Source organism: Contarinia nasturtii, unplaced genomic scaffold (genome assembly GCF_009176525.2).
Source record: "Contarinia nasturtii isolate CC-2019 unplaced genomic scaffold, AAFC_CNas_1.1 Cnas_scaffold_187, whole genome shotgun sequence".
NCBI lineage: Eukaryota > Metazoa > Arthropoda > Insecta > Diptera > Cecidomyiidae > Contarinia > Contarinia nasturtii.
In genome coordinates this window covers 3173352-3298733 of record NW_022197544.1, presented here as the reverse complement: position 1 = coordinate 3298733, position 125382 = coordinate 3173352, and the positions used below count along the sequence as shown (strand labels likewise).

Below are 125382 nucleotides of genomic sequence, written 5' to 3'. Positions count from 1 at the left end.
ATTTATTCCCAAGTCCTATGGATAAAATCAATCAAATTCACATTTATATCGAAGTACTATGGATAAAATCAATTAAATTCACATTTAATCCCAAGTCCTATGGATAAAATCACATTTATTTCGAAAATGTGATATTTGTTGTTTCGAAATGTCAAAAAATGTTGTATTGGTTTATTTTCAAAATGCACAGAAGTTGTCAAGAAAAAATTAATTATATAAAGCACTCAATGGCCGCCATTGAATGGCGACACAAGCCCAAGTGTCCAAAAACAGAATTCGCATCGAATCTGACAGAATGAACATTGTTGAACATTGCTGATACGGATGAGCGATTGAAGACTTCGCATTTGGTCGGAAATTTGGTGAAAAGGAGTCGAAGGTAGCTGTTGGTGAACACTGCTTCATAATTGAATGGATGGGAAATTCAGCTGCAACAATCGTATACCATTTTTACCACAATAGCCTAGGCAATAGATCATTCCATAGAAACGTAATTGAAAATTGGATGATTGAGCATATAAAGAATATTTGATTAGCAATATTTCATGATCGGTGTAAAATTTGGCCCCAAAATGAGAGAAATGAGCAACCAATGAGCAACCAATGAGAAACATGTCAATTTTATCAAAAAATTCAATTTGTTTTTCAAATATTACTAGCCGAGTGAGCGGTGCTTATATTATCGAATATCGATTGATTTTAACATAGGAGTTTTCGGTAAGCTCATCAAATCGCGTTCTTATCATTATATTTTTGTATTGCCAATATAGCTTTCCTGGAATTCGAAACTACTTCATTATGAAATTCCAAGCGGAACAATAATAACAGTTCATTAAAATCAAATTGTACTGCACACACCAATCGGTAGAAATATTAGTAGTCAATACCATTGAAATTTCATGACAAAATGCAGAAGCTCACGCACCAATTCTTAAAAGTATTCATTTTTTTGGGAAAAATGTTCAAATACAAACCAATTTCATCAGTTAATTGCAGAGTTCAAATATTCAATAAATCAATGTCGGTATACGAATTTTTCTAATTGTTTGTTTTCGCACACATTTTAAACAGGAATGGGAACTTAAGTCAATAAAATGCATTTGTGATGAAAGCTGATCCCATTTTTCCGTTGAAGGTTGATAAATTTACTCGTGAGAGTGATTAACTATGTTATTCAATTGTAACATATGCTCGTGGTGCAATATTTGTTTTAAAATTGGATGGGAAAGGTGTCATTTGTTGTGCACAAGCAGACACGCAAGCGAATATCCAAAATCGCTTAAATACTTAACTATGTAAACGATAACTTTCAGTTATTCATCAACTATCCTGTTCAAAATCAAGTGTCTTTTAAGCATCAAATGCAAAATTTGTGTTAAAATTAAAGAAATATTTGACTTTAATAAAAATGGAGCCACATCAAAAAATGCATTATATGTTTCATAATTTGCTTCGTCAGTACTTCAAAATTATTGGTCATGACATATTTCGGGAGGGCGAGTTTAAACCGTATTCAATCACTTATGTGATATATTTTCTTGTGTCCTTATTTTTCGTGGGTGCATATAAAACTCTACGGTACTATGATATACATACAGTGCTTGAAATGATTGCTTTCTTTGGAGTAGCAGTTGAGGTAATTTCATTAAATTCATTCAGTCGTAATTCGATTAAATTTTTTTGTTTTTTGTGTGCATTCAAAAAGTTGATGATAAAAATGTACTCCGCAAATCACGGCCAGATTTTGGTGGAAGCTATGAACAAATTTATTGATATATATGCAGTGAATGCAAAAAGCGAATCGCGTATTCGTCAACGACTTCTACAAAGATATTCCTTCTACACTGAAGTGGTGTTGAGAGGTGGAACTCTACTGTATTGCATTGCTGGTGGCTTTTATTTCGTTATACCGATGTATTCGTACTATTTTCTCGGCGATATAGTTTCATTGCTCCCGTTGTATTTTCCTTATATGGATGAGACGACTACGATCGGATATATTGAAATGAGTGCAATCCATACAGTGTTCATTATTCTTGCAGTAATTGGAAGCGCTTGTACGGATTTCATGTTCATTATGCTTATCGTGAATGTTCCCGTTCTTTCGAACATTTTCAACGAAAATTTAAGTGAACTCAACGAAATGTTGAGAGAAGAAGATATGAACATGTTGTTCGTTAAAGCTAAATTAAGAAACATTTTGCTGATGCACCGCGAATTTTGCGAGTATGTATACGTTGAATCCTATTTTATTTAATCTACAATGAATATAGATTAACGAAATATTGATTGTAATGATGATGACATAGTGCTAAGCCATAAATGTGTGTTTTTAATCAAATGAAAGTTCCGTTAATCACATAGATTCTTCATAGGCTCTTTATAAAAACATTTCAAAATATATTTTTTTCATCAGTACTTAAATGTTGTCTTTTCAGTGTGATTGATGTTTTGGATGTGGCATTCTTCAATATTTGCTTTGTTCAAATTTCTTCAGCTGCAATTTCTGCCGCCATTGAACTGTTCATTTGTTTGAAGGTGATTTTGTTTTAGATGCTCAGTATCTTTGATAATGATTATTAAAATCGCAATAACTGTTCAGTTTTAATGAAAAAATTAATTCCCCAAATATTCTTGAGTAGATTCAATTCTTTCCTGCCATTGGTCTGGCTGTTAGTCTCCTCGGTCAAATTGTTGGCTTCTCAGCTGTTGGAACTGTCGTCGAAATATGCGTAAGTGGTTTCAAAACTTGCTACAGTTCGTCGTGCTTCTATTTGTATCATTTAGTTCTGGTCAATACGAGGGCATTAATTATATCCTCTGAATTCATCCAGTAATGAGTCCAGTCGTTTTGTCTTTTTATGAATTTGAACTGATACAAAACCAACAATGTTTTGATTGAATTTAATTTATAAATGGCCATTGAAATTTCGTTTTTCTTTTAGAACTCTCAAGTGTATGATAGTATCATTGAAGGAGACTGGTTTTCATTATCACGCAGCGATCAACAAGTATATATGTTTTTAATGAAAAATGCTCAAACATCAAAGGCCCTAACAGTTAGAAGCATTGCCCCACTTAATATGCAAACATGTGTAGCGATTTTGAAAACAATCTACTCTTATCTTATGATTTTGTACACCTTTTTTTAGATGAAACATTGAAATACCACAATTTTTAATAGATTAAGAGTTCTTTTTTGCACTTATTTAGCTTCGGATAAATAAAATAAGACTTTGCTTCTAATTCGTTGAAAAGATGATTCAAGCTTTGGAGAGTATTTTCGGTGTTATATTTATATTTTTGGGCACTTAGCCAACATAATGGTATAAATTTAGGATTGCATTACCAATAAATAAATATATATGTTTTAACAATGAATGTTGTTAATTTTAATGTTTCAAAAAAGTAAACTACACAAAAATAGTGTTTTTTTTTCGAACATTCCAACATCCGAACATGCTCGGCGTTCGATCGAACGTACATATGACCGACTTTTCGTGTCCAGCTGTGTATGTATTTATTTAATTCGCGAAAAGCAATAGTTGCTTTTATTCAGGGAAATAGAAAAAATATCAGTAATATATTTTCACAGAGCGCTCATATTATCGAATATCGATTAATTTTAACATTCTGGAATTCGAACTACTTCATTATAAAATTCCAAGCGGAACAATAATAACAGTTCATTAAAATCAAATTGTACTGCACACACCAATCGGTAGAAATATTAGTAGTCAATACAAATGAAGTTTCGTGAGAAAATGCAGAAGTTCACGCACCAATTCTTGAAAGTATTCATTTTTTTTGGGAAAAATGTTCAAATACAAACCAATTTCAGCAGTTAATTGCAAAGTTCAAATATTCAATAAATCAATGTCGGTATACGAATTTCCCGAATTGTTTGTTTTTGCACACATTTTAAACAGGAATGTGAACTTGATGGTATTTAACTGATCGCATTTTTTCGTTGAAGGTTAATAAATTTACTCGTGAGAGTGATTAACGATGTTATTCAATCGTAACACATGCTCTCTATGTGGTGGAATAATTGTTTTAAAATTGGATGGGAAAGGTGTCATTTGTTGTGCACAAGCAGACACGCAAGCGAATATCCAAAATCGCTTAAATACACTATGTAAACGATAAGTTTCAGTTATTCATCAACTATCCTGATCAAAATCAAGTGTCTATTAAGTATCAAATGCAAAATTTGTGTTAAAATTAAAGAAATATTTGACTTTAATAAAAATGGAGCCACATCAAAAATGCATTATATGTTTCATAATTTGCTTCGTCAGTACTTCAAAATTATTGGTCATGACATATTTCGGGAAATCCTCCCGAAGTTATATCGCATTTTATTCTCCAATTCACATCCGTGTGTTTGGGATAAAATTTGCTATTTGACAACCAGAAAGCCATTACAGAAACCAAACACAATCGATTGAATGAATAAAAAGTTCAGGGATTTATTCATATTTTTCCTAGGTCTGAATTAAAGTCAAATTACCATTATAAGTAAAAACTAAAGAATGAATAAACCTCAACAAAGGCAATAAGATGTTAATGATAATTGATAATAAAAAGGAGTTTTTTTTTATTTCTAAAGAGATGAAGAAGATTCAGGAAATCGTCTTGGCCGCGGCTGCCTTGGAACACCATTGACGAGATCGGAGAGTTGTTGTGCGCTATAGCCGGTCAACTGCTTAAGATCGCAAATGAACTTATAGACAAATCGTTTCCCGCTAACTTTAGAAATCATGTCACCTACAAATTACAATTGAATTAATATATTTCGAGTTAATTTTTGTGAATTCTTATTTACCATCATAGTAATAGCGCAAGGCTCGTGATAATTTTTCGTAATTCATTGTCGGTTTATTTTTTCGATTTCCCCATAGCGCGGCCACTCGATCTGGCTCAACAAGTTTGAATTCACCCTGATTTCCGTGCCACTGAATAATATTTCGATGTTCTTTATCATTTAAAATCTCCAATAAAAATTGCCTAAATGATTTTTGATAAATGTTAGTAACTTTTTTCTTAGTTTTTCATACTTGGTAAATAATATATCTTACCACAACTGAATCTGTCCATTGTTTCCGGTTCGGTTACCTTGATTTGATGGCAAAACGGTCTCCACGTTCAACGTGTCAGTCGAACCGATAACTTTCGTTTTTCCAATAAAACGTGGATTTTTTTTGAAAATTGCATTTTTCTCGCGTACATGTTCATTGTTGATGATCTCATCACAATCTTCGTTAGTGGATTTTGGATCACCAGGAATAGCAATGAACTGACATTTTCGAAGTAATTCCAAGTGTGTCCAAAATTTATTGCCCGGATCTCGTGGAATTTTCTTCTGAAAGTCTTGTAATGACAATTCACACAATTCTTTGCCGGTTAAATGCCATTCGTTTTCTTGCAAACGTAAACCAAATTGATTTATGGCCCATTTCAACCAGATTTGAACATGGTCTTCTGTCCAATTTTTTGGATCATCTGGAATGTTCTGATGTTTTTTCACTACTAAAAATAGTTTATCGACTACCCAATTTACAAATTCATGATTTGTCTCTTCATCTTCGTCAATCGAACGTACGGCTGCATTGCCACTTGACACGGTGATGGCTTTAAACAAATTGAAAGATGAATTAAAAAAAAAAAGAATGAAGTAAACGACGAAATGAAGGAAGTTAAAAATAAATGAAATGTTTTATTTTAATGTGATATCACAATGAGTCGAAAATTAAATTCTCTTACTTGAATACATTCTCTGTGTCCCATCATCAGCATCACGACTGAAACGTTGGTGTCGACATTGGTTAGTACATAGCTCTTTACACAAAACACTCACAGGAGCTAACGGTGATTTATATACAAAACACGTGGTAACAACAACAATGTCATATCATATTGTTTAATTGTACATTACCACATCACCGTTATCTCCTGTGAGTGTTTTGTGTAAAGAGCTTAGCGTCAAATTTAATTTTCGACTCATTGTGATATCATGAAGTAAAACATTTTAGTATAAATTAATGTTACTGGATTTCATGCATTTTAGTTAAAAATAATTACCATCCGACGAATCATTGCTATTTGTTCCATGTTCAATATCGTTCATAACAACATCTGAGTCGAGACCGATGCCTTGTTCATTTTTCATAGCATTTACTACCTCTTCTGTTGGTTTGACAACATCAGCAATATTTATGCGTTTGGGACCATCCAAAATTTGTGCATTTACTTGCACTAAACCTTCGCCTTTAACACATTGATCCACGAGTGTTTTGAATGGCTCAAGCATTTGCACATTTTGCAGCCACACCTCATAGTTGGTCAAGTTTTTCTTTGTTTTTTCTTGTAGTAGGACTTTCAACGTTTCAATTGGCAACTGAATATCCATATAAATGCAAATTATTTCACTTTCATCTGGATCACCTTCCAATGTTTCAGAAAACATATGCCCTGAATCAAAATTCACATCAAAATTTACATCGCCGTTTTCAAAATGTGTTTGCCATTCATCTGTTGTTTCCATCTTAATGCTTTCCGGAAAATTTGAATTCATCGTACAACAAAAGGCATACACAGCTACTATAAAAACAACAACAATTGTCTTACGAACAACATACATAATTGTTTATAATTTGAATGGCTTACCTTTTTAAATATTTTTTCATAAAATGAAAAAATAATTATGTCCAATCCAACGAAAAACAATCAACGCAAAACATAAACAAAAAATAAATATTGACCAATTTAAAGAGTTTGTTCTATTTTCAGATTACAAACATCGTGCATTCATTGACGTTTTCTGACTGTCAAACATACTTTATTTCTTAAAAATAGCAACATACAATTTAGAATGTTTCTTAAGTACAAATTTTGTACTCTTTCCCAGTCAAGTGCATTGAGATATTTTTCATTAAGGATGACAATTTAAAATGCGGATGGAATCGTAAAAAAAGTGTTTACATAGCCAAATAAAAAGAAATATATATGATGTGATTTTTTACATTCGGAAAAAAACGTGAATTTTTCCCGAGATAACGTAAAATTGTACATGATTTGAAAAATGTGCCGCAATATGCTTTGATCATTTTACTTACAGCTTTATAAAATTTTACAACAGATGGCACTTAGAGGAACCGCGTTAAAGATTCTTATGCAAATAGCTATTTGCAAACGATTTGAAATTGATTCGGAAAATTCGATTATCAAAACATCATCCATTTGAATCTGAAGAAATCTTCAGTAATGTATTTTTAAAAACTAGATTTTTTCCGTTTAATTTTGTATAATAACGGGAGCTAATCGTTATATTAAGCATGTATAAGTTAAAAGTAAAAAAAAAAACTATTTTGTGTTTGTAGTAAATATATTTTTTTTTTGCTGTAACAACATTAAGAATAATATTAAGTTTAAGTCATTTTAAATCAAATTCCTTTGGAAAAACTTCTTATAAATTTTCAAATAGTATAAAATTAAAAGAAAGTAGATAGTTACATTTCTTAAGCGAAAAATATAAGGAAGAAACGTTGAGTTAGTCTTGATTTTTGATGTTATTTTTCCTCCTAAAATAACTATAAAAAAAAACATCGCTTCGCTAGTATAAAATAATTTGATTGAAAAATATTGTACATTAGTTTGTGTTTTGTTTGTTTGCTTTGTTTTTTTTTTTAATTTTTTTGATTTTTGTTCCTATTCTTGAAAAATATCTAGTCACTGCTCTTTCTCTTTTTCTTCAATTTTCAAATGTTCATTCATGGCCATTGCTCAAAACGGCTGGTAAAACGTTAGCATTGTTGATCTCTTTACGCAGAAAAATTTCGACTTCGTTTTTACCTGGAAAGCATCACAAAAGAAAATGTTGAAAATTAATCAATCGAAATTATACAAAATTAAAATAAACTCATCTCGCACACATTTAAAAATTATTATAAATAAATGTCAATTCAGTTTTACCTTCAGATAAATTACGTTTGCGAAGGCCATCAGTATCCGTCCCAGCTATGCCACTTCCATATTCTTGCTTTGTCGCATACATTTCGCTCTCATTTACCCGCATCAAATCATCTCTAAGCTCAACTATACCCGTTACTGTTTTATCAATAAACTCTTCAATATTTCTCGTTTCACTATCAATACGCTCTCGGATTTTCTTCGATAGATGTTGATCAGTGGAAGTTTGTTGCCGATAGTCGTATGTGTCATTACTTAAACTATTACTACAAATTGTATCCTCATTAACAGCCTTAACAGCCATACCACCACTATTGGTTACACCAGTCGTACCAACATTATTGGATACATTAGTTTCTAAATTATTATCAGTAATAAATTTTATGTTAATATCACATTGGTTACTGTTATTTGCTAAATCATCAACGATTTGCTCATAGTTGTGCGCATTATTTGATTGTGCGATTTTGATTTTATCATCTTTATTAGCCGGCCTTACTGATCCTGAGACCAATGAGTCTGTAGTTGATATTGGTACAGAATTGGTTTTTTGTGATTGTGGTGAACGTTTTTCACCACTAAAGAATCGCGGCAACACGTATAACGTGATAAAGCCAATTATGTGAAGGCACATAAATATATTCAGGTACAAACGAAGACTGGCCTAAAGAAAATATAAATGAAATAAGGATGAGTTACTTTTTACGCTTAAGAATGTTCAAATTTGTAAATACCTTAAATTCAAGTAAAATAAATGGAAATGTAAGATAACCTAAAGAAAAGAATGAACATTTTAGTTAAGTTATTGATTAATATTGGAAATAATAATTTTTGATAATATGAAAATACCCATGACTATTCTTGTTGTGATAACCGTTAAAATATCATAAAATATACGCGAAGATTCGCTGTACTGAAACCGATGTCGGAATAATTTTCTCGCCTACAATAACGAAATATAGAAGTTGTAATGAAAATATATTGTTGCGAAATTGTAAATAATTTACTGTTCTAGCTGCATTAACAATGAGTGCACCAGATATGAAGGTGATATAATAGCCTGGGTAGAATCCATGCCATAACGCACTTAAGCCGAATGTTAGCATAGTTCCATATTTTTTTGGGACGCGTTCGTAAACAATCATACGTAACCATTGATTGGTGCCCATATTCCAATTTCCAATTGCATCACGTATATTTGTTGCCAACTTTGAACACAAAAAAAAAGAAAATAATTATTTTAGGCATTCTAATGCTAAGATATCTGATCAAGCTGAAAATTCGTACAAAATTACCTCAAACGAAATCACGTTTATATTTGATATGAGATCCCACTTTGGATTTCCGTCCTTTTCGAACCTAGAATATGACATATTAAAAAACAAGAAATCAAATTCATTGATCGAATAAGAAAGTAAAAATAATTAAAAATGTAAAGACTTACACATACTTAAAAATAGGTATAAAACTCATCAAAAAATAAGGCGACCACATACATAAAAAAGAAATCTTAAATGAAAACTTATTGAAATTACCTTTTGCTGTCAATTTTATGACCTCATACCGATATATGATGGACCGATAAGATTTTATACAACAGAGATTCATCGTTGAATGGTATCGCAACTTAAATTTTTCGAAAGTTTCATTCAAGATTTCTTATGTGGTCTTTACTTTTTAATGTTTTTTTTTATAGTTATTTCGGGATGAGTACAAATCATGATTTGAACATCAATAACTATGACTAATTTTATAATGAAATTGGATTGCAACCCAAAAATGCAGATATCACAACTCGACCGCATAGCTTCTGACCAGAGACTACCCCCTGGGAGAACGGATTTTGGAATTACCCCTTTACGAATAGGGAAAATTTGCGTCAATCCAAAAAAGAAGAACTTTTTTGTTTTTTTTTTTTAGGTCTTGAATTTAATTTGGTGGGAGAATATCTTCCGATTTCGGGTTTTTGGCCGAGAGAAAAATCTTTCGGTGTCAAATTCTCTCACCTAACACACCACCCCGTTTAAGTACAAGAGACCAAATTACTCATTTACAATTTCGAAAAATGTCGACATTATCCACCCCTTGGATCGCCAGGAGCTATGCTCAACCGACTAAATGATCACGAAACAAATTATTGCATTGCTATAGAATCTGCGTTTTTAGATTGAATCTGCCGATTTATATAAATTGTATTATTCGTACCCATTAAAGCCTAAACCAGAATTGTTGCATATAGCATCAGCCAAAAGCCACGCGTGATAATATTTAAAACGAATAGTTGTTGTGGCCATCATCATATACCACATTTTGTAAAAAAATGATGTGTTTTCTATAAATTCATCCTCTGAATTTCCAGCAAAATGAATGAAAAGCAAAAGAAAAAAATGTTTACTATATGGCGTCAAAAAAGGAAAATAGTCCGGAAAATTGTATATAGTTTCTGTCGCTTACCGTTGAGTCTTTTTATTGGATAGACGGTAATCCAATTCATGAAAATATATGCACAGATAGCACTTCCGATGACCTTTTTAACGACAGCTTTTGTTGGTGATGGTTCAACAATAATTTTACTATCAACTTTGTCGAATTTTGACTAAAAGTAGAACGAAAGTTTTCCATTACTCTACAATTCCTGATCCATTCCTTCGATGAAAAAAAAAATGCAAATTCAAATAAAATACTTACATTGACATTGGTGTGTTTTAAAAAGTTCGTTCCTTCGATGAAATCAATATAATCTTTATAAAATACCAATGGTCCAGCCATTAAACCTTGAAAATGTAAAACATAAGAGAAGTACTCGAGCGTTGTCGGTAATGTACTGATTGCATGAAACTTTTGTGATTTGCTTAATTCATGTTCATTGCGTGCAATGCCGTCATGAATGCTGAATGTTAACAGTGTTACTTTCTGTGTAATAACCATCAGTGGACCGGTTATATCCAATGTATATGAACCATAGTCAAAATATACACGATGTAAATGTACCATCGACAAATAGATCAATGATACTAGCATCACCAAGCTGAAAAATGTAGAATTATATTTTGCATTTTAGCAGGTCATATATTATTGAATAAAAAAAAATTAGCAACATTTACCGTTGTATAATTTGTGGATTTTGTGTACGAATTATAATATAACAAGCAGCTGGAAGACCGATGATGTGAATCGCTTGTTGTCCAAAGCAAAAGTAACCAAAATATAAGCCCAATGTGAGTCCAAATGCATGTCGAATGTTAGTTGTTACTTTCGATGTATGCAAATATGAACGGAAGAACGATGCAAAGAAAAGCGCCAAAATTTGACATACGAGGAAGTTTATCTGCACATTTGAAAGAATAAAAAGAATAAATATTGCATATACGATAATTTGCGGGATTTCTAATCGGATATTAAAATATCAAACTTATGAGTAAATATTTTCATAAGAAAGCACACGTAGGTAATTCGACGAATAGGTATCTATTGACAATGTAAAACATAAGAAACGAGATGAAGGAGATGAATTTCAAAAATCAACTTAAAAACCAGAAATTCATGTTTTTGCCAAAATGTGTGGCACCAAAAAGCGTTATCGAAACCCATCAACATTGTTACCGATAATCTTTTTCGATGACAGGTGATCTATCGCCTTAGTGTGACATGAATTTTCATATTTTTTTTGGAATTATTACAGAGGAATCGTAGTATTTTCAACCAAAATGTACTTTTTCGTACATTTTAACATTGAAAAGCATTTACGTCGACAAAAGAAAGAAAAGTTTCGACCTTTTATTTTTAGCAAAATTCACAACAGACATTGTGTAAGAATTTGATGCACTTGAATCTCGAACTGATTTTTACTTGTCGTTTCTTTGAACTCGTATAGCTTATATCAGTAGGGAATTGAGTACGGTCATTAAAAACGTTAAAGAAACATAATATAATCAATGAAAAACGAATAAGTCACATTATTGTAAAAGTCTAATTATAGAATTGAATGAGTGCGTGAATGGTCAGGTGATTGAACAGTGAACAACCCAAAATTTGTGTTCGAGTGTAGATAGCGCGATACGGAACTATCTCCACTAAGACGACCAATCACATGACCTTCAACAAGGTTGATGTCGTAATCTGTTGAATTTCATGTGCTAGAATCTTTCGAACATATATCAATTATTGAGACGATTTTTTTTCGCAAAGAATTTATACTGTAAAACTTATTGCGAACAAAATTATTTAGTTCACAAGAACGTAATAATTTCAACGCGTCGCATTTGAAATTCGTCATGCTTGCCTAATGCCACGTTTTTCCCCCAATGGATCGATATCACTTATAGTGCACTAAATTAGTGCGCAAATCTTTAATGTAAATCATATAGGATCATTTCGATACAAGCTATGGATCCCGACTAACTCATATCACATCATCTCTTTGTTTATTTTAAATAAACAGCCTTGCTCATTTTAGTAAAAACATAAAATTACAGTAATTTAACATAAAATTATAGTCGTTTTACTGTATGTTACCAAAAAATGAGTCTTCAAAGAAATTAATTTTTTATCAATTGATGATAATAGGGATTCATATTATATTTTTTATAATACAATTTATTGTGGCTGATGCAAGTAGTTTAGATTTATTCGCAAATTAGGAAAAATTACAAGCATCGATCATCATGTTGCTGGGCTGTGGCCACTACTTATCAAAGTATTTTAACATTTAATGAACTCGTGCTTACGAAATTGAATGGCGATAACGCAAAAATTGAGTGTATTAAGACGACAAAACTTTTGCCAAATTGTTTTTTTACTGCAAATTTAGCAAAAAAAAAAAGCGCTAAACAATAATTGTATCAGGCAATACACACGACACATGCTTTAATCTCATTGATTGCATGCTTACTCTAACATAACTGACAACAGGAAAGATCACCTTCAATGACAAGGTGAACAAGTCAAACCCACTATATGATAACACCGCAAATTCTCGATAATTTCGATTTAAAGAAGTTCATTCTTGGTTCGATTTGATTCCCAATGGACAATTTTGCATTTAAAACTACCATGAGTGAAAATTTCACCATAATTTCTTACGTCGATTTTTTCGGAATTTTTTTCATCCTTTTTTGAAATGCATTCATATTTTATACACAACTTTTTGAGTGTAACTCTTTTAAGAACAAGGTTCAATTTTGTACACACTTTCTCTCTTTTCTCCTTTAACATATTTTGACGTTCTTTAAGCAACAAAGATTGATCATTGAATTCAATTGAAATCCAAACGAGATTAACAAGTCCAGCTATGTGAGCCGATGCGTCTTTGCAATTTATAAACTAAAACTTGATATTTATTTTCTTAGGAAAGCGTTCGATTTTTAAATGTTGTATTATATTTAAAAATAATATGATTGAAAGTGCACAACAATCGCGCATTAAATTAAATTAAATAGTCTAAATGTCATCATTTAACGTCTATTTCTGTACTATATTATGGATATTTAAGATTTATACATAGTACAAATTTTAAGATATTACAAACCATGTCAATATTTACTTTTTCAAAAAAGTAAAAAAGGTCAACAAATCATTCGGCGCGCATGCATTCAATGAAAATGGTTACACAAGCTGTGGTGATTTGAAATTATTTGAAATATTTCCAATTTACTCGCATTACTTCAAAACGATTTAAAAAATGTGATAATTTGATTGGTGTATTCCCCCTTGGATTGTCATACAGACACACTCAAACTCGAATGACATCATAGATACGCAAAAGATTTTGCATATTGTGAAGGTCTGATCTATTTCATTGTCAACTTTGTGCCTTATATTATTGATGAATCATTTTCTCTATCCATAAGATAATTGACGGAAATAGACCACGAAATTGAAAAAAATTGATAAAAGTGGAATATTACGCATTTTCGGCGAGAACCTAGTATATGTGTGCGTATGGTGGTTCGCAGTGGAAAAAAGGGTGTGGAAGTCATTTGTTTTGCTCTAACACAAAAGTTCCCCATTGGTCTATTCACACACCCAAAAAAAAAAAAACTAATAAAAACTAAAGCAAATTTTTGTAAACAAAGTTAACTTTTCGTATCATATTGAAAACCGGTAAATCATTGAGAATTCATAAAACTGATCAATATTCAACCTTTGTGATCAAGCACTTGGCGATTACCCGATTGTCACCGGATATATTTAAAGTGAGAGTAGTAGAATTTGATTAGTGTCCGATGAATGCATTAAAATGTTGCCTCTGGAAATAAGTTCTATCAAAGTGTTTTTATTTTGCTTTGGGTTTGAATAAAATTCACCTCATGAAAACCAATGGTGGGTAATTGCATAAAATTTTTGATTTATATTTAAATTTGCGCGTTTTGCAACATTTATAAGTTCAACGATATAACGTATTTTATGAATATTCAAAACAAGAAATGCTTTTAAGGTGAATGAAATATACATCAAGAACATGTATATGCAAATAAAAACAACAATTTCACAATTTTGAATTTGGCCCAAAGGTTCTGAATTCAGGACGACGTAATTTAACATATTGAACATGTATTGTGCTTTGAGCGTGTCAAAACAAGGAGTTATTTACTCATTTTTATACTCATCCATTCGGCGAATTCGAAATAAGTGTTTAAGTAGATTATGATTCACTTTTAATATTTCCACTTGACTGCATGCTTGATTATATTATATTTATATACATTTGCATTCATTGTTTATCCCTATTCGTATGTTTATTATATATGCAAGTTTTGGGTGATTAATAGGACATTTTAATACGAATTTTCCTTTGGTAAATCCAAAAGCATGCTTGGAAGGATCTCTTTCCCGGCCAGTGAATACTTACAAGGTCAACTGATAATCCACATATATCAGCAAGCCAAACAAAAGCACGGCTTCCATCATATTGGCTATCCTCATCACCTACTTTAGGTATTTCGAACATTTTGACTGTTTTTTTTTTAATTCCAGTTATTTTTTCTTATTTATTCACTTTTTCTTTCAACCAAAAATAAACACAACAAACGACGCAAAAATTGATGTTGTCATTCACACTTAACTTTCTTTCTTTTTCTTATATTTTTCACTAGTTCTACTCTTTCTCTCCAAAATTTGTCAAAGAAGAGAAAAGATATTTTATCAAATAAATTGAACGTGAGTCGAAGCAATTTCTCAGCTCATATCCGATTCATCCTGAAACAAAAATCAAAAATAAAATGATAAAAAAGTGCATAAAAATTTCGTCATTAATGACATGTTTGTTTTGTGTCTAATCTGAGGCTAACTGATTTTTGAAAATGCTCATTAATAAACAGATCTTAATTACAAAGATCGATTGGTTCGACTATTCGTTTGTTTAATGTTTTGTAAATGACTTTTTCGCTCACACATTTATATAAATAATATATATACGCGAAATTTCGACTTGCCATCGCATATGTTATAAATAAAATGATATTCAAAATAATATAATCGAAATGTGCACTCTGAGCAAAAGAAAAATTCTTTTCAAATATTATTTTTTTTTTTCAATTGATATACATGATTTTTTACTATTTGTTCATGTAAAGGAAATGAAAATTGAAACATAACACATGCAATATAAATTGGAAATCGAAACACTAAATATAGTTTTGAAACAACACAACAATTATTAACAACAAAATACGAAACTGATATAAATACGAGTATCACACTAACCGTTTTATACAGACAGCATTCATGACATTTCGTTGTAGACTAAATGGTATATCGATGCGGGCTCTCCATATTACTCGTTGATAGACCGAATACAAGCATACAAACAGACACACACACACATAGTAATTACTGTTAGAAACGGACAAAAAAGAGAGAAAAATTAAATATCAGGCCATTCGCATTCCATCCATACGTGCGATGGTGAACACGTATGGTGTTTTTGTATACGTATATAAACAGATATGCATCAAATGAAGTGATATAGATTCGTCTCTTTCAGTCGCCTTATTTTTGCATCACATTCGCACGAAATCGTTCGATGTTTTACGTCTTTTTCATTTGTTTCACATAAAATCGTACTCTACTACATACAATTACGATACACTGAATTCGTCTTTCTTTGTCGTTCCAATGCATACATTGTATTGTGGCAAAAACAACAATTAAGAAGTGAAAATTCTCTGTTTTTAAATTTGTTTTTCGGTTGAGTTTGAAAACAGTCCCGTTCTGCTTGCAATATATTGACTATGGCTATAGAAAAGGATAACGTGCCTTTTCGTAAGGAATGGATTCGACTGGACGGTTTTGAGTTTATAAATATCATTGTTTATTTAAAACCATTCTGTTACACATTCCAACACTGCATTTTCTTCTTACGTCCGTTAGAAGATTTATCTATGCATTTGCGTCAACAAAGCCTTCTTCATAGCTTCCCATCTGAATTATGCGATATTTTTTGAAAAAATTCGTTTCTTTTTCCTTAAAACAGGGTTTTATATCCTACAATTATGAAAAATTAAAAACAGTCACATATGAATATTTTGAAATATTCAAGATATTCAAATCAAACATCCACAGATGACTGAGTTGCTCAGTTCATTGAGCGCATTAATTTTATTTCAAGTCGACGAAGAACCTGTTTTGTTCACCTCATAATTCTTTCCACAAATAAAAAGACAATCATTGTTTGCTATTATTTTTCTCTTCATTTAATTCGACTTCGTGCATCGATTGCAAATTTTCGATTGAAAAATTTGGCCATACATTATATATCTTTGCAGCTTTTGAATAAAAAGAATACAATTGGTCTTTGACATTTTCAAATTTTAATCGGCACGATGCACTCACGTGACTGGATCTAGAAATATCCTTTCATTCTCTTATGATAATTTTACTACCAATATTTTAAATATCATAATATTCTATACCTATATTTACTAATGGTGAAACTGCAAGATAAGAGGAACATTCGAATTAAAGTCTATTAATTGTATTAGCGTTCATATGTTCTAAATTTCTTCTAAAAAATATATTTTATTTAATTTTTATTTTATGTAGTTTTAATTTAAATCCTAACATTTCACTTAGAACACCACTCAATGCGGACAGTATGACTACTTTGATTGTTGTATATAAATATGGATTTGCACTAAGACCGCTAATTTTAAATGGTGATTCCAATTCCTGAAAATAAATAAACAATAAAAAAACATGTACTTTGAAATAAATTGTTTGTTTTTGTCATTTTGAGTCATCAATAACTCAAAATTTATGTTTACCTTAAGTAAATCTGCAGCTAATTTTAAAACACTATTCGAGACCATAAGTTCGTCTTTGTTGTGTGGTTTTTGTTCAATTTGCAAATACAAATTTATTTGTTCAGTGATCAATACTGAAATGCTACGGTATTTTCGATTAATTTTCGTACCGAGTGTCATGAATCGTGTTAGAAAACAACCCAATGCACACGACCAAATAAGTGCTTCAAGTGTATGTTGGGATTGTAGCTGTACCGAATCTTTTAACCATTGAACGCTCAAGTATCCTAACAAAAGTAGTGTCAAAATAAATGCTCCTGACACAATAACATCGACGGAGCGCTGTGGTCCCCGTCTCTGAAAATAAAACATAACATCGTTGGTAGACATTTAAATTGTGATATTTAAGTCGAAATCTTATACAAACCTTGAGATAAGATCGAACACTTAACCAAGTCTTAATATTCCGAACTTTATTCAATCGGAAATGTGGCAGTTCTGATTTTCGTGCACGTCGCGATGACGTCAAATGTGAGAAAAGTTTTGCATATAAAAATCTCTGTTTAAATGTACGTTCGGCTACAGCCAATAAAAAAAAGAACAAAAATGTCAGGAAAAACCGTAGAAGAAAATCAATAAACAGCACAGTTTTCTGCCATGTTGCCGCCTCAAATGCCAGATGCAATGTTTCTTCATATGAAAATAAGGTTTTGTCCAAAAGTAATGCTGGCATATCCATAAAGTTGATTTCATTCGATTCAGATGAATTTATTACAGCCTAAAAAAATGTCAAATTGATCATGAATTCAAATAAAATGAAAATTGTTTGGTTTAACATTACACACTTCACAAATACGACAAAAGGCCGGAACTAACGATAAGACTAGGCTGAATACAAGTCCTATGTAAATATAATCACAAGTTTCTGGAATCGCTTCAACTCGTTTTATGATTGCCGATGATATATCAAGCACGGACATTTCTGCTTTTTTCACCTCTCGACCGTCCCAAGTTGTACAGTTTACTGGAATGGAAATTGAATTTTTTTTTATGCAAATTTTATCTATTGACAATTATTTTCAATATTATAATTACTTCGATCGCCGATGGCACAATTCGAATTCAAAATAACCGTTGGCATTACATAATCATTCCATTCGCAACTATTATTTTCTGAATATTCTAATTGTGATTCAGAATTATCTGCTGAACTATAGCTGCATTCTTCGCTATTTGTTGTGATGCCAATCCATTCTGCTGCTGATGAGCCTTCTCCAATTGGTTTGTGAGCCAAGTTGGGCGATGATGGTTGTGATCCATCAGCCTCATCCTCTTCCTCATCACTTGTGTACCGTTTTAAGATAATTTTAGGCGTAATTCGTGTACGTTTTAATGTTAATAAATTACGCATATTTGTTTTATCACAATTCTGGCGTTAAAAATAAAAAACATACTCAAACTTAAATTTGATTTTGACGAATACAAAACATTTACATACATTTTCAGAAATTCTATTAATTTGCTCGTTATTACTGTTGTGGTTTGCGTCATTTTCATCAAATGATCCAATTAGATAGGCACTATTCGTATGAGTCGTTGATTCAACTTCTGCATTCAATCCGATTGCTTGATTAATATTATTCAGTGCGAACATTTCTTCGCCGCTTGAACTTTTTCCATTCAGACTTTCAAATCCATCATCATCGGCACCGATGGGTTCGTTACCATTTCGATTATCGACTGCATCATTTTTAACATTTCTGTTCGTGGGCTCGGATGAATTGCTTTTAATTGGTGAACACCAATTGACGTTTCGCTTTCGTATACAATTTTCCTCATTCTGTTGATGTTGTGGCTGCTCTTCGCCTTCTTCTTGTTGTTGTTGTTGTTGTTCGTCACTCAATCGACAAGTAATTTGTACATTAGACTCGATTTCAACTTTTTCGTCAAACAAATTGCTGGTCCTAAGTTTTGTTTCCAATGTGTTTACTGTGGACCGTGATCGCGTTGATTTTCGACGTTTTTTGCGTTCACGTTTCTTGCGATTATGTTGAAATGGGTTTTTATTCAATTTATCGGACTTTGATAAATTGGTCGATGATGTGGCAACTATTTGTGAATGAATCAAACTCAGTACTAAACTTAGTGTCATTGGTACAAATAAATCAGTAATCGAAATAAAATCATTTGTTGATATCCTATCATCTTGATTATTTGCATTGTATGTATTCGATTCATTCAATTTACTTTGAGATTTATTCACGTTATAACTATAAATGGCCCAATTCAACATTTGCATCACATACAGAAAAAATAAAAATGCAAAAATTTTCGATGATGTTTGTGCAACCCACCATTTTGCATACAATGGCAACAACAGGTAACGAATAACAGCCAATTGTAACACAGTCAAAAGACTTTGCTTTGGTTTCGCTTTTGGAAATGTTGATCCTGCACATAAATTAACCAAAATAAATATATATAAATACATGTTCGAAATTGCGTAAACCAGACATGTATTAATCAAACCTCTAACTAAATCGACATCAATGTATTCCGTTCGAGAGGCAACATTTTTTGATGGAGTGTTTACAAATCCACTAAGGATACGATGTTCAACTGTCTGCTCCCATGGTTGCTTGTCATATGTACCGAGTTTCTTTTGATACCTAGCCAATATGATAATGGAAAACAAAATAAGATTCGAAAATAAGATTGAAATTATCAATAATATTATAGTTACCAAGCGACGATTTCATCCAATTTCATAATTTTACATTTATGGCTTACTTCTCCTTAGTTTTGTTGGTGATTTTATGGAAATCATAATACCATAAACTTTACAAAAAGCAAATATTTTTCCTAAAAATTAATTGTTCAAAAATAAAATTTTATAAACTTTTAATCGGGGAACATTTTTTTTTTTAAATGTGACACTAGAAATATGATTCGTACATTTTGACCATATAATTTTGATATGAAAAATTATGTATAATAAGTTTAGCACACGCTGATAAACATTCGGCTAGGGGCTTTCTACTATTCGTGAATTGCAGTTTATTCGCAAAATATAAACTTTTCCTAAGTATATTCATTCGCATCAACATCTATGAAAATTCGTATATTTCATTCGAAGCCATTCGCGAATGCCGCATACTGTTTGCGAGATGCGACATATTGTCGTGATTTGTACATAAACATTCCTGTGTTTAGTTTGTATGCGTGATTATTTGCTTCCATTCGCAAAATATGTATGAAACATTCGCTCGCAAATGCAACATTCGTATAAGTCGACAATAGTGTTGAATCTTTATTATCTAATCATTCATTTTTTCTGTTGTATATCGATTCATCAATATAGAAAATAGTTACTTAAACTTGAAATAAATTGGTAACCCTGAAATATTTGACGCTTAAAAGTAAGCATTTCTTTACTGCATGGTTCACTATTATGTATCATCTGCACGTGGACCATGAATTTGAAACTATGAAATTGATGGCCAATGTTCTATTATTATTGACAGTTGATTGGCAGAACTGCTGTGGTTTTTTCATTTAAACTTTTCCAGCATTAATAATGAACTTATTAAGTTCGGTCCGGTTCGGTCGGCATAAAAATGGTTTTCGTTCAATAAATTTTTTGGTCATGGTAACCGATTAATTGGTAATTAAATTAAAGTTTCAGTAACACAGTATCACAGTAAGTATCGACATATTATTTCATAAAGCGTATTGTTTATGTATTACTCGTTATGAAGAATATTATTGCTTTTGTTGAATTACAAAGGAAATAAGACGAAATATTTACTTTGGATGTGACGATAAGCAAGTGAAAGACAAACATTTTCGTAGACGTACGAAATGAGAATAAATCCCATAAATTCAAAATTGCTACTTATTGGCAACGGTGTAATGATATTTATTCAATGAAAGTACTAAACATTTTACAAATTACATTTGAGCATGGGTGTCAGAAAAACTTAAGATATCAATATTGATCTAATATTTTCAGAAACAAACCGTATCACACTGATATGCCAAAATAAAAGAGAAAGTAAGATTGCTTGACATTTCCGAACTTGAAACTTCAAATTCAATTAAATGTGTTCTTCCGTTTTACTTCACGTTCCGAAAATAAAACAAATGCACAATTTCAAAGTCTAGTTTGATAAATAATTTAATCGTAAAAATTACTTCAAACTTCGTAAGCCAAAGCAAACGTACTCTTCGCGAATACGAAACAATATGAAAAAACTACACGAGATCCATGTAAAAATGTGTATGTGTAATAACGAAATATTTTCGTTCGGCATGATGAAAAATTGTGAATAACTCATCAATTTTCTTTTTTACACCAATCGATTTATTTTTGGATTATACAAATTTATGGGCAACACTTATTTTCAGAACTCGGTCAAAGCGACAACAAACTAAATACATAAGTAGATAAAACAGGCACTTTTCTTCGAATTACTATATTCCTTACGCAAATGTATCTATTATAGAGGCATTTAATACAAAAACAAAACCAATGTCTTTAACAATTTGTTAATTATAATTATATCATACCAAATTTTATTTTAAATTTTTTTGTTTTGTTTGGACAAAATTGATTTCCGATGAAGAAATGGTATAAATATTTTTTTTGTCAAAAAATTGCGTAAATACAACCCACACAAGTTGTACTAATGTTCGTACATACCGTTTGTTCAAAAAAGACTGATTTGGCAGTTGCATTGTTTGGTACTTTCAAAGATATTTTGTGTTGAGTGTATTAAGCTATTGCGTCAACTCTGATGATAATGTGATTGTTGTGAGTGTGTGAAATAGATTGATGAAGATATGTATTGGTGATATTGCATTGTAACTTCTGAAAAAGAACGAATGTGTTTACGTTTAAGACAGATGATCAAGTTTGCGATACATGTGAACCTTGTTTCGAATTATTTGGTTGCAGAGTAGCAACAAAAAACTAAATGTCGGCCATTGTGCTCGTAAGACTATGACAATGAATTGAAAATATCCGAACAATGCGAAATGTTTGATTACCTTAAAATGCCACATGCAATATTATTTACGTTTTTACGTTTCTATTTCTTCGATGTAATTATGTATAAGAAAATCAATTTGATTACGGCTGATTTTTTTACGCCATTTTCCCATGTACTTCAGTAAACCATGTATTGCATGGTGGAATTCCACTGTCTTATTTTACTCACTTTTATCAATTCGCACTGAAAAGCTGCATTCATAGATAACAGACCAATAATATTATTTATCCATTTTTATTGATTTGCCGTGTATAGATGTTGTGCTTTATAGTTCGATTCTAATGAAACGGGGACACATTATTCAATAATATGCTTAACATATTAAGCACAAAAAAAACTAACTATAATTATATATATAGATATATAAAAGCAAATCAAAACAAAATCGGAAATTTCCCTGTTTGGGTTGACGTTTATTGTGTCAAAAAGTCTGAACAGGACGTTTATGGCGACATCTATTGTTCATGAAATTATTTGTTGATTTGGAAATATGTAAAAAGGAAAATCATTGGATTTTATGAAAATAACAAATATTTCCTTCAGTTAATCTTCAAATTTCGTGTAGAGGGCAAACACGATTTTTTTAAATAAGTTCTTTTGTTCAGTTCACAAATACAATAGCGCTTTTATAGAACTCACCAAAACCTGTTGTGGTGCAAATTAGCGCGAGATTTCGAATCATGTACAAAAATGGTTATGCAATATACTCGATAAGTTTCTCAGTGGTTGTGAATGATAAGTTAGCCATTTAATTATATCTTTTTTTAATTATATCTCTTACCTAATAACTGTGTCCTGTAAAAATTACTGCATAATATATTTCGTATAATAACTATGAAATAATTATTAAATCTGTGTGACCCTTCTAAAAATACTTTGATGAAGGTAGTGAAAAAATTCTGACAATTCATTTCATTATCATATGAGCTACATATAACGCATTCCTTGATTTCTCCTTGAAGCACTGTGGTCCAGTGGGGCGACCGGACATTTTTCCGGAATACAATATCCCGAAAAGTCCAAATTCCCGAAATTCACACATGAAAATGCAAAAGATCAGTTTCTTGCTAACCAAACCATAATTTTTCGTTTCCGCACACACCATTGTATCGTACAATTTATTGGCAGTAAAGTATTCTATTTATGTAATCAGTGGGCTCTCTCCCATTTTTTTCTAAACCCCAAGCCATATAAAATGAAATAAAATGAGAGAGAGTGTCTAAAATGGAACTTAAGACTGAACGAGCGTATGTGCGAGTGACAATCGCCACTGCAAATAAGCAGTTGTACCGTTATGCGATTATAAATTGAAGAGCATGCGATTGGATATGAGAGTCTTGTATTTGGCAAACAAGCTAAATGTCGCGCCCAAATTCCGAAATCCGCTGACCAACCTTGGTCAATCTTGTAGGCAAGAAATACGTTATTGGCATCGTTCCGAATGAAAAAACGTGGTTGGCTATAACATGTCGCAACGTCCAGAAATCAAATAATGATGCAACACAGTCAGTTGTTTGGCACCGCGATATTGATGCTACAAAATGCATAATGCTCAAGGGAGAGTCTATTCAATGTTTAAAGTTTTGGCTTCAAATTACACAGTACTTCGTCGGATGAAAAGACCTGAAGAGAATGCACCGAATGAAAACAATATCAACTGACAAACAGCAGCATTGAATCCAAAAATTATATAAAACAAATGTTATAACAATTAGTTAGCGTTGAGTAACAGCACAGTGGAAGTAGAACGGAGGGAAGGAGCCCGTAGGTTAGTAAAGTTTTTAATTTAAAAAAAGATATTTCCATATATAATTAATTGATACTAATGACTGTCGTTCCTCTTTTCCGTGTATTCACATCTGAGTGTTACGCTATGGAAACCGTGAAAATGACTGAAATCACATTTAAATCCGGCCTCAAATTTGACCATTAATTAGTACCTAGTAATGGGTGAATTTGCATTACAAATTGTTCCTTGGGTAGAATTTATTACCAAAATCTTTTGATATTTAAGAAATAAACATAAATAAAATTATATTATTGTTGTGTTGATCTTTCAATCTACTGCTGTTTCACGTTGACTGGCGGTGGTGTGGGAGGCGGTTTAAAACATTGCAGCAAGAATGCTGTATACAATACGAATGCAACTGATATGGCAATTAAAGCATACATAAAAATATTTAGTTCTGGTTGACGAAAACGATTTTTTCGCAACCATTCAAGAACCTCGTCTTCTGATAATAAATCTCCTGAAATGATTTGAGGTAAAATTACATTTTTAGATTATGTCTTTGATTCAGTTCAATTTCATATCAATAATTTCATAATGTATTGCATTCACCTCTATATATGCTTGGGAATCGTTTCCTAAAGTAAACAATTGCAGGTAGTTTTGTGACGCCCCACTTTCGTGCATATCTTGAATCGGACATTTTCACAAAAGTTATATCCAAATTGTCTGTTTCACTATCGATATTTTCCAGCTTTTCAAGAACCAGTGTACTGTCGGGATGATCGGCTTCATCTAAATTAAAATGAACCGCTGATTCATTCACGATCATTGTTGTAAATTTGTTTTATAATTGAATATTACAGAAATAAACCGCCAAAAATTCATTTTCTTCTAGCAATTTGTCCAACATTTTTCGGTTGACTTCTTCGATTTCATTTTTTATTTCGAACACGTCCTGTGAGGTAAGCCAAGTTAAAATACGATCATGCTGATGTAAGTCACCATCATATAACATCGGAACTTGCTTCCTATAATATTAAATTAGTATTCATGTCGATGTTTATATAAGGAGTAGCTAGGCCTAGCCGGATATATAAGGGGAAGGGAATAGCTCACCGGAAATAAACAAGAGCAGGAATGCTGTTAACTTCATATTTTTGGGCTGCTTCATGACTGGCAATTTTCACGAAATCAATTCCAAACATATCGGCTTCCCCGTCGATTTGTTCAAGTTCTTCGAGAATTTCTTCGCATTCGGCACAATCCTCATCATCTAAATCATTTTACCAAATGCAATTTATAACAATAATATGATGGTCATTTTATCGAAAAAAAAACTTACAGAAAAATACAACCAATAAAGATGATTCGTCCAATAAACGCTCCAACATGCGTTCATTTACTTCTTCTATTTCGTCAGCCAATTCACGATTATCATCATCAATAAGCCACTCGAGTACTGATTGCTCATTTTGCATGTCACCTTCGAAAAGCAATGGATTTCCATTTCGGAAGTATACGAGCGCTGGAAACGTTTTGATCGAGTATCGTTTTGCTAGTTGTGGATCCTGAATCTTAACCATGTGAATACCGAACACATCGCACTCATCATCAATCAACTCAAGACCCTCAAGAATTTGATCACAAATATTACAATTTATTTTATCTGTGATAAAATAAAAAAAAAATAACAAAAACAATTGTATTCCATCAACATTTTTCTATAATTGTTTGAAATTCATATATTATATTCTAGTAAGTTAATTGATTGAGCAACTAGACAGAAAAGCGAGAAAAAGATATTCGCAGAAATAATTTTCACCAAAGTTTCACCGAATTGAATTAATTAAACAAAAGCCAAATGGACTGCAGATTTCGTTTAAAATGAAGCAAGCGTGTATTGACTTTTTATGATTTTATGTTATTTAATAACCGTATTGATTCGTTTCAAATAATTTTTTCGTAAAATTTAATCAATCAACCGTAGATTCGGACACAATATTCTTAAGTAATATTACCCATCTGGCTTCCATACTCCAGAATCAATGCAAAAAATTCATGCCGATTGCGTACTAAACTTATAAAATTTCTTTAATATGAAGTAGGATGAATGTTGGGATTATTATCACGCTTTAGAGGTCAAGTAGTTTCTCCGAAGATACATTGTCAATCCGTTCTTTCTACTCTCTTCAAGAGGCGGAGCAGTACTAGATTCAATTCTATCAATTCTATTCAATTCCACTGAATTCTATTCAATTCCAAATTAAATTCTAGTCCGTGTGTTTTAACTCATTTACTTCAGCAAATTTTAGGTATTACAAGGAGAGTTTCATATAAAGTCGCCATATAGCAGCAAAATGACACTTGCGTGTATTATTCGCCAAGTGTGATTTGGATGATAAAGAATGTGATTTTTTTTATTCTGATTGAACCAGGCGATACAAAAAATTGACCAAAATTTGAGAATTGAAGAAAAAAAACTATTTATTTTTTTGTCATTTTTTACGAGAGATCTCCTTGTAATACCTAAAATTGGCTGAAGTAAATGGAATTGAATGGAATTGAAAGAATTGAATCTAGTACTGCTTCGCCCCTTGACTCTCTTTGGAGGCCAACCTGCACAAACATATGATTTCACCTATATGCCGTCGAAGCATTTGATTCAAATGTTGTCTCACGATGGCCAAACAATATTCTCATCAATATTTATTGCTTTTTGTATTCGAAAACATGTTTTGTGGTTAAAACTCAAATAAATAGATATTCGTTTATCTCTTCACTTTGAATTGTAATAAAGCTGTTCAAAAACGCTATTTTTTTCTTATGGTGGTTGGCATTTGAATCTAAGGTATTTTTTCAAAAGTTGGATCAATGCTTGAATTAGAAAATTGTCGATATTACCAATAATTATGGTGGTTCGAAAATGTATTTTTCATTTTTTTTTTCAATTCAAATGTTAAAATTTTAATTTTTACCACTCCATAGCGAAATGTAAATATGTTATTTGAGTTCATATGGTTGGAGGAGTCAGCTCCCAGAGAGTGTCGAAAGATAAGATTTTCCCACTGTATTTTGAATAGGCTTAAACATAGATTGGTTTCATGTCAAATTCCTTATAACTCTCGTAATCGACTTTTTCACTAGATAGAATCGATTTTCGGCCATGTCCTATTTTTGGGTCAGAACTTATAGTATGCCTTCAACGTAAATCATTTCTGCAATATTTTATTGCTAGAAAAATTCGATTATCTTTTTTAATGTGTGTAACACATTTCAACAAAGTGTGTGATTAAAATGATCCGTTCAAAATAACTTCTTAATTCTATGTGAATTTCAATGCGATAAAGTTTTTAAAGTTAGATTATTTTAAAGAACGCATTCGCTGAAAGTGTGTCCATTAGAGTCATTCACCATTGTTTGAATACCAACGAATAGTCTCCAAAAAATACCGTTGACAAAATCGGAAACAAATAAATGACGAAATTCGAAATTCTTTTTACATATTTGAATAAAAAACAAAAACATCAAATTCGATTTTACTTTTAATTGTCCTGTTCGCTACTTTGTCCCAACTTTTACCCGATTTATAAGCAAAATTAGATTATTATTTTCAAAAATTTCATCAATTTTCTCTATTGATTCCCGTCTATGTATTGAAACCAATCCATGAAAAACCTGGTTGCCTTACAGTAGATTTCATGTCCGATGCCTCTTTGGATTGTTAGTGGAAAAAAAACGTACACAAACCAAGCGTTATGCGGTTTCATTCGAATGAAAATCGTTTTAATAATAGCAACATTGACTTCTTCCATCCATTTTATATGTTTTGTACCTTGCTTCTCTACCATTTGCTTTTTACGTTCCAAATACTCTAGCAATAATGGATGCTTTGAGTCCTTTATTTTTAATTTTTTTGGAAGCGGTGAACAAAGACTTCGGCAATAAGATGGTTGATTTTGATAACGTTCAGGTGCTAATAATTATAATTGTTTTGATTTTTGGCATCGGAAATGGTGATTATGAACAATCATTTAATGCAAGTTCGGGAGAAATGAAAACCAACCAGGGAAAAATAAAAATAATATACTTCGGAATATAAAAAATGTTTCAACACATATTCGTTTTTTTTCTCACATTTTTTTAGACATATCCTCTCTCATTACCAACTTACAGAAATATACTGCTAAATATTGCGTGTCTGCAACCATCGATTCAAGCATTTGTCTAGTTATGAGTTCTATACGATCTTCAGTTTTCTGTGTAATGAGCCACTGTAAAACCTCCTCTTCTTCATTCAATTGACCTGAATTTAATGTTTTTCAAAAGTTAAATTCGTCTATTCGTTTATTTTATTTACGAATTAAATACTATTCACCTTCGAATACATTTGGGATGCTGCTTTCAAAATACACTAGCGCAGGAAAATCATGAACGCCAAATTGTTCGGCAACGGAGAAATCTTTTGTTTTGACAAAGGTGATGCCATGCCGATCGCAATCATCGTCAATGTTTTCCAGCTCTTCCAAAGTTTTTGTGCATTGTTCACAATCGTCACTATCTATTTTATTATGAAAACGAATAAAAATGAATAAAATGAATCAATTCGAATGGTTTTAGTATATATTTAAAAAAAAAAAAACAATTATATAGACTTCTCTATTGAAAATTGTTGGAGTTTCTTGAAATGTACAGTTTTTATATCAAAATAATATGATATGTAAACGGAAAATTCTATGTTCTATGCTCTAATGGAAAATTCTATGTTCAAATCCAATACTAACAGAAAACGGCATTCAAAGTCTGTGTTTCAAAATATCCCAGGAATTCAATCACCAATAGTAATTATAATTACATAATTGAACAAATGATTGAGTATTTGTTTTTTTTTTTTTTTCACGGGGTACTAAAAGGAACTGAATATATGCTACTCATTATGAAACTAATATCTAATACATACACTATTAGATGGTTAATACTTTAAAAACATGTAATGCGTCAATTGGAAAGGTAAAATTGGCATTCATTTGAAGTATTGCATTGGGACACATTCAGTTAAATGTGCGTGCAATTTGCAAAAAATCGCAATAAATCTCATAATGAATTTTTTTTTGTTTTGTTGAGTTGAGTGAACAATTTACAAAGATCATTTTTGGCTCAGGAATACTATTTTTGTTTGTATGGATTTAACCACCATATCGAAATACCCTCATCGTGTGCGCCATGATGATGTTGGGTTGGTGTTGGTAGCGGTGTTGCTGAAGCCGCGGCCAATTCATCAGGGTTATCACTTGGTGGTTGGTTAGTAGCCTGTGTCGTCTCTTTATCCTTTTTCAAGCGCGCTTTTCGCATTGCTTTAGAACTACACATATCGCAGTGAGTTTTATTCCCTGTTTTAATAGTGAGTTTTATTCTCTTAGATCAAGTTTGAAAAGTAAGTTTTGTTCCCGGATATAATTTTTTTTATCGTATCAATAAATAATTCCAGCATATATAAATGAAGTATGAAATTAAAAATGGGCGAGGTATTTTTCACTTGAATCAGGTAGGTATTGAAAGAAATATATAATATAGTCTTATTCTATTTCATGGTTTTCGGATTTATTTGGAAACATAAATGAATTATATTTTAATTACATGGCCCGTGGTTTGGAATCTTTGCACACAGAAAAACATCGGTAAAGACTGTTTTGAATTTTATGAAATAGTATTAAATCCTTTCGTATTTTATCACACGATATAAACGTGAATCGGCTATTTGTTGTACAAATAGCTGTAATCTATTATCTGTAAAATACTAAGGCATTCTTCAATTCATTTGAAACCATATAATTCAATGCAGTGACGTTTTTCTCTGTGTTCTCTTAAAAAAAAATACTTTAGAATAAAACAACTCACAGAAGTAAACTGCCATTGAACCCGATTGTTCGATTAAATCGATAAGACGTTGTCCCTCCAAATCTTCGATCACATCACCACCTGGATCTTTTTGTGTCATTAGCCAATTTAAGATTTGATCTTCTTCATATAAGTCACCTGTGTGGAAAATGACAATCAATTGAATGCAATTGTAATTTGTATTCCATATAAAACTAACCAGCATAAATGACTGGCTCTTTTGAATTTTGACGGAAAAATAGAATAGCCGGAAGTGCAAAAACACCAAATTCTTTTGCCATTGTTTTGTCGTCAATCTTAACAAAATTAATACCCGCACCATCAGCTTCATCATCAATATGCTCAATCTCTGCCAATACTCGGGGACATTGTTTACAATCATCACTATCTGAAATGCGATTATTTATTGTATAAATATTGATTCAAATTTAAAAATGCAAATGAAATTTACAAAAAAAAACTGCCAAATAATCGGATGTCTGTCGAATCTTTTGAAACATTTTGCGATTAACTTTTTCGATATGATCCGTCATTTCCATGTTGTCTGGTAACGTAAGCCAATCAAGGACTTCCTCCTCATCGTCAATGTCACCATCATAATTGATATTTTTGCCTAAATTTGTTAGTTGTAAAGTTTATCAAAGAGTTTTACCACCGGGACTTCTTTTCTTACCCTTTCTGAAGTATGTTAAACCGGGTAATTTTCTATATCCATATTTTTTCGCCATTAATTTATCGGTTGTTTTAACTATTGTAATACCATATTCTGAAGCTTCGTCATCAATTAGCTCAATATGGCGCAAAATTCGGCGAGCGTCCGAATCTTCTGGATCATCTTTACAATATTATAAGGAACATTTCATAAAAATTGTGCAATACGAATCTCGGAATATTTCTTTGTAGATGAGTGTAACTTACAGAATACAACAGCTAAGAAATCTTTCGAACCTATGTATTCAAATAATGTTGGACGATCGATTTCTTCAATACTTTCGTCAGTCTTTTGTTCAATCATCCAGTCTAAAACATAGGTTTCATTTTCCAAATTTCCTAGAATACAACATATAAACAAAAATAACAACAAACTCAATCTGTAATTATATTATTTCCAACGAAACTCAATTCTAACGCTTACTTACGCCCTGCAGCCGCTAATTTCAATCGTAATTCCATATTTTTTTTTACAAAGTTTTAAGTTAGTTAGTTAGAATGTGACTTTGAATTGTTCTTAGCATCAAGTGGCATAAAACAAAATGAAGAAATGTTATTCTAAAAAAACTCGAGAAGAAATTTGTCTTAAAGATCGTTTTTCTCACTTAGACTAAGAGTGATTTCCGCCTCGAGTCTGATGAACATTAAATCGTGCATCTAAACTTGATCAAAATGTATTATTTGACGTTTGGCACCGGAGGTAGCTTGAGATCCTCGTGTCATGTACCTCAAAGCTTATCAAATCGGTGTTAAATATTTCAAAATTAAGAACCACTAATGCAAATATACACTATGCATTAATTTCTTCTTCTAATTAATTGAAGTTGATAAGCAGCAATATTGAAACCAACTCCAAATTGATGCTTCAAATTTTCGTTTGACTTTGAAAATTCATTTAAATAATTTAATGATCGTTCGATTAAGTAAATCTGTGTTGTTGTTTTTTGTGACAAAATCAAATCAAAACATTTATTTGTTGATCCACGTTTTTCTTAAAAACAAACTTTAACAATCTGATTTAAATTTAAAAATCCACACCATGATTTGTTCGAAATTGTACAATTTTGATAATTTGATTGAGTTTAGAGTTTTAAAGTAATTCGCGTTTTGTTTTAATAAAGTCTTTTTATTTTTACACAACTAAATAAAAAAAAATCGTATAGTTCATTCGCATTTATTTTTCTTCTTTTTTCAACAAAGAAAAATCAGTCCAAGTCTTTTACAACGATGTCCGTGTATAAGGAGCGAAGCAGTAGTAGACTCAACTCTATTCAAATCCAAAAAATCAGTTGCAAGTCAAACCGTTTTTTCTTGGGATTGAACTGAATTCAACTAAATTGGGTGATCGAAGAATTTAATCTAGTACTGATTTGTCCCTTGGTGTATAATGATTGCTTTCATCCATAATAATAGCCAATTGATTTCAAGATTCCAATGATACTTTTACACACGATCTCTACAATTCCACTTACTTTATAGTTCACATTTAAAGATAAAAGGAGGTATATTGTTGCATTACACTGGTGGACCCGTTAAGTAGACTTGGCAACACTTATTTGAACATTTTGTCGTCATTTACGATTTTATTTCTTTGGTTTAAATTTATTTTTTTTAGTTTTATTTTCCATATGTATATAATTTTAAAAATATCACAAACACATGAAAATAAATAAATAAATAAATTCAAACTCATCGAGAAGATTAAAAAAAAAAACATTGCAACAGCGTAATCTTTTAAACGGCACCAGACATGTATTTGGACTTAAAAAGAGTATAATCAAAAATAAAAATTGTGAAACCTGCAGTATCCACCAGTTTAAAAAGAAATGCTTTCCATTCGAAATTAATTTTATTCGGTCCATAATCATTCTTTTCGTGAAAAATTTGGATTAAACAGATGAAAAAAAAATGAAGTGATTATTTGTACATATCTTGTTTTATATGTATGCAAAAACAATTGATTGGTGCATTTTTTTTAAATTGATTGTTCTGTTCTCAAAATTATAAAACTTGTTGTGTTTATAGAAGTTGAATTGTATATTATAATTAAAAAATGTTAAAAGTATGCATGAATTTATTGACTGTGAATTGACTGACTTGATTGGCATAACATATATTTTTGTGTACTTTGACAGATTTTTATTATTTTAATTTTCCTCTTTCAACTATATTTATGTATATATATCTAGTTCATAGACAGTTATGATATAGGGCGCACATAGAAAATCGACATTATTATAGGAAATCAGCATCAAACAGAACCTTTATTTGACTACGTACAGCTCGTAATAGATTGTCTAAGTTAGATCCTATAACATCAATAAAAAATGAATTGGTTTTGTTGTCGATCAATTGTTCTTGATTTCTTTGCTGATAATGTTGGGGTTGATGATTTTGCAACGACTTTTTTATATACAAAATCGAAAAAGTAAAATGACGAAAAACTGGATGAGCGGTGCATGCAGGATTTGCCGAATGGAACTCTTAGAAAAATGATTTGAATTCGATAATGATATATGATATGCATGATATACATGTGTGAAAACTTTTGAATAAAAGCGCAACCAAGAGAAAATTTACAAACAACATCATGGGGAAAAGATTGACCAATCAAAAACGGTTTGATTTTGATAAATAAATGATGTAGAAGCACATATGGTAAGCGATGCCATTTTCTTATGGTTAGATGTTGTAACGAAATTTTACGACAATTGACACCTTCTGAGCCAGATTACTAAATTAGAAATCTACGTTACTGGATCGGCAAGTGTCATTTGACTAGTTTTTCTTGAGATTTTGAATGGTTTTTATCGTTTGAATTCTTTTTAAATTATGGAACGCTTACCATACGTGTGTAGAAGCAATGAATATACTCATCGGAACGGATTTAAATGTCGAAAAAAAAAAAATAAAAAAAATAACGCTGGTGTGTGTATGTGATATTGATTTTTTTTTTCATTTGTTTCAAACAATTATTATTTGTGCAAATCTAATGCTTTGGATTTTGTTGTCGTTTTAAAACCAATTAACAATTTTAGCGATACCTAACAAACCCTTCTGACCTGGTTTTGCTTTGTTGGTCTCTTTGGCTTTTTGGGAAGCTTTTTTAAGCTCCTTCACGGGCAAGATATTATCATCATTCGATTTTTTGCTATTGCTCGACTTTTTTGATGATGTTGATGATGATGATGTGGCTGAATTTGGACCGCCGCTATATTTCGATTCGGATTCAGTTTTCAATTTACTGTCACTTTTACGGCCACTACTCTCTGATGTTCTTGCTTTCGAAGAACTAAATTCGAATTGTGATTTACGTGACTTGTCATCGGTATCCTTCTGATGGCTTAGCTTTTGCGCCGACATTTTTGGTACGCGTGTTTGACGCTCCAATTTCGTTGGACAGCATTGAAATGGTCGATAATCGTTCGGTACATAATTATTTCCTTTACGTGATGATTGCGCTGGATGAGCCATTCCAACATAGAAACATTCGTCATCTGTGATATACATACAAAAACATTTTGTCAGATTTGTTTGCAAATAAGGCCATAGTCTTTGGAAAATAAACAAATTTGGTTGTTGTTGTTTTTTTTTTATTAAATTTGATTAGAGAGATATAAAATAACGAATGAAAAAAAGGTTAACGATTTTGTAGTGTTCGTTCTCTTAGAAACAGTAACATTTGCAAACGCAAAAACAAAAGAAAAATTCAATTTAATTTTTTTTGGCATATTATGATTGTATCAATACAGTCTTTTTTAACGGTTTTTTTACTTCTTCTCAAAACAATACATTTACTTATAAGTTGAGTATTATTTTCAATACAACTATTTATTTGCAATTATTAATATTGTATCAACATCGGTGAATAAAAATGTTGTTCACTACCAAAATTGGTGACCATTTAGTAGAATCATGAAATTATTTAAAAGAGAAGCGGTGTCAAAAGCCTTAAAAACAAAACGGAATAAAACAAAAAAAAATAATTTTCTGTTCAATTTAAAAGTAAAATAATATTACTGACAAAATGTTTTTGATGCTAACAACAGATACGTAATGCATTTTTCAGAGATAGATCACTTGAAAATTGGACAAAATCAATTGATACAGCAGTGGCATAGTGTGTCGAAAAAAGCCCCAATTGTTAATCCTATGTAGATGTTAATTCTCTTTCCAATTTTTAAGTTCTGTCTGTCTCTCTCTCTCTCTCTCTCTCTCTATTACATTTTTATGTGTGTTTTATATTTCATTATTCACAATTCAAACACACAAATTAAATTAAATTAAAACTGTTTAGACTTAATCTTGTATTGTGTGTTTATTGGTCGTTTGCTGGGGTAAATCATTAAAGATTCCATTGTAGTAGTTATATAATAAAGAGTTATTGACAACGATCAAATACCAGAAATAAGCTCAAATAATATACAAAATTTGAAATTTGAGTAGAGTTTGTTTTCTTGTTGTATGATTTGACTTTACATTTAATTATAAATATTGGATTTAAAACTGTAGACATTAACGACTCCAACGAAATCTGCACAATTATTTAAATTGTTTTCTAATCGTATGAATATTCTGCTTTTAAATATCTACGAAATTCGGTAGATTTTACGAAATTTGAATTAATTACCAAATATTTTTTATGCTCATTGTCTGAAATTTTGTGAACGTTTTTCAAAGTTTTATTTTAACAGAAGAAGATTAACGCAATTTAAAAACATAATTCAAAAAATCTAACACAAATAAAAGTCAGCCAGTCGGTCGGTCAGTCAAGATATTTTGACATGGGATATGTTATAAGCCTTTTGTGATTTACTTTAATAAAATGAACATTTTTCATTTGTTAATTGTTTGGTTTTCAAAATAATCTACGGACCGATGTATATGGATGTTTAAATGTTTGCGATCTATTATGCGAAATAGGTATGATGCATTGGTATGTTTAAAGAAAAACATAGTCCTCTTTGAAAAGCGGAATTTGAATAACGTTTTTGTTCCTCTGGCTCCAATAAATGCGACAAATATTTGAGCAGAATTCGATAAGACCATGTATATTTCTCATAAGAATAGTTGTGTATCTTTAATTTCTTACTAATAAACTAGCTTCGTATATGTTGAACGAAATGTTGTGTCAAACATTTTGTCAGCTTTATTATGTAATTTCTGTATATTTTCTGTGGTAATAAAAGCTATATTTTTGGATTAGTGGCGTTATTGAAATACCTTTCATGAAATTCAGCTTTGTCAAAATATTCATTCTCATAGGATATAGAGCGTAACAAATGTGCAATTGATTTATGCGGCTATCTATGATGGCCGATGTACGCACAAAGAAAGTAAAAGAAATTCTTTTTTTTTTCGATTAAGAAACATGATAATTGTGGATTTCATTACGAACAAAAAAAGTTGCATCAGTGCGACGGAATATGGAATCAAAATATTTTATGATACGTTTGATGGTGTTTAACTGAACCAAAAATACGAATAATGAGTAGTCGAAATTTGACAACAATAGCACATTTCCCGATTTACAATGCATACACAGAAATCACAGAGTCTCGTTGTAAATAAAAGCGGTAAGAATAATTGGTGAATCTTATAATTCAAACACAGATTTCATATAATCGTTCATTTCTGTGTATATTGACTACGTCAGTGTGATGTTTGTACATGTATTGTGCCTCTTTCAATTATCTTTGCGACAAATTTTTGGTCGAAACTTCAAAGTCTATTGTGTTTATCGATCTTCAATTACTCCGTTCATGTGATTTTCAGTTCAGTGTGAGGATATAAATACAACAAATGCGTTTTTATTTGGTTTTGGTGTGAGGCTGTGTGGCTTAGTATTATTTTTTTGTTTTGGGAGGGCATTGATTTATTTGTTTGATTGAATTGTTTTGTAATCAATTGGAAATTACCTAGAAGCTTTTGCTTAAGTAATTTATGCGTTTGAAAATATTCGTCATCTTTAAGATCACCATCGATGATGGTAAGATAATTGCTATCATCAAGGTAGTCATATTCGCTATTACTTGTGTTCAGTTCGAATTTGTTTTCGGTATTGTGATTGGTTTTGTCACCATTATTGCTTACAAGACTTGTTAGTAGATCTTTTAGTAAGATCCACAAGAAATGTATGTTCGATTGTGTCGATGACGATGGTGGTGCTGTTTGCGTTTCGACTATGTCATCGATGACATTGCTATGGCTACTAAAATGATCGTCATTATTAGCAGTTGGATAGGTTGGGTTAGACCCGAATTTATTACCTATCGTTCGTGGATTCATGCCGTTTTTTACATTTTTTTTTGCTGAACGAATATGTTTTAATACATTTCGATTGGCTCTTGCATCAGTACCACAATCTTCAACTTTATCAGAATCAGCGTCAGCATCCGTAGCACCTGCTTTGAGTTTATTTCATAGCATGAGATTAAATGTGAAATTTGTAAACGCTTTGCTTTTCCGATTAATATTCTTTTTTTTCTTCTTGTTTTGTTTAGCAAGAAAAATGTAAATTTAATTATACATGCATAAATTACGTTCAAACAAACATTGTTGTATCATTGGAAATTATTTATACAAATATCACATCAATTTTTAAATCGAATTCCAATGATGAAGCAGTGTTTGCTTTTAAAACAATGAAAACAATATGAATAATCAATTATTAAATGTGATTAGAAACATTTTAGAAATGAATTATTTCGAATTATTATGATAGTTTTCCTTTGTCAGAACGACAGATTTTAACGTTAACAGATTAGTGTGTCAAAACGCAATATGGAACGTCCTTACTTTTCTGATCAATTAGCCACTGCAGAACGCGTTTTTCGTTTTTAAGATTACCTGCAAATATGGAATAGAGATCAATATCACGATGACGTAGACGGAAGTAGATCAATATCACGATGCTATGCGAAAAATAGTATGGTTCGCAGGTTCATACGATTTTTGCTATAGAAATTCTATTGCATGCTGTTTTTCGTATAGTATCGGAAGATTTTCTTTGTACTGTGTCTATACACAACATGTAGATATTAACTTAAAAACTTACCATCATACATAATTGGAACACCGGTTTCATAATACACTAAAGCAGGAAATGAGAAAATTCCAATTTCATGAGCGAGTTTAACATCGCTAGATTTGACAAATTGAATTCCGTGTTCGTCGGTATCATCGTCAATGGTTTCAAGTTCTTCCAAAATGCCTGGGCATGATGCACATTTTTCATCATCTACACATAAACCATTAAAATGTTTATTTTTATATACTTTATTTATTCATTTCATGGAATACATACAGAAAAATACCGCTAAATGTTCAACGTCGTTAATTAGAACTTGCAAGGTTTTTCGGTCGACCGATTCAATAACATCTGGATTTGACTCATACAAATCAAGTACCTAGAGATGATAAGAAGAAAAATGGAAATAATGGAAATTAAAATTAATCAATGAGTAATGCAATAGTAAAAAAAATCTAGTACCCATTCCAAGATTTCGTCTTCCTTCATCAAGTCACCTTTATATATAGTACGGAATTTGTTGCGATAGAATGCGAGAGCTGGTAGTTCAGCCAAATCGTATTCTTTGTCTATTCCTTCGTCCGAAGTTTTGACAAAATCGATGCTTTTCTCTTCACACTCATCGTCAATGTTCTCCAATTCATTCAAAATCTTTTGAGATTTTTTGTCTCCTTCTCTGTCTATTTGAACAAAATTGGTATTTGAAATTGATTGGTGATAGTTTAATTATTGAAATACGACTTAAAATGCGCAAAATTCTATATCAATTGACGGCACTCATATCATGCATCGATTACCAATATTTCTTTTACTATATTATAAATCACAATTCAATGAAAAACAAGGTATGGACGAGATATGGCAGTCAGACACATTTTTTTTCTTCGTGAAATTTCAATATCAAGCGATGCGTTGTTTGAATTTCGCCAATTGACATATAATTGTTTGTACTCTGAATAGATCTTTGGCACTTTTTTATACAAATAAACTGTTCATATCGTTTCCTATTTGATAACTATTGCATCATTTTATGCTTAAAAACTTACAAAAAAAGACCACAACATGATCACTTTCGCCCAAGATTTTTTCCAACATTTTGCTGTTTACTTCTTCGATTTTTCCAGGAATTTCAAGGGTATTTTCATCAGTGAGCCACGACAACACTTCATCCTCATCTTCAAGGTCGCCCTTGAAGAATAAAGGGTCACGATTACGGAAGAAGACCAATTGTGGGAAAAGTTTGATATTCAATTTCTTTGCCATAACGGTGTCTTCGGTTGTTACAAAAATGATTCCCGCTTCGTCAAGTTCATCATCAATATTCTCCAAATCATCTTCGAATCGAGACAATTGAATAAATTAACTCATAACTCAATTTTAAAGATATTTATTGAACATGTTTAAAAAAATATTTACCCAAAATGTTATCGCATTTGTCGCCTTCCTCACATGGTCCAGTAAAATAAGCAACAACGTATTCATGATCATCAATTAAATCCTTTAAAATTTCGTCAGTAACTTCTTCAATGGTTGCAGTTTCTTTTTGCAAAATTAGCCATTCCAAAACTTCATCTTCATTCATCAAATCACCTTCGTACAGAGCTGGAATTTTATCTTCAAAATAAATCAAAGCAGGCAAATGGTCCAAGCCGTACTCTTTTGCTTCATCAGCATTGTCAATACGAACAATAACAATGCCTTCCTTTTCTAGTTCATCATCAATATTTTCTAATTCGTTAAGCACACGGATATCTTGTTTATCGTCTTTATCGTCTGAAAAATGCAACTTAATTTTTAAAATTCGCATTAATAAATAAATAAATGTGATTTCTTACAAAAGATAACGGCCAAATGCTTGGTGCTTTCAACGAGTTTGTCTTTCATTTCATCGGTGATTTCTGGGATTTCTGAATGACGCTTTTGATGAATGAGCCACCCAAGTAGATCGTCTTCCTTCATCAAATCACCTTCATAGATGTGTGGAATGCCACGTTCATAAAATACCTGAAAAACATTATGATTTCTTGTCATTTAAAAACGTTCATTCACTTGATATTCAGTATTTTTTACGATTGTTGGAATTTCGTCAATGCCCCATTCTTCGGCTTCCTTGTCATCGTCGATCTTTACAAAAGCGATATCGTTTTGATCACATTCATCATCAATGTTTTCTAATTCAGCGAGAACTTTTTGTGATTTTTTCTGATCCTTGTCATCTATGTGGCCAAAAGGAGAGAAAAAAAAACGGTAGAACCAAAATATATTAGAATATTTACACGAATTGATGATTATTTTATTTGTCAATCCAAATTTCAACTCAAATCATTTTAAAGATTTTTGTTGTTTTTGTGCTTTGCTGCAAGAGTAAAAAAAGAATATAAAAAATAGAATAAATACAACACTTAACACTAAAAGAAACACATAATTCCTGAAAACAAAAATATTTCCCTGAATGTGCTTAAAACTAATTGGTTTCTAACATTGGATATTGAACATATGGTAAAAAGTAGTTTGCACACGCACACACAATATATCGACAAGGAATATTTGGAGGGGGGGGGGAGAAAATCTAGAGAAAGATGCAAATAAAGTGGGGTGTGAAGATCGAAAAATGGGATAATCAATTGAATTTACTTTTGATGTGTTGATTTATCTCAATTTAGTGCCAAATGCAAACCGAATTTGGGATTTTGTTCAACAAGAACAATACAAGACAGAATAAACACTGATATGGAAACAATGAAAGAGAATACAGACTGAATTTACAAATGAGCTTACAAAATAAAACGGCAACGTAGGGCATTTTTTCAAGAATAATATCCAACATTTCGTCGGTAATGTCTTCGATTTCATCCGATGTAGTTTGTTGTTCCAACCATTTCAACACTGATTCCTCATCTTCAAGACGCCCCTCGTAAACAGTTGGAATGCCCTTTTCAAAGTACAACAACGATGGCAAACCATCGATTCCATATTCTTTAGCTTCGTCAATGTTATCGATTTTAACAAAAGTAACGCCAAGCGCATCGCATTCATCGTCAATATTCTCCAGCTCCTCGAGTACTTTTTGTGATTTATCATCATTATTATCATCTGGAAAAAGCAAGCATTTAGTGGGTATTCCAAATGGTATCAATAAAAAGGTGTACGTACAAAAAAGTACAGCTAATGTCCTTCCTTCTTTAACCATTCTATCGAGCATTTCTTCGGTAACATCTTCGATTTCGTCCTTTTCTAATTGCGATACAAGCCATTGCAATATTTCTTCTTCATTTAATAAGTCACCGTTGTAAATGTTTGGTACTTGTTTTTCAAAAAATACGATAGCCGGTACACTATCAATACCATAACCACGTGATGTTCGATCATCATCAATTTTAACAAATTGAATGCCATGCTTATCACAATCGTCATCAATTTTCTCAAGCTCTTCAAGCACAGTCATAGAATCATCAATTCCATGATCATCTAGAATTATAAAAGATAAATGTCTTCAAGCCCGTATATGCGTTGATATGCAGTGTGTCTCAAAATTGAGTCAGAGCTCCTCCGTTCAATTTCGTTACAACTTTTGTGGCTTTTATTGTTCAAAGCGGTGTGTTGTTAAACGGTGATTTTGACGTAAGACAGATTAGAGGTGTCAACAGACACGGATGGACATTATGAAACTTTCATTTCCGTCCGTTTGTGTACGTTGACATCTGTGGGACAGAAGAATCTTCAAGCTTTGTAGCTCTAGGTTAAGTTTTTCTCATTTACTTTTTTAGTTTAGTTACATTGAATTCTATATCTAATCTATTATCTCATTTTGAGACACACCGGTTTTTTCACATTCATACACTTACAAAACAAAACAACCAAGTTATCCACATTTCCAATTAATGTGCTTAGTGTTTTGGCTGTTACATCTTCTATAACTTCTTCATCGTCTCCAGTCGATTTGTTCTCAATCAACCATTCTAAAACATCCTCTTCTTTCGAAAGTTCTCCTGTTATATACAAATTGAAAATCATGTATTATACCGAGTGTCAATCGATTTGATTTAATAATCAATCAACATTTCCCAACCTTCATACAATATCGGTATTTGATGACGATAGTATACCAATGCTGGCAATGCTCCAAGATTATATTCATTTGCCAGTGATTCATCATGGATTTTAACAAAACCAATGTCCAATTGATCAGCTTCATCATCGATATTTTCAAGCTCTTGTAAAGCTTTTGTGCATCGTTTACATTCTGGTTTATCTACATGAAGAGGAATGGTTGGTTGCGCCCAGTTTGAGTGAGTGTGTGTGTGTTTTTTAAACGAGATATAAGATTCAATTAACATTTGTGCAGAAATAATAACGAAATCCAAATGACTTCTATGTTAAAGAAAATATGGTTTTTACATGTGTATATATTTATTTGCTTGAAATCATTAAATAAAAGGGTTGGTTAAATGTTTTAAGTAGGAAATTGTACCATTTGGAGTCGCAGAAAATATTCACTTTGATATTTTTGACATTTTCAAACTAGTTTTTGTAAGGATAAGAAAGAAAAACAACAACAAAAACACTGCAAAACGTACGTGCTTGTACTAAACTAAAAATTCAATTGGATACATAGAGCCAGTGTACTCTCTAATGAGTATTGTTCTGGATTTTTTTTTTAATTTAATAAAAATTCGGTGAATAAGTAGATTGCACTCAAAAAAAAAATTCTAGCAGGAAATTATTCCAAATTATTAAGTTTAAGCAAAATAAGAAATTGAGTATCTATTTTGAAATTCAAAAGCCAATCAGTAAATAACTATAGTTCTTCAATCGGAGTTTTACGTGGGATAAAATTAAGATTCGGAACTCAACCCAACCAACCCCTGGAGATTTTTTACATTCTGCAATTTTCAATTATGCCCACTGAGATTCAACTTATTTCAATTTTAGAGGTGTTAAAAAGGTGTATTATGTATAGTATATTGTCTATCTAGCGCGTTCATTTATGTTTGCGCTTTTTTTTTGTTTTATTTGGGTCCAGATTATTAAATGATGAAAAAAAAACTGATAAAGAAACAAATAGGTGATTATACAATAGAACATACTCATTCTATCAATAGACATTAATTCAGCACGTTCAATTTTTTTCAAACGACGGATTGATGAATTTACTTCATTCGGTTTTAGTAAAATAAATTTTATTTAAAATAAGAATTTTAATGTTTATAAATTATCTTAGAAAAACTCGTACTGTATTCATATAGGAGGAGAGAGATAAAATATTTTTTATCATGCCATTTATTTTTGTTTAACCAATTGATTTATTGATGCTCAAGGGTAGCAAATTGGTTTGGTTTTTCAGCTTAGTTTGGTTTTGAAAATTAGATTACCATTTTACTTGGATAAGCGGCAAAGTAGATGGTGAAACAATGATGCATGTTTCGTTTTTTGCTATTTTTGTGTAATTAAAGAATTATCAAACTTACTTTCAGTGATCGCTTTTCCTCGTGTTTCACAAGTGCTATGGTCAGGACCTAAGTACGGTTTATTTCAATTTCATTTTCATTAAATTAAAAATCTAAAAAACACATTGATTCAAAATTGAATATCACTGTCGATGATGGATTATGTGCACAGTATTGATTTTCTGAAATTTGTACGCGTGTGTGCTTATTTTATGTTTTTTTTTTTTAATTCTCAAGTATCCCATTACGCGAAGTTTGTATCATTTGATAAATGTGTGTGTATGTGCAGATCGTGATATAGTAAATAAAGAAAGAAATGACAATAATTTTTTATTATCTTCAAGCTTTTGACTAATAGTCTGGTGCCAATATTTTGAAGAAGAAAAAAACTAACTACAAAATTCTAATTAAACAAACCAAACAAAAAAAAAATCCTAAACTAATTATCATATCGGAAATCATATTCGCTTACTCACTGTTGCGATTGGCTCTTTTAATAGCCTTAATAAGAAGAGATAGGATTGTAATTGAAAACAAAACTTACAAAATAGCACAGCAACGTAGTCAGTTTCTTCGATGATCTTGGCCAAGATTTTTGCATTGACTTCTTCAATACGGTCGGGAAGATCCATGGCTTCTAGTGATGTCAAAAAGTCAAGAACGCCCTCTTCATCCATGAGATCACCATCATAGATAATTGGCTCCTTCTCTCTGAAAAAATCAATCAAAGAAATTACAAAAAATATTCAACGAATGAACGAATCAAAAATGAAAAACAGCAGTCATCCCCCAAAAATAATGCTCAGATTCATTTGAGAGACGCATTATGGATGGCAGTTATACGCCTCGATATTTCTATTTACAATGTATTAATAGGAAAAATTGTGTCGAATTCGTATTCGATGGAAGGTGAACCAAAGAAATGTGAAAACACGTCGGACTATGCCTTCCAACATAGCATATAGAAATTTAAATTTAGTAAGAGAAGAATTTTCAGAATCGGCATCTATATAAATTTTTGGACATAATATCGTTAAATTTGATATTTAATAAACGGTAAATTAAAAAATTAAAAATTGTGTTTCGAAATCAGAAAATATACAGAATAAATGAATAATAATAACCCCTCGCTACCTCCACTCCCACACATTACTGAATTATACACAAAAAATCATGCGTCATTTTATATTAAACGAAAATTTTCCATCACTACTTAACTCTAATTTATAGAAATGATCGAGACTAATTGACTACTAATTAAATAAATACCTGAAGTATGTAAGTGCTGGGAACTTTTTGATGCCATACTCTTTGGCCAGTCGTTTGTCGTTTATTTTCACAAAATCAACACCAAACGAATCGGTGTCATCGTCAATTTTTTCAAGTTCGGCAAGTACTTTATCACAAGTTAAACAGCTTCTTGCATCTAAATTATTAAAATGGATTTTTGATTAATTAATTAATATGTTGTTTTAAAGTTATGTAAGTTTTTTTTTTTTAAATTGAGTTGTGCACAAGGGGAAGAGCCATCGAAAAAATAATATTCAAATTCGTGCTCAATAATTTGACAAAATAATACAATACTTGCTCGACAAATAGAGCTGACGGATACCGAAAAAGATTATTAACACTTGCAATTAAGTTATTTTTTCTTAATCAACATGAAAAAACGTCTTTGCGCCAGATTGAAAAGGATTGCCTATGATTTATTCATTGGTTGTTGCTGATGGTTAACTCTTTTAACCATTGACCAAATATCAATATCAACTACATTGTAGCATAGTCGTTCAACGAAACTCATAGCTGCAGTGGCCTTTGATGTGAGTTCATGAATATTTTTCATAAAAATATGGGTAAGAATGGTTAGCACAGCGCGTTTAACCAAGTTTGAGTCGTAATAAACCCTTAATTCGTCAAACTGCTTAGCCACATCATGTGTTGATTTTATTGCTAAAGCTTTATTAATATCGTCGGTGAAAAAAGGAGAGAAATCGCCCATTTTTCATTTGTTTTTTTGTAGCGAATCCAAAAATAAACATAATAGACAATGACAATTGGCACTAAGTCCATATTGCTACTGAATTTTTATGAATACGCGATTAAACTTCACTGTGAACAAATTTTACTATAAGTTCAACGATATTGTAAATTAGTCCACAGATGGCACTGGGAACTAAACTCAATGTAAAGTGATATCAAGATAGAGACATTATATCTTGAAGATTTCAAGTAAGGACGCTCGAAACGTGTGGGATTCTGTCACATATGTAAAGAACACTCTAGTATAAACATGCATTAGTCATTGTTTATTTTTCCTATAGTAAACATGTTGCTCTAGAGAAATATTTTTCTAAATTTCTGTTGAAAAACTTGTTGCTTTGAGATGTTGCCCAAGTCCTTTACAATTTCTTTATCTTAAACAGAGAATAGCATCAGATGGAACTATCCCGCTTGAACTAATCCATGCGATAGATTTACACCTCGATTTTGTGGTATTTATTGGAGTTATAGTTCTCTCTACTCAGAAATGTTGCATTGATACGAAATTGATCAATCGATATACTGGTTGTGCGTTACCATACGATGATTGGATTTTCCCACTTATATCTGTGAATGTAGTCTTGTCTCTTTGAAAATATATTTTTACTAATTCAATGCTAATATGTTCTCAACGTGAACGCCTACATTTGCCGAAACACATATTTATTTTCCTATTCGACGTCTTGCTGTGTAATCACCCGAGTAAACATCCTTTATTTATATTTTTCAATGTATTCACTGAGACGACAAAACAAAATCCAACCACTCGTTCATAAAAGTCTCATTCCAAAACAACAAAACAGGAAAAACAAACTGGTTGAACTCTCAAAGGGTAATTTTTCCCACTTTTTTGAAAGAAAGTTAAAAGGCTTAAAAAACAGATTCTGGGCATTTGAAATGTGTGAGGTTATTACAAACATTGCATTACATACAAACTATGGTCGAAAAAGTAAAAACCCTAGTAAATATATGATTTGCATGGCCATTTTTTTGTTTTTGTTTTTTCGAAAGTTTTTTATCGCATATTCTTTTAAAATGATTGTTATTTATTCGTGCGCTCGTATTTCACTTTTCGCAAACTATAGTCTATAGACACTATCGTTAAAAGATTTTTTGTTGAAATGATCGACTGGCTGAGTATTCATTCACTCTGAACAAGCATATACACAAAGACTTTCTGATGTACAGAATCGAATATGTCATTCGATGGTTATTTTTGGATCACAAGGAGAAATCAAAAGACATGTATGTTTTTTTGTTATTTTCTTGCTTTTTTTTTTCATTATTGTTAGTTTCTCATATTTCGCTCACTGTAACTAAACACACTTCATTTTAAAAAATTTCGCGCATTTTCTACTTTGTTTCTAAATTAATGAAACTTAAAAATTATATCCCACTCCAAAAAGTAACCATGTGGGCTACGGCCTTAAAGACGATTGTATAAAATTTCATCATCACTTTTTATTTGATCATCAACACAATTATTGTACATGAGTTTTCCAATTTTCATTGAGTCGGAAGCAGCTTTGTCTTATTAAATATGATTTAATAACTTTAGGCATTTCAGCGTAGGCATTATCGTCGATTTTGTTTTTATTTAACAGGATATTGAAATAGGAAATGAAAAATCCACCGAGGAAGTATGTTTATCCAAATCATACAAAGATCTTAATTTCAATATACATAATAAAAAATCAAAACATATGTTTTGTAAAGAGCACAGAAGCTACAGAAATTGTGTCTGTTTTACAAGTCTGTGTCAAAAATAAAAGTTTAGTTCATTCATAGAACATTTCTATTTGTGAACAGATATTTTATTGCATGTTCATAGTGTGTTCTTGAGCATTTTATATGGTATTGCATCAATTGTCGTTCTTGTGCATAAATGCAAAAAACAAACTGTTTGATTAAAAAGAATTTTCCAAAAGTCGATTCTATCTAGCTTAAACATCCATCCGCGTATCAAATATTGACGAGGAAAAAAAGATCACCAGTTCGCAAAAATTGCTTACCAACTGGTTAGAGGATGCCGTTCTCTGATTTTTTTTTGCTGGAAACGATTTCACTATATCCCATTCAGTTGCATCTTTGGCCGTTATTTATTCATTTTCTTCTTATAATAAGAAGAAATTGAAAATATTGTGACCCTGTTATGTGAATGTAAACAATATTTAAGTTAATATTAACTTATCCTCATCGTTTTCTGTTACCAACGACGAAAAGGATCAAATACTTCTGAAAAATAGTAAACTACTTTAGTTTCATTCATTATGAACAACCTCTATTTTATCATTGGCGCCGACCGAGCGGAGTGTTAAATGATTAAATTATATATTTTATAGATCAATATGATCAGAATGTGTTTGATTGAATAATTGACTAATTCGTTATAAAAAATATGCAAGAAATGTGTTTGACATTTGCTTACTTTGTTCGGTACAACTTTTGTATAATGTATAAATAAAAAAGATGTGAATGAGATTATATGTCTATCTGTTTATTGCAATAGTGCATGCTATCTGCGGTTCTTTGTTTGTACAACGCAAGTTAAGTCTCACATTGGTCTACCGTGAATTTCGAATGAGTTTGAACGGTGGCTGAAGCGGTCGGTCACTTCAGCCAAACGATTTGACAGAAATATATTGCGTCGAGACAGTGAACATTTTTGTGTAATTTGATAAAATTTGAGAAATATTTGTACTTTGTTTTCAGCTACTCAAGTTACCACTTTCGAATGTTTACAGTACTACAATGAATTGGAAACTATTACCCTTTTTCATTCTTGGGAAATTTGTGAAACCGTTAAACCCAAATCCCGTAAAATGTCTTGTTTTTTTTTTTTCATCAAATGAAATAGAAAACGTGTCACAGACGAAACATACCAATGCCCTTTGAAATCGAAATAAAATTATTTTTATTCTGGTTTAATGGTTTGGTAGTTTCAAGGTGATCCGAATATATGGTAAAATGAGGGAGTTAATGAGTGAGTGAGCAAAGCAATGTGTGTATATTTGTGTCGAGCGTGCAACGTAATCGATGACGAAACTTAACGTCTTTCGTCTGGTTACTTAACGTTACCTACATTTCGTTTGTGTTCAAACCTGTTTATAGATCATTTGCCCAGCTGCTACCGTTAGTAGCTAGCTATCCACAAGTTGGTTGAAATGTATGTCTTATAGGACTACAGCTAACTACTATACTATACTGTCAGCAACTTTTTGATAGTTAGCTCTCGTCAATTAATTAGCCTGTTACTCTTTTTCTACAATAATTTTTCATTATCGATATTCGATATTACGAGGAAAATCAAAGCTTATATTTTTTGAAAAAAAAAAAAAAAAAAAATCTTTGACAATTTCTATTCATATTTGTGAGTTTTATATTTTTCAGCGTTTTTCGCAATAAACATTCTTTGGGCATATCTATTGTGCACATAAAGGGTTCTGAAATTAATAATTGACACAAAACTCGTTAATATGGATGCAGCGCTAGAACGTGTATCACTAAATGCACTAATTTACATAAATGTCAATTATACTTGGCTTTACAATTAAAGCAACAACAAGTTCTTTAAAAGACGCAAAATCAATACGAAAATATCGCGATAATGTATAACTAGTAATGTCTAATTTTCTCGAAAAATAAAATCGGGAAAAAATATATAAAAACCCGGCAGTTTTGGGGTAAATTGGATATTTATTGAGTATTTACGGCAATTTATAGCAATAAGTTCCATTGATTTTCAGACTTGCAAAACAACATTTATCTAGTAGTCCTAATCCTAGCAAATCGAAAGAATTTTCCGAACCTCAGAGAGGATCTGGCTCCTCAAATCCCTGTCTGCGAATCTATGCTAAGTTTGGTCAAATAAATATGTGGCAATTTTTTGAGCATTCTAAGTCTGGATTAACTACCCTGAACTTCTTATGGGTCAAATAGCCCTATATATATATTTTAAATTCAATGTCAATCTCAAACGAGAGGTTTGTGAAATTGCCATATTTTTACTGCAATATGGAAAGTTACTGCCAATTTGAAATTTATTAAAAATGTTCACATTTCATTTTTTATAAATACCCAATTTGGGTATTTATTCAGGCGTTGGATAAAAACCTGATAAATTTCCGATATTTTTCTTCCTACCTACCGGGTTGGGTAAATTACACCCACTATGTTTAACGATATTATTTTTTTGCTTATAGAACTTTATGCAGTACAAAGATAATAAGAACAAATCAAAATTTGTACAATTTTGAAGAGATTATTTAAAAATTTTCAGCAGTTCATATGCAGTTCAAACGAATCGCGCATTAAACAATTTATCAAGTAACTGGTGATTGCAGAATTCGTTTTGTAACTAATCAAAAACGCAAGTTCAAAGTCAAGTTGATTTTCATCGATAAAATATGTGTCTCTGACAGTCGATTTGCGAAAATGCAACAAATATCGAGTTGCATTTTTATAAACCCATTTTTGTAATTTCAGACAAAAATCCCTAAAAAAAATCCTTAAATTCTTCCAAAAATTAAATATTTTTTGTAGTCATAAGAAGGAACTCGATTATCCAGCACAAAGAGAATGTGGCATTACAAAATCACTCAATTCTTACTTTATTTCCATTGTTTAAAGGAAAGAAATATTGAAAGGATCATTTACTATATTCAATAGATCTTTACGTTCGTGATCATAAACTAGACTTTCTGAAAATAAAGGCTGTGAAAATTCATTGGAATGAATCATTTTATGGCGCACCAACGTTTCATACCCATACACCCAAATAAAAAAAAATGTAACAGTTCTTTAACGTTTTTTTTTTCTCGACAAAAAATTCTAAAAATAAATGAAAAGAGTCAAAGATAAACAAAACCGAACGAAGTAGAGAACATAGCAGTATTATGATTCAGAAAATCACTTGGGAACAGCGACGGAGTTTATTATGACATAGAAAGTCTCAATCGACAGCATGTTATCCAAACTTTTCACATTTTTATTGTTTTAGTTTGATTGTTTTTCGAATACTTTTTCTGACTTTAATGTACGTAAGAATTGTGTTATTTTCGGTCGAAGAAAAGAGTGAGAAGAAGACACGTATACATTATAATCAACAAGTAGATTTGGAAATGAATTGAGAACTTTATCTGTGTGTATGTGTATCACTGAGTGTGCTTACGTTTTGAATGTTGATGACATTTTATTTTCGTTGCATCTCAGACTCTTTCTTTGTTTTTGTTGTTGATGCTATTTGTAACTCAACTTACGTATTTGAATATTCAAAATAAAACTGTACATTTTTTTCCTTTTTATCAACACAGATGATATAATCCCAAGCTATTGAGTGTATAAAAAATGCTTTGTTTCTGCAATATCGGTTATACAAATATTTCCACATAAAATGTGTCTCAATATGATTTGACCTTGGATTTAGGTGAACTTTTTCGTGGTCCCATCAGAATTGGCTATGTAACCGTTGACCGAGTTTGCACACATGGCGTCCGTGCTTAAAATAAACGATCATGAAATCATTTTTTTTTTTTTTTTTGAAATATTCCAACGTCACAGTCAAGCTATGATATGAAATAACCGATTTAAACGTTTTTCAAGCAAGAGAATATTATTTGGAAATTTTAAGATATGATTAACTTTGTTATCGTAATTTTCTTTCATTTCTCTTCAAAAACCATGAAAGTACTTGAAACACTTCATTTCATTTGTCGACGTTCAAATTTCCATATTTTCTTTGCCACAATAAAGCATGAATATCTAAAACGCACAATTTAAAATCAGTTGTCTATTACTTTTTCGTACGATCCTACTTTTGTTCTCTTTCTCTTTTGATTTGTTCGCCTTTTCTTTCTCTTCGACTACGATTCCTTCAAATCGGATGCTTCTTTTTTTAGTTTCGTTTTTCGTCTACTTAGTTAGTTTCATTTTTATGTTATATCGTTGCTTTCTGTATACTCGAAATTATATAATAATCAAGCGATATTGTAACTTTGCACACAAACAAATTCGTATACACACCGTTGAAATCAATACCGAATGCCGTGAAAGAGTGAGAGCATGAGAGTGAGAGAAAAGAATATAGCCCGTCTAAAAGTCTTACTCTTTCTTCGAACATACCACATATTTCGTTTGGCGTATAGTCTTTTGCTTAAAATATTTGGTTTCTTCCTTTGCTTCGAAATTTATATTATTCATTTACTCTATCTCTGTTTGAACAACAAGCGATGAAAATAGATTTTCACCCATTCTCCTGTTTTAACTCAAATAGTTGTCGAGCATAAGAATAAAACCAAATGCGAAAAAAATCGCTATGGTTTTTGCACAAAATATATTTTCCAAACGTTTTGTCACACTTTTTTTTCTGTTAATAATAAAAAATAGCTAGTTTTTACGGATTTTATCAACCATCTATACTATGAGCATTATTAGGTAGTTGAAAATATTGGTTCATCATGCTTTTAAATTCCAGCTGAAGTCAACCTGGAAACGATGGAAAATCTGTTCAAGCACAGAAATTGATTTAGATTACAATTCGGCGGTCTGTATCTGATGAACACATTGGAGTATTAATTTATTTATATTCGTTTCGATTAGTGAGTTTTTTTTTAATTTCAAGTGACTTCATCGAATTGTAGATTAACTAAGTTTGGCAGTGCATTTAGATAAGTTTTCTTTTTATTCTCAATGCCAAAGGCAGATTGTATTTAGTGTCTATAAGTTTTTTTTTCGATTTTGTTGTTTTCACTTACACCAGTAAACGGCTACATAATCCTTTTCCTGCAAGATTCTCTCAAGTTGTTTTTGAGTCACTTCTTCGATGACAGGCTCATGTGTCGCTGCTGCTGGTCCAGGAGCTTGCTTTGCACATTCTACTGGAAGTGAGACAAATGCCAAGAACACGCACACAAGAGCCGTAACAATTTTTAACCACGAACTAATGTTCATATCGAATATTTCTGTACGACAAATGAACAGCTAAAATAAAACAGCAGTCGTTCAACACACCGAAAATAAATTCAACTTGAGTTTTAACGAGAATTTTACAAATAAAATATGATCTTCTTCCGCTTGTAAATCCGTATGAATCGAGCTCACTTAGAAAAAGGACATATAGCTTTTGCCGTCGCAGTTACAGTGAGCAACGATTTGTTCGTATTTTTTTAACCGATGAATTTCGAGAATAAAAGACGAAAGACAAACAAATAATAATGAATTATATGAGAAAATATGAAAAACAAAAAAAGTGGAAATGAAAAAAAGGAAGAAAAAAAATGATGATTAAAACTTTAAGTCGTCGCGGGATTCGACTCTTTCTCACACTATATTTATCCGAACCGTACGCTTTGATGGCCCGCTCGTAACTAATCGAGAGAGAAAAAAAACACGACCGAACTCGATCTTTCTGAGCTATGTGATTTTCAAATCTTGTATTCGGTTGTACTCTTTTTTTCACACACAAGATATTTTGGCCCAAGTCAGGTCAATATGTGGCTATTACTTTCGCTCCGAATTCCGACAATTTTGACTGATGTGGTCGAAACAACATGATCGGGATGTAATTTTGGAATCATAAACAAACTTAACGCTTTCAAATCATATCAGTGGGGGTGGTGTCTTCATGTTTTTATATATACATACGTATGTATATATACACAAATGTGCCAATGAATGAAAAAGTTTAACAGATTTGTGCTTTTATTCAAGTTTCTAAAACTATTTGCATTGACATCTATCAGTAGATTTTCAACACGTTCGTTTATTCGTTCGCAAATTTCCGCTTCTGTAGGTTTCGTTATTTTTTTTCTACTATAGCCTCCTGTGTTAATGAAAAATAATTTTTGTTGTGGCATCTGATCTGTTGTATAGATTTAAGAAAAAATATCATTTGTAGCGATAACACAGTTGAATGGGTCAGAATAGAAATCCGTCTTGTGCGCAGAGTCTATAAAAGTGGAACACACAGTTTTGTTTTACATAGTTTATTTGTTGTAATACAACAACAATTCTATGTAAACAAAACTATGTGTTTTACTTTTATAGACTCTGCGTGCAAGTCCGATTTTTATTCTGACCCATTCAATTATGCCCTTGTCTGTCATCAGATTTTCGGATTTAGTTGTAGTAAGAAATATGTTTTTAAATTATCAGTAATTTTGTAAATCTAAGTTGAAAATATTTGCTCTCTTCGACTCAATTAATTATTAAATATCATGATACCATGTATTTACCATAGATTATGTTCGTGTGCCACAGTTAACTACTTTACAGTGCGTAATATATTATTTTAAACCCAATGTACACAAGCATTTTTACGGTTTCTTTATGTAGTTTCATTTCAAATGAATAGGTTTCATATGTATGGCACCTCTAGATTCACTCAACTTGAGACATTGGATATATACACACAAAAAACGTTAGTAGTAAAATTATTTAACTGTGTTGATCAGCAATTGTATGAATATACCAGTAGTTATTTTGACAACTGTTGATAAACTCTCAATTTATCAGCTCATTTAACCAATTCTTTTACTGATGTTTTATGTGTGCATTTCAGTTCAAATGGAGCGCCACAACCTTATTATGTATAAATATGAATATAATCAGTTGTTTTTTATCAGCCAAATATCGTGATGAATTTGACGCATCGTAACTGAGAACGATTGTATTTAAATTTCCATCCAGGAAAAAATTCAAAAAATTTCAGATAATACACTTATTAAGACTAATTAAAACGTAATTCGCGTGATCGTATCTACTATCTATCAAAACAGCTCAAAATATAAAAAGAGCACATTACTTGAATCTTTCTTCATATAACTGGTTCATTTTCGTGAATTTTTTCATTTGACTGGAGCTCTTTATAAAACATTATTTTTCAAATGTCACAGGAATTCGACGAAATGGTTACTACCAACGGTCAATCCGACCAACATTTCAAGATTATTATTGTCGGAGGTGGCTTGGTAAAACATTTTTTTAAATAATTTTTGTTATCAAATAGAAAATGTGTAAAACGAGTGATCGAACCACAAAAAATAGTTAGAAGAGTAAATTTTTTGAAAATTGTTCCGTATTTTGTGATATATTATTCGTACACATACTACATTCACGACTATATTCCATTGTAAATAATATTATTATTGTTATAGACAAGTGTTAGAGTAAAATGTTATTGATTTTAAAGTCTACTTGTATGCTGTGAAAAAATCAATTATTCTCGCAACTCACAACCTCCGGTGAGAATATTCGTGACCTGAACAAATTTATTAAAATAGATCTTCATAATGCATTATGTGAAAATAAGTCTTCAACAGTAACAAAGTCAAAATATTCGAGCAACTTGAACAATATAAATATTTTATCGCTGAGTGGTTCTTTGCAAAATAGTTACTTCAATACTATTATTTATTAAAAAAAAAAAACGTTTTCATATAATTCACAACAGGTTGGTTCACTAGCGGCAATAAATTTTGCGAAAAAAGGACACGATGTTCATTTGTATGAGTACCGAGAAGGTATGATTGAATTTTTGTGAAAAAGTTACAAACATTTCACAAAATACACCTTTTAAATATTTTATAATTTTTCAATTTGAAAGTTTTCAATATTGTAATAAATTTAAAATAGATATCCGTAAAATTGAGCTTGTTAAAGGGCGGAGTATTAATTTGGCGCTTTCTGCACGTGGTCGAAGGGCACTTGCTGAAGTGGGATTAGAGGACAAATTACTAAAGCATGGAATTCCAATGCGTGGACGAATGTTACATGATCTTGCTGGCCGAACGCAAGCCGTTCCTTACGACTCAAATACGAATCAGGTAAACTCATTTTTTGCTTAATTCTAGGGGTGGACACACACATCACTTATTAGGTCCTGTCGAATGTACACGTATATGCAACTTACTAAAAATGTTGGAAAAATTATAATTGCTATAGCAATATTAGAGCCCGTGTCTCCCCCTAGGGCTTAATTGAAATCTAATGTTCTTCAAATATAACTCTTTTATATTTTTATTATTACTGTGATATCTTCAGTGCATTTATTCAGTTGGTCGTAAGCATCTGAATGAAGTTTTACTAAATGGTGAGTGAAGATTGACATTTTACTGAACTAAAGAAGAAATAATTTAAATAAATAGTATTGATCCTAACATATTTTGTTTGATACATCAAAATATACATTACAGAAGCTGAGAAGTATTCGAATATTCATTTGAATTTCAATAGAAAAATGACAAGTGCAAAATTGAGACAGCGTCAGGTTACATTTCATGAGTGAGTAACATTTGAGTTGATGCAATAATTTTATCTGAAGTCAATTTAAGTCATTTGACACCATTCTCAAAAATTATCTATTGATTAAGATAATTTGTTTGATATTTAAAAAAAAATGAAATCATATCAATTTTTCAGGTTCAAATAATCATAAAATAATTTTAGTTTTTGAGGACTATAAGACATAAACGAATAGGAATACGTTAGTTGATTAAAAACACTTTTTTGTCTTATAAATATTTATTATCTTTTTACAGAACAATTGTTTCGACGCTCAATGCGTCATCATCAGCTGTAGAATTTTAACTCATGACGCATTGAGCGTCGAAACAATTGTTCTGTAAAAAGATGATAAATATTTATAAGAAAAAGAAAAGTGTTTTTAATCAACTAACGCATTCCTATTCAAATAATCATGTTTTCTCAGTTGTTTCCAATGTTTATTATTTAATTTAGAAGATTGTTATGATTTGATTTATTGAAGGGATATCCTATGTCAAATCTATATTTCAACTCTGATAAATTATTTGTTAATTTTTGAAATTCAAATGATTTGATCTCAAATCTGAAAACGTTTCATGTAAATTTCATAGTGAAAAAAATGATGGAATCGAAAATGTAGCGGGAGACTTGATTGTGGGCTGTGACGGAGCATTCAGCGCGGTGCGTCGTGCTATGCTACAAGTACCCGGATTCGACTTCAGTCAAACATACATCGATCATGGCTATATTGAATTGTGCATACCGCCTGTCAACGGAGAGGTTCGTCATTTCTTATAATCAATTTTATTTTTAGTTGTATTATTGCGTTTTCTAATATTTCTTTTTCAGTTTCAAATGGAGGTGAACTATTTGCACATTTGGCCACGTGGAAAATTTATGATGATTGCATTACCAAATCAAGACAAATCGTGGACTGTTACTTTGTTCATGCCGTTTTCAAATTTTGCCTCAATCGTCACAATTGATGATCTATTAACATTTTTCACCGAAAATTTCCCCGACTCTATTGACTTTATTGGTGAAAAGCGTTTGATTGACGATTTTTTCAAAGCAACACCACAACATTTAGTATCGATTAAGGTAAAAACCAGCGATTTTTTTTTTCAATATTCTAACTACTTCAGAGCAAACGAGAAAACTCAAACTTTAAAAAGTGTACTTTTCTTTAGTGTCGTCCAACTTATGTTGATCCAAATTTTTTATTGCTGGGTGATGCTGCCCACGCAATGGTACCATTTTATGGTCAAGGGATGAATGCCGGATTCGAAGATTGTACCATTCTTAGCCAGATTCTTGATCAACACCAAAATCACTTTCATTTGGCATTAAAAGAATTTAGCGATTGTCGATGGCCAAATGCAGAAGCAATTTGTGATTTGGCCATGTACAATTACGTTGAGGTTAGTTACAATATATTTAGAATAAATGCAAAAATAAAATAAGTTGGTTCAATATCGAAATAGATGCGAGATTTAGTACGGAGTAAATCTTACCGTCTTCGTAAAATATTGGACGATTTTTTGTATCGAATTTTTGCAAATTACTGGATTCCTCTATATAATTCGATTTCATTCAGCCACATGCCGTATAAACAATGCATCGATAATCGAAAATGGCAAGATAAGGTTGTATTGATTTTTGGCAATTTTTAAATAATTTACATAACGTATTTTTGTCATTATATTGAATGTGTGGACAGATTTTATCACGAATAATGGTATTTGGTTCAATATCATTTGCTGGGATTTTGGGATTTGTATACATCTACTCAAAACGTTGAAGGATGAATCGTGAATATTTTCCCATAATTGTGATACTAAAATGTATCATTTCTCCAGACGGAGAGAGAATACCAGAATATTTCCCGACTGCTTCAGTATTCTGCAGATAACTAGAAATAGAAGTTTCAGTAGTTCACAATTTACAATATTACATCATTTTTTGGTATTATTTTCTAAAAATATAAAAGTGTTTATGGAATGTTTTATAGAATTGCTTCTTTCTCACAAGTGTGAAATATTCTAATAATAATGGAATGATGTGTTGCAAATTTACACAAAATAAAAGTACAATGTAATAAACGTCTTTTTTGAAATTAAATGTCTTGATGAAATTGTCATGCGCAGAAGAAATGTATACGATTCTGTCAACGTGTGGTGCAGTTTGACAAATAGAAGCTCTTGAATTCCAAGTTAGAAATGTTTGAATTCCGAGATATCAAGAAAACTCGACGTTTTCCGATAATTTCATTAATTATCGTTATTGTTGGATATACTATTACAGTGTAAGTGATATTTATTATAGCATTAAAAATGAAAGATGAAGAAAATTAACAATCGATTGTGGAAATCAAATTGTGCCGTTGTCACTAATGACCAAATTTTTGATTCAAACTATTTCATTAAGTTTTCACAAAATATGAGTTCAATGGTACAAAAACAAACCTTCTGGCCACACTGTAGATCAATGAAATATTTCAGCTGTATTCTTAACAACTTCTCAAAACCACAGGTGTTTATTTAATTACCGTGCGGATTGTTGTTGTTAATAGAGATTAAATGCAAATTACTGCCATCCATTAACATCAAAATGTTGCCGATGCATCCATACATATCTTGAATATATACTTTTGATGATACTATTCTTTGAATTATTTTCCATTTAAATCTCGTTTTTCTGTGTATATTCTTTTCATCCATCGGCCATTTTTCATGGTTGAACTGTTCATTGCTTCCGATTGAATCATATTGTTTTGTTGATTCTAATTCCATTGCCGATTGTTGAATACATGTTCAGGATGTTTCACAAACTATGACATGTTTTGATTCACTAACAAATTGATCTCCAAAAAAACTCTTAAAATGCAAAAATTGTCTTACCTTTTCAATTTGTTAGATCAGTTCTGTTCATCAGATATATTGACTGTGCTTCTGATGCAAATAACTATAAATGTACTAATACATATCTAAATAATTAATATTATAGTAAAGCCGATATTGTGTTCCATTTTCCTGAATATGACTACAAAGAGACGAGTAAAAATGTACGTGTGTTTATTATAATTATGTTTTTTATTCATTATTTGACATTGATTTCATTTTATACAAAAATAATATTTATGTATTTATACATATAGGAACTTTCATATCGGGAGTTTGAATCGGCTTGTGATCAAAGCAAAAGGTGTGAAATATTGGCCGGAATAGCTCGTGTTCGTTGTATTCGAGAATGTGTATCGCCTTCGTGTTACAATGAGATTTATGAGTTCGATGAGGTGGTTATAATTTAAATTTAAACTATAGTTTAACAAATGTTTTTTGTATATAAAAATTATTTTGTCTTTTAGCTTGAAGAAGGTGAAATTGATGTACGTTTGAACTCATTTAAAGGTTGCTTCATCCAACGTTTGGGGAGGTCTCGCAATAGATAGATCGTGTTTTAATTAAAGTAACATATTTTGAGCCGACATTTTTTTTTTGAAAAACAATTCGCTGAAGTAATTACTAATTGAGAAATTCTATTTTATAAATTCCATTTTTGGAACTGTAATCATGCTATTTCTAAATGAATTTTTTCGTGGTTTTCAATGTACTTGGATTTGTGAGTTTCAAACAATTCGATTAGTTTTTTTCGGAATGTTGCATGCATATCATTGATTTCGGTTTCACTAACGTCTTTTGATTCTGGATTTCGGTTTATATGAATCGGCGCACCAACAACTAATGTAATTGGACGTCGCCGGGGGATTAAGCCAAAACTCTGCTGAAAAATACCACGGCCGTTGAATGCGACTGGCGCTAATGTTGTATATTTTTTGATTATCTCTTGAATTTTGCGAACAAACGAATCAGTTTTACTTTGCGTTGTATCATAAACGTTTGTCTCACCGAAGGCCACTTAAAGAAATAAATAAAATATCCCGATTTAAATATAATAAACATGTGTTATTTGGTTTTTTAAAATAAAAATTTCATTCAAACCTGCAGGTACTAGACTGGCTCCATTTTGTATTGCCATTCGAATGAATCCTTTGCGAGAATTCAAAAATACTTTATACGTATTCGGTGCACTTAAAAATGCTTCACGTGCTCCACCAAACATGACAATTGCAGCATTTGACGTAAAACCATCTCTATTTGATGGATCGATTGGATCATTCGACTGTGACAATAATGTATTTATATTCTCAGCGGATGAGTCTGACAAACCCCAACTCAATATCGCCTCACGAAATATTGGAAATAACATATTTATACTAAGTGTTAATACCTAGGGCAAATCACATTGGACATAATGGAAATTAATCAATGGAAGTAATGGAAATAATGGGAAAATAAAGAAAATGTGTTAATACTTTCGATCGAATTTGTGGAAATAATCGACGCCACTTGGAGTAATTTGTCATGCCATTGATAAGTGCACCAAAACTGTTAAATCGAAGCAAAAAATTCATTGAACTATGAATTGGTTTGAAATTTGGAATATAATTTTTCTTACCAAAGAATTCCATGTGGTGTTGCTGCGATTAAATAATTACGATCGGCTGGAAAATCAGCCGTTTTAACCAAGTCAACTGGAAAATAATCGACAACATGTTTCCAGACACGCCAGTTTCGTACCCACTCACATCTAATAATTGATTAAATCAACGACTATTTACATCAATTCACAAAAATTGTACTCAAAAACTTAAGGCTTACCCCACGCCTCGGCCGCCCTTACTTGGCGTTTCGAAATCAATATAAAAAAATATCAAATATGAAATACACAAAATTTGCCAGTAAATATTTCCATAAATCTGGAATGCAATATAAATGTTCGTTAAATGATTTGGTTTTTTATTTTTTTTTTTATAAACATAAATTGAACACAAATGGGAATGAATGTCTTACAAGCAGTAAAATAATCGCAGTTGTAAATGCAATGCCGCCAAAAAGTATGAATGTTATAAAAGCCGCAACTGATAGCAATTGTAGCATATTTCGTGGCCATTCGTTATTCATCGTACTGCCAATGTTATGATCAAAAAAATTTACGTAAGTTAGATGCAGCGAATAAACTAATTTAGTTTGAAACTATTAAATTCAAACATCTATTTAATAAAATGCCAGAAACAAGACTGAACATTAGGTGCACGTTGCAAATGGTGGACAATCAATGACACGTTTGAATTGACAGCAACAACAATGTGTGTCTCAGCTCAATCGAAAGCGAATTTTGTTTGATTTGGTGGCTTGTTAAATTTAGGTTATTGTACTTCAAACAGATTGTTTCTCTGAGTATCATTCGGTGGAATTTGATAAAATACACTTCAATTGTCTAACTATTTACAGTATTTTGAAATCTCTATTTGAAAGTTTGAAATTTTCCAAATTCTAAACGCTGAAATTGAGAGATTGCACTCAAAAACCGACGAAGAAAAGATATGTCAAGTGTTTTTTTTTTTCATCGTTAATGATTTTTGTTTATGTCACAACAATATTAAAACAACAACAATAAACAAACACTGCCTTCCTTATTCATATCGTTGCTCATTTAATACGATTATTTTACAGAATATATTTCAGTACATACCCGATGATGATATGATATTATTCAAATACACTTTATCGTTAGAGCAATGTATTCATGAAAATGATGATGAGGATTTTTCATCATAATAAATTTGCGAATCAGTTGTAATCAAATCCAGGCTTCAATTCGATTTGAGTTTTTGATTGATTCAAGTATCTTGACTATTTTTCTGCATCAAGACAAATACAATTCGGTCGCATGATGTAACTTTCAAATTATTTACATTTTTATTTGATAATGGTTATCTATATCAAACACACTTTGATTTCTCAGCAACATTTTCATTGGTCTTGAAAGCGAAGTCATAGTATATACTTTTCTTGATGAGCATGTTTGTAAAAAAAAAACAAGATTGTAGCAAATCATTGTTTTATTAACAACGTTCCTCTTTGATATCCATTGGAAATGTTCTGGCTGCTAAAGTCATGGAAAAAGTAAAATAAATATCATACTATCAAAGTATTTCGAGCGATGTTCACAAACAACATGAGGCATACTGATTTCTGATGTTTTAGTATTATATATATTTCCAATGAATCGATTATTTCAAGGCTCTATTTCCCAGTCGTCCGATTTTAATCGTGTCCGTTTTCTGATATTATAGGAAGTCGACTATAATTGGACATAGTCGGTTTTTTCGAAAAATTAATTTTAATTTAAAATATCCTCATGGTACCAGTTTCAACAGTGATTCTTTCGAAATTATTGGAGAAATTAAATTCATTGATGATGAGAATGAGGAAAATTAAGGAGAAAACGGACATATGGACTTCGACCATAGAAAATTGGTAGCTAACTTAAAATAATCGGATACGTAGCCCCGTACTACACTACTACAACAGCAAAACAAAGTAAAAAGCATGAGAAAAAAATTTCGCATAAGAAATATGAACTTCATTGGACGCATCCATAGAGTGCTATATGGGCATGGACTTGACTGCACTCGGACGCAATCGGACTCCTAGCAAATGGACAGTGAACATTTTCAAAAAATAAAAAAAATGTTCAAAAATTTGATTCGAATTCCGAATCATATATCATAACACAATCAAAAACTATGAAAATTTCTTTTCAGTAACATTCGATTAATGCAAAACAAAAACGGTATTTTTTTTTATTAATTATGATAAAGAATTTTTCGAAAACGTTGACCAATACATTGGTTGTTTCTACTCTGCACCTTTCTCCACTATGATAGAGCTTGTTTATTATAACATTAAAAATATTGAAATAAAAACATTACGTTGTCTTATATAAAGAAACATTTGAAGCTTTAATGAAATAATTGGCGATTTTTTATACTAATTTTTCGCACTAAAATACATCTTATTAAAAAATATTTATTTTTATAAATTTAACACAGGATTAATTTAACAATAGTATCTATAATTTAATAAGAAAACAATAACTTTTTGAAATTTTAAAACTCTTCTATCTTAATTCATGTTTGCTTTTAGTATGTCTAAAGCAAATCGAATTAAAAGAGGATTTTTTTTATCAGAACAACTTTTGACATTCTAAAAACGTCTAATGATAGCATGTTGATCCACAGCTCACAATCTAAATTAGTTTATTTTATTTTAATTTTTCCGGTTAAATTGGTTTATTTAAATGTTTATTTCCAAATAATTTGGAGACTCAAGTGAATATCTTTTTTTTCTTTTTCATGTTAATTATTATTGTTGTTCTGTTGAAATACTAAAATTGAATGATCCATATGTACTGCTATTAATTAATTTAGTTTTTTTTAAATAGTTTATTTTCATTTATTTATTTATCGAAAATATCTTCATTAAGCTGTTAATTTATTACTTTCCTATGTGACGCAAAACAATGCCTCGATGGCATCTAATATACTTTTTATTGATTTCTTAAACAAGAGAAAAGAAAATCTGGTGGATTTTATTAGCTCGGGTATTTTTGAATCACATTTCATCCCAAAAGTGGGGGAATATAAGTGTTTTAGATGCTTTCTGAAGCATTCTTTTTTTTTCTATGAGAAGAAATAAAATATATGTTCAGAAACTTTAGTTAACTTTGACAGTGTTGCGCAATGAAAACGAAGTTAGAAACGGGGTGGTGAATGAATACTTTACTTAGTGCTTTTTCCATATTAAACTTACAAACGTTTGGAGTCACATGTAATCGTGTAGACCACTTTTATTCATTAAGATTTATTTATTTTTCTTTCTCCTAATTCTCAACAACACGACTGATAAGCAATCGAATCTCGGTATAATGAATTACTTATTTTTCGCGTATCTTTAACAATTTCCCTTTTCTATACCACTGCCCAATTAAATGTGAATATACTCAAGATAGGCATTGCTTCCTTTTATGTGTTAAACAAATATATTGGTTTCTTCAAAAATTTTTAATTAGATTGAGTGTCATGACGTCATTTTCGGTTGGTATATGAATTACCGTGGTATAAGTTGATTGTTGTTGAATTAAAGTTCGGGCGTTTGACGTGTTATCGGTTGGAAGTAATGAAGGCCATTTGTCTATACAAAATAAATAAATGAATATGATTTCAAGTCACTTTTTTTGAAAAAAAAAAAAAAAGAGAAAAAGAGAGAGTCATTTTATCTTTACCGCCATATCATATTCAGTTATATACGCTGGAATTTCTAATTGATCTCTTGTCATGACCGCATACAAATGTTCGACACCAGGTAATTGATGAACTTTTGATTTGATCGCAGGTGCCATAAATGTTAAAAACCACCATGTCATCATCTAAATAAACAATATACATATATATTTAATTTTTATTCGAGTTTGTGCATACATCAAGTTATGCATAATTATTAGAGAAAAAAAATCAATAAATACCCTTGTCCAAAATGTTGGGTGTACAATGTAGAAGGCTTTCAAATTTTTCTTATACCTGAAAATATATAAAATTAAAAATTAATATTTTTATATATCATTCGATGTATATTGATAAATGCGACACTATACGTATCTCTCGCCGATAAGCATCATATCGGAATGCCAATGAAAATCTAATTACTTAAGAAAATTAACTTTTCATAAGCATTCAGAGATGGCGTCTATCGACAGGAGGCGACTGACATTTCCTATATATAACATAGAAACGCACTTTTCTCTTGCGAGTTATTAATTTATTACATTACATTACTGAATACGTACTTGTATGGAAGTATGCTGTACACTTCTTTAAGCCAGTGTAGCGATGGATAATTATTGGAGTTGGTTAATGTGTGAAAATATGCAATAACATAATCACCCTTAACAATTGGATCAAGTAAGTAAATTAAGTATAGAAGCGCTTTTTCTAAATCGATATTGTGTGCAGGAAACCATTTTCCACAGAAAACAACAACTGGTCGACCCAAACGGTCAACACCACTTTGATATAAGCATCCAATGCCCGATACTTCTGTCAAGTCCTCGGTGCGTGCTCGCCTCAATAAACGTTCATATCTAGATTGGATAGAGAATAAAAAGAAAAAAAAGGAATTAAAACCAATGGTAAATTGTTTGCAATTAGAATGTCAAGTAGCTTATGTACACGCTAATATCGATTATTGAATGTTGCAATAAATCTGTGACTAAGCATAAGTGCATGATCGCTATTATATGATATAATCCCATTTAAAGGCAGGGTTTACCCAACACTCGTCAACATAATAGGCATAGCTACAAACACTAATTTCACTACTATTATTAGATATTTCTTGATTTCTTGCTAATATTGGAATCTTCATTTTTGCGAGAAAAAAAACTTTCATTCGGGTGGGGTTCCCATATCCAATATAACATCTATAAAAAAATCACACGAAACATGATTTTTATTTTTTTATTTCACACAGAAAAACTGGGTCCTGGCATCTCAAACATTTATTCATATTATAAGAAATTCTTGTTTTTTAGTCTAATAGGAATAAGTAAAGTTCGTAGTGGGGGCTGTAGGGTAATCCCTGTTCTGATATATGATATTACTATTTTCGATTCAAGGGCATTTCATTCCAATTTTCGTTTTTCAAATAATCTATTTGAATGCTTTTATTTGACAATATAAATCAATCTAAATTATTCTCACTTAAATGAGTATCAAAATTAAGCAAAACGTAATTGGGATTATTAAATATTCTCCAATTAGATTTATTACTTTGTAATAGAGTTTATGAGGCTCTATGCTCCACTCAAGGAGTTAAAAAAATAAAAAATAGAGTTTTGTGATTGGTTATAAATATATTCATTTGTTTGTTGTCCACGTGCAAGGTCAATCCAACTAAAAAGGAAATAGCCTTTCAATGTCGGTGTTCTCATTTTTAATCAAATTCAGCAAGAAACGAAGTAATATGTAAATTTCAGTGGACACAATTTCTATGTTTACCGAATGGTAAATAATTTGTCATATTTGATAATGAATTTGTTCATAACGTCAATCATAGGCATTTATTTAAAGGACATGCAAGCAGCACCTTTTCAATAACATCGATATATTTGATGACGCAAGATCATAACACGACATCTTTTCCATATGTCGGGTGATCAACCCAACTATTCAATGTCCATGGATTAGTTTTAAACCAACTCTACAAACGTTGAATCAATCGCTTTACTTCATTGATCAGCTTTTACCAGAGAATTATATATAATTGCACCCAGAGGCCACATACATTTTTTATTGCTGTCATTCAAAAATTCGGGCTGACAAATTAACTATACTTTTTGTTTGATAACAAACATACTGACATTGTGACTTTTTATTGCTATTTTTATATCGGTCTTCGTTTCTGTGTCTTGTTCATGATTTTTTTTTTTCATATTCTTTGTTGTCCTCTTCTTCAGAGGGGTGAAGAGGAATAAAAACAGAATTTTGACAAAGATAATTATTTGGAGTTCATTTTAGATACATTTTGAAAAGAATAGTTTTGAGAGCATTAATTTTTCTCTGGGTTGACAGTGTCAAATGGAAACTTTATTTTTTTCTTTGACTTCCTTAGTTTTTTCTTAAAGAACGCTGTGGAAAATTGCTCTATAGTATTTTCGTCAAATTTCAAATTGGTAATATTGAATATATGAATTTAAAATTTTGATAATATGCTATTCATTTGAAATGAAACGAAATAGTACACTTTTTAGGACATTTCGAGTGTGTGACAATAAAAATTTGTCTTTTCATCATGAAATTCCAAATATGGACATATCTTAAATATCAATATAGAACCCTACATTTGGAGTAACACGGTGAAAAGACAAGTTTTTGTTGTCACACAATCGAAATGTTCCAAATAGCGTGCTATTCCGTTTCATTTCAAATGATTCTTGGAGACCTATATGATTCTTAGGATTTTCGCATCAATAAAAAACTTAAATTAAGACCTCTACGAAAAAATGTATTTAATTGTTGCTTTTTCAATTTACAAATGGGCTGTTTTGTCTTCATTCTTCAACCAATAATTCGCTTGAAAATATAAATAACCAAACAATGCAAAATGAGCAAATTTTTATATCTATTTTTTAGTATGTTAATGTATTTCCTATTGCACAAAACTATGAAATTGAAGAACTACGCTTCTGCTACGCGCCCACAAAATTGTTGAACAAAATTGTTCACTCGATGGCTCAAAAATGCACATAGCAAACCAAAGGTGCGTAGCGGCAGTGGCAACACTAACGCCAAAACTATAGATTACACGGCTCTGTTATTACATTTTCTTTTCTATTGCCAATAATATAAAAAAATTGATTTTTTTTTTCAGATGCAGTATATGCAGTGACTCATGACTTCATTTGACATGAAAACAATGCAAGAAGCACATGAATTGTGTGAGAAAGTTTACATTGTGTATCACTTATTTAATATCAATAAATCTTTTTCGTTTTTCTTATGGAAGACGTATAGTAATTTTAATTGCGTACAATTTAACGATGATGTTGGTGCACGTCGTGCACGAATACGTTGTGCAGTTTGATTTTCGTTTTCCATCCAATCGAATGAGTTGTGATATTCAAACATTTACAATTTATTAATTGGTTGATAATATATTACATCATATAGATCATATTACATCATAATCTTCCAATTTTACTTCTAGTTTTGAGCTTTCCATTTTTCTTTTATTAAAATAAGTATACGCTTTTTTACTGTTTAAGTGGTGTGATCAACGACAGTTTCGTTCGGTTGCTGCTCTAAGACTGATCAGATCAGATCATAAATTTCCGGAGAGTAAAAATATATTCAGTTATCTCCTTTTTATCTCAATGCTCAAGAAACAATAAAACTTTTATCAGTAGACTACACAGAGAATATTTCTCTCGCATCATTGTTATATAGTCAGATTATCACCTGACCAGTGATTAACTACAATAGCAACTATATATAACTATTTGGCGATATCTGGGTTGTCGCGATAAAATCAAGTAATGGTAAGATAAATTTTAAAAGAAAAAGAAAAAATACTCATTGATACAAAATACCGATTCTCTATTCCAAATTTGGCTTTTTATACTTAATTTATGCAACAATATATATGCATAAAAAAATGATGATTGACAGGCATCATAGATTAAACCTTTTTATTGAAAAATTTGCTCATTTTTTATTCGATAAACTGAATATTTTGTATGCACATTTCACGACTCACTAACGTAAAAATAATGAAAATACGTGTATTTCGTGTTGTGTTCGTTGATTATTTAAAGTTTTGCGCAGAAATTTAAATTAATTATAAGTGCGAGCGAGTACGTTCAGTGTTATTCATTTGATTTATGCACACGCAATTAACGCTCACGAGCCTAGGCATATTTCCTACTTTACATAACTATTATTATTTATTTAATTCAGAACTACATTCCTAAGAAACTTGGGCATTTAATACGCCATCACACGCGTCATATGTGCAAACGGTCAATTCCACTTGAATCACACAAAAATATCATATTTCAAATGATCGATTTTTAGTATTTTGATAGTGTTTTTTAAAAAAAAGTATTATCTTATTGATTTCTGATATTTGAAGTTTTGTCTATTTTTGGTGTTCGATATTTTTATTAATGGAGACGGCAAACAAAAAAAAATCGTTTTGATACAAGTACTCGATAGGGGCGCCTAAAGATTCTATACTATTTAACATTAGTAGATTGTATGGCTGTTTATTTCAATTTTATTTATAGTTTTTCTTCATTTGATAGCCAATTATTGAAATTTTAGAGTGAGACAAACTTTTTTGCACTTTTTTTTCATAAATATTGATGAAAATTCTTAATAAAAATGTATAAAGAGTGAGATTTTGAAAGCAATGTGAATGTCAGACACGAAAATATAAAAACAAGTAATATCAATATGTTAGTATATGGATAACCTTTCTTCAATCGTTTCAATGTGAATTTCCTCGATTGATGTTGCTTGCGGTGCAGCAGTATCGGTTAAATCGATAGTTGTTGTTGATTCCATCATTGTCATCATTTTAGAGCTTGAACACGAGCTTGTGGATTTATGAATTCTTCCTATTTCACTCAAATATTTTATGATTTCGTGTGTCAATTTTATCAATATGTATTTTTTCTACAATTCCACCGCGTAACTGTAAGGTACTGTGATTGCCTTTTATGCAAGCAATGTTTTTCTTAATAATCGAATGATATGGTATTCAGAATGTCTATACATCGGTAGATATAAAAAATGTGATTTTTTTTTCTTTCAATATTTAAAATCGAAAATGTTTTTGTTCTTTTCTAAACTCAATTCCGTTTTTCTGTGTAAAATCTATATAATAATCATTTTATTAAATAATGTCATCAAAAATATATGACTATCAAAATTGAGACCCGAAGATGATATATTTTTTTTATTCAAATAAGTTTTATATTATTTGCACATGTATTTAATTCAATTTTACGTTGATTTATTGTTTTTCTTAAGTTTGATTCAATAGAAATCACATATTTCCGCAGCAATATCTTGATAAATCCAAAGTAAATCACACGGCACTATTTAATCAATGAAAGCTGGCTGTCATTCATTGTAATATTTTCATTTTGTTTGTCTTATTCACCACGACTAAAATTCTTGTCTTCCACAAAGTCTTTCGATTTTGTTTACTTATAAAAAATCGATTTTATGAGAATACATCTCTTATGAAAATATTTTGAATCTTCTTTTTTTTTACTTTATATAAGTTTTTAGTTCATTTACGATTTTATCGTGTAATAAAAATGCACGTCAAATTCATTGAATGCCTGTAATGAAACTGAGAAAGCTCTCAAATGGAAAATTGAATTCGCATTTCCATTCACAATATTTTTCATTCTACGACTGACTCACTCATACTGTGCACTGACATACGACGCACATGAACACAGCTTTTATATAAGATGTGTTTGTATATAACATCGTCACTTTACTTGTATGTGAATATTGTGAAAAAAAGCGAGGTCCTCTTCGATTGTGCGTTGTTGTCGTATATATGTATATTGGTATACATACGAGCTATGTGAGCTCGATAGTTAAGCGAATGTGCTTGTTATTCACAAGTTTTGATTGTGTAAGTGTCATGATTTTATTGTGTGTTACTTTCGAATTTTCATTTGAACAAAATAATTGTAAAGAAAAATAGTACTAGATAAAAATACAGATCATCTCAAAACATTTTGCGGGTACACCAACACTTCGCTTCATTATACGACAAAAATATGTCATTAATTGTAGTAAATCTAGGACATGGCGACACTTTACAGAAGGCACGTCTCTTCATGAATAGTCAGTAGGTATTGCAAGAGGTATTGTTAAAATGAAGTTAAGGGGAGCAGTTCTTACATATAAGAATAAAGAAAATCAACAATAAAGAAGTATGTATACAATATCGCCCAAAAATAGTTCAACACGTTTTTTATTGAGGCTATCGTTGGTAAATGGATACTTTAATAGACTAGTGACGTAATTTTTTCCGTTTTTCCGTTTTTCTCAAACAGAACACGACATTGTTCGGCATGTTCTTAAATGCAAATACCTACGATTCGACGTAGCTAAACAATTTTATTGACCGACAAACATCCATATTTTACGAATGGACAGTCATTGTTTCATTAATTCATGACATTCAATTTTAGATCCTAGATTACGTATCTAATGTTGAAAACTTGCTTTTATTAGTATGAAAACAAGTGTACAAAACGGGATACGATGAAAATATAATTCAAATTGTTTTTTTATATCTATATCCATGAATGGGTGAGGATTAAAGTGACTTGAAACTCCGTTGAAAAAATGAAAATGCAACGTAATACTTTTTACATGGTATTTACAGTGGAATTTCAGGTCACTTTAAAACTCACCTATTCATATATTATGCGAGAGGAGCTACATCTTTCAAAAGCACTTGTTTTCAATAAATCGCCCAACGAAACAACAAAAGATGAAACGAAGATGCTTAAACACAAATATTAAATCACTGATGGTAGAGATTTTATTTTTGGATTTTGTCGATTCAAGAGGAATCGCCCGATGCATGTACATTAAAACACGTCCCAGATTTTCTGATAACATATAGCTGTGTATTATTGAATGATGATCGTTCAAAGGATCACGAAACCCATTTGAAAAATGAACAAATGCAATTGGTTTGAATTTTAAGATGCACTCAATTACCAATAAGAATCAGTGCAAAAAGATTATCTTTTAATAAATGACGCAGTTCATTACTAGATTGAATGCAATTTACCATTTTGATAAAAAAAACACACACGTTGAAGCACTTTCATAAATAAAGTGATAACTTGAGGATTTAAGATTTTGTTCATACTTTCAGATAATAATCCAGCTAGATTTATGAAAATACAATGATAATGTCACAATGCCAGCATTTTAAGATTTTTGGACAAACAAAAGCGATGATATCATTCTATGTGATGCTTTGAGATACATTGACAATACGATAAATTTAACCTTTAATATCATGAAATGTGACGCAATACGATTTACAAACACTACTTGAAAAAATGAATTACTTTTATTTTCGAACTATTCTACAATAGTATCTACGTAAAAATCGGTGTCTTTTTTCATCGCTTTCCATGAAGTTGTACTTACTCAGTTTCCATTAGTAGTGGTAAGCTATTAAAAACAAAACTGAGTGTTCAGCGTTGTGTATCATATTTCTCATTTTATAATTAAAGAAAATCTCATGAATGAATTCGAATGTGATGTAGTTGTAATGTAATTAACAACCCGATAAATAAAGTCAATTATTTTCATCACACCGAGTATAAAAATATATGCTATTTTTAACAACAGGTTAAATGGAGTAAACGTATGATTTCAGACAAGTTGAATTTACGTCATTTGTCTGTTCAATATAATATTCTCGTTACAGACAATGATTCAGTCCTTGGTATAAAAGGAAAATTACATCGATTTAAAATTATATCAAAATAATCATCAAACTTATTTTTAGACCTTTGATATTATTGACGGAAATATACTTGGTGTGATCGGAATCGATATCAATATGGATACAATTAGAGCAAGAACTGCTCGAAACAAACGGTTTGACGATTATCACTCGCGAAATTTGTACATTTTAAAATAACAACTATTTTTGGTAAAAATCAGGTAAATCACATTTTGAATCTTATAAAACTTTTCCCGTTACAGTACGTGTGTCACGTAGTAGAAAATCTGACTGTGAGCGGAAAAATAAAAAATAAATTCATAATATTTGAAATATGATTTTTAAATTCAATATCTTTTTGCATCTTTTTTGTTCATCATCCGAATTTCTTCACAAACATCGCTTCAATGGGAGAAAATGTTTGAAATTTTCAGACCTATTAAAGGTTTTAGTATTTTTGCAATTCAATTTAACATTATGTATATTGAAAAGTTATTCATTCTAAAAAAATGCTTGAAAAGCTCAAAATTATACTTTCATACATTTCTAATGCTCACTTTGATGTACTTAAAATATCTGCTTTATATGCGTCATTTGTTTTCATAGATATTATATTAAATTCGTTAAAATAGATATTTTTCAGCAATAAATATGGTGAAATGAATTCATCATTTCTTTTTTATAAATTACAATTAATTTATACTGTTAATTACTGAATTTTGATAATAAGTCATCAAATGATAAATTTTATTGAAATTTCGTAAAAGATTTTGACAGTGTTCATAATTTAGTGACCAAAAGAATTTATATTGGTTATATGTGCCAAGCGTTTGATGTCGAGGTCGGTATAAAATATTTTCATTGTCGAATCGGAAAAGAAACGGCTAGAAATTCCCAATTGTAATAAACGCAATTTGTGTGTACATAAATTGAATTGCCATTTACTATTTGAAGATGCTACTGAAATGGACGCTGACTCAAATAAAACACTCATAAATTCATAATTTGTCACCATATCGTGCACAAAAAAGGGGTTGTTTCGTGGTATTTGTTTCAATTTTTATCATTATTACTGAAATAGTCAGTCAATTATACGCCCATATTTTCACCTTTGATTGGAGTTACAATTATCGTGCGATAGATCAATATATGAAATGAACAAACGTACAAAAAAAGAACAGCAATCGGTTCCGACACACAATAGGGGAGGACGGGGTGAATCGCCTCAGTTCGATTACCTCGGGATCGGCTCCCAAAATATCCAAATGTCATATGTCATTAGAAGCGTCGTTATGTCCTCCATACTTTGTAGAAATGAGATTGCACTTTCATTACGACGATAACTTTCTAGAAGGAGTGACGTGTTTTTCAAGTTTTTTTTTCTGTTTTTTTGAATTTTGACTTTTATGCATTAATTTTTACCTTTTTGAAAAGAGGTTATGTATTATTTGTAGCTTAAGTCAAGTGCTTTCTAGTGAATATAAACATTTTCTATATAAATTGTCCATTTTTTACCTTTTTTAAGTTTTTTTTTTCTATTGGGTTCGAATGATCTCTTATTTTTCTAGTATCTTGTGACTGTGATTAAAGACATGACATGCTGTACCCTTATTATGAAAAAATCTAATTTTTCTGAACTTAGGTTTAAATGTAGGTAACTTTTCAAACAATATTTGCTAAACAAGTTCAAGTAGCGGCCATCTGTCAGTCACTTATGCACAGTTTTATGCATAATACACTTAAAATGGACTTATTTAAAAGTTGCATAGTAGTGGAATGTTCAATGGTGATTGCTAAATGCATAAAAGAAAAACATACCGTTCTTGGTGTTCCAATCCTTCACAGTCTCCGGCATCAATATTGCTGTTTTCATAAAGTCCAACGCGTTGACGGTTGCCCAGCAAGCGTTGACGGTCCAGGTCCCCCTATAACAAAAAAAAGTGTGCAAATCCATCTTGAATGATTACCATTTCAAATCCATTTTGAATTTAAATATATACCTGCATTTGTGAGAATGAATGTTGCCCGATGTTCAGATGTGAGCTCAACCCATATTCAATATCTACGCTATCCAAATCACGTGGATTTGTATCCGAATCGTCATCGGCTGCAGTGACAAAAATAAATTAATAATCATAAAGTTAAAATGTGAAATAATCTGAAGTATTTACAAGAAAATTCGAATGAATTATTGATCATTTTCTGTAGTTGTTGAAATCAAAAAAACAAATGAAAACATTTCAAACACGATCAAATTGGACGCAACGTTTTTGTCGCATTGAGAAGAATATAGAAATATGAACTTCATTGTTGCCATTCATTTGCAATGGGAGATAAACGATTGAATTCATTTAACGGATGAGCTTGTATTATGTTATTTACGCCTGCAACAATACCAGTGATCATTATTTGAACGTTGTCATTCATTCGTTGACAGCTATGGAAATATTTAATTCAAGAACAAAAATACGCGTATTGCGCGTATAATTAAATACGCGTATAAATAAATACACTCAATTTATGGTTTTAAAGGAAACGCTTCGTATCACCTCTAAACGCTTATAAAAAGCGTTTTCTGAATTTGAGCTCTTTTCAACAAATAACAGAAACAAAGAAGGGACAAAAGCAATCACATGGATACACAGAATGAAGCTTACACATATACATATCTAAAATATTCTCGAATATATTTCATTCTTCATTCAAATCGCACTCTAGCTCTGTGTACTCATGTGGCTATTGTTGGTATTTATTTCCCTACTTTGTTTCTCGCTTGGCTACTATCAACGAACCAGACAATATATTTAGCTGTCGTCATCTGGATATTACAGCTCATCTAGATAACGTCAGCAGATGATACGAAGTGAAAACAATAGAAGTGATTGTTATAGGTATATAAGAATGTTATATACTGGTATTACTATAACAATCACTTCTATTGTTTTCACTTCGCATCATCTGCTGACGGCATCCAGATGAGCTGAAATATCCAGATGACGGCAGCTAAATATATTGTCTGCAACGAACACATTCAGTGGAAATGCGTTAGTTCAATATTTAGACGAATATCGAATGGACATATCTGTTGAAAATGAGGTAACATTTTGTATTATAACATCAAATGATTTCGGTGACATATGACGTTAGGCAATGTTTTTTTTTTGTTAGGCTCGTTTATGAACTCGATCCAATCAGACGTGTTTTATTGCAGCAGCACTCTTTTTTAGAATTCCAACAACATCAAAATAATGATAAGTTTAATTTTCGAAGTATTTCAATTATATACTATACACGTGCACGTACCGTTAATCATGACCGAGTGCTGTGGATTATGAATGATGCGAATTTGGCGATCAAAAATTTGCGGTTCACCGAATTTACCCCCAATGTCGCGCGGCAGCTGCCACAACGCACTGCTTTCTTCTAAAATATCACGTGGAAAGTATAATGGTGCTAGCACTTCGTAAATTCCACGCTCGTGTGGTTCAAGGCAAAGTATAATTGTTTCGTTTTGAAAAGTATCCAGAAATCGGCGAATGGTACCTAGTGAATAAATATTTAATGGTATTTTCATAGGTATTCAAGCTTACATATTTGACGCCAGAAAATTCTATAGAACCGACATAACCAAAATCTCACGGTTTTGTTGAACTTAAATTGTTGTTTAAATGCAAGTGTGAACTAAATAGTCCAAATTAACACACTAATTCACATTTGCAGAAATACACTGACTTCAACTCTGTTAGATTTCGGTGATATCGGAGCCAGTGAATTTTCTTGTAATTTTAGTCAAACTGTTGACCACTGAAAGGTTTACATGACGATGTTCTTACGTAATGCGATGTGAGCTCCAATGTCAGGTGGAAAATTCTTCTGTACTGTTGATACCACGCAAATCGCAAGGGATTTGGCACCAAGTTCACGGCTCTTAGACAAAATGTTTCTGGTATCGAAAAAAATATATAAAAAAATAAATATTTAATTATTGTATAAAGAAATCGAAAGAAGTATTACATGAAAAATTTATTTTAACTAGTAAACACGCCCTTTGACTAGACTGATATTTTTACAAATATGCACCTAATAGTATATATATTAAATAATCTAAAAGGTAATTCCAAAAATATTATCCTCCCAATTTCGTATATATACGATGCTACGTGAGTTTATTAAAAATAGAAATAAAAAAAATGATCTTTTTGCTAGCCTGTATTTGTGTGATTCTTTGTATTACATTTTTTTCTGAATTTGAAGAAAAGAAGTTGTACTCGCGAAGGTCAGAATCATCAAAGGGAAAGGATGGAAAGTTTAATGGGGACCTTCAAAAATTAGGAAAAAGGAACATGACCAATAATTGGCCAAAGTACTCTGAACATTTGAATTTTGGCAAAAATCACCTATTCACAACTGATATATATCTTCCAAAGAAAAATGTTCACGGAGCCCGTTTCGTATAAAGTAACCTCTTTTCTGCAGAGGTGATAGCTGAGTCTAGGATCAAGAAAGCAACCCTTTCAGCCCTTTCAAGGGTTTCACTTTCCAAATAAATGTTTGGACAGAGAGCATTTTCAAACATAATCTATCTCACCTGTAGCACGAATAAAGTGTTTGTTCGGCAGCTGTTTTATAGCGTTCAGTGTAAATAGGACCAACTGTATGTATAATATATTTTGCTGACAGATTATAGCCTAATAAAAATAATAATTATTATATTATTACTGTTTATTCATTATTATTTTATTATTAATTATTAATTGCCTTTGGTTACACGAACTTCACCAGTTTTACACTCTGTATTGACGTGCAGAAGAAAAAAAGAGAAGAATGCAAAGTATTATTTATAAAATATTCACTATACATAAATATTAACTATGTCTATACATTTTCACTTACCTCGGTTATCATTTAGAATCTCTTCATATAGAGAAGGTCCAGCGCGTTGAAATATTCGACTCGATATGGAATTTTTTTCCGTTAAAGTTTCATCAGTGGTGTTAGTAATAACATCCGATTCGATCAACGATATATCTCCTTCCCTATAATCAAAAGATTTACGTTTTATTAAAATTGAAAAATACAGTAACTTATAAAGTGAAAGTTCATTCAATGAAATTACTTATTCTCAAAAATATCGAACCAGTTCGATTCAAAAATTTACAATTTTTTTTTTGTTCACATTTACAATTGTTTGTCTCCACATATCCATTTCAAAATTAAGAACCATTAGATATTGAATGCGATTAGAAACTTGCATTTTATTTATTTGCTACGCCCTTCAGGTCTGAATACATATAATTTACAAATTAATTTTAACATATCTATTACATTTTATTGTTTCAAAAAAAAAAAAAAAAATATTTTGGAAATTAAAACATTGCATGATGAAATTGTCACTGAATTTGCTGACATTATATATTTTAATTCATTAATAGTGTTTTTTTCAGTAACAATAACCATTCAAATTGAAAATAACATCCAAATGCCAACACGCGACTATAATTGCATCAAGCAAATAGATTAAGCTATTTAAAATCTATTGATATTATGCCAATACTCATAATTATTTGCATTCAAATCATTTATTTTTGAATATTTTACGATAATTAAAATTGGTTTCAATTGCATGTTTCTGTTTAGTTGAATTTAAATTGATCGAAATGGTGTTAATTTCGAGTTCGGAATTTTTCTAAATGTTTAATGGACAGTAGAACATTTTAAAAATGCTCCAAACTTGGAACTTTTTAGATTGAAAATCTTGAATTGAACCAATTGAAATTAATAATTTACTGATTTATTTAACGAAAAATGAAATAGCCATTTCGGCTTCTTTGCTGAACCTGCATGCAATCGTCTAAAGGTGAAATTCTTAAGCGAAAGTTTAAATGAGGTGGAATATGAATCTTTAAGGCATACAAAATATATACAGCTTATTAAGGCCACACATACTATAACTAAAAATGTGCAGTCAAACATAAAAATACAAAAAAAAAATCCAAGAAAATATAAATTTTGCATGAAAAACAGTTGACAACGGTGGTCATAAGCCATCTACTTAGCCGACATTTTGAATGATAGTTGTTACATATTGATACAGTTGCAGGATATGCAAATGGTTTGTTGTGATTTATTTCTCGCTAAATATACGGTTAGTCATATCCAAATTTTTTGAACGGCGTTTTTGGTTTAAAATTGCAAAGACCCTGACGATGACTGTTCATCAATAACAATATTGAATTATCAAGTGGTGTTGTTGGTGATAGTAGTTGTTTCATACTCCCTTGCGTTAGTAGCTAGTTAATCGCAGTGACCGGTTCGCGCATATTTCTATGCCTGATAGCTATGCTAAGCATAGCGGAGACGCAAGCCGCAACGCACCCGTCACCATTCGATTCGAGCTATATTGTATGCGCACGGTCGTCTGCATAAACGAATATGTGTATTGTTCATATAGAGTGAACGGCGATGCGTCGGTTGCGTTTGCGGCTATGCTTGGCATATCTATGCTACCTAGCGTATTTGGGCAAGCATAAAAATATGCGCGAACCGGTCACTGGTTAATCGCTTTGATATTTTCCTAAGGGCAAATCCATTAGTTTCGAACGTCCATTAAACATCAATGTGTTTCATATCGTATACAAAGTGAACTCAAGACAAACTACAACTTGAGTTTCGATAATTCAAAACGGTTTATTTAATTCGCGACTAACAACAAGGCCAGTATTAACGTATATATGGTTAATATAAAATAATTGTTGTTTCATTCTTAGATAAAGTTTTTTAAAGGGTAGTCAAAAAATATCGAGCTACATTTCGGATACTGGTCGCAGTTGTTACTGACCCTTTTCTTCGTTCTTCACACCAGTGGAAATACCTAATGCGTGTGTAAAAGAGGAGCAAAACATGGAATACTCCTCTCTAGATAGAATCTCACTTAGACCTTAATTTGGTAAATATACATTTTGAGGATTGCGACAAAAATCGATTTTATCTAGCGCAAATTTCCAAAAAAATTGACAACAAGTCTTTTATTCCACTCGGATCAAACTGAAAAGCATGAGGAGGATTTTTCGTCAAAAAACCCTAGCAATTCAAAACGAATTTTTCAAATGCTTTTCTTTCTACTGTAAAATTGCATACTCTGGAAAAGTGAGGAGCAAAAATGTCCTCAGCTTGCTTCTTAAAAGTTTCTTTTGAGATTCCGTTCTTAGATTGGTCAACCTTTAGTGTATAAGTGTATAATACAATTCGAGAACCGATGGCCAATTCACACCTGACAATTTTTTTTCATTTACTGTCTGTTTACTGAAAAAAAAAATGTCAACTGTTAACTGGCCCTTACGATAAAATTTACAAATACTTTTAATTCCAAACTGATTTACATTTCGAAAAAATGCTGAAAAATTTGAAATGTTTTGCCACCCAAGTAATATTCAAATGTATTAATTATCTAGCATGCCTATCACACTATGAAGTTCTATGGAATATTTTCTTCAAAAATCTTAGCAAAGAAATTAAAATTGTATCACAATAGCTTCTGACCAGGGGTCCGAGGGGTCTGATTACACCCCCCTTCCCATGGAGAATGGATTTTGAAAGTACCCCTTTACAAATTGAGAAAAAGCACTTGCTAGGGATTTTCGCCAAAAAAGTGAAGAGCAAAAAAAACGGTAAAAGCCCGGGATTCGGATAGAATAGTGACAAAAAAATAGAAATTACCCCTGGAACGCGACCATCAGAAACTATGACCACATATATCAAAGTAAAAGAAAATTGAACATTTTAGCTGGCTGAGGTTTGTAAATTACCCTAACAATACCTCACAAATACGAGCTGAACGTATAAAACATCATCAATCACTACGACGTCTAATTGACTTTTAACATTTTTCATTTATTTGGTCCAAATGAGGGCAAAACGAATTGTTTGTCGAGATTAAAGAATAAAAATCAAAATCACACGATTTAAGAGTGAAGCATAAAGTAAACACATATACGGTAGCAACCGAAAATATATCTGCCTCGAAAACATAAATGGCACCACAATTAATACAATACTACATGATACGACAACAAAAACGTCCAAATCATAATAAAGTATATGCAAAAAGCATAAGTGATATTATTATTTTTTTTTGTAGGCAAAGATAAAATTGAAAGAAAAAAAATAATGAAACACAACAATGCGCAGTTTTATGTGTGCGGATAGAAAGACAACTCATCCTCATTTTTCTTTCTTCATCCCTCTCACTCTTACCAGATAATGAATCGACTATTGATTTGATCCGATCGTGGAAATGGGCTAGCACGATGTCTTGGTCCTTCTAATGCCGAATAATCAGTTGGTTTAACGTGGAAATCATTATGTTTGTCCCAACGTGATAACGACTGAATCGAAATCGGTGGAATGATAAATGGCTCATAACATTCGCTTAATGTATTTGTAACAAGTCTCATTTCTCTGAAATGGCATAAAAAATATAATACAACTATACATTTTACAAGAAAAATTCCAATTCACAATTTACATAGACATTTTCTATTTGAAAACAAAGAATTTTGCATGAAAATCGCATTTTTCAATTAGTGCAATAAAATAAAAGTCGCTTATAAATATTCGTGCGCCGTCGTAAAAGGTTACAGTTCTCTCATAGAAATCATTTGTAACTTGATGTTTTATAAGATATCTGTGGTAGAATTCACTTATACTGCGCTATATGTCCATTTATAGTTGTCGAGGTTCTACCACTCATTTTTTTTGTGCGTGTACGGCCTGGCCGAATGCTTAGTTATTTATGTAAAAAACGTCTTGTTTCGTTTTGATGTACAACTGTATAATATGTTGTTTTTATTCTAGAGCATTTATTTATATTACGGATAGTCGACAGCATGATTTCGAATTTCAATTAACCGCCATTTTAATACAAGAAAGAAATGTGTTACTTTAAATAAGCACGTAGAAATACGATATATTTACATATAAATACTAATGAATTTTCACATACGACTGCATTTGCACGCACAAAGTCATTAGGAACTTGATATAATGACACTTGTCACAATTTCCCATTGATACGACAAATATGAAAATGAAAGAATGCACCAAATGTATATCGTACATTTGATTATGAAACGAACGAAAAAGAGCATACAATGGCGTACATAAATGAAACGATTGTATGCAAACGAATGTTTTTGTTACACAAGAGAAATTGATTTTCATATTGACGGATCTCGATTGGTTTTTTTTTTGTTTTTGTAATGCTTCACCGTCAGTTTCAATCCATATGTGGCTTCGTTAAAAAGTTTCAGTACTTTTCGATGAGTAACACATTGAATCTATGCTTTTCCTCATTTTTGATACTCTAATTCACAGACAATTCACTAAAAATAAATGAAACTCACTCGGACAGGGTATCGAATAAGAAACTAGACTGATCTAACATTTAATTTCTATTGTGTTATTTGACTTTGCGCCATGACTACGTGAGATCAAAGCGTATTTTTAACTTATCTTCCAATAACAGCCTTAAAGAATAACAAATAATCAATTATATTAGTTTTCTATCTTATCTGTACGTTCGTAATTATCAGTAATCGATCAATAGCTTAAGCGATCGACGATGAAGTAAAAAATGAGATTTTACCAATAAGATATGACTTTATCACTTGAGTGATTGGCAAAAGTGCACATTTTTTGTTTTGTTTGCATTCATTTGATGAATATACTACTGCACGACAATACGCATATATTGTATGCAATTTTGTAAATATAATTTTTTACGCAGTTCAAAACTTTATTATGAAATTAAATTCGTGGGTTTATAAGTGAGCAAAATGACTTTGTTATGGTACGTCATCATTGATGATTCATCTAGCATTTGAATGAGCCAAAGTAAAAACGCGACTTGACATCGAAATCTATAAACGTGGAACATAGCGCTTTTTTGTAAATGTACAATCGCATCAAAAAAAAGTCACTGTATTCCATTTTTATAGGTGTTTTTTTATGTCGGGTTTTTATTCTTACCTAATCATTTGAAAATTGCTAGTCATTATTATTAATTTTTTATTTACTTTTTTCTAATAATTGAATTTCGTGTGCGATTTCAAAAATTCGCACTCGGACGCTAACAAAACATCAATGAATCTCATGAGACACGTATGTGTCATTCATTTAAAAACGACTGCGACATAATTAACCCAAAAAGATGACGTGAAATAAATACTTAATGTCATACTAAAAAAAATACCTTCATTCTCATATATTCGTCGGATGTTTTATTGTGATAATAGGATTCGTCGCATTGTTCGACCATTGTTAAAATTGTGTTGATAATATTCGTTTACTTTTGGAAAATATTGAAATCAGAGCTAACGAAATACCGAAGTATAATGAGTACAAAAAAAAACCATTTTGACCAAACAAATAATTCGAAATATGTATAATATTAGTATTATAATCTATAAAATCTTCAGCTTGAACTACTTGTACATGCTTTTTTAAGTGCGTGTGCGCACATTGACTCAATTTGTTACATACGCACTTATATTTGGTATTCTGGCGCGTATTAAACTGGACGTGCAGAAATATAGATTTATACATAGTACGACATCATTTAGTCGACAGATTTTTCAAATGGTCTACAAGTTATTTTGAAGCGATTTTCGAAGAGTTAAAAAAGAGTTTAGAGAAAAAGAAAGATTCATCACAGTATCTATAATCTATATGTTTTTTAGTATCAATCTTGATTTAAAAAAAAAGAAACAAATATGAATGGTTTTGCATAACAAATTGATCATTTGCACAGCACATTCACAACCGAAGCCAATCATTTACAAACAATAATAAATTCTATGCGAGTAAAATAACTGGTATTGAAAAAAACGTCTTCACTACTTAGTCATCTTGTTAATTTTAGTCGTTGTTGACTGTCTAAATGTGATTGTCATCGAACAAAACAAGATAATTGTTGAACACAACCTACGTAAGAAATTAGCTGGCTGAGTGGATTTGAGCATGTGTATGAAAAGTAATCAACTTTAGTCCATTTCGCTACTATAAGTCGAATGAATTCGTTTGATTTTCAAAAACTAATGACCACAATTTTTGAAAATAATGCGAATTCGTGAGATTATAAAATTAAAGTAAAATGTTGTACCATGAGATTTAAGTGTGCGCATGGAAATTAATGAATTAACATTGATGCTTCCACAAAAGTGCATTCATCATCAGCGAGTACTCTATGCTGCTTGCACACCGGTTGCCCTTGCATAGTTGTACTCATATCGATTAATCGATTTCAATGTACTCTGTACGTTACATGCTTTTTTTCTGTTAACATACGGCAAATTTATAGTAATGGTTAAATGCAATGAATCATTACAATGGTTCCCTTTTGCTATGCATTCAATCCGATACAATGAATCAATCGTTAAGATAAGAAATTTATGTAAAATTGCCTCGTACTCAATCTTCGAGGAATAATTTATAATTTTAATATGAAATAGAAATAGGGAAAACAATTTTTAAAAAAATAACCAACCTTTTCTACTTGAATGGCCCCCAAAATAACGAACAAAGAACACCGCAAAAATGACACTGCTTTCCCAATCAACTTTATGATCTTTAGGCTCGTTCACTGATGATGGTCGGTGTATACGAATCAATCTTATAATGACAGATAGTATGGATTTTGCTGTTGCTCTATATTTTATTTCATAGAATTGAGAGCTACAAACGTTCATACATAAACAAGTGGCGTGAAAAGGTACAATCATTCAGTTTCGATTGACAATATTGATACCGTTTTCGGCAAAAAATGTGTCTATTAGTTTTCTTTATCGTTCCGTGTAAATATAATTCCAAGTTTGGTTTGACCGTATTAGAATTTTATTTTGCACCTTGTGTTATGATTTCAAATAATTGCCACATACATTTACTTTTTTCTTCTTATATTTCTATTTTATCACAGAAGTTCATTTACATTGAAATCTCTATCAATTTTCCTCGTAACTATTCAAATAAAACACAAAACTTGAGTACTGTAGTTTTCTTTTTCAATGGTCTTCTCACTTGAAAATAGGTTTGTTTTCGTCACACTAATAGTCCATTGGTTTTATATTCTTTTATTTTGTTTGATTCACTTTGGCAATAACAATTTAAAATTTGTGTACCTATTTATTTAGTTTGAATAACAATACAATTTGGGAGCATACAGGCATACACTAGAAAGAAAGTTACATATGAGAACACCAACTACACAATTACACAACACAAAATGGAACGAATAAATTGCATCGGAATACAGTGTCATAAAAGAACAAAAAGTAACATCAGAACGAAAAAAACTGATAATACTTTTATTTTGATATTTTCTAGAATTGCATGATTTTTTTTTTTGTTTTCGGTTGTCACCACAAAAATGCTATGAATAGCTGTCACCGTGTATTTGATTGATTTTTATTTGCCTTGGCTTATTTTTATTTTGAAAAATAAAAAAAAAATATAAATTAAAGAAAAACGTCGATTGTTGTGCCAAAAAAATAAGCTATTCGATTTGACTATTTCCTTCAACCTGTCAAATTTGTTCAGATCGAAGCAGTGAAAATGAACTGACTTCGAAAGAGACTCAACTCAATACGTGCATAAAAAGTGATTTTTTTCCTCTGTGTGTCGATTTCATCTTTTGTATTGTGTAGGTGTGAGCGTTTAACACTATTATAGAATTTCGTAATTTATGAGAAAATACCATATAAACGAAAAACTCACACAAATACACACACATATTCGTACATACACATACACATATACATTATGGTTTCTCTCTGGTGCTCACAATACACACATTTCAAATACGAACAACACACTTGCGTAGAGCATATCCAATCAGATTTCGAATCACAAATATGTTCCCTATCGTCCTCCATTTACTTCACTGCGTATAGTTTCTATGACAAGACTACATTAAAAAAAAAAAAACCTTATATAGTAAAGTAATAACATTTGTTATGATTTTGCCGTGAAATGATTAATTTTCTATAGATTTCTAAAGAAATGTTGATACGATTTTTTTTATTTGAGTTTTTTCAACGATTGGCAAGGTTTTGATTTATTTATTTATTTTTTTCAATATTGAAAAAAATACCAACCATTTTCAATTACGAATAATGTTCGAAAATAATTTGAAAATTTCCAAATGTGAACACATTTTAAAGTAAATTGAAATGTTTTTGTGTTATAATTACATCAATACATCCTCGAGAAGGCGTAAAATTTTTAAAAGAAATCATCAAGCCTTTCCATTTTATCAATTCTTTTCTTCTGATCATCCCTAGGTAAAGCCTTCCAAAGCGTAGCCATAAAAAGGAAAAAAGAATTTTACACAATAAAAGATAGGCCCGCAGATTCACGGGATTCGGGAAAGCAAAAGGTTTAATAGATGACATTTGGCTCAGTCAACAAAACCAAAGACGTTGAGAAGACCAGAAGCAAGCTGATGGGGGGAATCAAAAATCGTAAGATAAATGTGTCACAATCAGAAATCTTAATAATTTCATTATATTGATCTTCATTGCAAACGTTCTGTAAACAAATATAATGATATTAAACGGATAGATTTAAATAAATTTTATTTTTTTGGGATTTTATTAATTAATTTTTCTTTTTTCTGATAATGCTGTTCATGTTTCATTGAATTTGTATTACATTTTACATCAAAATTTTGATTTTAGTTTTACAAGTAAGTTTTTTTTTGGTTTTATCATGATTTAGATAGATTTCAGCATAAATTAATATGATGTTCAAAAAGCAGTTTTGTGTTTTTTTTTGTTGAACATTTATTAGTTCCAATAAATTTATTGCCGATCATTGATTATTTTGTTGTTGAAAATGAAACAATTTTAATCTTGGATGCTTGCATTGTAGATCCTAAGCCATTTACAAGCTCTTTTCAATTTTGATGAGCTCGGTGATACCGTCTGACATCTCCTTGACTGCTTGGTATTCAGTCAATCCCAAACGGCGTTTGTTGGAGATATCGTAGATTCCTCCAATTGATTCAGAGTGTTCACCAGATGTACCACGAACTTGCAAGTTGTATTTTCCGGCAACTTCTTCCAACTTGGCGTAGTCCTATGAAAAATGTGTGATGATTTTCATTAAAAAAAGAAAATTGCAAACCATTTAAATATTATTAGAACTGGCTTACCTTAGCCAATTTTGGCACTTTAATGTGCACTGAAGCACGGATGGTTGTTCCCAAATTGGTTGGACAGAAAGTAAGGAAACCAAGACGATCGTTGTGTGAGAATGGGACACGTTTTTCAATTTCGTTAACAGCAGTTACCAAACGACGATAAACTTCGCCCAAGTCACCACCTTTTTGCATGGAAATGATTCGCAAATGATCTTCTTCATTGCACCAAACCAAAAAGGTTTTGTTATCATTGTGATAAATACCACGACCAGTTGGCCAGAAACGGCTACAATCATTTATGAAACGAAAAACAAATGTGAATATGATGTGATAATTGATTAAATAGTTGATTTAAACTTACCATGCATTTGCAGCTTGCAAGAAGCGATCACCCTCCTTGAACAAGAAATGGTCATCGATCAATTGTTGTTGAACGGCCTTATCCATGCCAGTCAATGGATAAAATTTGCCTTTCAATTCACCATCCAAAGCGCTCAATGTTGAGCTGACCTTCTCTTCCATTTCTTTGTATTGGGCTTCGGTCAAGCATGGGTTGAATGGATAACCTTCCATTGAACGACCGCAACGTACACGAGTTGATACAACATATTCACCAGTTGGGTCAACGTTGACGAAGGAGCTGACATCGCCGAAATCACGTGGTGGATGCTTGGCATCTTTGCCAAAACCACCATGGTAGTCTTCGATCATTGGATCGAAAATGTCGGCAAAGACAGTGTAGGCTTCAGCATCTGGAGCATAGATACCAAATCCAGAGTCCAAGTTTTCAATACCGGATTGAATGCAGTCCAACAAAGTTGATCCGAAGGAAGTCTTCTTGTTCTTGAGCTTGTCAAAGACTTCGCGCGTCAAGTGCTTCTTCAACAATGATTTTGAATCAGAGCTTGCGAGCTTGGTGAAACCAGCTTCCAATTTTTCCAAAACAGCAGCATCAACCATGGCTTCGGATTTATTGCTGTAATTAACGCAGAGAAATTTATTTGATTAATATTTTTTTTTTCAATGATAAAATTTAAAGAAAGACGGAAAATATCCCAAATATCATTCATCTTCAACATATGATAACAAGGTTATAGCATCACAACACATCTCAAGCTGTATATCATCTACCACTTTTAACAACATTATTTAAATTACCAATTTCAAATATTGCAAACAATAAAATAATAATAATACTAAAATAATTGATTTGAACATTAAAATCAGTGCAATAATACCAATTTTTGTAAACATCTAACTTGTTTTGTGTAGGGAAATAGAGAAATTCCCAAAAACTTGTTTGTAGATTGTCGGTCAAAACAGAAAAGTGTTCTTAAATATTTTGGTGATAATTTGCAATCAAACTGTATTCTTTTCTCTGTAAAATCACCGGAGGAAAATATTACCACCAAAATAGATTTTATTACCACCAAAATAGACAAACAGCCAAAATCATCAGTTAGATAATCAATAGAAGAAATAAAAAAACAAAAATTCATTTCTCTTTCAATTCAAATTGTTTCATCAATCAATTTTATTTTTACGTCAGTTTTGTTTCCATTTTATTTGAAAACAAATGTATGCCCCGGTAAATTTGGTGGGCCTTTTTTCGTCGCATCCAAGTGCATTATATATTGATGATAAATTCATTGTGTTATAAAACCCATATAATAATGAGCTACATATATGTAGTTCATCCTTGAAAAATATTGTGTAATCGAATCAAACGGGAGTATAAAAATATCATTAAAACATATCGAAAATCAATGTTCTTCGTGAATAGTGGATTATTCATCTAATTTGAAATTTTCCAAAGCATTGCTTTATTCAAAAACAAGCGACCGCCTAAAAATCTGCTTGCAAAAATTCGGTGGTTCATTTGTATTTCATTTTCCACATTTGCCTCTTCTGAATTCTATTTTGGCCATACTGTGTGCAATCAAAGCCTTCGTATACACATACAGTCATACAAACAAATACATACACACATTGTTTATATGGCAGCAACCACTTCTACAATAAATATCACACATACATGCACCACTGATACGTTTAAATGATTTTCGACATAGTAACATCCATCTACCTCGCTCGATGAATTGTGTATACCAAAAAAATAGTTTCATGTCGTCCTGCAATTTTGCCACCAAAAACTAGGCGCCACATTTTCTCAAAAACACAACCGTTTCACCACAATTCATGAGAATGACATCAACACGTTTCAGTATTTCAATATTTTTTTAATTTCAGATTTGAGACGCTTTGGCGCCAAAGTGAATTTTCGAAACAATATGTAAATTTTGTTGTCTTTTTAAATCACAAATCAAGACGGGGATTTAAAAAAAAAGATAAAAAAAAAATGATTCAAGCAAATAAATTCTTTAAATAAAAATTACACACGCAATCGGCTGACAAGAACGACAATCGTAAAGCCGCTACTGCACAGTTACCTCGCTAAGAATACCATCGAGTTTGATACACACCCTTCGATACCGCCAGCTGTACCATCTTCTTCAACTGTTTTATCCTTTTTATCTTTTGACGCACAACCACCCATTTTTATTAGTTTTTTATTCGATTTTTGGTCTAATACCACGAAACTTGCTAAACTATACTTATTGCTGTCACCGTTTTTGCTATTTATTTAAAGTTATTTCTTTACTTTTTGGCGTTAAATTTGGTCGTTTTAAAAAATAGAAAAACAAACTTAACGCGTATCAAATGCAATTTTGTGAAACTTTATTTTTATTCGTAATTTTTTTTTAATTTTCGTAACGTTTTTAATTTATATAAAAATGAAGTAGAAAAGATTGTATTTGCACTATGCTTTGAAATAAACGACGTTTAAATATAAATTTGGTGATGAAATAGAAAAGACAGGACGAGCACATACAATTGAAACGTTCGCACGCATCCAGCAGTACACAAATTTACACTGGACTCGGGTTGATGATTTTTGTCTGTTTGGTACTGTGTGTGTTTGAATGAAACAGTGCGCGCGAGACAAATAAGGGAACGAAAAAAGAACAACACACACAGAAAAATCGGTACGGTTCCAAAAAAAACGAAGGCACACACGCATCGCATACATACATAAACACAATCACACAGACATTCATGCAAACAAACACACACACATTTACACTATTGATATTTCGTTCAAGTTCAATTGCACACTAGACACCACTCTCCGTCAACAAATCTATCTGCAGAGCAATATCAAACCAACCATCTACAGTTAGTCGATGTTTGTTTAGTTTTCACTCCTTGGATATATGTATTCAAATCGTGTTTTGTATTCGTACCGTAGATACAATGAAATAAAATGTTTTCTTGCCGCACCACTTTCTCTTTTTATTCGATTTAAGGGGTGTGTCTGTATGCGTTTGTAATTGTTTCGGCAAATTTTTTTGACGTTGTGTGTATTTGTTTCTTGTGCATTTTCATTTCAAAAATTTCATTTACACATAATTAAGCAGTTAAGGCGTGCAAGGTATGTGAAATATCATCATTTAATCGTATTGTAACTGTACGTTCCCAAAATCAATCGATGAACTTTGGTTTCATTTTATTTCAATTCGCATTTGAATTATTTATAAACTTTAATTTTAAATATCCTTCGAAGCAACAAACACTATACAAAACGAATACAAATACAGTACGAAAAAAAAAATCTTTTCAATTTGAGTTTGAAGTCTCAAAAGCGCATTTCTTACATTTCTTCTCGAAAATTATGCATCAGACCTATAGCTACATTAGATTGAATATCGTCAAAAGCTCTCCGTATCGTCATAAAATATTATTTTTATATTTATTATTATTTTATTTACTGTTAGAAAAAAAGGATCATATAAGACAAAGATTATATTAGTTATAAATACTCAAGACTTCTGTGACCATTTGTATGTACGTGCATTTTTATATCTATATTTGTACATTTTTTTTATTTCATAGAAAATCGAAACGACTCAATAAAATGCCAGCAATAGGACATAAGAAATGTATTCGATTTGAGAAGTGTATGAGAAACTTTCTATTAATATAACAAGATTGTTGTTGTTTTCAAAGCGAAAATATTTTCCAATTTCGATTTTTTATTATTGAATAAATCTATAAACAATATTGTTTTATAAAAGATTTGAGGAGCATCAATATTAGTTAAAGTGTCGAATATGTCGATTTCTATGAGACATAGTGTCAATATACAGAATTCTTCCCATATACATGATGCACATACAAATGAGAATATACCGTAACCGCTGTGACATTTTTTTCACTCTTGTCCGCTTGGCAAACAGGTCTTCATTGTATGAAATTATCAGACTAAATTTCGTCGAATAAAATTAATCCATCAACGAGTATAATATATGTGTCATTTTAAATGTAGTTTATAAGCAACAAATGTATGTGATATCTGCATTAACGAATTGAATGAATTATACAAGCGGGAAATCACATGATTGCAAATATTCACAGTTGCTCATTTACGTAACTAACTACATTCTGTCGACATGCAATCCGACAATAATCATTTCCACTAACCAACTAAGTATTCTCAATGAGACGATAAATAAAAAGTATGTACGTTTTTCAGTTAGCTTTTCACAATACAAGTGACGGCATCACTCACACATATGTATTTAATTATTTTGTGAATGTTCTCTCTTCAATATAAATTGAAATTTGTAGTGATGCTCAATGGGAAGTTATTCATCTCAACTTAAAATGGCAGCCCAAATCAAATATAGGAATAGCCGTTTGTTGTCGTTAACACACAAGATTCCTTGTTTTTTTTCTTCCTCTGTAAAAAGACTGTGATAAACAATATTGACCTTTTTGGAAATTTTAAATCCTCTATCGCCACTAACGTAGTTTTTTGTTTGATGACAAAGCTATACATAAATAGTTTTTAGTTACACTCGTGAGCGTACATGAGTAGCAAATGATCCGTTCGCATTTTTAGCATATGATAAAAACCGAATTTAAAATGCGAATGTGTGTGAAGAATTTAGCATCTGAAAAAGTATTGCTCATAATATGTACCGCTTTCATTAATTAATGTGACAGTTTCAATCAATTTTGAAGTTTGCTATAACCCAACGCTTTTATAATCGACGGCAAGAAGCTACAATTCAGTATTCAAATCTTTTTGATTCAGTTTCGATCGTCATAAATTCCAAATTCAAATTCTGATCATTTCCAATCTTCGTTGAATTTACGTGAAGCTGGACTCAAATCAAGATCCCGAAACATTTGTCTGTCCCCTAGCTTACAATACACTTGCACACATTCTTTCTTTCATTTCTTGTTCAATCAAATTTAACAATTCATTTCTATAGACAAACGACAATTCGTTTTATTCATATTGCATTGCGCGCTTTCGTCTCAACTTATTCTAATTGTAATAGTTTCATTTTAGTCAAAATTAATTAACACTCACTTCTATGTATTTTATAGTTGATTATTTAATGATAATTTTATTTCGTATTATGTCAAATCTTATGCAAAATAAATGACACAAAAGTGTAGTTTCAAAAATATATTGTGTTTTCGTTCTTTTTTTTTATTTCTTCTTATGCTTTGATATGCGATGAGCAAGCTATTGGCTTCGTTTGAAAATTAAATTGTATTCAGCTCGTTTGTGTCTAATTTAATTCTATCAAACTGAAATATCTCGGATGAAGAACAAAGTTTTGTTGGCGATGTTGACAAAGAGAAAGAGAGATAGAGCACATATTGTTGAAGTAACATACAAGGTTTACAAAATAATTGTATAAATTTATTGGATTATTTATATTTGAAAATATTTTTAATATCCTGGATAGATGAAATGAATATATTTTTTGGAAAGTTTCTATAAAATGTGGAATAATTTCTGATAAAATGAGAATTTCCCATTTGAAAAAAAGATGATTGCGAGGAAAATACAACGTGGCAAAAAATAAGAGTTCTAGAGAAAATGTGACAGTGTTGAACTATTTTGTGTTCATCATTAAAATCGCATAAAAATGCACTTACTTTAGTTTGAATCGTCTATCGTCTATAAACACAATATTAAGACATTTTGAAAGTTCTTTCAATTTTGCCCGGGCATTTGATACTCTGAATATAAAAACATTTTCGTATTTGTGTTTCAAATATAAATTGAAAGAAATATGAATACTTTTTTTTCTCTCGAAAACTTGAAAGAGAATAATTGCTCTATTTTTGACTTGTGTTACAATTTATTCTACTTGAAACCAGGCTTGAAACTCATTTAAAATTCGTTTCTCTTTTGTATAATTATTTTTTTCTTTGGTTTTGATTTCGATGCGTACTTTCCTCTTGTGTGATTTTCCATTGTATGTTGCTTGTTACCGTCCATTTGACAGGCAATAGCTGATAGCTTGACGCTATACGAACTATAGTTTGAGTTCAAGTTCGTTTGAGTGACTATTATTTTCGATGCTAGAGGAATTATTTTCTCCGATATTTCGGGCATAAATTCTCCATTAGATTTGTATGGGGGAAATTGTAACCGGGGATGATATGACCGGTCACCGTTGATTAATATTAAAAAAATGATGATTAAGTTGACTTTGACTTAAACCATATGACCATGGTACATTTAAAATGAAATTTATTAAGTAGTTATCGATAAAAGGTCTCTTACGATTTTACTCCATCCCAAAACAGAAATAATGTTACGATAACATTAGTTAGATTGCCAAATTATATTGTTGATTATATGTTAGTAGATTGCCAAATGTCGGCATACGACCAAATGTCGGAATACCGAGAGGCGAATTGAAATTAAAAATTGAAAAATCGTTTTAATTTCATTTTTAAAAATAAATTATGAAAGATCAATATCAAATCTCTTTATTATAATCCAAATTTTAATCAAAATCTATTATTGCTTTCACAAATTAGGTTAAAAAAATGAATTTTTTAATATGAAAAAATAACTACTTTTGAAAAAAAAAATATGTCTGCGAATATCAAATCATTATTATTTAATTTTTAAGGAATTTTAGCTTTTGTTAATTAGAAATATACGCATATCATATAAATTTTTAGTAGCTGAAATTCAAAATTAAATTTTTCAAACTCTGAAAATGTTGAATAAGTTGACTTTCGAGTCGCATTGCAGGCAATTGAAAGTTTTTTGAATGAAATATATATTATGGTCCTTTATTTTTTAACATGCACACTGTAAAACTGATGGAATTGGAAAACATCCTCAATTAAAATATTAAAACAATAATGAATTCAAACAAATTATTTCAAGTATTGTTTCAAGCACTTTCAATCATAAAAAATAAAAATCATTAATATATTTAAAGAAATAATCATGATAAAAATATGTATAAAACAACAGTACGCGGTTCTTGTCTTTCATTTTAATTTTACAGTTACATGAAAATTACTAGATTTCATACGTAAAACCGGCTACTACTAAATAATTTTTTGTCTGTAGAAAACTAAAATCCAAAGTAAAACATACTTATTTCACAAAAAAAAAAAAAAAATAATTTATCAATAGCTTTCATTAGTTTCATATTATTTGGGGGCAGTTCTTTGCAAAATATGATAAATAATTAATACACAAATCAAAAAAAAATGTCCCGTTTTGAAGAAAGTATTTGGATATATGAGAATTAACACATATGTTCGTTTGTCAAAGTGAAATGTTAAAAATTTCATTACATTAACTGCCAAGGCTGGTTTTGATAAATTTGACCATGAATTAATATACAATGAGACCATACACAATATTTTTTATATTGTCGTGTTATTTGTTATGAAATCTTACGTCTTTCATACTTGAACTACTGCAAGCTAGATCAAAAGTCTACTGTAATTGTATTTTTCGAAATTTCCACGAAACAGCTTGACTCTTTCCGATACGCAATTGATGAAAAATTATGAATTCTACACTGAACTCGTACAATTGCTAGTCGAATCATTAAGCATCAGTGTGGTTTCACTCTGAGCAGAACGCAATCTTGGACATTTTCCAATCAAGCAAAAAAAATCATTATAATCAGCAAAAAAACATCTCGTCTCAAGAAAATCTAGTGGGTGTCATTTGTTTTAAAATATTTCGTTTTCGTATTCGTTACGAAATAAATGCAAAATGAAAAAAATATTTCAAATATATTTTTTTTTTCATTAAAAAATAAAACAAAGGATTCAACAGATATTTTCAAAAACAATTTCGTCTCAAATTTGTATTTTTTGTTGTATTCGAGTAAGTTAAGCATATTTTTGTCATCATGCCAAACCGGAAAATCATCCGATAATTACGAAAATTATTCTTTTGCCGTGTTTGTCAAACGTCTGTATCTTTTGATCCGACGCTTCACAAAATGTGAAAATGAAACGAAGCTCTATGACTTATGCGTTACGTAACAACATGGCATAGCAAAAAAAAAATCTTTCTTCTTTCGAAAAAAACAAACACACCTTTATTGAAGTGTATGTGTGATGATTCAAAATGAAAACGTGTGCAAAAAAGAGGAATAGAACGATAGAACGGAGGAAATATTGTGTGAATATATTAAAGAATGATGCCCATAGCTATTGTGCAACAATTATGTAATAGGTTCTCATGCAGATTTTCATTTCAATACACAGATTTAGTGACCTTGAATATTCCGCAAACATATCAAAATCTATGACCTCGGCTTTGACATGAAATTCAAATTGCATTCTCCTTTTCTTTCCCTTTTACAAAAACAAATTTCACTAACCACCCATCAAATGCTTTCAGTTATACTCTCAATATCTGCCTGAAAATCTTTATAGAGATTCGATTATATCTGTTAGTATATTGAAATTATACGATGGCTATAAAATGTCTAACGTTTTTTTTTCATTGTTTAAAAAAATTGCGGTAAGCACTGCGCCGATGTCAGCCAATACATCCGTATACATGCTGGTTACAATACAATGTTATGTGACGCAAATTATTGGAGAATACACAAAAACACACTGCTATTCGACAGAACAATGTATTCAATACATAAATTGTGTTTGCATAAGATAGTGCAACAAAATCCTTTTTAGTAAGAGAGGAAGAAGAGTGACCACTTACATAACCGGCATGTATTTCAGCCATTGAAATAGGTGGTTTTCAGGTGGAAAACTATTGATATGATCTATTTTTGCTATGGTTTCTTATTTTTATTTTCAAAGCAGATCATTACTCTATATTATAAACAACTACTAAGAGAAATTAAGGTTAGTTTTAGGCGGTAGCAACATTCACTATTTTCTTGTGAAATGTTCATCAATTGTTCAATGTTCTCTAAAAGTCTCCTATATAATTTTAATTTTTCTGTTGGTAGTATTAAATTCAAATATAAATAAGCTAAACAATAAATATTTCATCAACAACATAAAGTCGATCAAACAAAACAATATAAACAATATGTCAAACAATTAACTACAAAGATCTATTCGGTTGACTCAATCCAAGCCTTATACATTGAATTCATTGCCAACGTTGCAATTATTAAAACGCTGCAATGCAATTGTTCAAGAAATTCTGTCTCTTTGTTCATCTTTTCGTACCGAAGCCCGTAACAACATTATCATTATTTGATTTATTTCAAGTGCATCTATCTATTCAACGTAACAGACATCGAATGAAATCTGAATAAAGACAGAGTGAGCACTACTGAATTCCAGACTGAATTGAATGCTATTTAGAATATCACGAAATAGAAGAAAAAAAATGATATAGAGCGAGAGAGAGATGGAGGGAGAAAGGGGGAAATCAGTAATAATAAAAAAAGATAAATGAATGAAAACTCATATGAGGTAAACACTGAAAATAGAATTGCAATAGCTAGTAGACTTGCCTGTAACAATAATTTGTCTGTAGAAAACTTGAATGGTTCATCAAGAATGGTACTTGTATTCGTGCATATTTCGAATTCGAATTGGAGTATTGTGTTTTTATATGTGACGCTGTTGTCTTTATTATTTTCAAACAAATTTGTTTCATTACTTTATGAGAATAGAACTATTTTTCATACAGTGATTTCATGCACAAGCGTTTTTATTGTCTTCAAATCGTCTATTTCAGTAGATTATGTTAATCAAATCGGTTGAATTGATAACTCAAGATGTATTTTATCAAAATTGGTTACACATTGGAAAAATGCGGGACAATTTAATGATTGAAACCTAGTGTTTATTCTGAAATAAAGATATATATTTATATTTAAGCTAAATGCACGAATTAAATATTTTTGTATGAATATCACGTAATATAATGCGTGAAACTCAATATTTAAGTATGACAGAACTACATTGATTCAGCCACATTGGAATTTCTCGTATTTCTCTTTGTGCATATATCGGCAGAAGCATAGTGACAGTAAATTCGTCTGAAACGAAGACGTGAACACATTGGCTTGAGAAAACACCGAAACACATTATATTTCACCACAACATGATTTTTTTCGTGATGGCTTTTTGCATTTTAAAATGAAAGCGACACTTTTGATTACAATAGTTTAAAAAAAGAAGACATTCCGCACCATACAACGTTTTATGGTCTGCTTTTGTTGTTGCATATGCAATTTGGAATTTATACTACCAGTTGGGCTTATTTGCAAACACAAATAAAATTATAAAGCAATAGCATTGCATGTGCAATGAACTATGCTGGTGACCGTCGGAACACCAAGCCGTTCTTTTTTCACTCTTTTAAACAACACTGTTTTATTTCTCTTTGAACACATACATCGCAAAATCTGTTTACTTGTGTTAGTGCTCAACATTTCTATATAATAATATCGTATTTAACGTTGTTGTAGTGTATTTTAATTTGCGTATTCCTCATTATTGCACCATGTTCCATGTGTAAACGCTAGCTAAACTACTCAGTCATTCTTTTTATAACGAATTCCTGTACACTTTTTCCAATTGTCATGAACGATAGTTTGGAAAAAGATGTAAAAATGCGTACATAAGTGTACCATCAATTTATATTGCCAACGTTAAGTGACGAACTTTCAATGATCTAGACAATTACATTCTAAATTGAATTTTTTTTTTCTAATGTAGACAAAATTATGGCTTGTTAACCATTCAAAACTAACAATAATGATTATTGAAATATGTGTTGAAATTCACTTTAAAAAAAAAAATCAGTTTTCATGATTTTCATGGTCATGGAGAACAGTTCTTATAATTACGTAACATTGTTCATCATATTCCCTAATAGAAAGAAAAATCAAGTTTACATTCACCACATTCAATTGGGATCACAAGACTTAAATTAAATAATTAAACCTTTTTCTACAGAAAAGTCTAACGTGATGAACATTTGTTTTGCCGGAATTAGAAATAATTGATTTTTTTTCTTCTTCATTTTGATCAAAACGCACATAATTAAATATACAATTTTCGAAACAAAAATTACCATTAATATCGTAAAAATAACAAAAAAAAAAATTATTTTCGTAAACTACTCTATTGCTCACCTTAACAATTTTTTATTTGAAAAAAAATTTGGATATTTTTCACAGAATTCAACCGTTAGGTTTGAAGGATTCAAGTAATTTGTATCAGCACCAGAAAGTTCACAAGCGATCAGACGCTCTTAGTTATCAACACTGAACTGATGTACGGTTGGAAAATGTTGCTAGTGAATATTTGTTCTTTTCGTGGCCTGCTCGGTTGCCTCTCGCTGAACACAACCGAAAGCTACAGCATTTACAACAACAACATCTATATTCTTTTGTATCCAACACAATCTAAACGTTTCTATAGATATCTCGTTCGTGTGGATGTATACAAGAATTGGTATTGATCGTACCGCTAAACCGCCAGACTATCGTATTGTCTCCTTCTCTCACTCATTCAATTTCACTCTTTCTCTCGAAAATCATTTACCGTACAATTGTGTCATCGTACCATGGTCTTTTTCGGTTATTGTACGTGGATGGATATGATTCCTTATTTTTTTTTATCATGTTTATATATTTAACTGAATTTCTATAGCATTCATGTTATTGGTTTGATTTTCCAATTCAATAATAATGTCTGTAAATCTAACTGAGTTGATTGAATTGTAATTATTTATGATGTGTACAAAAGTCAAACATATACTCAATTCATCTCATCGCTGTCTTCATATGCATTTGATATTGTTGTTGTTTTGTTATAAATGGATTTTACTGGGAGAAGTTTCTAGTGCAACCTACAATAATATTCGTCTTGTCCCGTCACCAAGCGGTGAATTTGGTTGAGAGTTATGAATGCCGCTCTTTTTTGCAAATTTAAATTGCTGCTAATATTCTCTTTTGCTGTATGTGACATTTTGATGGGTCAACTGATATATTTGCCAGCTCAAAAAAAAAATGTATATTAAAAAAAAAGGGAAGAAAGAGAGAGAAATGTCCAAAAACATTTACACATCCTCATAATGCAAAATTATTTTTTCTGTTTAAAAAATAAATATATATATTTTTCTGCTGAATGTGCGTCGCACGCTTAAACATAAACATTGTTCCTTCATATTGTTTGAACGAATAAAAACGTTGCGGTGGTTCACACATTTAGAATTGTATTGTATAAGAATAATTTTGTTTATGCTGTCGCATGCGAATCACACTCAGCAGTTAAATTTGAAACTCCGATGAAAATCAACTTCAACAAAACGAAAAATTCCTTTCTTCATCGTGTTTCTATGTGATATTTATAGTCATTTGTTTATGCGGCATTTCTTTAACGGGCAAAAGTGAGAGAAAACGGTCTCGATAAAAATAAACAAGATGAATGATTAAAATTCGGAAAAATGATCATCTCTCAACTGTTACATAAATACAGTGAAAAACCGCAAATCTAAAGTGGTTTCTCCTCATTTTGTGCTACCAACAAAAACAAATTTCGAGATAAAACTAAAACTTGCTAATATCTAGAATTTTCAATATCTGCTGTTTAATAACATCGAATGTGTTTTTTTTTATGAAATACAAGACCATTACATATAAGGCAAATCAATCCGAAAAAACTTTCGATGCAAGAATTTGAAAATCATTTCAATATATATTTTCATTACTTTGGATTTTCAAAAGTGAGCTTTACTATAAACAAAGATAATGGCCACAATCATCAATTTTCTAATACGATTTAAAAATTATCTTATTTAAATGTAGTGCAATTCAGAATTTTTCTGATAAACCGTCTCCATTGATTGAAAGAAATTTCAAAACTCCACTAAATTTCTGCACAAATCTAGTACGTTTGGTCGTATCGATACGAGTTTGTGTCATATAGTATAAAACTAATTGAGAATTAAAAAATGAGTGTTTATATATAGCGAGCTGCACGTTAAGCGCAGGTATCACTTAAAACGCAATTGTCTACTGTAGTTGCGCTTATCTCTTGACATTATCAATAAGTGTTTTTTGTCGTTATATTTTCACTTTTTCTCAAGTATGTTAGCAAATCGCAAAAATGGTTCGAGCGTGGTACATGGATAATGAAGTTACCGATCAACGATTGGAACATCATCGTAGCCCACCACAATATATACAATTGGACGAATTGTTCAAAAAAACTGGCGTCGAATATTTCCAAGTTTGTATATCCTGTGATTTAGCTATCTAAAAAAGTCTTATTTCACATTGTCATAATTTATTGCGAATTTTACTTTCAGTTAGATGCTGATACATATAATGTGGATGGCAAATTGGATAGAATTCGCAAAGATCGTGGATATTCATATGAAGATGAGGTAAGAAACTAGCTGGTGAATAATTTAGTTTTGTTCGTATTACTAATTGATACAAATTCATTTCTGTAGATAATATGTTCAAAAGACTGCCTTCCCGATTACGATAATAAACTGAAGACCTTTTTCACTGAACACCTTCACTCAGATGAAGAAATTCGATTTGTGGTCGATGGTTCTGGTTATTTTGATGTTAGAGAGTGTGTAAAACCAAATTAATGGCATTCATAGTAGGAAAACTGAATGTTTTTTTTTTAATTTACAGCGGCAGCGATGAATGGATCCGGATTGAAGTCGTTCGTGGTGATTTGATTGTTATTCCAAAGGTTAGTCGTTAAATTTTTTTATTTGTGATTTCCATTTGTTTCTAACAATTTTTCCTGTTTTTAAAGGGAATTTACCATCGTTTTACACTTGATTCGAACAATTATATAAAAGCCAAACGATATTTTGTTGGTGAACCAATTTGGCTACCATACAATCGTCCAGCCGATGATATGATCGTCCGAAAAGAATATTTACAACAATTACAAAAAGGATTTTAATTTGAATAAGGCAGCATTTTCTTGTTTTTAATTTTTTGTATATAAAAGAAAAATATAAAATTTCAAAAAGAAAATAGAGTTGTCTTTCAATGTGTTAGTATGATACAAGATGGCGCTACTTATCAATCTTGAAGTTCATTTTGCTCTCTTTCTCTCTCCTTTTGATTCATTCATGAAATCTCTTTCTATGTTGTCTTTTTTTTAATATAAAAACACACCTATAGTTAATTTCAATAAATAAATGTGAAGTAGTTCTCTGTCTGATATACATTGCTTGTGTGCGTATATTTGTTTACAATTTGGTCGTCAGTGAAGAAAAATTGTTGAATTTGAGTGATTTCGATTTAAAAACAAATCAAATAAATATTATCTATCACAATGGCTAAAATGGCTTTTCAACACCAGGCAGGCACTGCCATGGAGTGCCTCAGTGTAAGTGTATATCAATCAAATCAGTTCATGAATTGAAAAACTTAGCAACAAAAAAATTTAAAACATTGAATAGTAACTATTGGAATCTATTGGGATTCTATTATTGATATGATTGTTTATATTGAAAATGACTATTATTATTCATTTCAGATACCGATTGTAGTACATAAAGAAATGGACTATGATGCTGAAGGAAAGGAGATGCTGAAGTGTGGTTTTAAAATTGGAGGCGGAATCGATCAAAATTATAAGAAAAGCCCACAAGGTTATACGGACAATGTACGTAAATTCAATTGAATGTGTTTTTTTTTTTGTCTTTTTTATTGGGAGGAAATTGCTATTAACTTATAAACTTAAAAACTATAGGGCATCTATGTGACTGATGTGCACGAAGGTAGTCCTGCGTCTCGAGCCGGCTTACGTATGCATGACAAAATTTTGCAATGCAATGGGTACGATCTAGGGGCAATTCACTTAAAAATTACCTTTCACTTACTATTATTTAATAATTGTTATTGATTCTTTTTCGATTATTGCGATTATTTTCGATTATTTCGATTATTTTTCGATTATTTGTCGATTATTTGTCGATTACTTATCGATTATTTCAAATTAATTCTTTTCTTTTGTGATTCTCCCCTTAGTTACGATTTTACAATGGTCACACATAAAAAGGCCGTGAGTTACATACGAAAACATCCCGTGCTAAATTTGTTGGTGGCACGAAAAGGGGTCACATCCACTTAAATCACACAATGATATTCTCTATTTATGTATGTCCCAGTCATAACCATTTCGGGAGCATTATAGAGACTGATTTGCAGATCAAACTCATCCACAAAATAGTCCAAATATTTAACATTCAAAAAGTTAAAGAACAAATTCCAGATTTATACAAACAAAAAAATAACAATAACAAACTTAGTATAATTGTTTTTGATGGTGTTTTTATAATGATTAAATTTATAATAAATATTAGCAATTTTTAGATATGTTTTTTAAAACACCAAGTATGCAAGTATGAATATGAAAATAACCGATAAATACCTTTTTGCATATTTTTAAGTATTGATTAATGTTATCAGATTTAAATAAGATATTATTTTATAATTATTACCTTTTCCTCAATGCATGAAGGTAAACCTTTTTTTTAACAATTCCAGTGAATCTCAAATTTAAAATTAGTTCGATGGACCAGTTTTTGTTTTCATTCCATTTCGAATAAAAAAAAAATACAATTGAAATGATATTACAATGTAGACTTGGATTTTATTTAGAAAATATCTCGGTTCCATTCTTTCCCAGGTCAATTGGTCTACACCGGCTGACTAAAAAAAATTCCTGGCCTCATAACAGCATGGATCGAACGAAGTGTTTATAAATAATTTTGGGAAGCCATTATATAAAGATTAGAATTTAAAATTTTGATAAGGTGCGAATCTTCTAATGCTTGTGAGCGCAAATAAATCCATTCGTTGCAAATTTACAAAATGTTTGTTAAAAACCATAAAAAAGAAGTTATTATAATAATCAGAATATATAAAGAATGAGTTCTAAGTCAAGCAAAATCATTCTTTCTGTTTCGATAAACAAAATAAGAAAAAAAAAGTTGATTAACGTTAATTTTCAAATGAAATGTGACAATTTTCTGTTTCGATGAATTTGGGTTACCCCACTGTTACATTAAAGTCAGCCAACACACAAACACCTTGATGCGGTCGAAACAATTTTGCATTTTCTATACACATTGTCATCGATATCAACATGTACGTATGTGTACGTATAAATACACGGTATTATGCTTTTCGGGATACAGGCCATTGAACGGACCCATTCTTACAACGTGTGAGAATCGAGTAGACGTCATTTATTCATTAGATACAGTAGATGCATTGTATGTCTTTCTAAATTCAATAATAATTTGGTGATCAGTTTTCTTATTTAAAAAAAAAATACAAAAACATGACGGAAGAAGAAACAGTAAGTGTATTAAGTTAAAACATATGATTAAAATCAAAATGTGTAGCTAAAATTAAAATGAATATTCAAGGAATTTCGTGCGTATCAAAGAAATCGCGTGAGAAAGTTGTAATTAGGCATAAGATATGAACGCTTTGGTAAAACAAAATGTTTGGAATATATCGTTGAGTTCAAAGTACACATCATATAAAACATAGAACTAAAACAAATGAAATCCTGTAGAGAGAACTATGTGCAAGTCATATCAAATATAGATATGAAACAAATTGCATTTTTTACAATCTGCTGAAACAATGACATATCATTTGTTTTATAATCGCATCGCAAAATAAAAAGCAACACATATTTTTCAATCAAACAGTCACCAATGCATGACGAAAGAAATTCCAAATCTATTTGTATTGCAATTTCATCAATGATTGATTATATTGGACAATAAATTTCGAAATGTTTTTCAATCAACATAACCTCAAATATATGCCCTATAATTTGATCTACACATGAAAATCTTATGACGACGACATGAAATCACGTCGTTAGCATAAGATTTTCATGTGAATGCAATTTAAAAACAACGGCCAGTGTTGGTATTCTTTGTTTCTGAATTTGTTTGTTTTTGTTTTTCATTTTCCATAGATTTTTGATCCGGCTTTAGTCAAAAAGAAAAAGAAGAAGAAGACGCCTTTCGATTTGGATGCGGCTCTAGGTGAAAGCAACGCTGATAACATGGAAAAGGAAGATGGTTAGTTATTTTCGTCTTTAGTATGTTGAGAAAACTTTCTTATAAATAAAATATTGTGTTTCTTGTGTCGGGGATAGGCAAGGAGAATGACGGTGGCGCAAATGAATTCGATGAAAATTTAGATCTTGAAAACTTCGGTAAAAAGAAGAAAAAGAAGAAGAAGCCATTCAATCTGGATGAATTGGAGAACAATCTGCCATCTGTTGATGGTGATGATAAGAAGGAGGATGCAGTCAATGATGCTGTTGGTGAAGAGGGTGGCAACGTCGAAAATGATTATGATGTCGATTTGGACTTTTCGAAAACTAAAAAGAAGAAGAAAAAGAAGAAGGAACTTGACGAATTGGTTGCCGAGAAAACTGAGGAACAACAACAAGTTTTATCCGAAAATGGTAACATTTTTATTTTTCACTTCCTTCAGAAGCAAATACTTCAATGTGTGAATAAATTTGTCTAATTTTATCTAAATTCATGCAATCAGTTGAGGAAGGAATTATCCTTGATACGGGTATTTTGAAATTTTCGTTTTCGAATTTAATTTCATTTATCTGAGCAATTTGTTTTCTTCGTTTGATTTTTCTCACGTATTCAAAGCATGCAAATGCAACTTATATCAATATGTATTTTGTTTTTTGGATTTGTTTTTACACAGTTGAAGAAAGCAGCACATCATGGTTTGGTTCAGATCGAGATTACACTTACGATGAACTGCTAAAACGTGTCTTTGAAATTATTCTGGACAAAAACCCAGACATGGCAGCTGGTCGTAAGCCGAAATTCGTCATGAGACCGCCTCAAGTTTTGCGCGTTGGAACAAAAAAGACATCATTTGCAAACTTCACAGATATTTGCAAAACGTTGCATCGGTGAGACATTTGCGATTCTTTTAAATTGATTTCTTTTCGCTCCGAAAGATGATTGGTCAAAATATTAAACAATATCGTTTTTTTTATTCTCAGTCAACCGAAACATTTATTGGATTTCTTGCTAGCTGAATTGGGTATTAGTGGTTTCATTTTTATATGTTTCCAATAATTTTGATTATTTTGATGATATCTATAATTTTGTGATTCTCCCCTAGGTACTAGTGGTTCAATGGACGGCAACCAGCAGTTGATTATCAAAGGTCGATTTCAATCGAAACAGATTGAAAACGTATTGAGAAGGTATTGCAATATTCGCATTTCTCAATCAACTTTTTATCAAACGATTGTCAGGGAATAAATATGAGAATTCTGTCTAGATTTTTTTGAAATGTAACTCCGACATACAAAAAAAAAACCTAAATTTTTATATGGTGGTTATATATTTCAATAAAATCTCAGGAATCTCTCAAAATAAGTTCTCGAGCATTCAATCTGAAGGTCGTTTTCTCACAAATCAATTCATTTGCAGATACATCAAAGAATATGTTACGTGTCACACCTGCCGCTCCCCCGAAACCATTTTACAGAAAGATACGCGTCTATTCTTCTTGCAATGTGAATCATGTGGTTCACGATGTTCGGTGGCTAGTATTAAGTCTGGTTTCCAAGCTGTCACCAGCAAACGTGCCGCCATTCGTGCGAAAACAGCTTAGACACGTTTTTACTTTCAATTTAAATAAAAAGAAACAAAGCATGTAATCGGAAATCTGAATTAAAAGCTAATATGATAAACAAGGAGTTTTATTTATTACTTTTTTCCTACCAAAGCTATGCCAAATATGAAACTTTTTACACCAACGTATTTGTTAAAAAATGTCAAACCGCGATTTACATAATTGTGTAAAATTTCGGTTTCTTGAAATTATATTCTCAGAAAATGTGAATTTCATGATTTTCATCGAAAAGCGATTCAAATGTATGAATAAAAAGATAGGAATTTATTGATTCACCATAAATCAATTGTAATTATTCGTCAATTTCATTCTATAACAAACAATTTCATCATTTTTTTATTATTCATCTTCACAATGATAAAACTTTTTTATAAAATCAGTGTTCAAAAGTGTCTCCATTTTGAATAGAGACTAAGATATGAGTGACAGCTATTGCATCATTTTATTTTTCAACTAATTTCTGTCGATGGTGATGTCATTCTTCGATTACTGAATTTAGATATAGGTTAAATTGCATTGTCATATACAATATTGGATTATAATCTATCCTATCTCTTTTCATATACAGGTGCGTCAAAAATTTTCGGGCCTGATATAGAAACACACATTGTATTTTCAAATGACTATATTTATTATTCAAAGTAGTCTCCATGAACACGAATGACATTTTCATAACTATGCTTTAATGCTTTAATTCCTCCTTCAAACCACTTGGCATCTTTGTCCTCCCATACGTTGAAAAAATCATTCGATATCTCTTCTTCGGACTCATATTGCTTCCCCTTCAGATATCTATCAGTGTTTGGGAACAGGAAATAGTCGCTGGGGGCCAGATCTGGAGAATACGGTGGATGGTGGAGTTGTTCGAAGCCACATTCCTTGATGGCAGCTTGTGCGAGCAATGATTTGTGAGACGGTGCATTTTCATGCAAAAGAAGAACTTTTCGAGTCAGCAAACCAGGACGTTTTTCTGTGATTGCTTTACGCAATCTTTGCATCTGTTGTGCATATAAATAGCCCGTGACTGTGGTGTTCTTTGGGAGGAATTCAACCATTATTATGCCTTTGGCATCCCAGAATATAGAAGCCATTACTTTGTTTGTGGCAATTTCTTTGCGTGGCACTTTCGATGCTGGTTCACCACGTTTGTGCCATTCCATCGTCTGTGATTTGAGCTCTGAATCATAGTAGTGGATCCACGTTTCATCGCCGGTCACTATTCGCTCAAATGTGTCCGTTTCATTCCATTCCAACAACTCGAGAAACTCACGTGCAGCAGCAATTCGTTCTTCTTTTTGAGTTCTGTTCAAAGTTCTTGGAATCCATCGTGAGCAAACCTTTCTCATGTGCAATTTTTCATGAAGTATATTGAATACACTGCCAGTTGAGATGTCAAACATTGCTGCTAACACTTTCTTGCTGATTCGAGGATTTTCGTGCACGAGATGATCAATTTTCTCCACCACATCTGGAGCAGTTGCTTCAACTGGCCGACCTGTATGTGGATCATCTTTCAATGATTCTCTGCCCAACTTGAATAGCTTTGCCCATTCTTTGACCCTGGTATACGATGGAGCAAGTTTACCATAAACAGCACGTAAGCGGTCATTGATATCTTTTGGTGCTATACCTTCTTTTGTGAGAAACTTAATCACCGCACGATATTCGATTTTATCCATTTTTCTAAAAATATCGAATTTGCTTGATAAATAATGTTGTAGAAAACAAACGATGACAAATATCAACTCAACTTTTTTACACAATACTGTTGACAGTTCGTACTTCAATTACAGCACATGAACAATTTGTAACTAGTGCCGTCTATATGTCAGGCCCGAAATTTTTTGACACACCTGTGCATGCGCCAAAATAAAAAGAATATAAAGTGAATAGACGATTTTTTTTTTAATAATTCTGAATTTTTGCGATAATAATAAATTTCTTGTGAAGTTGAATGGATAAGAAGTCATTCAAGAACAAATGATTTGGCACATAATTGTCAACGATCTCTCTAAAGCTCTGAGAGATTGAATTTGTATGAAGTCATTATTAGGAAATGTCACTGAAAACCGCTACAGGTAACATTAAATTATGATGCTGTGATCGCTTTTACTTAAAAGCTTTATTAGTTAGTTTGTATCTGCCGCTTGATAAAACAAATATTTGCTTTTATGTAATAGATTAGTGTAGCTCAATGACATTTAACTTTGATGAAACACAAAAAATCACTGCTACAAACACAAATATGAATAACAACAACTAAATGAAAAAAATATCACACGCTTACTCATTTTAATCGGTATGTATATGTATGGATATAGGAAAGAGAAAGACCGGGTCACTAAGGAACTATGAATTGCGGTCGAGTCGGCTAAAGGTACTGTCTGAAAGCTAGTCAAAGGATATTTAAATGAAATGAAACAAACACCTATTCGAATAATCGTAGCCCTACTTAGAGAAATTGAAAATAACGAACGTTTGCTTTGTTTATTTTCTCTGAGTACCTTAATTGTTTGGCACTTTGAATAAAAAAAAATAACGATGTCTCCCAAATCAATGTATCTCATTTTGCCCAGGTCTCCGCTACTTATGTATATATTGTGAAACACATACACATTTCTTATCTCGGCTAAATTGACTTTTATGTGTTTGTCAATGGATTTAGAAAAAAATGTTTTGCGGTGTTGTGTATTTGTTTCTGTGGTGTTTGAATTTGAGCGCCCCGCGTGATGATTTCAGTTTCAGTATGAAACGTCGACTAGTATCATTTTGTACGTCTATTTCAGTGTTGTATTTGCTGAATTTACTATGAACTATGTTCGAAATAAGTCTATTTAAAGTAGTATGATTAATCAAACCGGCAATTCAGCGATTCATTTTCTTAATTGTTATTTGGTTTAAAGTTATTGTGATTAAATTCGATTTTCGAATTTATATTTGAAAATAATCAATTTTTGAAGTGCAATTTTTTTTTCTTCGCATTTTTCAAGTGACTGGGTATGTTTGACCTAATAATAAAAAATAAAATGTTGAATGATGTACACATTCTCTGTAAAATGAATAAAATGCGTGTAAAAATTGTACTCTTGTGGTATTACATCATTCACACATAATGAATGAGTTATTTAGATACAAAGTATAAAGTAATGGTCTAGTGTGTTTTTTTGTTTCTTATCATTTTTTTAAAATGATTTTTCATTTATTGTTGATTAAAAAAAATTGATTTTATTTCAATTAATGTTGTTGATTTCATGAACCTTGTTGCCGTTGGCAAAATTTCACTGCCGTAAATCGATCCAAAAAGTAACACATGTTCGTGTGAAAAAAAAAACAAGGAGAAAATGTGGAAAATCGAACCGATGTATGAATTCGATAACATTTGTTTCTCACACAGTTCAAAATAAAACACACAAATGACGAAATTCTCCAATAAACTGCTATCATTTAAACGATATTACAAATTTCATCATGAAAATCATTAAGCTGTTGTCAAAACAAACACTTTTAAAGAAGACTAACACCGATTTCAACGTCAAAAGAAATATATATATAGGATTATTATTATTGTGTTAACCCATTCACACCAGTTGTGTTTTCGTCCACAATTCGAACAACGAATAAAAATAAAATGATATGGTATGGGTTAAGAAACAAAAACAAATCGAAAACATTATCAAGTGATAAAGTATATTGCCGTCAAAAAGTTATTAAAAAAATGCCAACCATAAGAAGAAATTAGACTCCAATTGACAAGCAAAACCTGAAATGACGTTGGATTATTAGTCTGGAAATTTTTTTATTGTTGAAATTAACAACCAACCAGTACAACGAAAGAATTATATTGTATGGTTGAGAATAAAAGTGGGAATAGCCGAAACCGCGCTTTCGAACACTTGCCTTTTGTGAATGTATGACAAGAGATAGAAGGGAAGCGTCTTCAGCAATATTTTGGATCTTCAAATCCTCAAACATTTCCGAAGACACTTCCCTACTATCTCTTGTCATACATTCACTAAAGGCATGCGTTCGAAAGCATGGTTTCGGCTATTCCCACTTTTATTCCCAACGAATTATATACAATTCTATTATTACTATAAGAAATTCTCATTTCGAATAAATTTGAATCGATCAAATTGGCTTTTTAGATACACCGATACGATTTGAAAACTAATTTTTATAACTTATTCATATTTATTCAAAAGTGTCGGTATTCTATCGGTGTGATTAAAATCTTCTTTCAGGTTTATTTGATTTGATAAGCCCATCGCAATGCTGCTTTACGACTTATATTTTTATTTATCAAATTTACCACGATGGAATATATTTGCCGTGTTTTCGGTTGGATATTTTGTATATTATCTCATTGAAGTCGTGAAGGTGAGTGTGATTTTTATACCGTGACTCACGGCTTTGAATTTTCGTTTTTATGATTTAAAATTCACCTAATAAAATATTTTGTTAAAGAGACCTATTCTGGCTGTGAATTCGGAAGGACCATTCAAACAGTTTCTGTTGAACAATGTTCCCATGTTGCAGCTTAAATTTTGGCCGACATTTTGGTGTGTTGAAAGTCGTGCCCAAACAGTATTCGCCAGTCTATTGCGACAACAAGTGTTACCAAGATTAAATTATCGCCGTGAATTGCTCACATTGAAAGATGGTGGTGAGATTGCATTAGATTGGAGTGATCATAACTGTTCCGACGATGCACCTCTGATATTAATTTTACCTGGACTGACGGGTGAATCACAATCCGAATATATCAAATGTTTGGTTACAGCCGCAAACACTATTGGTGCTAGAATTGTTGTTTTCAATAACCGTGGCCTAGGCGGCGTTGCACTTAAGGTATGCATGATATCATTAAAATCGATTTATATATGTAAAATGTTGAACATCAATACTGACGATAGTATACTAATGTAATGGGTGCTTTTGATTTTTTTCAGACACCTCGGCTCTATTGTGCCGCCAATGTTGAAGATTTGTCGGAAGTATTGCAACACTTACGTAAATCATATCCAAATTCAAAAATTGGAGCAATAGGGGTGTCCATGGGAGGACTGGTGTTGGGAAACTATTTGTCACGACACAGCGAAGAAGCACGAAAAATATTCACCGCCTGTAAAATCATATCTGTGCCGTGGGATGTACAAAAGGGTACAACCAGCATTGAAAAACCATACTTAAATAGTATGCTTGGTAAACATTTGACTCGACGACTTTGTGATACATTGAAACGATATGAAATTCTTAAACAAAGTCGCCATGATATTGATTTCGATCAAATTCTCAAAAGTAAAACCATTAAAGAATTCGATAGTAATTTTACATCAAAACATTTCGGCTACAAAGACGTTGATCATTACTACAGTATGGCTACGCTTCATAATAAATTGCACAAAATTTCCGTTCCATTGCTTTGCTTGAGTGCTGCAGATGATCCATTTCAACCGCTAGAAGGTAAAAAATTTGGACACAACAAAATGAAATAATTTAAAACACCAGATCTCAAACACTGAAAGCACATATATTTATTATTTAGCACAATGGAAAGCATTTATACCGTCGGAACTTCTAAACGTGCACGATTTATCCTATTTAAAAATAGATACTGCTGTGTGCACGTAGAATTTTCGACGTTTATACATGGGATAGAGTATATTATAATATTTGTATCCAAATTTGCAGCAATTCCGATGACCATGGCTGCAGAACAATCAAGTCATGTGGCAATCGTTGTCACAGCTCGTGGTGGTCACATTGGATTTATGGAGGGAGTATGGCCCAAAACTGGCGATGAATAGTTCGTATATTTACAAAATAGCTTTTATCACAATATTTTTGTTTCAATTTATAAAAAAACACTTTTTTTCATTTGCATTTTTATAAAAATGTCGGGTCGAATTAGAGATATCCGAATGCAATCTAAATATAATCTTTCTCCTTTTCAATTTTCAGCATGGCTCGACTATTCACACAGTACTTTCAAGCAACGTTATTCAACAAAGAATTTGAAGATGTGACAGCAGATATGCTTAAAATTTACCCAAAATATTCAGAACAAGAAGCAGACAATTAAGTTACTATAAAAAATGTACTTGTTTCTTCTTTTTTTCATTAATCAAATAACAAATGATCGTAATGTTATTTGCATAAATTTCTTGCTCCATAGAAGAACAGATTTTCAACAAGCTCATGCACAAAAAAAGTGAAAGTATTGAATTTAAATAGTAACGAGAAAATAATGCAAACGAAATTGTGGTCTCTTGCGATTCTATAGTGCATTATAATTTACAATTTGTGGTACTTTTATTTAAATTTTCTAATTAAATGTATAAATTAACAATTGAATTGATAATTTGATCTTGAATTTCTTTGCGTTTTCATTTGAAATCGTTTGTCAAGTTTTATCTTCATAGCTTTTGCAAAGTAATTAAAGAATTTTTGTTAACTAAATACACGAGGAAATAATTATTTTAACCCAACATTTGAACCAAGTGAAGAAAAAAAATGTTATAATAGAAGTAACACATATAAAAACAAATATTTTATTTAGATTATGTATTGCAATTTAAATGCCGTTCAATTAGAATGTTATCTATTTTGTAATTTGAATTATTGTTATTTATTGAGATAAATATATCACAAAAGTTGCCTTACTAGTCCAGTTCAATAAATAAAAGTATATTTATTTTAAACAATAATAGCACAAATATTTTACTTACATATTGAAAAATATACCGCCACTACATTGTCCGGGCTTGATGTGAAATGCACGACCATAATAGGAACAAACAAGCTTTCCCAGCGGCGTAATCAGAACATCATGACAGGGGGATTTTCAAAAAATGCCAACGCATAAAAAATAAACAATATAAAATAGTGCAGGTAGTCAAGTATATTATCGGTAGACAAAATTTTGCAAGACATACTCCATTCGAATGTAAATCTTATGTCTGCTTAAATCACTCGAGTAACTTTTTGTTTACCAAGGTATTGAATGACAATGTTTAAACATGATGTAAGTGCTCGTAAGTGATTCCAATTCAAAAAAGTCTGATTTGGTCTGTTTTCGTTTGAAAACTGGTCTAACAAACGAAGGTTTCCAAAACCATCGCTCTCAAAAGACTGCATCATTAGATTTTTATATTTGTTTGAATTTTCATTTGTAGACTTTTTGGTGAATGGACTTTTTTGAATTTGATTTTTAAATTATTTCTTGGTGACTAACAAATTCTGTAAATGACGTCACATTTTTTTTTATAAATTAATGACAAAATATCTGCAAAGTTTGAAATTCCACGAGGGGTAAGGTGTCTTTATTGGAAATTTGGATGTAATTTATTTTCCATTTTATAGAGAAATGAACATTTGAGTGAATGTGTTACATCTTTCAATGCTAAAACAAATAAAATAGGTGATTTTCAATAAAAACTATGATTCGTTTTCTATTGTAGTTTTATTTTTATTTTTACATTTCAAACCGAACATTTTTTTCGTTACAATTTGGTAATATTAAGTTATTGCATTGTCGCCTCGATGATGGATTCGTATCGACTAACATTTTTTGTTGATTCTTTTCACATACAATACAGAGGCGGGCTTGAACAAAATTTCTGCAAAAAGCACAATCCAAACTTGATTGTTGACAAAATCACAATGTTGTTGGTAAATTTTTGTACTAGAAAACTGTTTACAGACAATTTTTTTTTCATTGTATAAATTACATTTTGATCTTTGGAAAGCGTCTCTCACAGTCTTGTCTGTAGAACAAAAGCAGTTTTTTTTCTCGCAAAACGAGATTCTTACATATGTTTCACATAATTTTTTATTTTACACATTTTCATTCGTTTCTGTTATGTATGAAAGTGAAAATTTATGTTGTTGTTTTAAATAAGACTTTTTTGATAATTTTTTTTTTTTTCAACCATACACATTTTTCTTACAAACGATTTATATAAAAAATTCTTTCATTTTTTTTATATTCTATTTATATAAACTTATGCGATTTTTTGTGGAATTCAAGATTCATTTTCTCACATTCAACTTGATTTGATCTTTAGAAGAATCTAATGGATTAACATAAAAATTATAATCGAGAGAATAATGAAAAATAAAAAATGTATTGAAAAGGCCTTGTTTTTTGGATTGCTTTTTAGATTCACATTTTAACCTCCATAACCATATAAAAAAGAATTAAAGTATTTTCAATTACATTTTTCGTATAATTTTTCTTTTATTTCCTAATACGAAAAAAAGCGATTACTACATTTCTCCATGCTAATGAATTCTGTTTATTTCTTCACAGCGATATATAACATTGTTTTTTTGTTATTTTACGAACAGCAAAATATTGTGAATCAAATATCAATTGTTATATCCGGCGTATTTCGCATCATTTGGTTTTAATTTGTATGCACATCGATCAAATTAAGCTAAACATAATCATATAAATGTCGTTTATTTGATTGCAGGCCAAGGCAAGTTAGGTTTGCATAATCCAATTTTTAATTGAATTTGACCAAGTTTGCTGAATTTCAAAAATTAATCAATAGTTTAATATCGTTATGGAAGAAGAATGTGAATATTTAAAGGGAAACAAATTGCTTTCTTGGGCATATATCGAGTTAATATATATTTTTTTTATATTTTTTTTCCACGTTTTAAATAAATAAAACTAAATTAATTACTGACTTGGATGACATAAACGTTCTATATTTTGTGAATTTTTCAATCGATTTTGTGCAAACGAATTGGCCTTGATCTTTGGAAATCACAAATTGTTCAAAAATATGTTTGTCATTTATAGGTTTAGGTCGGCTATGTGTGTATTGTTTTGTTTTTATTGTTAATTCATATGATACATTCATAGGCTACATATCACCGTATAATGGGACCCATTTGGCTTGGCAAATGGAATGAATTTCCGATAACAAATAGATATTCCGATCAAATTTTCACATTTCATTAATATTAACCAATGATATTTCTTTATATGATGAAGCTGGCAGGATAATTCTGGCAAATATATCTGCCTCCTACTCTAACGCCCAAAATATTTAAAAAGAAAAACATAACACGAAATGAAAAAAAATGATGACACTTATTCTCTTACAAAATATTCCATTTAAATTGTTCGATATTTTCGTACAATGATAGATTGTTACTTTCAGATGTTTAGCAGCTTAAGATTTCCTTCTTTCTTCAAGTTTGTAAATTTAATTGTGAATTGAACGACGTAATTAAAATCAAATTATTTTGCATTAATTTTTGTTTTTGTTTTTAGGTTTGTGTTGCGGTTGGTTTTTTTACTACAATTGGGTTGTGTGTATATTAAACTGGTCCGATATCACTTTGATACCGAGCTGTTAGATAATTAGCTGCGTCGGTCATTTGTTCCAGACAACGATATAAACCTAATAAATGTTTACGATATTGTTTAGCTAAATCACGTGATTTGTCGATTCCGTGTTTGCACTCTGATTCGATGCCTGAATCATTTTCTGTGGAGATTTCACTATCAGAATCGCTCAATGTTGTGACTGAATTGGATGAAGCAACCGATGCGGTGCTTGGACGTCTTGCGTGACCTTTAACATCTTTTGTACTGCTACCGTTATTGTTGGTATTACTATCAATGCTTGAATTGACGCATGGCACGATGGTTGAGTTGGAACTTGTTTGCTTATCGTCATCTAATTCACTTTGAATTTCTTCTGGTTGCTCTTCACTGTTGCGTCCCCACAATAAGTCCACTTTGACACCATTCAACATATTGTATAAGGTGAATAATTCAGCTGAACTAAGACTTTCGTGAACTGGAGCACGTTTCTTTTTACTATTTGTGGAATGATGATGGTGGTGTTTTGACGGTGATGCACTAGCTGCATCTGGTACTATTGTATCAGTGGCATCGCCAACCTGAAATTAAATAAACAAGAGAGTGATCAATCAGACGAGAGTCATTACAAATTCCAAAATCAATTTGGTCACAATAATTACAAGTATTTAAAATATTAAACATCTAATTCAAGACAACAGATAACTATAGCCGCACTTAATAATTGATTGTTTGAGGTTTATATGTTGTTTTGGAGTATTCCATAAATATACATTCATGCTATAGATTAACATTTCAATGCGATTATCGAATTCGATTATCAGACATATTATCGCCGATCAAAGAGCGATTTGATGATTTGAATAATATGGAGGAATGTGAAGCGTTTTTGTGAAACTGGTTTTGTGAATGAATGTCAATCAAAAATATATGGTGTGGTTTCAAAAATCGCAAGTCTGTGAGAAAAAAAGATTCTTTCTACTTAGTGTTACATTTTGTTCAAAAGTTAAAATATTTTCACGAATTTATTGTTCCATAAAAGTTCAAGATTTGAAATTCTGGAAAAATCCTTGGTGCACTTTGAAGTATTTCTATTCAAGTGGTGATCATAAACTTCCATCAGAATAGGTTTATTTTGAAAAAAAAGACATAAGATGCATGTACAAAAATGTCCAAATCTTAGTCTAGAATGCTTTTCATATTTCCACACAAATGATGTATGGTTAAAGGCCAGGGACCCTTCGATTTAAATTTAGATCGATGAGGAGCAAGTTGAAACAACCACGCGTCCAACCGCGTCAAAACTGTCATTTGAATGCAACAGCAAAAAAATTCTTAAAACATTGGCTAGAATCGTAAATGTAGTATTTTGTTGCGATTTAAAAACTAAAAACGCTAAAAAAATACTTTCCATGCATTTTCACGAGTGATGATGTTTTGAATCTTTAATTTCGAAAGTTTCGCTTACAAAATTATTCATATCAAATAAAAATGCTATATCTAAGTGAGTGACGAAACCAAAACTTTGTGATATCAATATTGTGATAAAAATAGTTGATTGATAATTTTTTCGTGTTTTGTAAATAGATACTCAATGCATTTTTGTAAATTCGGAACAACAGAGATTTTTTTAAAATTTGATATCGAACAGACAACATGTTTGATAATTTTACGATTCTAATGATATCTAAAAAGCTACGTGCAAAACAGCGAGCTGTAAAATATATCAAATGGTTGCCTTTATATAGGCATATAATATGTCTTCTTTTGTATCGATTATAAAATGATTTCTTTGTATAATATCACTTCGGTCAATACATGACGGAAATATTCTCAAAATAAAAATGTTTTTTTAATGCTTTGGTATTTTATTGAAAAATATTATACAAATGAAATCCCTTGCGCGCCAAAAATTATTTCACGGGCAAACAGAAAAGAAAAAAAATAAAAACTCGTTAAGTTTCAATGTCATATTGGGTAAATGTTGAATTCAACGACGTAACAAAGTCTAAACACGAATCTATCCATTTTCATAATTCAGAATGAGAATATTACCAAATAATATGTGGTATTTTTCTTTAAATTTAAATAAATCCTATAAGCTTTCCGTAGTTAAAATCCGCTTTTGGCATGTGTATACAATATATACGACAAATGCGTAGTGTTTGAATGAAGTGGTGGTCACATGTGATCGCACATCATAATCGAATTCAGATTGATCTCTGCTGGTGAATGAACGGTGCAGAGGACACGTGAATTTGAGGTGAATACCTCGTACAATGGCGAATACCTCGTAAACTTTTTTTTTTATTTTGTTGTTGACCACAACATGTTTCCAAAATCAATTATTTCTATATTTTGATCCAGTATTTTCCGCTTTTCTCATAAGATAATTTCACTTATCTATGATAAATATATCATTGAAAAACTATATTCAAATCTACATAAAAAATGAATGGTTCAAGCGGTTGATTGAAAGATTTGAAAATCACTGAATTTTCAAAAATATAAACTGGTTATAGTTAGTATATGAAAATTATGGTGTCAAAGCCCTGGTCGACAAACGATTCGAAAAAAAAAAAAATCAAGAAAAAAAAACACATAAATGTTCGATACAAATACAGACATCATAAATAAACTCATCATTAAGAAAGATTGACTAGTTGATTGAGAGCCTTGGCATCATAATGAATCTTTATTATGTCTATTGTATGAATGAATGCAATTAGCCATAGTGTCTGACACTACGTCAAAGAGATTTGTTAAATTCGTCTACACCATTCACCATAAATTTGTTTAGAACTATTTGCATACATCATCGACTGATGTAGAATAATTGGGTTGAAAGAACCAGGTATTGTTTACAATAGGCTAGAGTCGTGAATTTAGGATATGTAAAGTAAATAAGATGCTAGAATGTCGTGTAAAAAGACAGATACCAAATCAAACTACATTACAAAAATGAACGGAAGGTCATTGTTCAATATGGAACATGGTTTAATAAATTTCATTTGAATTGGAGTTGTTTGGTTGCCATAATTCATGATCGACATGTTCGATTGAAATGATTTGGATGAAAATAATGGTCACAAGCCCAACAAAGGAAATAACTCTGCGTATTTTATTTTTATCCAGTTCATTTTATTTGAGTGTATATTTCATGAAAAAAAAAACCACATACTTTGTGACAAAATCGGAAAAGACTTTTCGGCCGACAAACTTTTGTATTTGTAAATTACATATTTTTGTATATGAATGGATAATTTTTATAGAAGAAAATATATCCAGACGATCAGATATATATAGAATGTTTAGTCTATGGAGGCGATATCACCCCACACGGTCTTTGAGTAAAAGCCGAAAGAGACATGAATCCTATAAGATCTTTATTTATACTCCTTAGAATATGCAATTAATAAACCATATTTGAATGATTTCGTTATCTTTTCTGCATGAATAGCAATGAAAAATACTTCAAGCCCAGAGAGTAGCAGATGGCGTTAGTTGAAAAAATCTTAATATCTTGAGTTCATAATAGAACAGCGTTTTCCAAATACACCGTACCTTATGTAATGTTGGGCAATGGTGACCTGAACTTGACAATGAACATTTAACAATTATCACTTGATTTCTTTGCCAATCAAATGAAAATAAAAACAAAAACATCTGAAGAAAACGACATTTTCGTACTGAATTGTTATCAAGTTTCTTTTCTAATATTTAAAGAATACGAACCGTTCTATCCATCAACCGGCATGGTACCAGTATCGTTTCATCCATAACATTCACCGTTTTGACGAATTTCTCCATTAAATTTACGATACTTTCGCGGGAGAATTCTGTATCATCGTTTGTTGCGATACGCCGTAGTGAGTTTCTGAAAATAGACAAATTAAAATATATATTAATCTAGATGCATTGTATTATTATTGATTGAATTCATAATTGAAATAGTAAAAGCTACATTTTTATCAATCTAGTCTATTCAACTGTTTTCATGAAACAACAAAAAATTTAACCGATATCTCATCAGCATAAAGTTATTTGTTAGTAGTTGTTGGTTTGTTTAATGTATGATGCAACCTTAATTCTATGCATGATGCACAATGCGAAAAAAAGCTTCGGGACATTCAAAAATGCTTATACACCTGCTTTTAACAGATATCAAGTGGATTGCCAATAATTCGTCATCAATCGCCTGATTTTAATATAAATGACATGATACAGAATGCACGACAATATAAAAATGATTCGAAATCGTGTTGCACGTGTATTGTCGTTTGAATAAATTTTAAAACACAGTGACGACATAAATGCAAAGCACATGTAATTCTCCAATTAACGAGAAAATATTACATCGATTGCAATTAGCAGTTTCGAGAAGCAGGTAATTTTAAGTGACTCTTTTGCTTGCGTCTCATTGTTGAAATGGAGATGATATTATTTCAAGAAGATCAATTGTTTCTATGCGATGCAAACACGATTGCATGCTAACACGATGATTGTATGATTGTCTATGCAGTTAAAATAATTTAATTTAATAGAAGCGTACTCATTTAAGCAATCGACAGACAGTTAGACGAAATGCGCTGCAATTTCTGTGTTTCATCATTTAAAGTTGCTTTTAATAAAGTTACCATTTTTTGTTTGTTTGCTGCCCTATATTGTTGCATTACAGTTTTGTTGCGTAAAATCACAAACATTGTGTCAAAAAAATGATTGAGAGTACAAAACCGTTGGCATTATTTTTTAGTTTCACTGACTGTCCGAAGAATAAATGCGATGCATTATTGATTTAAATGCAAATTATATTATTAATTTCATTTCCGATATTTATGAATTGTTTTTTAAACTCATTAAGTTTAAATTTGAAATATTGTGGAATTTCAAAAATTCAATAACACACACACACACACTTCATTATTACCTCACTGTATGCGTTGGAAATATTCGATCCATCGCAAATATGCACTAACTCTGGACAAAAATTTTGTTTACAGTTTTTATTTTTATTGAACACACATTTGTAGTGAAAAACGTTGCAATTTTGTGAATGTTTCACACGTCTACCGAGGAGCCAATTTATGCGATGTTCACAAAATGGTTTCCAATTAGTATATGATACCATGATATGTACGATCATTATAAATGATTAACCACAGCTGAAACGAGCGACGTTCGTCATTTAAAGAAAGAGACGTATGACTCCACTCACATAACAATCAATGCGTGCAGAACAGTTATCATAAAATATCAAATAAATATTGTTTAAAAATCGCGTGCACACATACAAATAATCAGGAAAAAAATGTCAAAAATCGCAATGCTTACTCTAAGCAACAATCAATTTTATGTCTTTTGTCATCAAAAAGTGTTTTTTTTTTTCATGCGTGGTATCAAGAACGAAACGAGCAGCAACCATAATATTTTGATGATTTTGGATTACACATATATACATGTGTAGACGATTTTGTATTTTTTAGTTTTATTTCACACAAAAACTTAAAAAAAAAGTGAATCAAAGAAGAAAAACAAAATTTATGCATGTGTGAGTAACTATGGAAGGTTCAGTAATCATTCAACCAATTTTCGCCTCTTTTACGAAAAACTGAAACAACGGAATATTATTCATTTATTCATTTTTGCTGTTGCGCTCGCTCTCCCTCTCTCTTCATTTCTTACTCTTTCTCTCTCTCAACATACACACATACAGATATCATCGTTTGTGTTTTGCATTAAATACGTGAGCCAAATACATGTGTAAATTGTGAAGGCCAAATAATTCAACACCAATAATTTCAACAACAAAAAAAAATAAATAAAGAGCGAACCTAGGCGAAATATTTTCTGGTTTTTTTCACTGCTGCCGCAACTGTTGTCATTGTCATTGTTATTATAATATACAAATTTATGTTAACTGCTGACTAGACGAGACGCTCATAGATAACGTGTGAACGTTAACTAATGCTTGTCGTACTTGTTTGGCTATTTTGAAGCATTGCAATATGAGTGTGAAATTCAAGTGAATTGGAGTGTGCGTAAACGCGTTAACCGTTATGTCGACCAAACTGATTTTTGTAGCAATGACAAAACTTTTTGCTTCAGGACCACCACATAATCCAAAAAATATATATGTATTAAAACTTTGGCAGAATGATGGCGTATTAACGCTGATGTTGACTTTTGTTCATATGGTATGTATGACGTTAACTATTTTCACAATATAAACATATATTTCACCAGCAACAACAAACAAGAGAGAGGAAATATACGTCAATTTTGATTTCAGTGATCATTTCTCGGCCTTTGCGATTGAATCTTCTGGAAGAAAAAAAAGAATTGATTGGAGTTATCCAATCAACACATCATTAAACCAAGAGCGCAGTATAAAACAGCAGAAAACCAAGATATGACCAATGAATGGATGCGTGCGCATGTGCTAATATATCATCGTCACAATTGAGAACAGGTTGGTTGTCTGTATGTTACCTTGTAAGTGGTTTTCGCTTCGATTATTTTCGATATATTCGAATGCACATATTGCATAATTGGGACATCGTGTTTAGTTTTTTTATGATTTTTTTTTTCTTCAACGATTTCATAAATTTTGTGTGCCTCGTAGTCATTTGGATATTATTGGAATATACATGATATTTCATTGTTTTTGACTGACGCTTTTTTATGTTTTGGTTTTGCTTCGCTTCACTTTTTTTTCACTTACAAGCATAGAAATTCTAATAATTTTTACACAGACTTAAATATTTTTTAACCCTTTTGTAAAAGCGATAATTGATAATTTATCATTTGATCGCTCGGTTTGAACTGAATCTATATTGATAAAATTGATTTGATAAAATAATAACATAAAACGGACAGATTTTATGCGTTATTGCATCTCCTTATTTTATTTTCTTCTTAACGATTTCAATGCAATATACATTTGCGATGGAATGTGGTGCGCATTCAATGTTTGGTATACAACAAATAAATCCAACTGAAGAATACAAGGTAGAGTGTTGTTGTTGCGTTTTTTTTTTTCGTTCACGTTATTTTGTTCGGGTGAAGGCTAATGGATAAAAAAATATTGTTGAACAAATGGCATTGATAAAAAAAATCTATGATAGATTCTTGTAATTTACTCCGAAATAATTCAAAAAATTTGTAATATTAATTTACCAGTTCTGATGCGTCGATTAAATATAGAACGAATATATTTAAACTATATTCAAATATGATAACATCTATATGTTTAAATAGAAAATTTAATTTCGACAATTTGATATAATACGTAAAATAAACAGAAAAAATTGCAAAGCAAACCAGTCAGATTGAAGTTTTCTATCCTGTTTTATCAATTGAGTTTAATTACTCGTTTTGATAGAAATTCGTGATAGCGTTGTCAATAATATCAACTACTTTATTTCTAGATCTTTACCGATCAATACTATTGCAAATCGGTAAAATTCCATTGAACCACTCAGAATATTAGTGCAATTAAAAAGCACACGTGAACAAAAAAAAAACTTGAATTGGCACGTATTTCATACAAATACGTTCGTAATGTTGACTTCAAAATGGAGAATAACTAAATTTAGAAAAATTATTCGATAATAATCGGGATGCAGTGAAAAATAAATGGGAAATTATGAAAATTCACTTATTTCCCGGCCGGATGTATTGTTTATTTCATTATTAGAGAATTCAACACTTGAACACTAGTCGGTGTCGGATTTCTCCGTCGTATTCAATTTGTGCTTTGTTTAAATTCTATGGCAAGCTTAATCGCTGCGAAGTAAAAGCCGAATAGAGGGGAGTCAAATAGAGAGAGGCAGAAAATAAATAATTTGAATAAATTTTCATTCGTAAATGTAATATATTTATGATGTGTGTTTATCGTGTGTGATGTGTGTCGTTTTAATGACTGACGCAAATCGCGTCAATAAAATGTAACAATATGTTTTGTAGGATGCAAATGCCTATAAGCATAGTGCACCATATACATTTGAGTCATTCATTTCTCTTTCATTTCAGCGACCATGGTGGATCAGAAATATGCATTCCTTTAACGGACAACATCCAACTATATATTCCACAAAAATGAACGCAAAAAAAAAATCAACAAATCATGTTTTGACGTAAAAAGTTATAACTGATATGTCATAAAAATCCAGGAACAAGTACGCGTGTTCAACGGCCATGACTGTTTTTTAAATGACGTCCAGGGTGTCAAGCTCATCATTTGATTATAATAACTTTAATTAATAAATCTTGCTCCGTATGTAAATGTGGATCCATATGATTTTCATCGATTTTATTCAATGCGTTCTATGTGTCCAATCGATATTTTTCACAGAGATATTCTTTGCTGATTAGCATTCAATACTGTTCAAGAGTCCAAGCATTGAACATGTATAAGCATTCTAATTTTTTTTGTTTTACGATTGAAAATAACTTTTGGACTTCAATTAATATCTTTATTTTTATTAATTTTCATTCCGTCAATTTTGCAAAAATTAAAAAAAGCTTTTAAAATATGCGCAATTTGACCGTAGTATGAAACGAAATTTGATTCCAGTGTAATGATCGCTGAATTGGTGTAATTCAAATAATTGCACATATATACATTCATGACACACAAATTCTAAAAAAAACAAAACGGTCGACGATAAATTGCCTATAACTCAATAAGATTGTGAGCTTTATCTATTTGACGTAATAAAATTTATCGAATCAGAAAAAGAACGTAATAAAGTTTGGCATCCGATGAAAAAAAAAGTCGTCATATTTGAAATATGTTAACCTGTGCTCACTTTCGAAAGTAAGAATATGTGTAAGTTTTTATTCAAGTGAAGGTTGACTCATGTAACATTCATTTATTTTTGCACAATGTAGTTATTCGTAGTTGCATTCAAACGTAGATGATGTTTTTGTTTTTCAACTCTCAAACTGTTGACGCATAAGGATATTGATGAATAAAACGGATTTTTTAAAATTTCAATTTTTTTTACGTTTAATTTTGAAAGTTGTTATTTCTCAAAATCAATAAACTAACCAAACTTGGAAGCTGCAGAACGATGAAAGTAAATACATTTTATCACTGACATTGATTTCACAGTAACATTGATGTGAATGTTTAAAATGTATATCACCATCAAACATTGTCATTTAATGTGAAATAAATTGAATAAATAGCGTTGATCAGGAAAACGTAAACGCTTTGGTCCATTTCGGTAATCATTGCACGTCAAAGATCACGGATTCCAATGAAATAGTTCGTTCCATATTCAAATGAAATGGCCGCGTCTAAATTGAAAGAATTGGTACAAGAAGTATGTTGCGGTTGTGTGCCGAATCCGAATGTTTAATTACCGGAACTCACGAATGAATATGAGAAGCGCGAAGGGAATGATGCACAGAAAGAAAAAATGTGATATTTTAAATTCAAATTTGGTAGATTTAATATAAAATTAACCAACAACGAATTAAATTTACCATTTTTGACATCTCTGAGGCATATTTTTCAAAAGTGACTATTTGTTGAATAAGTTTTACCAACTGCTTTATTACATTTACCAACTTTTCGAAACCACAGATGACGCTAGCCCATGAATTTGGTGAATGAAATGAAGCAATTAGTAAAACTTATTAAACTGATAGTCTCTTTTGAGAAATATGCCTCAGAGATGTCAAAAATGGTAAATTTAATTCGTTGTTGGTTGATTTTATATAAAATCTACCCAGTCTATGTATTTCGGATGGATATCCATCCGAGATATTTTAGAATATCTGGATATTCAACGCAACTGCACAGCGCCAGAGCTGTGTGCGTCGCAAATAGAATCTACGGTATGTCGCGACGTATATGTGTATCAAGTGTCGCACGTACACAGTCACACTGTGTCTGTATTTTACGTGTAGCGACATACCGTAGATTATATGTGCGACGCACACATCTCTGGCTCTGTGCAGTTGCGTTAAATATCCAGATATTCTAAAATATCTGGGATGGATATCCATCCGAAATACATAGACTGAATCTACCAAAATTGAATTAAAAATACCACATTTTTTCTTTCTGTGTGCTGTAACTCCCCGAAATGTCATTTGATGTTGAAGAAACAAAGCTTTTTTATGACACGGCAACCAAATGCAGTAAACGTTAAAATTTATCACTCACAACTGAAGCTAATCTTGTTCAAAGCAGTGCATTAATTGAAACGGTATCAATTCAAAACCAAATAAAAATAAAATTTTCAATCTGCCAGCCAACAATGTGCCTCTTTTTCAATGTAGCAACCCCCAATTCAGTAAAGCCCTGCAAAGCAATGTCTTCTTTCGGTATGTTTTCTTACAAGCTTGTCTTAAAAATGAATAGACAAACACTAAAGATTCCCAGATATGGTTTATCCAATTCCAAAATACCCAGATTTTGGTAACTAGTTTGCCAACAGCCATCCAATTAAACAATAAAGCACAGAAGAATGCCAAATTTTGGACGGAGATTCTCATTATTTTTCAAGTACAAAAAGCGAAGTCATACAATGCTTCATCTATATTATGTGATTCATTTGCCTATGTATGTTTTGTAATATACAGAGATGATGAAAGATCACAAATGTGACGTAATCTTATATGATTAGTGATTGTATATGCAAATAAAATGTTTTTTTATACATTTTAACGTTGATATACGTTTTTTTTTACATTCTAGTGGTCATTTTCGTATCAAATGAAACGTAGATTTCCAATGGAATTTTCCAATAATATTCTTTTTACAGAATAATATGAACAAGGTAGATTTTTACATCACATCTCAAGATTCATTTTGTGCAAAAAAATAAGGAAATTAATGCAGAAAAAACAGTTTTTAAATTGACTTTTGATTTTATTGACGTGAGATTTTTGTGTATGAAAACAGTGTATAATTAAAGTGACAACAAAAACATTAATGCTTGTTAATTAACACCTTAATATTCTAATAAAATAAACCATTTAGTTAGTCTGTATTTTGCAACGTTTTAATACAATTTTTGGGGCCCATTATCTATTTTTAAAGAATGATTTTAATGATAATATAAAGAATTTTCCCATATATAACCTACATTTCAAGTTACAGAGAAAAAATTAAAAAATTCCCCGAAAATTAAAAACTTGCTCAAAGTGGTTTTCGTTTTAACTAAATAAAAGTACGCAACACGTCACAAAACACACCTAACACGCCACGCGTGTAATGTAATTTTTGTATCACTGCTTTGTAAAAGAAAACAACAACATATATTTGATACAGAACCAATAGGTATATAATTTGCTCTTCTTCCGCTGTCTTCGTCTTCTTATTCGTATTATTCTGTTTCTCATATTCTTTTTCCAATGACTCGTTTAAAATGTTTCCAAATATTTCTGGACTTTCAGGTTACTCTACAACTCTGTTTTTACTTCTCTTGACATATCTTAAGGAATCATTCTATAT

The 125382-nt window shown here is 31.2% G+C and overlaps 15 protein-coding genes and 2 long non-coding RNA genes across 39 annotated transcripts in view; 8 read left to right on the top strand and 9 right to left on the bottom strand.

Moving 5' to 3' along the window:
• The first annotated feature begins 2005 nt into the window (after positions 1-2005).
• LOC116336772 (putative odorant receptor 83c) lies at positions 2006-3166 on the top strand. The gene is made up of 4 exons (XM_031760891.1): positions 2006-2226; positions 2439-2538; positions 2643-2732; positions 2946-3166. Exons 1-4 carry the CDS (start codon positions 2006-2008, stop codon positions 3150-3152), a joined length of 618 nt encoding a protein of 205 aa, XP_031616751.1. The 3' UTR covers positions 3153-3166.
• Positions 3167-4447: 1281 nt separating this feature from the next.
• LOC116352323 (DNA-binding protein Ets97D-like) lies at positions 4448-6818 on the bottom strand. 2 transcript variants are annotated; one of them, XM_031784831.1, is made up of 5 exons: positions 6670-6818; positions 6085-6603; positions 5082-5634; positions 4829-5010; positions 4448-4770 (listed from the first exon to the last, which is right to left on the bottom strand). In XM_031784831.1, exons 2-5 carry the CDS (start codon positions 6575-6577, stop codon positions 4607-4609), a joined length of 1392 nt encoding a protein of 463 aa, XP_031640691.1. In that variant the 5' UTR covers positions 6578-6603; positions 6670-6818; the 3' UTR covers positions 4448-4606. The 2 variants fall into 2 exon arrangements, with proteins under 2 accessions (XP_031640691.1, XP_031640692.1); XM_031784832.1 differs by having other exon boundaries at positions 6085-6600.
• An 856-nt stretch (positions 6819-7674) lies between these two features.
• On the bottom strand, positions 7675-15721 carry LOC116352493 (lysophospholipid acyltransferase 1). Its single transcript, XM_031785142.1, has 12 exons — positions 15676-15721; positions 14822-15168; positions 11076-11299; positions 10660-10999; positions 10426-10567; positions 10177-10318; positions 9267-9330; positions 8979-9179; positions 8821-8914; positions 8706-8743; positions 7975-8635; positions 7675-7854 (listed from the first exon to the last, which is right to left on the bottom strand). Exons 2-12 carry the CDS (start codon positions 14918-14920, stop codon positions 7769-7771), a joined length of 2091 nt encoding a protein of 696 aa, XP_031641002.1. The 5' UTR covers positions 14921-15168; positions 15676-15721; the 3' UTR covers positions 7675-7768.
• Positions 15722-16641: 920 nt separating this feature from the next.
• Positions 16642-22640, bottom strand: LOC116352571 (putative homeodomain transcription factor). Of its 6 annotated transcripts, none has more exons than XM_031785275.1 (10): positions 22263-22640; positions 21916-22083; positions 19957-20075; positions 19743-19882; positions 18712-19664; positions 18309-18642; positions 18059-18237; positions 17641-17991; positions 17235-17570; positions 16642-17139 (listed from the first exon to the last, which is right to left on the bottom strand). In XM_031785275.1, the coding sequence occupies exons 3-10, from the start codon at positions 19980-19982 to the stop codon at positions 16990-16992; spliced, it is 2469 nt and encodes an 822-aa protein (XP_031641135.1). In that variant the 5' UTR covers positions 19983-20075; positions 21916-22083; positions 22263-22640; the 3' UTR covers positions 16642-16989. The 6 variants fall into 6 exon arrangements, with proteins under 6 accessions (XP_031641135.1, XP_031641136.1, XP_031641138.1 ...); XM_031785276.1 differs by having other exon boundaries at positions 21916-22262; positions 22433-22640; XM_031785278.1 differs by having other exon boundaries at positions 22433-22640.
• A 1579-nt stretch (positions 22641-24219) lies between these two features.
• On the bottom strand, positions 24220-52516 carry LOC116336680. 11 transcript variants are annotated; one of them, XM_031760694.1, is made up of 30 exons: positions 52441-52516; positions 51872-52097; positions 44349-44505; positions 43624-43790; positions 43101-43148; positions 41702-41884; positions 41478-41621; positions 40786-41100; positions 40411-40725; positions 39703-39848; positions 39468-39636; positions 39049-39405; positions 38679-38966; positions 38095-38312; positions 37909-38011; positions 37660-37842; positions 30810-30941; positions 30565-30726; positions 30343-30504; positions 30091-30279; positions 29892-30029; positions 29201-29383; positions 28372-28554; positions 28168-28299; positions 27829-27969; positions 25339-25662; positions 25113-25269; positions 24858-25024; positions 24606-24788; positions 24220-24513 (listed from the first exon to the last, which is right to left on the bottom strand). In XM_031760694.1, exons 2-30 carry the CDS (start codon positions 52065-52067, stop codon positions 24326-24328), a joined length of 5430 nt encoding a protein of 1809 aa, XP_031616554.1. In that variant the 5' UTR covers positions 52068-52097; positions 52441-52516; the 3' UTR covers positions 24220-24325. The 11 variants fall into 11 exon arrangements, with proteins under 11 accessions (XP_031616554.1, XP_031616555.1, XP_031616553.1 ...); XM_031760695.1 differs by lacking the exon at positions 52441-52516 and adding an exon at positions 52167-52397; XM_031760693.1 differs by lacking the exon at positions 52441-52516 and having other exon boundaries at positions 51872-52397.
• A 1213-nt stretch (positions 52517-53729) lies between these two features.
• On the top strand, positions 53730-57295 carry LOC116352423 (kynurenine 3-monooxygenase-like). The gene is made up of 10 exons (XM_031785005.1): positions 53730-54085; positions 54568-54637; positions 54750-54940; positions 55158-55206; positions 55310-55397; positions 55991-56159; positions 56229-56480; positions 56570-56800; positions 56864-57025; positions 57100-57295. Exons 1-10 carry the CDS (start codon positions 54002-54004, stop codon positions 57178-57180), a joined length of 1377 nt encoding a protein of 458 aa, XP_031640865.1. The 5' UTR covers positions 53730-54001; the 3' UTR covers positions 57181-57295.
• Positions 57296-57499: 204 nt separating this feature from the next.
• On the top strand, positions 57500-59338 carry LOC116352425. The gene is made up of 4 exons (XM_031785007.1): positions 57500-57684; positions 58386-58443; positions 58537-58674; positions 58747-59338. Exons 1-4 carry the CDS (start codon positions 57599-57601, stop codon positions 58828-58830), a joined length of 366 nt encoding a protein of 121 aa, XP_031640867.1. The 5' UTR covers positions 57500-57598; the 3' UTR covers positions 58831-59338.
• LOC116352424 (2-acylglycerol O-acyltransferase 2-A-like) lies at positions 58454-60815 on the bottom strand. Its single transcript, XM_031785006.1, has 6 exons — positions 60293-60815; positions 60101-60198; positions 59898-60029; positions 59755-59827; positions 59381-59669; positions 58454-59296 (listed from the first exon to the last, which is right to left on the bottom strand). Exons 1-6 carry the CDS (start codon positions 60401-60403, stop codon positions 58950-58952), a joined length of 1050 nt encoding a protein of 349 aa, XP_031640866.1. The 5' UTR covers positions 60404-60815; the 3' UTR covers positions 58454-58949.
• A 1403-nt stretch (positions 60816-62218) lies between these two features.
• On the bottom strand, positions 62219-84042 carry LOC116352266 (protein GDAP2 homolog). 5 transcript variants are annotated; one of them, XM_031784737.1, is made up of 14 exons: positions 82884-84042; positions 79595-79798; positions 76235-76377; positions 76100-76132; positions 75930-76029; positions 75175-75284; positions 74645-74884; positions 73342-73448; positions 73160-73266; positions 71041-71064; positions 64131-64424; positions 63810-63864; positions 63570-63713; positions 62219-63478 (listed from the first exon to the last, which is right to left on the bottom strand). In XM_031784737.1, exons 2-14 carry the CDS (start codon positions 79792-79794, stop codon positions 63425-63427), a joined length of 1611 nt encoding a protein of 536 aa, XP_031640597.1. In that variant the 5' UTR covers positions 79795-79798; positions 82884-84042; the 3' UTR covers positions 62219-63424. The 5 variants fall into 5 exon arrangements, with proteins under 5 accessions (XP_031640597.1, XP_031640595.1, XP_031640593.1 ...); XM_031784735.1 differs by lacking the exon at positions 82884-84042 and adding an exon at positions 80743-80825; XM_031784733.1 differs by lacking the exon at positions 82884-84042 and adding an exon at positions 80343-80383.
• A 999-nt stretch (positions 84043-85041) lies between these two features.
• On the bottom strand, positions 85042-97168 carry LOC116352267 (arginine kinase). The gene is made up of 4 exons (XM_031784738.1): positions 97016-97168; positions 85897-86511; positions 85548-85821; positions 85042-85471 (listed from the first exon to the last, which is right to left on the bottom strand). The coding sequence occupies exons 2-4, from the start codon at positions 86493-86495 to the stop codon at positions 85277-85279; spliced, it is 1068 nt and encodes a 355-aa protein (XP_031640598.1). The 5' UTR covers positions 86496-86511; positions 97016-97168; the 3' UTR covers positions 85042-85276.
• Positions 97169-98754: 1586 nt separating this feature from the next.
• On the top strand, positions 98755-99863 carry LOC116352268 (1,2-dihydroxy-3-keto-5-methylthiopentene dioxygenase). Its single transcript, XM_031784739.1, has 6 exons — positions 98755-98877; positions 98974-99116; positions 99196-99273; positions 99343-99470; positions 99536-99596; positions 99663-99863. The coding sequence occupies exons 2-6, from the start codon at positions 98994-98996 to the stop codon at positions 99813-99815; spliced, it is 543 nt and encodes a 180-aa protein (XP_031640599.1). The 5' UTR covers positions 98755-98877; positions 98974-98993; the 3' UTR covers positions 99816-99863.
• A 163-nt stretch (positions 99864-100026) lies between these two features.
• LOC116352563 (tax1-binding protein 3 homolog) lies at positions 100027-101216 on the top strand. Its single transcript, XM_031785266.1, has 4 exons — positions 100027-100247; positions 100398-100526; positions 100614-100699; positions 100892-101216. Exons 1-4 carry the CDS (start codon positions 100194-100196, stop codon positions 100992-100994), a joined length of 372 nt encoding a protein of 123 aa, XP_031641126.1. The 5' UTR covers positions 100027-100193; the 3' UTR covers positions 100995-101216.
• An 864-nt stretch (positions 101217-102080) lies between these two features.
• Positions 102081-104627, top strand: LOC116336583 (eukaryotic translation initiation factor 2 subunit 2). Its single transcript, XM_031760511.1, has 7 exons — positions 102081-102227; positions 102864-102969; positions 103047-103361; positions 103622-103835; positions 103929-103969; positions 104051-104135; positions 104365-104627. Exons 1-7 carry the CDS (start codon positions 102210-102212, stop codon positions 104546-104548), a joined length of 963 nt encoding a protein of 320 aa, XP_031616371.1. The 5' UTR covers positions 102081-102209; the 3' UTR covers positions 104549-104627.
• Positions 104628-107319: 2692 nt separating this feature from the next.
• On the top strand, positions 107320-110942 carry LOC116352577 (phospholipase ABHD3). The gene is made up of 6 exons (XM_031785285.1): positions 107320-107566; positions 108811-108946; positions 109034-109417; positions 109519-110032; positions 110261-110375; positions 110531-110942. The coding sequence occupies exons 2-6, from the start codon at positions 108839-108841 to the stop codon at positions 110649-110651; spliced, it is 1242 nt and encodes a 413-aa protein (XP_031641145.1). The 5' UTR covers positions 107320-107566; positions 108811-108838; the 3' UTR covers positions 110652-110942.
• A 1074-nt stretch (positions 110943-112016) lies between these two features.
• Positions 112017-125382, bottom strand: part of LOC116352241 — a 20587-nt gene continuing 7221 nt past the window's right edge. For 2 of the 3 annotated variants that reach the window (XM_031784672.1, XM_031784671.1), the window contains exons 3-4: positions 117648-117789; positions 112017-114493 (exon numbers count right to left, since the gene is read on the bottom strand). In XM_031784672.1, coding sequence (XP_031640532.1) covers positions 113906-114493; positions 117648-117789 — 730 coding nt within the window. In that variant the 3' untranslated portion in view covers positions 112017-113905. Of the gene's footprint in view, positions 114494-117647; positions 117790-118839; positions 118999-125382 lie in introns of those variants that run through there. The other variant, XM_031784673.1, reaches the window with a different exon arrangement.
• Positions 119999-122027, top strand: LOC116352244. Its single transcript, XR_004202275.1, has 3 exons — positions 119999-120106; positions 120202-120381; positions 121944-122027. It is a non-coding gene; the product is annotated as an uncharacterized LOC116352244 (long non-coding RNA).
• LOC116352243 lies at positions 120867-121335 on the bottom strand. Its single transcript, XR_004202274.1, has 3 exons — positions 121233-121335; positions 121089-121153; positions 120867-120978 (listed from the first exon to the last, which is right to left on the bottom strand). It is a non-coding gene; the product is annotated as an uncharacterized LOC116352243 (long non-coding RNA).

Coding starts and splice junctions, on each gene's coding strand:
- LOC116336772 (XM_031760891.1), top strand. CDS start 2,006: ATGAGTGCAATCCATACAGTGTTCATTATTCTTGCAGTAATTGGAAGC. Junction 2,539..2,642: donor AACTGTTCATTTGTTTGAAG/GTGATTTTGTTT, acceptor ATTCTTGAGTAG/ATTCAATTCTTTCCTGCCAT. Junction 2,733..2,945: donor GAACTGTCGTCGAAATATGC/GTAAGTGGTTTC, acceptor TTTTTCTTTTAG/AACTCTCAAGTGTATGATAG.
- LOC116352323 (XM_031784831.1), bottom strand. CDS start 6,577: ATGAATTCAAATTTTCCGGAAAGCATTAAGATGGAAACAACAGATGAA. Junction 5,011..5,081: donor AATGGACAGATTCAGTTGTG/GTAAGATATATT, acceptor AAAATCATTTAG/GCAATTTTTATTGGAGATTT. Junction 4,771..4,828: donor CTTGCGCTATTACTATGATG/GTAAATAAGAAT, acceptor TGTAATTTGTAG/GTGACATGATTTCTAAAGTT.
- LOC116352493 (XM_031785142.1), bottom strand. CDS start 14,920: ATGTTCGAAATACCTAAAGTAGGTGATGAGGATAGCCAATATGATGGA. Junction 9,331..10,176: donor TCTGGTTTAGGCTTTAATGG/GTACGAATAATA, acceptor GTCATATTCTAG/GTTCGAAAAGGACGGAAATC. Junction 8,636..8,705: donor TTATTTTACTTGAATTTAAG/GTATTTACAAAT, acceptor TATTTTCTTTAG/GCCAGTCTTCGTTTGTACCT.
- LOC116352571 (XM_031785275.1), bottom strand. CDS start 19,982: ATGAAATTGGATGAAATCGTCGCTTG. Junction 19,883..19,956: donor TTGGATGAAATCGTCGCTTG/GTAACTATAATA, acceptor CATATTGGCTAG/GTATCAAAAGAAACTCGGTA. Junction 19,665..19,742: donor TGATGTCGATTTAGTTAGAG/GTTTGATTAATA, acceptor ATTTATGTGCAG/GATCAACATTTCCAAAAGCG.
- LOC116336680 (XM_031760694.1), bottom strand. CDS start 52,067: ATGAACATTAGTTCGTGGTTAAAAATTGTTACGGCTCTTGTGTGCGTG. Junction 29,384..29,891: donor TTCAATGGCAGTTTACTTCT/GTGAGTTGTTTT, acceptor CTATTAAAACAG/GGAATAAAACTCACTGCGAT. Junction 25,025..25,112: donor CCTGCTCTTGTTTATTTCCG/GTGAGCTATTCC, acceptor TTAATATTATAG/GAAGCAAGTTCCGATGTTAT.
- LOC116352423 (XM_031785005.1), top strand. CDS start 54,002: ATGTCACAGGAATTCGACGAAATGGTTACTACCAACGGTCAATCCGAC. Junction 56,160..56,228: donor TACCGCCTGTCAACGGAGAG/GTTCGTCATTTC, acceptor TTTCTTTTTCAG/TTTCAAATGGAGGTGAACTA. Junction 56,481..56,569: donor AACATTTAGTATCGATTAAG/GTAAAAACCAGC, acceptor ACTTTTCTTTAG/TGTCGTCCAACTTATGTTGA.
- LOC116352425 (XM_031785007.1), top strand. CDS start 57,599: ATGTTTGAATTCCGAGATATCAAGAAAACTCGACGTTTTCCGATAATT. Junction 58,444..58,536: donor ACAAAGAGACGAGTAAAAAT/GTACGTGTGTTT, acceptor TTATACATATAG/GAACTTTCATATCGGGAGTT. Junction 58,675..58,746: donor AGATTTATGAGTTCGATGAG/GTGGTTATAATT, acceptor TTTGTCTTTTAG/CTTGAAGAAGGTGAAATTGA.
- LOC116352424 (XM_031785006.1), bottom strand. CDS start 60,403: ATGAATAACGAATGGCCACGAAATATGCTACAATTGCTATCAGTTGCG. Junction 60,199..60,292: donor CTGCGATTATTTTACTGCTT/GTAAGACATTCA, acceptor ATTGCATTCCAG/ATTTATGGAAATATTTACTG. Junction 59,670..59,754: donor TTCCACAAATTCGATCGAAA/GTATTAACACAT, acceptor GATTTGCCCTAG/GTATTAACACTTAGTATAAA.
- LOC116352266 (XM_031784735.1), bottom strand. CDS start 80,783: ATGTTAGATCAGTCTAGTTTCTTATTCGATACCCTGTCCGA. Junction 79,799..80,742: donor TTATTCGATACCCTGTCCGA/GTGAGTTTCATT, acceptor ATGCCATTTCAG/AGAAATGAGACTTGTTACAA. Junction 76,030..76,099: donor TGAAGTTCGTGTAACCAAAG/GCAATTAATAAT, acceptor TATTTTTATTAG/GCTATAATCTGTCAGCAAAA.
- LOC116352267 (XM_031784738.1), bottom strand. CDS start 86,495: ATGGTTGATGCTGCTGTTTTGGAAAAATTGGAAGCTGGTTTCACCAAG. Junction 85,822..85,896: donor TTGCAAGCTGCAAATGCATG/GTAAGTTTAAAT, acceptor AAATGATTGTAG/CCGTTTCTGGCCAACTGGTC. Junction 85,472..85,547: donor AAGTGCCAAAATTGGCTAAG/GTAAGCCAGTTC, acceptor CATTTTTCATAG/GACTACGCCAAGTTGGAAGA.
- LOC116352268 (XM_031784739.1), top strand. CDS start 98,994: ATGGTTCGAGCGTGGTACATGGATAATGAAGTTACCGATCAACGATTG. Junction 99,117..99,195: donor CTGGCGTCGAATATTTCCAA/GTTTGTATATCC, acceptor TTTTACTTTCAG/TTAGATGCTGATACATATAA. Junction 99,471..99,535: donor GGTTATTTTGATGTTAGAGA/GTGTGTAAAACC, acceptor TTTAATTTACAG/CGGCAGCGATGAATGGATCC.
- LOC116352563 (XM_031785266.1), top strand. CDS start 100,194: ATGGCTAAAATGGCTTTTCAACACCAGGCAGGCACTGCCATGGAGTGC. Junction 100,248..100,397: donor CTGCCATGGAGTGCCTCAGT/GTAAGTGTATAT, acceptor TATTCATTTCAG/ATACCGATTGTAGTACATAA. Junction 100,527..100,613: donor CACAAGGTTATACGGACAAT/GTACGTAAATTC, acceptor TAAAAACTATAG/GGCATCTATGTGACTGATGT.
- LOC116336583 (XM_031760511.1), top strand. Junction 102,970..103,046: donor TAACATGGAAAAGGAAGATG/GTTAGTTATTTT, acceptor TGTCGGGGATAG/GCAAGGAGAATGACGGTGGC. Junction 103,970..104,050: donor TTTCTTGCTAGCTGAATTGG/GTATTAGTGGTT, acceptor ATTCTCCCCTAG/GTACTAGTGGTTCAATGGAC.
- LOC116352577 (XM_031785285.1), top strand. CDS start 108,839: ATGCTGCTTTACGACTTATATTTTTATTTATCAAATTTACCACGATGG. Junction 109,418..109,518: donor TAGGCGGCGTTGCACTTAAG/GTATGCATGATA, acceptor GATTTTTTTCAG/ACACCTCGGCTCTATTGTGC. Junction 110,376..110,530: donor CCCAAAACTGGCGATGAATA/GTTCGTATATTT, acceptor TTCAATTTTCAG/CATGGCTCGACTATTCACAC.